The sequence below is a fragment of the Zootoca vivipara genome, chromosome 8 (genome assembly GCF_965207765.1).
Source record: "Zootoca vivipara chromosome 8, rZooViv2.hap1.1, whole genome shotgun sequence".
NCBI classification, from domain to species: Eukaryota; Metazoa; Chordata; class Lepidosauria; order Squamata; family Lacertidae; genus Zootoca; species Zootoca vivipara.
Genome location: NC_142591.1, coordinates 66615833 through 66755273, shown reverse-complemented (window position 1 = coordinate 66755273; position 139441 = coordinate 66615833). Strand labels below are relative to the sequence as shown.

The 139441-nt window shown below is 42.2% G+C and overlaps 4 protein-coding genes across 12 annotated transcripts; 3 read left to right on the top strand and 1 right to left on the bottom strand.

Moving 5' to 3' along the window:
* The first annotated feature begins 15394 nt into the window (after nt 1–15394).
* Nucleotides 15395–23032, top strand: KLF10 (KLF transcription factor 10). 2 transcript variants are annotated; one of them, XM_035126067.3, is made up of 4 exons: nt 15395–15822; nt 19475–19675; nt 19873–20773; nt 21628–23032. In XM_035126067.3, exons 1-4 carry the CDS (start codon nt 15787–15789, stop codon nt 21885–21887), a joined length of 1398 nt encoding a protein of 465 aa, XP_034981958.2. In that variant the 5' UTR covers nt 15395–15786; the 3' UTR covers nt 21888–23032. The 2 variants fall into 2 exon arrangements, with proteins under 2 accessions (XP_034981958.2, XP_034981956.2); XM_035126065.3 differs by having other exon boundaries at nt 15463–15822; nt 19472–19675.
* Nucleotides 23033–33887: 10855 nt separating this feature from the next.
* Nucleotides 33888–41592, bottom strand: ODF1 (outer dense fiber of sperm tails 1). The gene is made up of 2 exons (XM_035126224.3): nt 39305–41592; nt 33888–34380 (listed from the first exon to the last, which is right to left on the bottom strand). Exons 1-2 carry the CDS (start codon nt 39598–39600, stop codon nt 34065–34067), a joined length of 612 nt encoding a protein of 203 aa, XP_034982115.1. The 5' UTR covers nt 39601–41592; the 3' UTR covers nt 33888–34064.
* Nucleotides 41593–46390: 4798 nt separating this feature from the next.
* On the top strand, nt 46391–115528 carry UBR5 (ubiquitin protein ligase E3 component n-recognin 5). Of its 8 annotated transcripts, none has more exons than XM_088675761.1 (59): nt 46391–46860; nt 56539–56583; nt 57473–57554; nt 57741–57817; nt 58729–58848; nt 60321–60510; nt 63230–63389; nt 67416–67565; nt 71304–71515; nt 74100–74216; nt 74951–75061; nt 76116–76270; nt 78777–78894; nt 79593–79777; nt 80261–80370; nt 80687–80799; nt 81065–81208; nt 81869–81980; nt 82175–82329; nt 83699–83896; nt 85308–85518; nt 86909–87032; nt 88736–88887; nt 89290–89385; nt 89809–89932; nt 90274–90371; nt 90948–91096; nt 91513–91604; nt 92128–92274; nt 92366–92484; nt 92579–92705; nt 92826–92949; nt 93156–93316; nt 94801–95040; nt 95500–95623; nt 96811–96922; nt 97453–97584; nt 98134–98391; nt 98667–98935; nt 99298–99509; nt 99767–99997; nt 101434–101507; nt 102829–103001; nt 103600–103713; nt 104970–105187; nt 105625–105745; nt 105825–105923; nt 106163–106406; nt 107246–107360; nt 108042–108186; nt 108620–108750; nt 109133–109193; nt 109532–109707; nt 109943–110027; nt 110790–110945; nt 111176–111289; nt 113027–113171; nt 113787–113872; nt 114879–115528. In XM_088675761.1, exons 1-59 carry the CDS (start codon nt 46799–46801, stop codon nt 115089–115091), a joined length of 8388 nt encoding a protein of 2795 aa, XP_088531887.1. In that variant the 5' UTR covers nt 46391–46798; the 3' UTR covers nt 115092–115528. The 8 variants fall into 8 exon arrangements, with proteins under 8 accessions (XP_088531887.1, XP_034982314.1, XP_034982315.1 ...); XM_035126423.3 differs by having other exon boundaries at nt 92820–92949; XM_035126424.3 differs by having other exon boundaries at nt 86906–87032.
* A 5487-nt stretch (nt 115529–121015) lies between these two features.
* Nucleotides 121016–133640, top strand: RRM2B (ribonucleotide reductase regulatory TP53 inducible subunit M2B). Its single transcript, XM_060277680.2, has 9 exons — nt 121016–121203; nt 121916–122077; nt 124566–124682; nt 125053–125186; nt 127281–127375; nt 127847–127980; nt 128891–128995; nt 129283–129396; nt 130338–133640. Exons 1-9 carry the CDS (start codon nt 121144–121146, stop codon nt 130488–130490), a joined length of 1074 nt encoding a protein of 357 aa, XP_060133663.1. The 5' UTR covers nt 121016–121143; the 3' UTR covers nt 130491–133640.
* The last annotated feature ends 5801 nt before the right edge of the window (nt 133641–139441 follow it).

The following is a 139441-nucleotide window of genomic DNA, read 5'->3' as shown; positions in this document are numbered from 1 at the left end:
GTAAACAAATTATTATAGGTAGTGGATATGGGGAGCCCACAAAGTAGAAGAATTTTAAAAAGAAGCCCCAAGCTCAAAATAAGTTTGAGGTACTACTGGTGCAGGAGACTCATAAAAACAACAGCTTGCTCTTCCTCCCAACCCTGCTAAAAAAATCCTAATCCTCCTGGGATCCTTCTTCCTAAGCGAACAATATTATATTTTCCAGTTTGAAATGTAGTGTATCATCTTGGTGCCAACCATGCTATGGCTCGTGTTAATCATTTACACTGTGACGCCCTAGAATAAAAAGACAGTATCTTGTGACTGACATCGTAAGTGCAGCACAAACAACTTAGGGCTTACATAGCCAGTGTTGCCTTGACTGAGTTCTTCCATCTGTCACCCCAGTCCAAGGGTTTTTGCGTAACACAATATTTTACCTTGCTACGCCCAGCCCCCATTTCACTTTTATGATAAAATGGTGTCAAATAAACAAGGCTCTGTAACCAGTGTTAGAAACTGAGATATGAAAGCTAGGAGCTAAATGGCACCTTAAACCTAGGTTATGGGCACAACAACGGAATGTCTAGGCTTTTTTTTAGTAACAAGAATACAAAGCTGAAAATGAATGAACTGCAGCTAAAATATTATGTTCCTTTTTCATATGGTCTAGTTCTTCCCCTGTCCACACCCCTAATATTCTTAAGAAGATCTGTTCTCCAGTCTTCAGAGAGTAGCTGGAAGTGGGGAGGCAGAAAATCCTCCTTTCCTTCCACTCTGCAGATTTAATCTGAAATCTTAAACACAGTACTGTACTGCACCCAGAGCTCAGAAACTGCTCGAGCTAATGTCGCAAAATGCACCTAGAACAATGAGAGTTTTGAACGCTGTCTGTAACACAGTTTTGCAAAGTTAAAGACATGGTATTCAATGACGTTTTAACTTAGAGTAGACCCATAGAAATGAATGAATATGACCATGTTAGATCCATTAATTTTGGTGGGTCTACTCAGTAATTTGTGTGTTGGGACACACGTCCCAATAAGCTAAATATCAAGTTGTTTCAAATAATAGCTGAGTATTTATTATGGCACACATTCAAACAAAAAAGACACCCTCTACAAGCAACAAGATACATGTTTTTCTCTCACACAGGTTCATTTCCTCATTAGAAATAGTGATGTATGAAGAAGCAGCATTAAAATTATATCATTAGCAGGTCTTTTCCTTCACTTCTCATCCTTAGCTTATTAGCTTGTCTAATAGTGGCCTCTCAAGGTTTTTCTGCATTTGCCCCTTACTGCGAACTTTTAAAAATTAATGTGGATTGACTGCATATCCAATTGGTGCCTATATAACTCAACTGAGCACAGTGTAGCCTTTAAGAAATTTCACTTAGCTTGCCAAACTGAAGACAGATCAAGTCACACTGCTTCAATTTTCAGCAAAAAAAAAAAAGCTACTTTGTGTACCCAAGCCATTAATTTAACTCTGAAAATCTGCTCTGATGGTTGTCACATGGAAGCATAGCTATAAGAAATATGAAATAAACAGGGTGAAAAACAGTACAAAAAATCCAATCAAACCAGGTTTCACATCCATTATAAAGAACATTCCCAAGAGACTACACATTGAATTGAATAAGATATTCCAACAAAAACCAACCTCATAAAGAAAGCGTACAAAACAAATGTTAGGAATAATCAATAAAGCCATATTTCATCAGGACTTGCCATCCCTGTGATTGGCCTATCATATAAGTAACAAATGGCTGCCAAATGGAGACAAAATCCATAGGTTTAGTTGTAACCCAAGATACCCTTAATTTATACATCAATTCCTGATAAATAAACAATACTTTATGGAACCAAATATTTATATAAAAACCTGAGGACTCCTTCTAGCCCTGTGATATGGTCAAACAAGCAGCTACTAATAGAATGAAATTAAAATTATACATCATATTAAGTTGTGTAAGTTGAGTTACTAAAAGGACAAAGGAACTCAGACATGTTGTCCATAGTGTTCTTGGCTGGAAGTTGTTTGGAAAAGTCTTCCCACCACCACCACCAAAAACAACAACAACAACAACCCTATAGAAAAACTGTAAAATAATTCAGCAGAAGTCCGTTTCCTCAGCAAGGAAGCACAAAAAAGGGGGAAAGAGACTCATCTCCCTGATCCCCATCAAGTCCAGCTAATCAATTAGCTGATCAAGTCCAGCTGATCCCAAGTCATGACTTTAAGAACGGCAGAAGCAACTGGGAAGGGAGAAGAGGAATTAAGGGGAGGGAAAACATTTACTTGGGAATTCATGCTACTGGTTTTCAAGTGAGCAAAGACGGATGCGTGGGTGTGAAGGACACTTTGATACCACCCACCACACAAAAATAAATTTGTGGTGCTTATGTTCAAATCATACAGTTTCTTCTTGAAACATTTCTACAAATACGACTCAGACAAACATTTCAAAGTAAACCCTTTCTACAACTGCAGAGTAATGTGCTAAGGTCCAAAGGCAGAAACACCTGTACACTTTTTTATGAAGGAACTTGCCCTTCACATGATCCACAGCGATGGAAATTTGAGCTAGAGCATTCAGGGACACAGGCTAGCCACTGGCACCTTGCCTGCTTTCCTAGCTAGCAAGTGCTGCGTCAGTATTTAGGAACTAACACAATGAGAAAATACAACTATACCTATCCGACAAGTTCAGGTAGAAGATACTAGCAGGCACATATTAAGACAAGCCTTTATGACAGCTCAATACACTAGTGGCAATTAAACACTGTATAAAATAAGACCCAGGTGGCGCTGTGGTTAAACCACTGAGCCTAGGGCTTGCTGATCAGAAGGTCGGCGGTTCGAATCCCTGTGACGGGGTGAGCTCCCGTTGCTTGGTCCCAGCTCCTGCCAACCTAGCAGTTCGAAAGCACGTCAAAATGCAAGTAGATAAATAGGAACCGCTACAGCGGGAAGGTAAACGGCGTTTCCATGTGCTGCTCTGGTTTGCCAGAAGCGGCTTTGTCATGCTGGCCACATGACCTGGAAGCTATACACCGGCTCCCTTGGCCAATAATGCGAGATGAGCGCGCAACCCCAGAGTCGGTCACGACTGGACCTAATGGTCAGGGGTCCCTTTACCTTTACCTTTATAAAATAAGAAGCTTGAGGACAACAGATTCAGAGTTTGAGAAGAGGGGAAATATGGAGATAGCAAATAGTTATGGGCAGGCAAGCAACAGTTACAGTACTGATAATTTCTAAGCTAGTTTCAGTGTACTTGCTAGAATTATGGTATTTTAGCCCTGGTCCTTCTCTCACTTGGTTGTTCCCCCTCATTGTTCTCCCTCCATCCTTCTGGATTACTCGAGCATGTTCACATTTCTGTCCATTCAGCAACAGCTCACACAAATGCTTCTATCTTTGTTGCAGCTCAGAATGCCATTTTAAATGACTGCATTACAAAGAAGGAAGTCTGTTACTGCAATTTCAACATATTGAGGATGGGAGTGGCATTTCACTTTTCACCTCTGCTTTCCTTCCCCACCAAAGGTTTTGGTTTTCACACCATCAACCAATGGTGGAGTCCAGGTCACCTGGTGCAATTTTTCTAGTTCCCTACCATATTTCTTCTTCTTTTTAAAAAAAATTATTCAATCATTTTTCAATACAAACAACAACCACAAAAGACACATACAACAAAAACCATAATAACAATAATAACACAATTTGACAATTCAGATTTGAATACACTGATATACCTATGACTACACCTTTTTAATAATATTTCCCCACCTTTCTCTCCTTCCCCTACTTCCCACCACTATCCGCCTTATCGCTTAAATATTCGTTCCAGATTTCTTCATATTTATCCATTCTTATTTTGTATTGACATGCAATTTGTTGTGTATTGAGTCAAAGGATTTTATCTCTGTATTATTATTGTCTGTATTTGCATTAGGATAAAGTAACTGCCTTTTGGTTCCAGAGGGTACAGCTACTATTGGTTCATTTAAGCTGCTGTATTTGGATCCTCTGTCTTACTGGTTCCCTCCAAAAGGCAGCACTGTGATTGCCTGATATTGTTCCCTCCAAAATGTATCCCTTTCTAGCTAGTTCCCTGTCCCTATAAATGTAGCCTTCCTGCCCTCAGAGTCAGTTTTGTTCACTTTAATAAAGAACTGTTACTAGAGAACTGTCTCCAGCATGTTATGTCAAGAGAGCTGAAATCACAAACCCCACGTCACAACACAATTCATTTGTATGGAGCTAATCTGTCCATATTAACAATCCATGTGCTCAATGGAATCTTTCTGTGGCTCTTCCAATTCATCAAAACAAGTTTTTTTGCTTCTAATATAACACGGTACGTCCATTTTTTAAAACCCCTTGAAATCTCCCACGTTTCCGGAATATAATTTAGAATTAAAATTCAGTTCCCCTAAATAACAATTTCTTTTTATTACTCTTGATATATTTCTTCTTCATCTCGTAATCCATATCACATTGCAGATAAAACCGATTGTGTACACTGGGCCACCTCCCAAGTTTGATAGCCGTAGCTTTAACTGGCCAGATAAATGACTGCAGTCCTCTTTTCACTTTGAAACTATCTGCATCAACCTCATAAAATTATCATGGACCTTGACTTTAACACATGACCAAAGGACATCATCATGATATGTGGAAAGTGGGGGGTGGGGGGTGGGGGTAAGCAATAGACTGAAGGAAAAGAGAAAAGGATCTAAGGCAGGAAAGAAAGAAAAACAAAGTAAAAACAAGCTCTGATGTACCCAGAACCTGTTTAGAAAGCATGTAAACTATGTGCTTTCTCCCTAGTAACACTCTGTAACATGACAACAAGCACCCAGACTGTGTCATTCTAGTGCAAATTGTTCTGCAACAGACTCCAAGGTTTTATTTAGAGGTAAAGGTCAGTTCTTAATTGCTTCTGCTTTAAAAACAAAGCATGCATGCATCACACCACTAAATTAAGGCGGAGGGGGGGGGAGAGAACAAGCACAGCTGGGTGTGTAGCTAATCTGTGAGAAATATCTGAAACATTAAGTCCAGAACACTGCTTTTTTTTTTTTGTCTGCAAGAGTAAACACAGTATATAAGAAGAATACAAAGTTTAGGATTATGGCTGCTAACCTCAACACATTTACCAGGGAATAAAGTCTGTGGAACTTACTTCTGGGTAAACATGATTGAATTGTACTGTAAGTATGCTTTCAAGTTAGAAGCTTGACAGGCATAGGCAAAGTCAGCCCTACAGATGTTTTGGGACTACAACTCCCATCATCCCTAGCTAACAGGACCAGTGGTCAGGGATGATGGGAGTTGTAGTCCCAAAACATCTGGATGGCCGAGTTTGCCTATGCCTGGTACAGTACAAGACTTAAGAGCTGGGGTTATAATTAGAAGCAACGCATACTGTATACAACTTTTGAGTCACACTTAGCTGGTATGTAAAGCAAAAGTCCACTGCTACTCATACATATATGCTCTATTTATGTAGGTCTCATTCTTCATTGGATCAACGCCTTGTCGTGGCGAAGGGGCTTGAATAACTCAGAGAAGCTATGAGCTATGCCATGCAGGGCCACCCAAGATGGACAGGTCATAGTGGAGAGTTTTGACTAAATGTGATCCACCTGGAGAAGGAACTGGCAAGCCACTCCAGTATCCCTGCCAAGAAAACTCCATGGACAAAGAAAATGGAGGCAGTGAGAGATTTTACTTTCTTGGGCTCCTTGATCACTGCAGATGGTGACAGCAGTCACGAAATTAAAAGACGCCTGCTTCTTGGGAGAAAAGCAATGACAAACCTAGACAGCATCTTAAAAACCTTGCCGACAAAGGTCCGTATAGTTAAAGCTATGGTTTCCCCAGTAGTGATGTATGGAAGTGAGAGCTGGACCATAAAGAAGGCTGATCGCCGAAGAACTGATGCTTTTGAATTATGGTGCTGGAGGAGACTCTTGAGAGTCCCATGGACTGCAAGAAGATCAAACCTATACATTCTTAAGGAAATCAGCCCTGAGTGCTCCCTGGAAGGACAGATCGTGAAGCTGAGGCTCCAATACTTTGGCCACCTCATGAGAAGAGAAGAATCCTTGGAAAAGACCCTGATGTTGGGAAAGATTGAGGGCACTAGGAGAAGAGGACGACAGAGGACAAGATGGTTGGACAGTGTTCTCGAAGCTACGAACATGAGTTTGACCAAACTGCGGGAGGCAGTGCAAGACAGGAGTGCCTGGCGTGCTATGGTCCATGGGGTCACGAAGAGTCGGACACGACTAAACAACAACAACATCATTCTTCACATCCACACATGCCTCAAATCCTCTTCTCTCCTCACCAAGTACCAGGGAAGCTGATGTTGGCAGCTTATCTTATGTAACAGTCCTATTCCCTCCCCTTATGTGCAAACCAAAGCAGGGTTTCAGATACAGACTTGGGATATGACACAAAGGGTTTTGAATGTTGCACAAACATGACATGTTGTGCTTCCCTCAGAGCAGCTTCCTCTAAACTACCGAAATATTGTAAGCACAGGACCTTAATTTTAATGAACAAAATGCTAGCCTGGCATTGAAAGGCTAAACTAAAAGGGCATCTGATTTGGCTTATGCAGGCTGGCAATCAATATTAAGACATGACTCTGGAACAACATCAACATGGTCCATAAAGTCATGAATTTTAGCCTTGGTTCTGCCCCAGATCCATCACGGATTCACTAACTACTATCTCAGACAAGTCACCATCAGCCTTAAATAAAACTGTTAGGGAGCAGGCTAAACTGGAGATTAAACAGGCGGGTTGTAAACAGAACTCCTGGCTTTTCGCCACATAACCCTGTACAAATATTTCTATTTACTTTCTCTTGTTTTCAATCAGTCCCTGCTTCTGTGCACGTGCAAATCTTGGCAAAACATACTGAGTGCACATTTATATGTGAAGCAGATGTATTTGCTTAGCAGGTAGACAACAGAACCATAGAATAATAGAACTGTAGAGTTAGAAGGTACTCCAAGGGTCATCTAGTCCAACCCCCTGCAATGCAGGAATCTTAGCTAAGACAGATGTCCATCCAACGTCTGCTGAAAACCCTCCAAGGAAGGATACTCCACTACTCCTGAGGGAGTCCATTCCACTGTCAAACAGCTCTTACTGTCAGAAAGTCCTTTCTGGTGTTTAGTCTCCTTTCTTGTAACTTGAAGCCATTTGTTTGGGTCTTAGCCTCCAGAGCAGGAGAAAACAAGCTTGCATTATGTGACAGTCCTTCAGATATTTGAAAATAGCTATCATATTTCCTCTGTGTCTCATCTTTTCCAGGCTAAACACACCCACCTTTCTAGACCGTTCCTCATAAAGCTTGGTTTCCAGACCTTTTTTCATCTTTGTTCCCTCCTCTGCATATGTTCCAGCTTGTCAATATCCTTCTTAAATTGTGGTGCCCAGAACTAGACACAGTATTCCAGGTGTGGTCTGACCAAGGCAGAATAGAGTGGTTCTGTTACTTCCCTTAATTGGGACACTATACTTTTGCTGATGCAGCTTAGAATAGTATTAGCTCTTTTTTGCTGCTGCTGCTGCATCACACTGTTGACTTATATTAGGCTTGTGTCCTACTAAGACTCCTAAATCCTTTCCACATGTACTACTGGCAATCCAGGTGTCCCCCATCTTATATTTGTGCAGCCAGTTATTCCTGCCTAAGTGCAGAACCTTACATTTGTCCCTACTGAAATCCATTCTGTTAGTCTGGGCCCAGTTCTCAAATTGGTTAAGGTCATCTTGAATCCTGGTGGGTTTTTTTGTGTGTTTTTTTGGCAGTATTGGCTACCCCTCCCAGTTTGATGTCATATGCAAATTTGATAAGCATCCGCTCAATTCCTTCATCCAAGTCATTTATAATTATTCTGTGTTTGAGTCTGAAAAAACATTGAAGTCTAGGATCTTTCTCACACACATACAATTTTGAGAACAGTTTTCTTACGTGGAACTATTTTTTTTTTTACCATGCCTTAATTAAAATTTGATTTGGCTTCTGGGGGCAAGATAAAATTGCTTTGTCAACAGCCAGTCGGCCATTCATAATTTAAGAAGCTGGTGGTATCATTTGTTCAGTAGTCAACACTCTGCCCATTAAACTTGGCAGTGAACAGTAACAGTCTTTATGCAACATTTTTAAATGCTGCTCAAGGAAGGACCCTAGCTAAAGAAATAACAGAAAATAAACAACAACAATGGTATAATATCTATTGTTATGCTACAAAACAAAACAAAACAAAACAAAACAAAACAAACAAGAGGCACTTTGCTAAGGGCTGTTTGATCCAGAACCAAAATCAGGAATGTCTTACCACAAAGGATTAGCAAGGTATAAAATACACAAAATAGACAGGATGCCCCAAGTAACAACTCCTAGAGAGTGGCATATCAACACTGAACTGGAACTGTGTGTGTGAGTTGCTGGATTCTGGAAGGGGTCTGCTATCTAGACCCAGCAGAAGCCACATTTGAAACATGGGCCCATTTCCCCCCAACCTTCAGGAACAGATTTAATGGAGGGGCCAAGAGTGCGGGTGGGAAGAAGAGAAGGTGGGGAAATTACACCGGATAGCTAAAAGTTGTTGCACTAATGTAAACTGCTTGACTGGATACTGCTCACTGTACCTTCTTCCCCCACTTTTCACCCACTGGGTGGTGTTGGTTGATAATAACTGAAATCGCAACTGATGGGAAAGGGAGATTTAACCCTTTCTTCTTGAGGATCGTGGGAAAGGGAGATTTAACCCTTTCTTCTTGAGGATCGGTGTATCATGGCACCTAATGGCATGGCGGCTGCGTTTTACACTAGCTGCAGCTTCTGGAATGTCCTTAACAAGCAGCCCTGTGTAGAATGCATTGCAGTAATCAAATCAAGAGGTTATTAGTGCATGGATTACTGAGGCCAGGCTCTCACGATCCAGCTAACAATTGCAGATGCAAATATATAAAAGGATGTCATATAGAGGAGGGAGAAAGGTTGTTTTCTGCTGCTCCAGAGAAGCGGACACGGAGCAATGGATTCAAACTACAAGAAAGAAGATTCCACCTAAACATTAGGAAGAACTTCCTGACAGTAAGAGCTGTTCGGCAGTGGAATTTGCTACCAAGGAGTGTGGTGGAGTCTTCTTCTTTGGAGGTCTTTAAGCAGAGGCTTGACAGGCATATGTCAAGAATGCTTTGATGGTGTTTCCTGCTTGGCAGGGGGTTGGACTGGATGGCCCTTGTGGTCTCTTCCAACTCTATGATTCTATGATTTAGGCACCAGGCCAAAACATTCCTCTTCTCACAGGCCTTTGGTTCATTAAACAATCTATAGCCTTTTAAACTGGGGGGTAGGGGTATTGGTTTTGTTTGTTACTATGTTGTGTATTTTTGTGTTTTTATATTGTAAACTGTCCTGTGATCCTTGGATGAAGGGGTTATAGAAATTTAATAAATAGTAGGAGTGGTAGTGGTGGTTGTAATACCTTCAGCACCTGCGTCTTGAACAGATTCGGTTTATTGGTCCCATTTGGTCCATCACTGCCTCTAAGCATCGCAACAACCCCTGCACAGCCTCTCCTAATTCATATGGAATAGAGAGATAAAGCATAGTGTTTCTAGCACCTCAATGACACTGTGCCCCAAATGGCCAGGTTCCTCTCCCCTCTCCCTTGCTTTGACCAGTGTCGGATGCAGACACGCTGCCCCTTTCTCCAGCTTAAGGCACATGCCTGAAGCTTGTTATACTGTAAATATAAGTATTTTGCATGGTTCTTACTCCTCTCTTACCCACTAAAACCCAGCCCACAGTCAATCCTTTCACTTGCAATCATACTGTGAATGTCGCTTTATGATGGCCTGGTGTGTTCACCAACGGCACCACATGGTAGGAGGGAAGGTTGGCATGGCTATCAAATACTTTTGATTGAGGGATGGTTCAGAGTGGGTGATGGTTTCCAGTTTTCTGTTAACCCTGTTCTTTAAACAGCATGGCTACACCTACCTCTGCCCATCACCCTGCTAATTACATCAGCTCAGAGCTCCCTCCCCTGTCCCCCTTTACACAGACACATATTATGTCCTTGAGGGTCTCAGTGCAAAATACAGGGAAGTCCATTTACAGTGGGTCTAGCATGACAAAATTCACCACAGTGCAGATTAGTAAATAAAGTACAAATGCAAACAATAGCAGCCTCCTCACAAGCAGCTTATGTTACCTCACAAAGAGCAATGTAAGTTAATAGCAGACCAGATATTCATTGTGTCCCCCTACCCCATCCTCTTCTCTCAAAGGTAGATTTCACCTACCTTCCCCTCTTCCAGTTTTCTGCTCTCAACAAAGGGTCCTAGGGATGGTGCAATACTCACCCCATGCAATTCCCCCACTCTCTGACTCTCCCCCAGACATCAATCTTCCCTTCTATATGCCTTTAACCAGAAAGGGTGATGTGCCTGCCTCTGCACTTTTATGGTTTCTCCATCCACTTTTGCTGCTCTGACTCTGACTCAGGAGCTGCAGTTATCACAATGCATAGATCTGTTTATGTTCACCCAGCTGGCCCAGCACGTTCCAAATTTCCTTGGTATATTATCTTCACAACTCCATGGCAATTCAGCATTGCTACATCCATGGAATGTGACCTTGAAGCCGAACTTGTGGCTTTCTGAGAAACTATGGAAGTCAAAGAAAGCTATGGAACTTTAAAGAACTATGGAAGTCAAAGAAAGCCAACTTGTGGCTTTCTGAGAAACTATGGAAGTCAAAGATATCCACAATAATAAAAGCGATCATAAGTTTCCGAAAGCAATAAATCCTGCTTTCTTAATAGCTGTACACTTCAAATCCTATTTTATTTTAGATCTCATCTCACCAAATATGGGGGCACTGTAATGCAGTGGTGAGGAGAGACCATTCAAAAACAGACATGTGCTTATAAGGGACACCAGTACAGCTGGAAGGCAATCAAGAAAGAGCCAGCACAAACAAAAGTGTTAATCAGATGCGAGATGTATTAGTTAAAATTCTTACTCCGGCAAAGGCTCTCTGGGTGGCCGAGGACAAGCCAGATTCACAGCACCCAATGAGTCCTGGGCTGAGACAGGGTTCTAACAAACATTGGCCTAACCAAATTTAACATTCATTGTACTGGCTCTTTTCCTGATTGGAAAGACATTAACTACTAGTTTGATCTGAACTTAAGTGCATAGAGGTATCATGTTAACTCACACTGTGTCATATTCAGCCAAAGCTGCTGGATTCACATACATATTCATACTAGATGACAAGGCGTGATCACAGGAGCAGCACACTTGCAGTCCAACCAACACGCTACCACACAGCTATAACACCTTTCATCACTTCTCCTCTTTGGGGTTTCCCTCTCTTTCTTTCTTTCTTGTTTCATATCAGAATGCCAAAATAAGTGCATATGCAGCTCACAGTTAATATACTTTCAGTATGAAAAGCATGTACGTACAGTGTACCTTGGTTTACAACCATAATCCGTTCTGGCGGTCTGGTTGTAAACCAAAACAGGTTGTAACCCAAGGCACACTTTTGCCAATGGTGCCTCCCCCCCAAAATTGGTTGTAATCCAAAAAAAGGGACATACACTTCCGGGTTTGACATATCACTGAATCTACTTCAAAAGCAACACTTCACATCTCTTCATTTAGGTGTGTCAGAGGTTGGGGGCACCTAATTCTGCATTGAAAACTACAATGGATGCTTGGGGTCTGCGCATGTGCGGGTCACGGTTCGGTGCTTGTGTGCATGCGCAAAGTGCCGAAATCCAGAAGTAACCCGTTCTGGTACTTCCTGGTTCAGCGTGGTGCACAACCCGAAAATGCACAACCTGAAGCGTCTGTAATCTGAGGTATGACTGTACAGGCAAGAACAAGGCACATAGACCAGAATGATAGAAAGCACTGAAATGTTTGTTCAGAAATATTAAATTAAGATCAGAGAGAAATGTAAACAAATTTAGGATTAACACTGCAATCTGAACTCTTCTGAAGCCAGCATAAACAAAAACTGAACTCTGTTTTGGATTCTATGTATTACAGCAAACAAAAAACAGAAAGGAAGACAGGAATACCTGAGATTAAACAGGCTGCTACAACTTTTTCCACAGAATATGGCAAAACATGCTAGATATTTAGAGCAGCATGAAGTGGGTGGCTGTGATGTCCATAAAAACTGACATGGGTAGTCAACTAAGATTTTATCCAGAACAACCTGGCTCAGCCAGGAGCTGCGCAACAGAATTTCCAAACTGAGGCTAAGATAGGGAATTAGGTAGACTAAGCTCAGGAGCAGAGTTGTCTGCTGCTACTGTTACGGTAGCTGTATTGTACCTTTCATTGCTACTGATAGTACTATTTATGGCTTGCTCACCTTGCAACTATACAGCCATCCCCACCTCAGCAGAGACAGGCCTTTCATGCAATCCCTAATGTTGATGTTTTCCCTATTCCTTCTGATACAGGAAGAAAGGCAGTGTGGTGGAATGGTTAGAGTGTCAGACAATCACCTGGGAGAACAGGGTTCAAATCCCCACTCAGATACAAAGTTCATTGGGTAGCCTTGAACTAGTTACTATCTCTCAGCCTAACCTACCTCACAGGGTTGTTGTGAGGATAAAATGGAAAGGGGATATATGTCACCTTGAGCTCCTTGAAGGAAAAGCTGGTATATAAATTTCACAAATAAATATAAAGAGAATTTGGTTCCCTGCCTCCCAAGCCTTACCATAAAATCTCAGGTCTTAAAATTCTCATTTCTGAAGTCTTAATTGCCAAGCTCCTTAAATAAATTATCACACTCTTCCTCAAATAGGTGAATAGTAAACGGTGCCCAGGCCTAAGCAGGTTCTAGACAGGCAACAAAAGAAGAGTTGTCTGGCAGGTGAAAGACTACCAAATTCATTGTGGCTCATGAAAGTTTATGCTGCAGTAACTGAAAGTATAGTTACCAGACGTCCCTGTTTCCCGGGAACAGTCCCCAGATTTACAAATATGTCCCAACAAAATCCAGCCTCGGAATGTCCCCGGATTTCATTTAATGTCCCTGGATTTGTATATTTATTAGTAGGGAATGAATTTTGCGTGATTGGTTCAACAGCACAAGACACATCATATGGGGACTTCCAACAAGGCAACATGGTGGGCGCCATTGCAGCGAGCAGCTCCTGAAGCCCGCCAGAACCAACTGCGCTACCAGGCTGGCTCTGGGCTGCTGACTGAGACTGCTTCTGTCGCCGCCACTACCGAAGGGGAACCAGGGAAGCCTGGTGCATCAACTGGGGGAGCCACTGACACCACCACCCCGCGACCCAAATTGAGCCAGGAGTGAGAGCACCCAGCCAGCCGGCCGACTGCCCAGCAGCACTCCAGCATACCTGCCAAGTCCTGGACTGCAGAATCCGGGACTGGCAGCCGCGTGACACCGGAAGTTGCGTAGACGCAACTTCCGGTGTCACTTTGCCCATCCATGGGCACAAAAAATGGCCAGCACCGGCAACGGAAGTTGCGCCTACGCATGTCCGGAAGTGCGTAGACGCAACTTCCAGTGTTGCTTTGCCCATCTATGGGCACCAAAAATGGCCGCCGCCGACACCGGAAGTCGCATCTATGCACTTCCGGACATGCGTAGACGCGACTTTCGGCGCCGGCCATTTTCAGTGCCCATAGATGGGCAAAGCAGGAAAAAAATGGCCGCTGGCAGGAGAATAACGGGAGAATAACGGGAGACAAAGTGATATGGGGGACCGCCAGGAAACGGTATGAAAAAATGGGGGTTTCCCAGGGAAAATGGGGTACTTGGCAGCTATGCACTCCGGAGTCAGGAAAACCCTGGAGCCAATGCAAAAGGAAAGTGAGAAGAGAAGGAGAAGGAGGAGAGAAAGAAGGAGAAAAAAAGAAAGAAGCCCCAACCTTGCCGTGCAGCTGTTGCTAAGGAGGAGAGGTAGGAAAGCACCGGGAGGGCAAGGACATGTGACCGAGCCCAGACCTGACCGGAGTCTACTCCATAGCGGCTAGTGCTCTAAGAGAGCAGGCCGGGGCCCAGAGGAAGGCCATGCAAGAGAGGAGACCACAGAAAAGAAGATTTTAGTTCTTAATTTTTTAAAGAAGCAAAACATTTTTTAAAACAACTTTTATTCATTGAAATTTTTTTTGTAACCTTAACTTTGTTGTTGTTGTTTAGTTGTGTCCGACTCTTCGTGACCCCATGGACCATAGCACGCCAGGCACTCCTGTCTTGCACTGCCTCCCGCAGTTTGGTCAAACTCATGTTCGTAGCTTTGAGAACACTGTCCAACCATCTCGTCCTCTGTCGGCCCCTTCTCCTAGTGCCCTCAATCTTTCCCAACATCAGGGTCTTTTCCAAGGATTCTTCTCTTCTCATGAGGTGGCCAAAGTATTGGAGCCTCAGCTTCACGATCTGTCCTTCCAGTGAGCACTCAGGGCTGATTTCCTTAAGAATGGATAGGTTTGATCTTCTAGCAGTCCATGGGACTCTCAAGAGTCTCCTCCAGCACCATAATTCAAAAGCATCAGTTCTTCGGCGATCAGCCTTCTTTATGGTCCAGCTCTCACTTCCATACATCACTACTGGGAAAACCATAGCTTTAACTATACGGACCTTTGTAGGCAAGGTGATGTCTCTGCTTTTTAAGATGCTGTCTAGGTTTGTCATTGCTTTTCTCCCAAGAAGCAGGCGTCTTTTAATTTCGTGACTGCTGTCACCATCTGCAGTGATCAAGGAGCCCTTGTTGTGGCGAAGGGACTTGAATAACTCAGAGAAGCTATGAGCTATCCATGCAGGGCCACTCAAGATGGACAGGTCATAGTGGAGAGTTTTGACTAAACGTGATCCACCTGGAGAAGGAACTGGCAAGCCACTCCAGTATCCCTGCCAAGAAAACTCCATGGACAAAGACAACCTTAACTTAAAGTGCCACAAAACTCTTGTTAGTTTAGGAAAAACAGGAGTTTTGTGTCACCTTAGTTTATTGTAGCATAAACTTTCATGGGCTACAGTGAGCTTGGTAAGCGCCATAGGATTAAAAATAAATAAATCTGTTATCTCGGATGCTGCTCAAAAGGTACTCAGTTGCCTAGCTACTGGTTCCCTGTGGAACAATATTACCACCCACATTCATGGGTACTTCCTATTATATACATATCTTATCTTTATGATGGAGCCGAATGGGAAGGGTTAAAAAAATAAAATAAAATTCTTGCATGCCACTTTTACCACCAGCTGTCTCAGTTGCTAAGCTCAAGATCCCTGCAGCCCACCTCGCCTCTCCCACAGGGATCCGGAGAAGGGGAGGGGAGGAGGGGCGGGGGCGGGAAGAGACGTGACACTGACTCAGCCAGCAACTGGGACTTACCCGAAGGCTGCGCCGGGACACGCTGCCGGGTTTGTGTACACGCCGAGATGACTTTGCCTCCACGCTGCTGGGCAGCCGCTGATCACGCGCAGCCGCCGCCCGCCCATTGGCCAGGACCTCACACACCTTTGCAGGCGATTGGCCGCGCCTGGCGCCCGCCTTTGCTCGCTCTGCGCTGGGGAGCCGCCACCTGAATGGGGAGCTGCCTGCGAACAAAAAGAGAAAAATAAAGACAGCGTCAGGCAGAGAACGCCCGGGGCTGGGAGGGAACTTGTCAACAGCTGCAGCCTCGCTGGTTCAGCATCAGGGCTGCAGCCTGACAAGGGGGTAGGGGAGAGAGAGGAGCCTTACATCGGTGGTCATGCTGAATTTTGGAGCTTCTCCTTTCCAGCTTACTGTAAGTATATCTATCCGTCCACTGCAAGAGCCATTTGAAGTGAATTGGGGGGCGGGGACCAAGCTTTCAGCTGGGGAAAAGTGCTTTTGGCGGAGAAGGGAGGGGGGAAAGATGCGATTTCTGTTAAGAGATGGAAAAGGCGCATTTGTTCAAAAGGGCAACGTAGAGAAAGATCCGGCTAGCTTGAGGTGTGTCTCGATTAGAGGCTTTTAAGAAGCGAAAGACCTGTTGGGGAGGAAGGAAACGGGGCTTAGTGGAACCCCATTATTTTTTTTTGCAAGGGTGTGTGTGTGTGTGGTGAAAACGAATATTTGGTTGATAAACGGTTGTGTGCAGCGAGGTGTAAGAACTGAGGTGCAGTGCATAAATGTTGCTACGCAACACAATTGGATTATATACAAGTTTGCTAGGGGCTTTTGGGGGGGGGAGGGGAGGCGAAGCTTTTGGAAACTGCCTGGAAGGGAGTATGGCTACAGGGAAGCATCTGGTGGGGCCCTCTTCGAGGGGGAACTTTTCGGTATGTGGCCTGATTCTATGGTGAGAATCCTGTATTGCAGCAGGGGGTTGGGCTAGATGACCCTCGGGTCCCTTCCAACGCTATGTTAGGCAACTCTTGAAAGTGATTTGAGTGAAAAGGAAAACAGCGGGCGGGGGGAGGGGAGAGATTGAAAGACCCTTAAAGGCTGCCGAGGAAGGACAACTACTGTATTGTGGAATTATCCGGAAATAAGGGATCGGAAAAGAAGCTGGTAGAAAGTAACCCCGCGTGAGGAAAGAGGTGAGGGAGGTCGGGAAATGAAGAGGCGGCATGTGGTGGAGGCAGGCAGCTCGCTTAGAGAACCCCAATGCGAGGAAGGGAAGGGAGGAAGCACACAGGGCGTGAGTGAGACCCAATGTGTGTGTGACTGTGGGCTCGGTGAAGTGATTTTGGGGGCGCCCGCCGCCAGGACTTGGGTGGGTGGGTGGCGGCCCTGAGGGGGCGAGGCCGGCCCCGGGGTGGGTAATAGTATGACTGGAGGAAAGCGGGAAGAAGCCGGGCGAGGGCGAGCCGCATTCCGAGAGCGGGCGAGGCGGGCCTTCCAGAAGAAAAGGGCGCCGACCGCTTGCTTGCCCCATTCCTTCGGGCGAGGCGCCCACAGGCACCCGCTTTGTGGTGTGCATTCGCCCCTTTCCTTCCGCCTCATAGACGAGCCTGGGCGAGAACTTCTCCCGCCCCCACATTTGCAGGCGGAAGCCTCTTTCTGTTCCCTGCAAAGCTCATTGCATTCGGGGGCGCCGCGCTAGGGTAGCGCTGCAGCCTCGAGGGCTTGGCTTTTCTGTGTGTGCGCGCGCGGCTGCCTGACGCCCATCAGGTTCCAGGAGGAAGAAGCAAACATTCGCACGGCTGCTGGTGCCTTTTTGGGAGCGGGCCCGGCCTGCCCAAACCCACGCACAGGAAACGGGTGGGTGGGGTGCCTCCCAGAAAAAAATGTGCATTTACAGAAGCCTCATGAACCGGTGGGGTGGAAGGGTTGGGGCGCTGAGCTCAAGGCTCGCCCCCGCGCTGGAGATGTATGTGGACGAGCATCATCAGCTTTTTCCAGCAGCAGCAGCCGAGATCTCTTCCGGCACGCACAGATGCTCGCCTCTGCTCCTTTTGCCTCGAGGCGTGGGAGAGGGAGAGCGGGCGGGGCCTGGCGAGAGCTCGAGCAGCCCCTCCCTTCCCCGTCTCTCGCATTCTAGAACGCGCGGCAAGGAAGTAGGGGAAAGGTCGCTGAGCGGCAATTCCCAGTTCTCGTTCCCCGAGCGCCGAGCAGCAGCCGCTGATCACGCTTTGTTCACATGTCCCCGCCCACTGAGCCCTCTCTCTCTCGGGCGGGGGAGGGATAGCGGCCGGCCAATCGTCTCCCGCGGCGCCCGACCTTGGCGGCCAATGGGCGTCGGGCTGGGCGGTCCTTCGGGAAGCGAGTGCCTGCAGTTTGGAATGGGCGGGCAGGCAAGGCGTGTGAGTCACCGGCGGAGGCTCTCTGAGGTGAACGTGGCTAGGTTCCAAGATCCAGCTGCCGGCGAGGATCTCCCTGCCCCCGCCTTCCTTAGGCCTTGTAGTGGCCGAGCGGCGGCGGATGTAGCCAATCCCTTTCTGCGGTTGGCCCTCTGCGCCTTCTCGTGGCGAATAGAGGAGAGCCTGTACGCCGGCATTGCAGCGCGCGCTTCAAGGCTTGGCGCGCGGGTCCAGGGCGTGACTTGTAGGGCAGGCGCCTGGTGCAGGGGTTGAACTTGCCGCTGTATGCACGGGGCTCTTAAAAAGGCGGGTAAAAAGTGTTGCACATAAATTCAAAACGCATCCTTCAGACCTCTGGCTGGGCACAACGGAAAAGTGCGTTTTCCGCAAGCAGGAAACGAGCAAGGAATTTGAGGGGGGTGACTTTTGGGGGGACAAGTTCACAAGAATCCCTAAACCACAATTTAAGGGCCCTCGCCTGGAGCACTTCAAGATAGCCAAGCTGAAGCCCTACAGAAACAGGACTTGGTTTTAATTCCCATGCCATGTGTAGGCCACACATTTTGAGAGAAGCGTAGCTCACTTGTGTTAGTAATGGAATGGATTAGCACAAAGCAAATATTTAAAAACACAAGACTGTGTCCCTAACTTGTCTAAAACACAATAGTAGCAGTAAAGGAACCTTTAAGGTTGAAGTCTGCATGTTTGCCTGGGGGTATGTGCCACCGAACTCCAGTGACTAATAACTTTCTGAGCATGCGTGTATTGGATTGTGCTTTGGAATAGCAAAGGTGCACCATAAAAATAATGAAATAAGAGTGTAGTAGTAAGTATCCCTGCCTGTCACGCAGGAGACCAAGGTTCGGTTCCCTGATGGGAAGACTTGTCAGTTTCTGAAACTTGTTTTAACATTTGAGATAGCTTGGTTGCTGGGGCATGAGATGCTTAATCTCAGGGTCGTGGGTTCATTCCCCATGTTGGGTACAGGAGGTTGGAACTAGATTATGGTCGTGGTCCCTTCCAACTCTACAATTCTGGGGAAACGGCATAGGACATCACATAGGTGTCTCAAGTGATCTGGGAAACATTTTAAGTGTTTCTGCATAAACGTGCAGACTGATCTGAATCCGATTGAAGTACTTTGACATACAATGGTACCTCTGGTTAAGAACTTAATGCGTTCTGGAGGTCTGTTCTTAACCTGAAACTGCTCTTAACCTGAGGTACCACTTTAGCTAACGGGGCCTCCCACTGCCGCCGTGCCGTGGCCACACAATTTCTGTTCTCATCCTGAAGCAAAGTTCTTAACCAGAGGTACTATTTCTGGGTTTGCGGAGTTCGTAACCTCAAGCGACTGTAAGCCGAGGTACCACTGTAAACTGTTTTGATCTAATGAGATACATTGGTTTAACTATAACCATTTAAGCTTAATTGTTTTGTGGACTGAGTTTCATTGAGGTCAATAAGATTTCATTACCATTGGCTGATTACAGTTTTCATGGTATCCAACCTAGGAATAAATAATCCATTCAAATGAGGGGTATAGGAAAGGAGAGGCTCTTAAAAACACTGGAGTTACTACATATAATCTGGTTTTTTAAATATTTGATGAACACATAAGCTTATATTTGCTGTTTGATACTGAAAAACATCCTCTCTTTTTCATAGCAGGAAGGAATGGAGGTGATAACTGAAAAGCAGCACATTAGGAGTGATTTTGAAGCAGTAGAAGCTTTAATGTCCATGAGCTGCAGTTGGAAACCGGACTACAAGAAGTACGTTGAACTGAGACCAATAACACCAGCATCAGATACATCTGAAGAATTTGAGGACAATCTGCTACCTGCTACTGACTTTCAAATATCAGCCTTTGTAAGCTTTATTCAATTATTATAAATTTCTTACTTCCAACTAAATCCTATGCATGCTCCTTCAGAAGGAAATTTACTCCATTTATTGGCACTTGCTCTGAAGAAAGCATGTGTAGAATTGCAGCCTGAAGTTCATAGATCATGCTAATTAATTGTGCTGCTTGGAGAGCTAATCGCACCATGTTTTTATTCTTTCAGTGCTTGACTCCGCCCTACAGCCCTTCTGACCTTGAAATGGCTCAGGCAGTCCATCCTGCTGCACCAGCGCCACCTACTGTAAAGAGCAAGTCACTTGTTGACACTTCTGAGCAGGGCGCTCCAACAGCTTTTAAGAAGACTGAAAAAGTTTCAGAATCGAGAATGCTGAAAGCACAGGCGACAAGTGTCATTCGCCATACAGCCGATGCTCAGCTTTGCAGTCACATAACCTGTCCAGCAAGAACAGACAGCATTTTGAGGTGTCGGGATGATTGCACAAGGGAAGCAAGGCAACAAGGCAAAGCAAAAGCGAAACAAGATCCATCTTGTGAAACCGTGTCACTGGCTGCTGCAGTGTCTGAAGATAAGCGGCCAAATGTGAAAGAAGAAAAACATTCAGTGTTGACAGTCAGTCCAGTGCCTTTCATGAAGACCACACTCAGTAGTCCTCTGCCTGGTTCAGCACAACCCTCTTCCCTGGTAGTTCCCACATCTCCTGTGCAAGCAGGGGGAGTCCCTCCTGTCCCAATGGTTTGCCAGATGGTTCCACTGTCTGCTAGCAACTCTGTTGTGACAGCAGTAGTACCCAACACTCCCTGCAGTCAGTTGTCACCAAACCTTTGTCAGCCTATGGTGTTCATGGGAGCCCAAGTTCCCAAAGGAGCTGTTATGTTTGTTGTTCCACAGACTGTTGTTCAGAATCCAAAAGCACCTGTGATCAGTCCCAATGGCACCAGGCTCTCACCTATTGCTCCTGCTCCAGGTTTTGCTCCTGCTACAACAAAAATCACTCCATCCATTGACTCTTTAAGAATAAGAAGCCATGTGTGCAGCTATCCAGGATGTGGAAAAACATATTTCAAGAGTTCCCATTTGAAAGCACATGTTAGAACACACACAGGTAAATTTTGCTTGAGAAGCTGGAAATTGTTTTGTTTGTGTGTTTCTGTATGTCATTCATGTAATTCTGAGGTTTCTCCTTTACTGAATTTTGTATTGTGGAAAACATAACAGGAAACCCAAAGTTTTCCTCAACATTATTTCACTTACATAGGAATTTTTCACTAATAGTGCAGTTCTATACATATTGAGTTTAGCTATTTCTCTCTGATATATATGTATAGGACTGCAGTCTTAACAAAGGCTATTGCATTTTTATCTCACTGCTGAGGTTTAAGCTTATGTTTCATTCTGTCACTGTTTTGCTGTTTTAGAATGGCTAGAGTATCTAATAGTGGTACAGACAAGTTAAAGAGGGGTATTATGTAATTATTCACAAATGCAATTATGCCCAAACATTTCAGTAATATTTTGGAGCCTGGCAATTTCCAAATCCAAAATTTTGTGTAATCACACTTCCATGGTTTTGAGACATCAGATTATTTGTGAAAACTAACCTTACTGCAATAACCAGTTGCTAATGCTTTATTTGATGGTTTGAATGCCCATCTTCAATAGTAGTTGTCTGCCCACGTACTTTGGATAATGTTGTTGATGGTATAGGGATTCCTCTAGGCTTGTGATTGGAAGTCTGAAAGCTTAATTTGAAGTCTGCTTTTTGGAAAATGGCTGTGCAGGTTGTGGAATTGTAAAGACAGTGATTCTATAAGGTTTTGTCTGGTCTGTGTTGACTGTGCAGATGGGGATTTTTACTTAGAATACTTCTTGTTTTGTTTCTTGAAAATGGGTGCAAGGGAAAAAAATGTATATTCTGTTGGTAAAGAAATGCTCTGTTTCTACCATTTTGTATTTTAGGAGAGAAGCCATTCAGCTGTAGTTGGAAGGGGTGTGATAGGAGATTTGCACGTTCTGATGAACTGTCTCGCCATCGCAGAACACACACAGGAGAGAAAAAATTTGCCTGTCCAATGTGTAATCGACGATTCATGAGGAGTGACCACTTAACAAAGCATGCGCGTCGCCACTTGTCAGCCAAGAAGTTACCAAACTGGCAGATGGAAGTGAGCAAATTAAATGATATTATTGTACCTCCTGTTTCTGATCTTGCACAGTGAAATAACACCAACTGACAATACTGTTAACTAACTACTGTCACTGTGGTTGGAGGTTCACGGTGACACAAAACAGCTTGCAAAATGTCTGTGGTTCTGCACTGTCATCCTTTGATGGTGCAAGAACAGACGGAGAGGCAATGGCTGTCTGTACTTCTGAGAGCAGCAGTGACCAGAAGGGCTGGAGGTTTCCTTTGTACTTGGAGAAGTGGAAGTGTCAATGCCAGCACAAGAATGTGGCTTTAAGTGTGGAAAACAATTCAGCTGCTCAATGCGTCTAGGTTTAAGCCAGAGAGGTATGCAGGTGTTGAAACTTGTGAAGAGGTGTTGTAAACAAAATACGTAAGAATACCAGTTTATGATATGGAATCAGGGATGACCTGTTTATAGCAGAGTGCTGTAATTTCCTTTTGGTTTATTCTCTGAGGCCCAATTATGAAGATGATGGAATTCCACTTGAGTACCTCCATATCTTAGCATATAAACTAAAGCTGTTCCAAACAACTGTTAAGCATAGACTTGAGTGAGAGATGTTGTATGGTTCCAGAGGTGTTAAACTATTCAAAGTTGATCTATTCAATTATTACTACAAGCAAGTCCAATAGTATTTTTACTGTACCCTTAGACAACAACATGATTAGTACCATTAGCTGTACCAGCATCTTTGAATATTTCTGCTTTTAAGTTGTGTATTGTTTCCTGTATACCTATACAGTTCTATACCATTGAATTTTTCAAAACCTTGATACATTGCACTTTGTTTAAAATATAATCCTTAAAGAGTAAACTACGCAGCTTGTATTAAGCAGGAAGGACAAAGGTTGTATGGTATGCTACTTTCTGAAAAGTTACTCTGGGCGATAGTTTATGATAGAAGTATATAAGTTGCTTTTATATATTGAAGGTATAGTTTAAATTTGATTAAAATCAGTAAAATGGGGTTGGTGTAGGAAATGGAGAGAGTAAAGACACCAGCCCCAAATGCTTTTTTCTGCTTTGTATTGTACCATACTGAAAAAAGTGAACTATTGGAGAATGGTGTAATATCTATTTTGTGACTACTGTACTTTAAAATTTTTGCACAATATTTCTTATAATGTACTTTATACCTTGTTTACAATAAAGATACAGTTTTCTTTAATATAAAATGTGTGTGTTCTCACTTAATTTTCCAAGCAAATGAAAAAATTAACATTAAAACCTAAATGCAACACTCATTAAAACATATGTGGCCTTTTCTAAAGTCAGTGAACTCACAATTTGGTTCCACCCTCACAATCATGCAGTGTATAAATGTTACAATTTTTTAAATTAATATTAAAAAAAGATTATCTAGAGCAGTGTTTCCCAAACCTGAGTCTCCAGCTCCTTTTGGACTACAATTCCCATCATCCGTGACCGCTGGCCTTGCTAGCTAGCAATGATGGGAGTTGTAGTCCAAAAACAGCTAGACACCCAAGTTTGGAAAACACTGATCTAGAGCATGGTACTGTGCATCAAAATTTATTAGTCCATATATGTTCCCTTCAGTAAGTGCCTGTAAACACAAACCCTGAGTCTTAAAAATAATGTTATATATTTGCATCCATACTATAGACCCCAACATGGAAAATCTTATTTGCAGCATGGTTGATTAAGCCTGCCCGATTACAGGCAGGTACCTCTATGACACTCCTCCCACCCCCACCTTTGTTGGTCTCTTTCAATTTTGATTTGTTGAAAAACAAGGGGGGGGAATCTATTTCATATTTCTGATTGCTGGAATGGGAGGTTGTCCCTTGCTCTTTCTTACATTAAAATAAAAGCTTCGTGGTGTGTATTCTTGCTTGTAAATTTTTAAAAGAACATTAGCAGCTTCACACTGGCCAGCAGGCCTGTGCAGAGGGGAAAGGCAGCCGGGTACGCTTCCCCTGGGCCTCAGAGGGCTAAGCTGGTCAGTGGGGGTGCCTGCCAGACATGCTGTCATGCCAAGAACACCCCATGCCTCCCAGACGCCCTTGGGCCTCAGATAAGCTATGCACAGGCCTACTAGCCAGCTTAGCTTTATTATGCTTGTGTTTGTCCTTCAATAGGTATTTCAAGGTGAGGCTGTCCAGAATGCTGACTGTAGAGATCTGAAGTGCTCTGGATGAATGTTTCCAAGCTAAACAGCATTTTTTTTAAAAAAAAAAAGTTAAATGAACCCTTTAGTTTCTAAAAATGAAATAAAATTTGTTAGATGAGTTTCAGTTGGTACTGCTTGACGGCTTGAGGATTTGGACTAGGCATTTGAGCTGAAGCCACTTGAGTGTCTGACCTTTGACCTTTCCATACAGCATTCAGAAAAAGTTGCACAGGCAGTAAGAATTGCCTTAGCTGTAGTTGTGGTATAGGAAATCTGGCCCAGCTGCGCGGGCTGCCAACTCATTTACAAGTCCAATTCAAAATGCAGACGACTCTGGGGTTGGCAGCGGCGCTCATCTCACTTTTAGTGGCCGAGGGAGCCAGCGTCATGTGGCCAGCATGACTAAGCTGTTTCTGGCGAACCAGAGCAGCGCACGGAAATGCTGTTTATCTTCCTGCCGGAGTGGTACCTATTTATCTACTTGCACTTTGACGTGCTTTCGAATTGCTAGGTTGGCAGGAGCTGGGACTGAGCAACGGGAGCTCTGTCGAGGGGATTTGAACCGCCGACCTGATCAGCAAGCCCTAGGCTCTCTGGTTTAGACCACAGTGCCATCCGTTAATTGTATTACTGTGTATTTTATTGTCACTTGAGACTTTTTTTGGTGGAAAGCAATTAACAAATTGGAATCAAAAATAACAAACTCCGTGAAAAAGTCAAAAGCCCATGCACCTCCCAAATTAATTTCATAATCATAAGATTCTGTATCTCACTCAAATCGCTTGGATCGAGGCAGCAATCACATTCTCAAACGTCGCCATGAGGTCCTTCTGGAACAAGGCTGCTGTCCTGCTTCTAAATCAGGTAAGTGTTCGAAATATCCAAAACATAAGCACATTGCCAAACTGAAAGGCTCCGTGATCAAATGGGTCAGCCAGCCCTTAGGGCTATTTTTAAATAGTACAGACATGTTGACATACAACACTGAGAAGTGTAAATACCTTTCATTGGTAGTCCTGCATTTAAAGTGACTAGGAGGTTCATAGGTCACAGGAATGGACAAGTGACCCAGCCGGTTATGCGATTCTGCTGTAACATTGCACTTCTCAGAACTGACCTTTAATATTCATAGCATACATTCTCTACTGGTAGAAGATGCCTTTCCTTTCCCTCTATTTTTCTCTAGTCCTCTTATGTTTTAAATGTTCTGCGTTCCTCCCAAATTGATAATTATCTGTAGGCATAAGTGTCAGCTCCCTGCGCGTCTGAGCACCCACAAAATTCCCCATGAAGGGGCTGGGCACCCACAAATTTTGGCACCAGGGCCATGCACACTGCATGGCACCCATGGTCCCAGGAACCCATGGTCGCAGGGCCAAGTTGGCATTCCTGTCTGTAGGGATACCCTGGCAAGGGATAGCTCAACTTCTACATTTTAGGGCCTAACTACATCTGCAAGATATTCATGGTTTGATCTCCTGATTCATTTTTTTAAAACTCCCCCCACCCCCACATAGAAAGCTGCCTTTTACGAAGTCACGCCATTGGTCTTTTCATCACCAGGTAATCTCGGAGGAGTTTCCATAATAACAAATAAAATATGGGTAAAATATTTATTGGCACAAGGACTTCTGACTGTGCAATGGAACTTCCTCTCTGTGTATGTACCTGCTAAACCCCTTCTGGGAGTTTCTCTAATCCTGCAGAGCAGTTTTCAGAAAGGGCCAGGGGTGCAATGAAGAGGAGGGGGAGGGAAAGTTCTCTCGTGCAGCTGGAAGTCCTTGCATTAGTGGAACTACTTCATTGGATTTTGCCCCATATCATTAAAAATCACACCACACAATTAAAACGTGCAGCAATAAAATATAGCTCAGTTGGTAGACCACGAGACTCTTAATCTCAGGGTCATGGTTTCGAGCCCCACATTGAGCAAAATATTCCTGCATTGTAGGGGGTTGGAGTAGATGACCCTCATAGTCCCTTCCAACTGTACAATTCTATTGTAGAGTAGTTGTGCCGTCCTGGACAGAAATAATGTTGCAGCATTGGGCAAGCATTAGAACAACTAGTAAAACAATCAATCAATAATGCACTGTTACTGCATCAAAAACATGTTGCAGACTACACCTGCAATAAAACACCAGTCTACAGGGGTGGTCTTGTATGATTTTGCTGTATGTTTTCGTGATGCTCTATAATATCATTCCTTGATACACCCTGCAGCTTAACTTGTATACAGTAAGTTTGCAACTTATGTGGGGGTTATGTTCCAGGGATTACACCCATAGTTTGGACATCTCTGCAACCCTTTCCCTCTGCAGGGAGGTGGGACCGATTTGGATGGTCCACCCCCACCACTTAATGGATCCAAATGGTTTCCAGAGAGTGGTAGGGGATGTTTTATCCACCTGTCTCCTTGATCCTTGCCTATCCTGGCTCATAAAAGCGAGCCGGAAAGGGCTGGGTGATGGGCTCCGCGGGGTGGTGAATGTGACCCTATGTGGAGCTGCCTTCCCAGACCCACTGAAAGAGGTGGTTATTAAACCACTTATTTTAAAAAAAATGGACCTGGCCAATATGGCCAACTATCGCCCAATCTTCCATTCTTGGGCAAGGTGATTGAGTGAGTGGTTGTTGAACAACTCCAGGCACGCCTGGAAGAAGCGGGCCATTTGGATCCCTTCCAGTCGGGATTCAGGCCTCATCATGGGACTGAAACGGCCCTGGTCGCACTGGTTGATGATCTCCGGCAGGCTAGGGACAAAGGTGAGAGCTGTTTCCTAGTCCTGCTGGATCTCTCAGCGGCTTTTGACACCATCGACCATAACATCCTTCTGGACCGTCTAGAGGGGTTGGAAGCTGGGGGCACTGTCATACAGTGGTTCCGCTCCTTCCTCCTGGGGCGTGTTCAGAAAGTGGTGTTGGGGGATGAGTGTTCAGACCCCTGGGCTCTCACTTGTGGGGTGCCTCAGGGTTTGTCCTCTATCCCATGCTTTTTAACATCTATATGAAGCTGCTGGGATAGATCAGGGAGGTTGGGCTGGGTGTTCATCAGTATGCGGATGATACCCAGCTCCACAACTCTTTTAAATCAGAACTAGTGAAGGCTGTGAAGGTCTTGTGTGAGTGCTTGAAAGTGGCTGGAGGATGCATGGCGGCTAACAGATTGAGGTTGAATCCTGACAAGATAGAAGTACTATTTTGGGGGGACAGGGTGGGTGGGTGGGTGTGGAGGACTCCCTGGTCCTGAATGGGGTAACTGTGCTCCTGGGAGTAATTTTGGACTCGCAGCTGTCCATGGAGGCGCAGGTCAATTCTGTGTCCAGGGCAGCTGTCTACTGGCTCCATCTGGTACACAGGCTGAGACCCTACCTGCCTGCAGACTGTCTCGCAAGAGTGGTGCATGCTCTGGTTATCTCCCGCTTGGACTACTGCAATGTGCTCTATGTGGGGCTACCTTTGAAGGTGACCCAGAAACTACAACTAATCAAGAATGCGCTAGCTAGACTGGTGACTGGGAGTGGATGCCGAGACCATATATTACTGGTCTTGATAGACCTACATTGGCTTCCAGTATGTTTCCGAGCATAATTCAAAGTGTTGGTGTTGACCTTTAAAGGCCTAAACAGCCTCGACCCAGTAAACCCGAAGGAGTGTCTCCACCCTCATCGTTCAGCCTGGACACAGACGTCCTCCTCCGAGGGCTGTTCTCTCACTGTGAGTTTGTGAGGTTACAGGAAACCAGGCAGAGGGCCTTCTCGGTAGTGGTGCCTGACCTGTGGAACGCCCTTCCAACAGATGTCAAGGAAATAAACAACTATCTGACTTTTAGAAGACATCTGAAGGCAGGGCTGGCTCTAGGTGGACTCCCGGTGGTGCGGTGTGTTTGGGCGCCGGGCCGGTAGGCAGGGTGCTGCGCGGCAAAGCCGCACAGAAACCATGCTGTGCCCTGCGAGGGCGGGGGCGCCAGAGCGATCTCCGCCCCTCAGCGCCAGGGTGCCCGACCTGCTCAAGACTGCCCTGTCTGAAGGCAGCCCTGTTTAGGGAAGTTTTTAATGTTTGATGTTTTATTGTGTTTTTAATCTGTTGGGAGCCGCCCAGAGTGGCTGGGGAAACCCAGCCAGATGGACAGGATAATAATGATGATAATGATGATGATGATAATAATAATAATAATAATAATAATAATAATAATAATTTATTATGTTGTTGTTATTTGTTTGTTGTTGTTTGTTTGTTGCTAAAATTGTGTATTATCAAAACAGATTGGATTCAATGTCAGATGGGATTGCCAATGTCTTTTTCCCCTGGATGCCTACCCGCTTTCCACTACCTTTTAATTTTTTTACATATTTTTTTTTTTGCCAAGCACATAAAGCTGAACGCACACAGGTTGGAAGTTGCAAGGCTAACTGCTTTTGTAAAGAAAAGAGAAAATGTCTGACAAATGTTTTGCATGAACTTTGTATGGCACCCACACTCACTTTCATACTGCAGTTCAGATATTGAAATGCTATATATATTTAATTGCAAACAGTTTCTAATGTTATGTACACATAGTGCCTTAGAATGCAATAAGATCTGCTGCGTTTCAAGTTGGATTTGCACATTGCTGTACACACCGGACAGGGGACTGGGATGTCCTCACTGATGCACATTCCTTGTTGGGTTTCCCCACCCCGGCAACCCTCCTATATTCTGTGCAGCGGCAAATGCCGTCTCAAGTGCACATACCTCAACTTAATGTGAAGTGTATGTGGCTCACATTTTGAAATCTGATGGAAGCTGGTTTGGGGTGAAATGCATCAAACAGCAGTATCTCTTAAGGAAGTACAGAAAAGATATAGATTGTGGCTAATGTGTAACTAGCTTCAAATACCAGTGGTGGTGGCTCACAAGAACCATAGCAAATATTAATGTGGACATCGCCTCAGAGAAACACCCACACATCAAATTGTTCACATTGCCTACATCCCAATAATGACATAGCAATGGATGAAAATTCCTAAACAGACAGACTCATGCATGCAACTGGAGACTACTAGCAGATACTAGTGTCTCCTTAAACGACCCTAACAACAAATACCGTATTAGCCCGAATATAAGCCACACCCAAATATAAGCTGCTCCTTTAAAATTCAAGGGGGGGGGATGCCCCCTTAAAATTCCACAGGGACTCACACCCGTTCCGTTTTACCATATGTCTGTTTCAGCAGTGATATCGTAAAAGCCAATTTTTGTAAGGTCACGAATTCAGCCACACTTTAACTTTTCACGTTCGGAATTTGGAATAAAAGTGCGGCTTATATTCAGGCCAATACGGTACTTTGAAATGTATTTCTAACTGCCCCTGATAATGCTTCCAGTGCTTCCGGTGGATATGTAGTCATTTAGTAATCTTTAACCTCACTAAAAGTCATACTTTTATTGGTTGAGCTTGGTCAGTTGCTTACTGATAACAAAGAGAGGTTTTATCAGCTTTGCTGAGGAGTTTATCAGTAGGCTGAGGTCATCAAGACTTAGTTTGTTCAAATAGATTACCGGTAATAACTATTCTTGCAGAATTAAACAGCGTTTGAGCCAGAAAACCATTTGACAATGAGGTGACCCTGATTCAAAATTGTTGAGGCTTGGGAAGTATTTTTTAAAAGGGAATTTTGGTTCAACATTGCAGTTTAAACTTACCGCCCTGACCCGGGCCTCACTTTTTAGAAAATAAACTGCTTCCACTAATGAGGTTAACTCACTGTTATGTTCTGAGCTGAATCCTAGAACAATAGGATCCAGAATGCAGCAGTCTGATTCGTCCGAAGGAGCCACCCATTCCAGGAGCAGCCAATCAGGCTCCTGGATGAAGCGAGTCAGCAACCTGATTGGCCTACAGGTGCAGCCCTGAAGTAGACAATCACGCAAGGCCCATTGTGTAAATAATGTATATAAGCAGACGTTTTGGGGAAAGAGCCATTCTTCTCTTCTTCTTCTGTTGCTACTACAAGCCGAATAAAGAGCATGAAATTCACTCTTGACTCTGAGTATATTTTACTCACGTAAGGGAAGCACTATACAGTATGTGTTTTCACATGCTGCCATAATTATATAAGTTGCTATTTTTGATGTTTACATTTGTTTGGAACTTTTCAGTATTAACACCAGTTGGATGGGTTACAGGTTATTTTATGGTGTGCAACTTTGTGCATCTAGCTTCTTGAGGAATCTTCATCACCAAAAGAAACCAAGCATGCAAATTCACTGGCCGAGGAAAAAGAGCAACTGGTTACGAGGTGTTAGCTGACAGTATGAAGCGATGTTGAGGACTGGTCAGTGGGGAGCCATGAGGGCTGGTCTGAGCATGGTTATCCAATTATTTAATTTCTATATCACTTAATATAATAAAAATAGCTGACTGAGAAGAAAAGCATGTGGGGTTCTTCCTCAGTGGAAACCTGTGGGGACAGGCTACTGTTATAGAGATTGTTCTGCATTTATAATTGGGAATAGTCAGTGCTTTTTCTAAAAAAAAATGTTTAGGGGTACTCTCTTTTGGACTCAAGAAAATCACCATTTTATAGTTCAAATTGGGAAAAATAAATACAGTAAATGGACAAAAGTACAAAAATTAACAAAATGTTTAGGGGTCTGCGTCCCCCCAGAAAAAAAGGCACTGGGAATAGTACAAGTCGAACCTGCAACAAAATGTTGCAGCGTGGAGGGCTTCTGTTCAGGATTCCAACCATCCAGACATGCTCTTTAGGATACACCATTAAATCTCCACCCCCTGGTTTCCTGTTAACCCTCCTCCCTAAATAAAGTGAGTTAGTGTTTGGTGACTACTGAGCATGCTGAATCCTCCTTGGGATTTTCTGTGGGGGTCCCCTCCTTCATAAAAAAATAAGAATAAGTTTGTTGCAAACCTTGGGATTCCCCCAAATCTGCTAATAACTTGTGTATGGATGGTGCAGTTTTGGCTATATAAAGATCCACACTTGGAGAATGGGTTCCCTCTTAGGATACAGGATGGCAGAAGGTAAAACCATTGTGCTATCTGAAAGTATGATGTCCGTATATGCGTGCAAATGAAGGCTAGGGGTGATTTTGTTCTCACTGTTCATCTGGCAGCACATTGCACAGTAGTTTTGAGTGGTTTAATGTTTCAGAAGTATCCGTGGCCCACTTAGGGAAAATCAATACCCAGTGCCAACATTAGCCTGATATGGGAAGGGAGCAGGGGTCATTTCAGGCTGCGCTTATTTCAGCCTGTGAAATTTCACCTGCCAGTAAGATATAAATAGACACAATGAGGTCTTACTTAGACAGATATATGCCACCTAGTGGTGAAAGTATTTTCCAGTGCCTGGAGAACAGGGAATGGGGAACCAGAGGTTTTTGGACTTCAACTCCTACCATCTCTGACCACTGGCCATGCTGGTTGGAGCTGGAGTGCAAAAAGCATTTAGGGGGAGCACCTTTGACCTAGAATATCTGCAACTACTTTCATATAGATTATAGAACAAGCAAGTTTCTCAGCAGAGGCAGGTGCTGAAAAGAAAGCCCCTGTCCACTTTTTTGGGTGGCATGGGCGAATTAACTGCAGTGGATCCAGATGGCATAGGATGAATTGCTTGATGTAAATATGACATTCTCTTCCCCACCCCACCCCCTTTTGTATTGCGTGGCTTATTTGCACCAAGCTCCCCCCCCCCCAAAGGATGAGGTTTATTCTTCCAAGTTAAAACTGAAAACTGTGAAGAATTGTCAAGGATTACGGCGTGTTTACCATTCCCCAAAGATAAGCTTCAGCTAATTAAGATCTTTACACCAGTCTTTGCAATAACAGGAAACCAATTTAGACATCTATGTACAGCTTATTTATAAAAAAGGTTCCACATCTGTATTGCCTGTCATGCAAGGAAATCTTTTTCTCCATCAGGATTGCTCCTAACAGCCTAAGATTGTGTATTCATGTAGTACCGCAAATACAAGTGGCTTAATGTACAATCTCCAGCATATATATTATTTCCAGAACTCATTATGTAGGAAGCAGCTTTCAGAAGCTGAACAAAAACCAAGGAATAAGCGATGGCATGGATTTTATAGCTTGTACTTTTCTTTTCAGCTCTGAACCCAGGTTCACACTAATTGGATAAAGTAAACTTTAGATGTTGAGAACGATGTTAAACCCTTTCCAAAACATTAATGAACCATACGATTTCCTTTAGAAGTGTGCTCTTATTTAAGACTCTGCTGCTTTGGCCAAGGAACGCCACTTGTCAGGCAGGATCAACAAGGACTTCAGCCGAGAGCTTCCTATGCTGTGCGCTGAAGGCTCTTATGGCAACTCTCGATTGCAACATGGAGTCTTTAATATTTGCATTTTTTTTAGTAGGTTAGGCAACTGCGGGGTGCAGATCTTGAACAGATATTTTAGCCACGTTTCTAATTTCCAAACAAAGTGACCATGTCATTCTGTTAAGCCTTTACATACTATCACTGGAAACCCTACAATTCAATTGGGCCAAGTCCTTCCCATCAACCAGGAAAGATCCTTCTGTGTTGAGTGGCGGTTGATACTTCAGGACAAATGGGGCAATGCCCCGTCAACCTCAACCAGACCCCGCTTGCTTGCTTCTTACAACCAGCCCAGGGAGAGGCACTGCCTATCAGTTTCCTCATCAGGGATACCCCTTATAGAACTCAGCAGGGAGGATAGCCTCTGTGTGTCATTGGCTCCGATTCCCCCTACTGTGTACCTTCCAACTGTCCCTATTTGCCTGGAACATTCCCAGAATTACAGAAGCCACCCCGGCTTCTGATATGAACCCAGAATGTCCCAGGGATGAGCATACACTGGCGTTTGTGCTGCTGATTCACACAAGACCAAGGCACCAAAAGACGCGTATCCCAATTTTCGTCAGAGTAATGTTGGAGGGTATGTTACTGTTGATCTCCGGCTACTGCCCTACCAGTTCCAATTTATTATTATAAACCATCCCAGACTCTGCGTTCATCATCTGATGCCCTTCTTTGAGTGCCTCCTCCATGTGAAGTCTGGAGGGTGGCAACAGAAGACTGGGCCTTCTCTGTAGTGGCTCCCCATTTGCGGAATGCTCTCCCCAGGGAGGTTCACCTGGTGCCTTCATTATATATTTTTAGGAGCCTGGTGAAAATGCTCCTCTTCAACCAGGCCTTCGGCTGATTAATATTCTAATATTCTGTGGGAAAGGGGAGTTCTTGCTTTGCTGTTTTCTTTTATTTTGCGAACTGCCCTGAGATCTTATGCTGAAGTGCGGTATATAAATCTAATAAATAGATGTATTTATTTAATGACATTTATACGCAGCTGGATTGTTAAAAAACCCTCCAAGTGGAATGGGGCCTGTTCTGTTTTTACTGCGGTACAAACGGCAAGTTTAAGAGCTCAGCGGCAGAGTAACCTGTCTCTTGCCAGGTCAGCCTATTTGGTCCATCGAGCTCTGAACTGTACTCACTGCTGCTTTCCAGGGATCTCAAGCACAGCGTCTTCCCCCGTCCCTTGCTACCTGATCCCCAAATCATGTGCTCTACTACCAAGCGAGAGTCCCTCCCCATAATTTTCAGCTCCGCAGTTAAAAATAAAACAGGAATGGCATTCCCCAGTGCTGGGTTAAACCCTGCAGAGGCCACTAGGCAATCAAAATCTTGGTGGTGGCGGTGGCGGGGGGCTCACATTGAATTAAGAAAGCTTGATTGCAATTTTCTTTCAAGATCAAATCAGTATTATTTTGATCCATTGTCGTGGGCCCCCTAAAAGGCCCATAGGCCTGTGTCTATTCTGCCTATTCCCCCTCCTGTGGCAGCTACCAGCTATGAAGATGTCCTTTAAAAGCACAACTTGAAAATAAAAACAAACGCAGCCAAACCAGCAGGTGCTCAGCATTGTCGTTGTTGGAAGAAGGTTCGCATGGACAGCAACACGTTTAAAGGGCGATATTAAAAAAGAGAAAGAAAAAAGAAACCAAACACAGCCATTCCCCTGAGGATCCACTGAGGTCGCATCCAGATGCTGAACAGCTGCCAGAGCTGATCATCCAGTGTCTTCTTCAAAGCAGGCTAAGCAGGCATTCGGGGATACAGCCTGGGGACTCTATCCTCACGAGACTGCAGGGTCCTATGGTATAAGTGACTTCGTTCTCACACACCCCTGGTGGCAAGCAGATCTCCTTGGTGACGGTTGAGTAGTTGTACTCCTTCCCTCTGCAAGTCTTAAATTCTTCCTCGTGCTCAGCCGAGACTTTAACTTTCCCATCACATACCTTCACTGTAATGTCTTCCGGGTCGAAACCCTTAACGTCCATTAAAGCCAGCAGTTTTGGGCGGCTACATGCTGCCATCATCTTAGTAATCCTTCTTCGAATTCTGCAAAAGAATAGCAACAGCAGCAGTAGTAATGGTTATGATAATAAAATAGGAAAGCAGAACGAGTCAAGCTGCTTCAAGCGGCTGGAATCCCGCACACAGGATGAGCAGCGGTGGCTAAATCTGTTGATAAATAGGCATGATTTGACGGTACCGTACACTGTGTCGGTGGATTCACATTATGTGGCAGGGGAAACCAAATGGTTGCAATAATCAACTTGTACCAGTTCATTGGAAATGCCACAGGGTTGAACTCATCTATATCTTTGTGTTGGTAGAACTGAACAGGGGCAATTCTGTGATGTTTGCTGCAACATTAGACTCTAATCATTTGCCAGTGGCCTTTTCTCTCTCTCTCTCTCTCTGTGTGTGTGTGTGTGTGCGTTTGTGTGTGTGCGTTTGTGTGTGTAGGGGTTTGTTCAGTGTTAGAAACCAGGCGCCAGGCGCGTTTTGCAACTGCTGCAGGTCCAATTGCGACCATGTGGAGATCTCTGGATGCCAAGTTGGCGACTGACATCTCCATCTGGCTGGCCCCTCCAGCTTTCTTAATCAAGTAAGATGAAGAGCTGATTTTTTTGCATTTAGATCCCAGCTTTTTCTCCAAGGAGTACATAGTTAATCCCTACAACAACAACAACAACCCTGTGAGGTAGGTGAAGATGCCGTGACAGGCCCAAGGTCACCCAGTGAGCTTCATGACTGAGTGGGGATTTGAACCCTGATCTCCCAAGTCCTAGTCCGACACTCTAACCACTATACCACACTGGCTTCCTAGACGTACTTCTGCTATGGGACAGCTATATAAATTAAGGAGGCAAATAAATTTGGGGAAAGCAAAATGTCTCTTAGAGAAGGATCAGAAATATTTTCCTTGAAGCTTGCATTTGTTTTATTCTGGATTGTTTTATTGAATTTTTTAATGTAGTAAACTGCTTTCAGATTTTTTAATATATATATATATATATATATATATAAAGTGGTATGGAAATGAAATGAAAAATAGTAACAAAAAAGAGGAGCCTAGACATTTCATTGTGGTGACTGCAACTAAGGTTTGAAGGTGCCATTTGGCAATTAGCCTATATATCTGAGATAAATATATAAACACCATCTAGTGCAGGACATTTTATACACATACTAAAAAGCTTGCAATCTAGGGATAGTTAAAAGGAAGACACATAAAGAAATGTGGCTCTGTAGAAAAGGAATACACAGCTGGAAATGTGCTGAAGCAAAGCCATCCTTCAAAATTCACACTTTTCCAAATTTTGCAGTGCCGCTCTCCAGTCATGTGTACAAAAAATTAAGATACTAGGGTAAAGGGTGCATTGAAATGCACGTATTTGTGAAAATAAAACAAAAAAATGCAAAAATGTGTTCATTAGGAGAAATTCACACTAAAATGATGATAAGTTTTCACAATAACCTTAAAAAAATAATAATCACAAAGTGATTCGAACGCAAGATTGGGGGGAAATAGAAGCTGGCAGATTTGCCCAACCCTGCTCTTGAGTGACATAGGATCCTGGGTATTTGATTTGATGGAGCAGCACTTATCATTGTCCCCTCCCTCGCCCTTGAGATCAGCAGGGAAGGCCCTGCTTGTGGATCCACCAATGAACATATCTTACTGTGAAGGGACCTGGAGTAGAGCCTTCTCTGTAGAACTCCCTCTTCGTGGAGTCAAGAGCAGGCACTACACAGATTTTCCATCACCTGCTGCAAACATACTTTCTCTCTCTAGCTGTCACAGGCTATGGTTAGACTGTTTTTGAGCTTGGGGTTATCTTTAATTATAGAAGGGACTACAAGTGTCATCTAGTCCAACCCCCTGCAATGCAGGAATATGTGGGGCTTGAAACCACGAACTTGATTTAAGAGTCTCATGCTCTACCATATGAGCTATATTTTATTGCTAGGTGTTTTAATTGCGTTGTGTGATCTTTAATGATATGGGGCAGGATCCAATTAAGTAGTTCCACTACTAAGTGCAAGGACACAAAATAACTTCCCCTCCCTCTCCTCTCCTCTCTCTGTGCAACCTTAGCCCCTCCTGAAATCTGCTCTGGAAGGTTAGAGAAACTCCCAGAATGGGTTTAGTGGGTGCATACAGGGAGAGAAAGTTCCATTGCACAGTCAGAAGTCTGGATATTTTGCTGGATATTGCCCATGGATTTATTTATTATGGGAACTTTTCTGAAGTTACCTGGTGACTAAAAGTGGTATACAAGCACACAAAAGGAAACTTGAACATGGCTCTTTTATTCCACTTACAATAGAAATCTAAACGCCACTTTCAGATTTGCTGAAACGTGAACATGCTTGATGATAAATGACACAATGGCAGGCCAGGTAATTACATATTTGTAGTGCACCCTTCTGTCAAGAATCTCATAACAACATAAAAGGAATTTCCTATTTTATCCTCACATCAACCCTGTGAGGTAGGGCCATTCCTTGAATTTATTTGAGGGGAATGTATTTTGGCCGCACTCAATTCTGTTATCTGTCTAAGCACTGGCTGTAAAACTTTGGTTTCCTGTGTGGTGCTTATATGAGTCTCAGATTATATACAGCCAGAGACCATCTTGGCTATGAGTCCTGGAAGACCTGCTCCCTCCCTGCCTTGCTGGCTTTTCCCATCTAGCTTGGGAGGGCAGGGCCTTGACTGACTCCAACTACAAAAGTGGAGGCTGCTGAATGGATTATTGGACTGGGGGATTGTTTAGTGATTTTTTTGTTGGGGTTTCTTGTTGCTGTTATTGATATTAATTTTCTGCAATTGTTATTTTTAGAGCTTGTTAAGATTTATGTGGAAATTGATCAACCTTGTTGTGTGCTTCTTGATATGTTTTATTCATTGTTTGGCTGTTGTGATAGTAACAAGGCCCGCTGGATCAGACCCCAAAGGCCACCTAGTCTAGCTTTCTGTTCCCAAAGGGGCCAACCAGCTACACACAGGAAAAAATGCTATTAAAAAGTCAGAAATTAAATTGTTATAACAAAAAGGGGAGGAAACGCTATGGAAAATGGCAAAGAAAATCTTTTTGCTCTCTAGTGCCACCTGGTGTTGCATGTTTAAAACACATTCAAAGCACTGTTTTTTTGAGTCCTAAGAGTTGCATTGAATTTTGTTTGTGTGATTATTATGTTTGTACGATTGTAAAAGTTTGCATATTTCTGCTGATAAGTACGGCATGTGTGCGATGGAAATCTGTCATGTTGAAGATGAGAATCCACAAATTATCTGGAGAATATAAGAGAATAGGTCATTTTTGCCACAAGGGTCTAATTATTGTCTAATATTGCATATGAGAAAGTAGGCTGTTTCCTTACAAAAAATCATGCCAGTGAAGCTTCCCAACACAACGTTTTCCTGTTATCCTATTTGGGTTCTGCAGCATCAAATCAGGAGTGCAGGAAGGATCTCTGGGGTGTGGGGGAGGCAAGCACTTCTGCCCTGGATCATTGCTATACTATCTTGATGGCTGGCTATGTTCTGCCCCCATTGTTGGAGGCATCATGCCTCTGAATACCAGTTACAGTACTAGGAATCACAGGTGGAGACAATGTTGTTGCACCCAGATCCTGGCTGTGGGCATCTGGTTGGCCACTGTGTGTGAAGAGGATTGCTGACTTAGGTAGGCCTTTGACCTGATGCAGCAGGCTCTGTTTTTCTACTTATTCACATGTGCTTCCTGCCAGGGGCTTAGTACTGTATTGCAATTGGTCATTGCCAACATTTTAAAAACAAACAAACGAGAAACTTATGGGATTTTCTGATAAATGGGTAAATCCAGATTAAATGGGGGAGGGGGAATACCCCGCTGGCATTTTGATGCCAACTACGTTGTGCGGACACTGCAAAGGAAGTGCATGCGTGAGATCCCCAGATCCCCCAGTGAATGCCCACCTAGAAGCACTCTGCAACCTCATGTAGCCATTGCTCATCCCTGGTGCGGATAAGCCAGTCGCAGGGTAGAGTTCAGACACTCTGCTGGAGGAGTGTGCCTGAGGCAAATAAAAAGATTGAGTTGTATTCAGCCAACGTTCCCTCAGAGCACAACCCCATGAAGGATTGAAGTTGTTGAGCTCTTTTTTTTTTTAGGATTTTATCCCAGGAGATTGGGCCCCCAAGACAATGAATAGCCTGAAATACAGGCTTTAAAAGTACATACGGTGCATAACGCACTTCAAAGAACATAAGAGGAGCTTGCTTGATCAGGCCAATGACCTATCTAGTCCAGCATTCTGTTCTCACAATGGCCAACCAGTTGCCAATGGGAAACCCACAAGCAGAATCCAAGTGTGGGAGCACCTCTCCCCTCCTGTGTTTTCCAACAACTGACATTCAGCCTCCGAGGGCAGAGTCAGAGCATAGCCATCATGACTGGTAGCCACGGATATCCTTATCCCCCGTGAATTTGTCCAATCCTCTTTTAAAGCCACCCAAATTGGTGGCCATCGCTGCATCTCGTGGGAGCAAATGCCACAGCTTTAACTATGCCACTGTGTCAAGAAGCAGTTCATCTCGTCTTCTTCTTTGTATTCTGAATCTTAAAAAGGCGGTGGTGGTGGTGGGAGAGGGTGGCAGGGCTTGGCTCCATCCAAGTTGGTGACCTCCTAAAGAACTTTATGCTCCGAACCGCCCTGAGATCTATGGGTATAGGGTAGTATACAAATTTAACAAAGAAGCAATAAAATAACAGCACGCAGAAGGACCCAGTTTAAGAGAGACCTGGAAACTGCAAATGTGCTTCCTTTCCCCTCTTTTGTAGGACATCTATTGCTGCAGCAGTCGAATTACAGAACTAGATCCATAAGAATAAATGCACTCCCCATTGCTTCCACCCTGCTCCTTTTAACACCTTAACAGCAACTGTTAAATAATTACGCAAGCGACAAACTGGAGAAACCCGTTTACCTGGCCAGTTCTTGCTCAGCTTCTATCTTAGCCCTGATAGCTTTACGCTCCAAAGGCGAGAGGCAAGGCGGTCTACAGGGACGACAGCATAGTATGTCACACAGGCAGTGCGGGTAAGGGTGGAGAAGACAGCAACAGTGTGGGTGGAGACTTATATCACAGAGGCAGGTTGCCTGGACTTCGCAGGATTTAGGGCAGCAACTCATGTCCATAAGCCTTAAGCGCTTCTTTATTTCTCTGTCGGTTCGCCTTAAATCTCGCCTTACAGCTTCGAGAGCGTTGCAGAGGGTCGCCATGAGTAGGCATTAAACCATATTAACCGACGAGCACAGCCTTCAATAAAGGGCACTCGTCAGGGGAAAAAAAATTGGTCTTGCAAGCCCCGGCCAGAAGTTTGCATTAAGGAGCAAGCAACTGGTGTTCTGGCTGTATTCCAGCATGGCGTTTATGACCTCATTGCTCTGCAAGTATGTCACAGTCTAGCCATTGCCATGGGAACGGTAAACTGTGGTTGTGTCTCAGCTGCTGAATGTAAAATGCCACCCCGATGAAGCACCAAGGTCATTCTTTCATGTACAAAGAAGTCAGAAAACTCAGAGTTTGGGGTATTTGTTAAAAGCCATTCCAGACTTCTGTTAAAAGCCCACATTAGAGACTTCAGAATTTTTCAGGGGGGTGTCTTGTACTTTTCCCTCTTAGTAGGAAATGAGTGCGATGTGGGTGTCTTAATGGTGCTGTGATAGGAAATAAAGATTGGTTTGGGCGAAATACTTGGAGGACGTTGTACAATCGTCCTTATAAACACAGAAACATAAAACATAGGCAGAAAGCAAATCAGGCCCATATCCTGAAAAGCCAAATCCACTGATGAATAATGTCTCATAACATTACTATTGGGGGCCAACTGTTAAATTTAAACTCAAAATTTAGTTCAGGAACCATTTTATGTGCAGAATGTGGCCTCCAAAGAGAAATCCCTCAAACTTTCTGAAGATCTAATTCTTGGGTAACAAGACTGAAGACTTCTCCACCTCCTTTAGAAATAATACCAAGTTCCCTCAGATGGTTTTAGTTAAAATACACTGGGATTCAGTTTTCTGTGCCCACTGTCTCCTACTGCTTGTAATTACTCTGATATTATGAAATGGCCATTATGTCACAGGTTTCAGGCAAGAAATATAAAAGGCTTAATTTTCAGACTTTTGCTTTGATCAGGATGCCCTGAACTGCAGTTTTACAAAATTATATGAATTGGCAAAGTGCTGTACTTTAACACCCTACTTTGTATCCAGTGGTAGACCTACTCAAAGTAGACCCAATAAAATGACTAACTTGGGCCCATTCATTTCAATGTGTCTACTCTTGAGTAAAACTTAGTTGGATACAACTCCCATTTTTAACAATGCTTTCAGGGGGTCCTTTAGGCAACTGTTGCGCAGGAAAAGTACATCCTATTGCAGGGTTTAAAGCCCAAAAACCGATTGCAGAGGTTTTACTACAATTCAAGCGGAATATGAATTTTGTTCTAAGAAGTAAAAACAATGCCTTGAGTAAATTTCACATGTACCCTTGTTCTCTGGATACTGTAGGCCCACTTTTTGCTCTCCAGATGCCCCTCTGAGAAGCATATCCTTTGGCTGTGTGTGAGAGAGTAAGGGAAATGTAAGAGAACGCATGGACCATAAAGAAGGCTGATCGCCGAAGAATTGATGCTTTTGAATTATGGTGCTGGAGGAGACTCTTGAGAGTCCCATGGACTGCAAGAAGATCAAACCTATCCATTCTTAAGGAAATCAGCCCTGAGTGCTCCCTGGAAGGACAGATCGTGAAGCTGAGGCTCCAATACTTTGGCCACCTCATGAGAAGAGAAGAATCCTTGGAAAAGACCCTGATGTTGGGAAAGATTGAGGGCACTAGGAGAAGGGGACGACAGAGGACGAGATGGTTGGACAGTGTTCTTGAAGCTACCAACATGAGTTTGACCAAACTGCGGGAGGCAGTGCAAGACAGGAGTGCCTGGCGTGCTATGGTCCATGGGGTCACGAAGAGTCGGACACGACTAAACGACTAAACAACAACAACAAAGAGAACGCATGAGGTGGCACAGAGAGAGGAGGAGCTATACAATGCAAACTCCACCATCTTTTGGTCTTGGCTCCGCCTGCTACCAGCTGTAGTCCCCAACTTTTCAAATCACCTCTTGTTTAGGGATAGCACAGCTCTGTTTTTGGTGTAACAGCAAATACAACACCTGCTTCTTGGACTGCTAGTTTCTGTGGACTAGCATCAATTCACTGGAGCTCTGACTCTGAGCAGCAATCACCACACCCCAATATTCTGTAGCTATCCTTTTCTTACCTCTATCTAATACACAAGAGTTTCCTGACATTATGACACTTGTATGTGGGAGTACATATTAAGCCAGTAAGCATCCTAGCTAACAACTGAAATTGCTAGGATCAACCCATGGCCTGCCTTTGCTAGTGGGGTCCCTTGTGGAGGTAGGGTGGGGTGGAAACCCTCCTCAGAAGATTTTAATGCATGGAAGTGAATATGGTTGCATTCAGCTGATTGCAGCAACAGCATAAATAGCTGTCATTATTGATTCTCATTACACTAGAACTCGTTGACCCACCTTTAAGCAGGCACTATGGTAGTTGCCATCAGAACTGGCTCATTATTTCTTAACCAGCCTCTAGGTGGTAGCAGAAGGCAGCAAGAGGCAATTTGAGCAAATTATAGGAGCAGGGGCCTCCTGCCTAGTTGCTTTTAATCAGGCTTCCTCAAACTCGGTCCTCCAGATGTTTTTGGCCTACAACTCCCATGATCCCTAGCTAGCAGGCCCAGTGGCCAGGGATGATGGGAATTGTAATCTCAAAACATCTGGAGAGCCGAGTTTGAGAAAGCCTGCTTTTACTATATCCTGGAAGGCTTGGTGGGTTGATCTGGATAGTTGCATTGGATCCCTTTCCAACTCTGTAGTTATTGATTCTCAATATTTCTGCAAGTAAAGCTATGGGTTTGGATTCCCCGGAGGCAGTACCTCTTAAGGCCTTACAAATTCTTCCCTGCAGGTTGAGAACATTCTGAGAAAAAGAGCTTAGCAGATGCTCCTCCAGATTTCTGAGGTTCAGGCCATTCCTGTTCCATAAATTAGCTTTGAGATGAACAGAGATGCATGCAACACCTAGTAGTTAAATCACACTGGAATAATAACAGCAGCTTCACAGTATACATCTTTAGTATATCTATTCAGCTATTTGCACTATTTGATTTCCCAGACTTCATACACTGTGTACAAATCATACAGATGTTTGTGGGCCTGAGCCATTCTTTAAGAGGAGCCTGCTCAATCAGGACCAGTGGCCCATCTAGTCCAGCATCCATCTAGTCCAGCATCCTATTCTCACAGTGGCAAACCAGATCCCTGGGGGAAACCCTCCTGCAACTGATATTTTAGGCAGAGCAGAGCCATCAGGGCTGATAGTGTTTGATAGCCCTGAATTTGTCTAATCCAGGCATCCCCAAACTTTGGCCCTCCAGATGTTTTGGACTACAATTCCCATCATCCCTGACCACTGGTCCTGTTAGCTAGGGATCATGGGAGTTGTAGGCCAAAACATCTGGAGGGCCGCAGTTTGAGGATGCCTGGTAATCCTCTTTTAAAGGTAAAGGTAAAGGGACCCCTGATCATTAGGTCCAGTTGTGACCGACTCTGGGGTTGCGCGCTCATCTCGCATTATTGACCGAGGGAGCCAGCGTATAGTTTCCAGGTCATGTGGCCAGCATGACAAAGCCACTTCTGGCGAACCAGAGCAGCACACGGAAATGCCATTTACCTTCCCGCTGTAGCGGTTCATATTTATCTACTTGCATTTTGATGTGCTTTTGAACTGCTAGGTTGGCAGGAGCTGGGACCGAGCAACGGGAGCTCACCCCGCTACAGGGATTCGAACCGCTGACCTTCTGATCAGCAAGCCCTAGGCTCAGTGGTTTAACCCACAGAGCCACCTGGGTCCCATCAATCTTCTTTTAAAACTGTCTAAATTGGTGGCCTCAATGCCTCATGTGAAAGCAAGTTCTGCAGTTTAACTATGTGCTGTATGAAGGACCCGAATCTTCCAACATTCAGCTTCGTTGATGTCCAAAAGTTTAAAGTTATTGCGTTAAGAGACACCATGGCACTCATTTAACAGAAACTGAAATGGCCAAAATCTTGTAGTGCAAATACCTTGAATTGTGCATACTGTTTTTGCTTATAAGACTTTTAAATTTCAAACTTCATCTTAAGGCATTACCACGTTTCCTAGTTTCACAGTTCAAACTCCTGTTTTCAGAAAACAATAATCACAAAAAGCAATTATTACATTATTAAAATAGTTATCTACTGTACTAGTTTTTTTTTGCTCTCTAAACAAAAAAAGCAGATAGCATTACTGTAGTACGTATTTGCTAATGGGGACAACAATAGGAGAGTGAAGTGACAGATTTGTCACTTACAAAGCCCTGCTGGCCTGTGCCATGGGCATGTTATCAAGGAGAGCCCATTGTGTGTGCAGGGGTCTTCAACTTTGGGGGGCATGATGCCCATTTGAAAACCTAAGAACTACACCACAAAACACCCATTTCATGGAAGAAAAATTGGTGGTGTGCAGAACCTTTCCCACCAAACAAGCAAAATACTCAACTCACCCAAAAGCTGTCCTTACTTGCTTGATGTTCTTTTACAAAGATTAAAAACTGGGTGTACCCAGTGGCCTTGGTAAGCACCAAGCAGGGTGTCTGAGGGGAACATGGTGCCACAGTGTCCCCCCTTGTTAGAGATCTTCATGACTCATCAGTCAGGAGGGCAGCAACACCTACAGACACAAGCTTACTCAGAGGTTTAAAGACTAAACACAGCCAGCACAACTCTACAGCCAGTTTGGCAGGTAAACAGCCAAGGCCAGCCAGAGGAATGCCAACTGTAACAGTCTGCAGCATGGTGTGAAGATACACAATGTGATATTATTGATGAAGCCGACCAAGCCCAGGGTGGGTGAGTGTGCGGATGGGGCACTGTGAGGGAATCCTACACATTCTTCCTTCATTTCTACCATGGGAAGAAAGATGGCATGTAAATGTAGCAAATAAGACCCTATAGCCTACTGGTCATCCTGGATAAGCGATACAGGCTTGCCAGGAAAAGGATGAAGTCCTAATTTAGTGCCAATGATTTCACAGAGAATAACGTTCAGAACAATGCCTACATCAGGAGTATATTGGTTTATGTGCATAAGAGGAAGCAGCAGCAAGAAGAGCTACTGTAAACTTCCTGCTAGCATAGTAGGAAACAGCAACAAAATTGGAAAGGAGCTCCTGCCTGAGAGTCATAGATGTTGCAGTTGCAAACTACATTTTTTGGGAATCCTGATAGCTACATATTTTAGATGTTAAAAATAAGTTGCAGCAAGGTTAAAGCTCAGGCCTTTGACCTCAGAAAGTTACACACAAATCATATAACCATAGGTTAATAGTTCATGATGGGGCTTCCATACTCTAGCCCAGGGAAATGGAACCTCAGATCTGGAAACCTTCCAAGCCTCTATTTCTGGCTCTTAGAACTCTTCCCAGGCCTCCTTCCCTCCCTTCAGTGGCCCTGTTTTGCAAATTATTTGAGTGGTTTGGTGCCCTTGAGCTCTGAATAACGCTACTTGCTTGCCTGAAGTGTGCATGTAACTATCCAATTGTAAGGTAAAGGTAAAGGACTCCTGACAGTTAAGTCCAGTCGCAGACAACTCTGGGGTTGTGGCGCTCATCTCACTTTACAGGCCGAGGGAGCCGGCGTTTGTCTGCAGACAGCTTCCGGGTCATGTGGCCAGCATGACTAAGTCACTTCTGGCGCAACAGAACACCGAAACCAGAGCAGCGCACAGAAACACCGTTTATCTTCCTGTCGGAGCGGTGCCTATTTATGTACTTGCACTTTTTGGCGTGCTTTTGAACTGCGAGGTTGGCAGGAGCTGGGACTGAGCAACAGGAGCTCACCTTGTCGCGGAGATTCGAACTGCCGACCTTCTGATCGGCAAGCCCAAGAGGCTCAGTGGTTTAGACCACAGCGCCACCCGCGTCCCCTATCAAATTGTACAAAGGTAGAATTCAAACTTGTTGGTTCCCCCCAAGTTGGATCAGAGGTAGCTACAATGACCTCCACGTGGGCCAGTTGAGTCTCATTCAGGTAACTGACACTCTCTTTAAATCATGGAGAAAAAGAAGAGGGGTGGCAATACAACCAAAGGAACAGCCAGTGAACAGAATTAAAACCACAGTCTTCAAGTGTGGTCAGGTGTAGGCATAGGGTTGTGGAGAGGTGGCCTTCAAATCCTCATTCAGCCACAAAGCCTGTTGGGTGACTCACTGTTGCACAACTACCTCACAGGGTTGTTGTGAGGATAAAATGGGGACAGGACAGAGGAAGGAACCATGTTATTGACATCTGACTGTCTTGAGAGACAATGGATTGCACCTCCCTATCCGTCACGCACGGAGGGCCCGCTTTACACAAACCGCAGTAAAGGTTTTCCCGGGGGTTTTCTCAGGCGAAGCTGCAAGTGCGACGTTCACACGTTCGCGTGTTCCCTCCCCGCCACCCCATCATAAATCTTAGGAACTCCTACAGGCAGAATCTGGCTGTCAAGTCAAGGGAAAGCCTATGGCGACCTGCCAGCCTCTCCCACTCGGGGACTTTTCCCGTCGGGAGGCGGATGCCCCGTCCCCTCACAGGGTATTATTCCCCGCCCTCCATGAGCTGCTGCCTGTTCCGGGGAAGGAGAAAGAGGACGCCTCTTTTATCTCCCGCTCTCTGCGAGGGCCCAGAAGCCGGGAGGCCAAGGCGGCAGGACCGTCGGGAGAAGGCGGCGCTGACGCGCATCTCCGACGCGCATCACCTCCTCCCCTCTCCGCACTGGAAGCGAAAGCGGCGCGCGCAGCCACGCCGCCCTCCCTCTTCCCCAGCCCGCGCCTGACGCAACGCACGCAGGGCGCCGGCCAACCCTCGCGAGCTTTACATCGTCCCCACAGCCGCCCGCTGCTGAGCGGCGGCCTGCCATTGGCTGCCGGGCGGCGGCGGCCCCGCCCCGTCCGCTCTCTCCCCGGCGAGGCGCAAGGAGAGGGAGGGAAGAGAGAGGCCGCTGGAAGTTAAGATGGCGGCGCGTGTGAGAGCGGGGCGCTGACCGAACCCTTTCCCGCCGCCGCGAGCTCCCCGCTCCCGCGCACGCCGCTGCCCAGCCTCTCGCTCTCCCCTCGCGCCGAGCGGAGGCTCCCGAGTGTGAACGAGACACCCAGCGGCACTCCGGAGGGGGCGCCAAGCCCTCCTTACCTCCCTCCCCCCCCCGCCCGCCGTCGCCCGTCCTTTCTCCTCCGCCTCCTCCTCCTCTTCCCCCCCTCCCGCACCCTCCATTTCCTCCTCGCGCGCCCGGCCCCTGCCCGCCTCTTTAGAGGGAGGGGGAGCGAAACATGACATCGATCCACTTCGTGGTGCACCCGCTCCCGGGCACCGAGGACCAGCTCAATGACCGGTGAGGAGGGAGAGCGCGCGAGGGGAGGCCATTCGGGGCCCCCGGGAGGGGGGGGAGACAGAGGGAGCAGAAGAGGGGGAGGAGCCCCCGTGCGTGAGGGGAGGAGCCCCGCGTGTTTGGTTGACGGGAGTGAAGGGTTGGAGGTGGAATGTGAGGGGGGGACCTCTCCTTCACCCCCTCCCCGGGATTTTGTTTATTCCCCCCCCCCCCTTTTCACTTTACACGTTGTGAGCAGCGTCAACAAGGTTCTCCGCCTGGGTTGTAAATGCAGGAGCCGCCTCGTGCATTTGGAGGCTTAAAAAATCAAAAACCACCGATAAATAAATAAATAAATAAAGCCGCTGGTGTCAAATGAGAGGCACGGTCCCATGCATGCTTACCCATGTGTAACGATCCCGTTGGATCCTGCGTTGGATCCTGGGTAAACGTGGGTATAGGATCCGGCTTGGAAACGTGTTGGTTTTGCTCTTGTCTCTGGGTTTGCAAAACGTGGGGTTGAGCAGACTCTCCGGTCTTCTCTCCCCGGCATTGAATAAAAACTTCGACTGACAGTGTGATTACGCGTGGGGTTTCACGCTGTAAGCATCGTGTAACTTGGCCTCTTCTGATGGTGTGTATATTTTAACTGGCGCTATGGGAATCTTGACCGCAATGGAAATTTAGCTATTTCGAACGTTGCACACCATCAGATAAAATTCTGAAGGACTCTCCCATCTTATCTCGAAGAAGCTGCTAATCTTGTCAGTCTTTGGCATAGAAATCAAAGGAGCAAGACTAGGTTTTGAATTAAATATGCTTTTAAGGGGGACTTAAGGGAGAATGTGCAACTGTACAAATTAGTGATGGGAAAGGGATAGGTAAATCAGCATGTTTATTGTGGCTGGTGTTCTTGCAGGGGAGATCTATGAAATAGGCTTGATTGCATTGAGGTTGACAGTCTTGAAACTGCTAAATGTATATGATTGGGAGCATAATGGAAAGCCCAAATTGCAAGCAATTTGAGATTTCCAGTAATGTTTAATTTTTTGTATTACAACACATTACAACACAAAAATAATTTTGTTGCAGTTAACATGTAGATATATCTATTACTTCTTTTTAAAATAGCAACAGAGATAGTAGACATAATTGTACTCTCTGGGCCTTTATTAAATTTGATTATGGTCCAAGTCTATGCTGTTATTGTGCAGCACAATCTTAAGCATATTTACTCAGAAATAATACCCCTGTGTTTTGGTGGGGCTTATTCCCAGATGAGTGTGCATAGGATTGTATGCTTATCTAAGAAAGATGTCTGAAAAAGGTTTCAGTAGAAAATGAAAAGCTAAATATTTAGCAAGTAACGTACATCAATGTGAGGGTTACAGTACATCTTATTCAAACCATTACGGGCCTGCCTGTCTGGGTGTGGTTTCTTTCTCTTGAATGACCTGGTGACACATTTAACACTGCAGTGAGTGTCATGTGCTAAGAGAAATACCACCTCAGAGATTGGCTGCAGCCTCACTAATGTCTATGAATTTGGCATGTTTCTGTCATAGAAGGGTGGAGATAGGACATTAATAGTGTGAGGCAAGTACACTAGCATCTTCATGTAACTTCTACAGCCATGTTCTAAATATGTTTGCCTTGAAATATATCCCACTGGGTCCCATGGTATTTGGTTTCTTCCTGGTGACACTGATTATGGCTGTAGCTTTAGAATCATAAGCAAATGGTTCATGAAGTTGTAATAGTGAGGAATGCTTAAAGTACCAATTTTAGTGCAGACTTAAATGTACAAAACACCTTATAAAATGGCTGTTGGTAGCTATAACTTCTTAGCAACAAATGATTATTTCATAAATTCATAAAATTATTTCATAAATATGGGGGTTTGTTTTTTGAATTGTTAGTTGGAAAAGCATAGATTTGGTTTCATTTATGCAAACACTTTTAAAGGACAACTTTATTATGGTTGTTCATTTTTACTGATGTAATAACAAATGCTCACAAGGATAGAACATATTTGATTATTGCAGAGTTTTTTGGTCTGTTTGCAGAGAAGCTTAGCTTGGCATACATGATTCTGCCTCCCTTTTTTATTATTTAGACAACTCTGTCAATTAGATTAGGCCACGGGTAGGCAAACTAAGGCCCAGGGGCTGGATCTGGCCCAATCGCCTTCTAAATCCGGCCTGCAGACGGTCTGGGAAGCAGCTTGTTTTTACATGAGTAGAATGTGTCCTTTTATTTAAAACACATCTCTGGGTTATTTGTCGGGCATAGGAATTTGTTCACCCCCCCCCCCCAAATATAGTCTGGCTCCCCACAAGGTCTGAGGGACAGTGGACTGGCCCCCTGCTGAAAAACTTTGCTGACCCCTGAGTTAAGCTGTGAGGAAGTGACTGGCTGAAGTTCACACAATGAGCTTCATGACCAAGTGGGGATTTGACCTAGGGATTCCCTGGCCATTGTTAGACACCTGATAACTACTGCACCATGTATCTGTTTGCACTATCAAAATGGCTCCCATTAATTAATGATCACAATCTGACTGTTGGAAAAATCAGGTTATTTTTGTATACCTATTTTAATGCTGTGTGAATTGTTTTTTTTTAATGTTGATCACATGAAACCAGAAGCAGATGAGTAATAAATATTAATTTTACCTTTTGGGTATATATTTTCTTCTCTGATGTAGAACGGTATTAATATCAAATACCCTTTTGAGTCGACATGCTTGGTCCCATAGCAGTTGTGACTTGTAATCATGGTGACTTAAGAGAGGGGAAGCTCTTCTATATTTAAAAGGTGTTGAAAAGCTTCTCTACTCAAGAATTAGGGATTCAGGTGTCTCCCTTGGTGAGGGTAAGCAGGATTTTAGGCAGGAGATTGAATACCGTACAATTTAGTAAACCAACATTTTCCTGCCTGTTACTATCCCACTTTTGACCATGTATTTTGGTGTACAGCATCATAAAGGGATAAAATAAATTGGGACCACAAGTCCATAGTTTTCCTTTAACAGTGGTGTACTACCAAGTTTTGTGACACTGCCTGGAGCAGCTGTTTATTTGCGTATATGCGTTAGGATCTAACTGTTAAATCAGGGCATTCTTTACCGGTTAAAAAGCATGTGCCTTCAGTAGAAGATTGTTGAAATTAGAATCTAGATATGTTTTACTAAGCTTTGTTAATATGTAATGTGTATCAGTTCAGTTTACTGTGTCTAGCAGACAGCCATTACACACATAAAAATAATAACAAGAAGAATGTAATGTTTTCCTTCCCCTACCAGCCAACAAAAATGTGTGGCAGGGAAATGCAGAATGTCATGTTTATGCAACATGGGCTAAGTATTATACATTAAGAGGGAGAGATGTCCAGCATCCTCTGGGAAGGTGATTTTGGCAACAACTCTTGTGTTTCTGCTTGTGTGTAGTTGTGCCTTTGGAACTCTCCCTACCTTTCCAAAATTCCATTACACTATTTAAAATATCTTCATGCTTAGCTAGCACAGGGTATTCTGCAGTTATCTAGAGACTGTAGATTGGATCTGGACCGAATTAGTTAAACTTAAGTCCCATTGAAATCAGAGAAGCTTAATTACTTGTACCACTGATTTCAGTGAGACATACATTCAGCTATTTTTCTTTGGCTTCAACCCTATATATTTTGTTGAAATCTTACATAGTTTGAGGTCTAAAAGTTTGGAGCTCGCGTTGGGCTGTGGCTTCTAGATACAGCACCCTGAGGACAAAACATTCACCAAACATTCTCAAATGGTTTTAAAGGAGCATTGCTGGGAACATCTACTCTATGCTTTCAAGAAGCTATAACAGAAGGATGCAGTCCACAGTATTCATTAATTTCAGTGTTACTCTTGATTGCTGCTCCAATTCAATTTAAATGATTGGAGATTTTATGCTACAAATACCTGGCATATTGATGTATTTTTCTGCTCCCCCAAGAGTTTTGAGATATATACACTGGACAGTGTTAGTTTTAATTTACTCCCTTATTAACTCCCTGGCGCCCAAAGTTTGTTTACAAATAGACTTAATGAATGTGTTTAATAAAGATACATACACACACTTCCTCCGGGTGGTCACCTAAAAAATCCAAAATAAAACTGAACCTGCCCAGTTTTCCACTTCATAATAGGACTCTAGATGACATTAATGAGCTTGAAACAATATATGATGTGGCTTTGGAGTGTGCATGTGACACATGGGTAAGTGGAGCCCATCCCAGAATTTATGTAATTTTGTGCACACAAACCCTAATTTTTCAGAGTCCCATACAGTGCTCTGTTTTGAAGAATCCCTATTTTTCTTTAGGCTTATCTTATGATTAATCCACAGCCTTTACTATTCTCATAGTTCCCTTCTGAACCTTTTCTGGTTCGTTAACATTTTTCTTTAATTGCGACACTTAAAAGGGAACAGGATACTTTAAAATAAGGTATTGGTGGCATTAAGTAATTTTACTGTTTCAGGGACTTGGATATAATGGGGGCCATAAATTTTGTCTGGTCTTGCTGGCTGACCAAAAATTTCGTTTCTGAAACTTTGCTCCTATCCAGGGCTCAGGATTTTGTCCCTGACCTTGTGGTGCCCCCTCTGAAGTGCAGCAGGATGTTGGGCCATTTCCCAGGTGGGAAAATGTCCTTGGAATCATGCTGTGTCGAAGTGTGGTGCAAAAATAAGCCCTGCCTCTTTTGTAGTGTGTGCCTTGTTTTGGTGATGCCCTGCAGAGGTGTGTGAAGTACCTTGGAAGTACAGTCTTTCTTCCAAAGGTGTGGGCTATGAAGGGAGTCTCAGCAAGGATTGCTCCTGCAGTGGTGATCCCTGCCCCCTCCCCAGATTGGGAGGAAGCCTTGGACTTTCCACACTCACCAGCTAGAAAAAAATGCCAGCTGGTCAGAGTAAGAATATGATTAGGTAGAAAAAGCTTCATACATTAGAAAAGTATTGGTTCCCCCTTCCCTTCCCCCAGGCCATCAACACACCACAAGTGGAAAGCGTGGGAAAGGAGGATAGTAAATTTGAACTTATTCACTCTGGCATCGTCATGGTCCTCCATGCACCAGTAGCGGTTTAGTCATGCTGGCTACATGACCCGGAAAGCTGTCTGTGGACAAACGCTGAAAAGCGAGTTGAGTGCTGCAACCCCATAGTCTCCTTTGACTGGACTTAACCGTCCAGGGGTCCTATCCTTTTTTCTTTTTTTTTACAAGGCTACTCTTCTTGGTGGTGGTTTTATTTCCTAACCTTTAGTGAATCACATTCTTCCCCTTCTCATCGTGAGATCACCTTGTTGAAAGGTTAGCTATTGTATTGTTGAAATGAACACAGAGAGAAATGTATTACCAGTGAAATGTATTTTTGATCTCATTGCAATTCATGTTAACCGCTCCACTTGTGATTTCCTTTCATGTCTTATGTAAGGCATATGGCAGGGTGTTTCAGAGTACAAGTACAGGAGCCTGTTTTGTGAGGGGCCTTACCCTATATGTGCACAGAACAGAAAGAGGGGGGGTGGACAATGACACAAAAACATGAAGCACAAATGTAATCCACATCGTGGAAAAATACTAAAACACTGGCAGTGATTGCCTGTTGCAGCAGTGGCTAACTTTATTAGCCTGGAGTCTGGAATATGTCTAGCCAGACTGCTGAAGGCCCAGCCATGGCATAATAATATCCCTTCCCAAGTAGTTTGCACTGGGAGAGTTTGTCTTCTCAAACGAAATAACCTTGAAAATTGTCTTCACATTGCCTTAGGTGGCATGCTTGGCGTAAGTGGCATTCTTGGACTGGTAGTGTTGCCTCCTGAGAGCAGTGCTGATGATGCAGTTGCCTGTAGGGGCAGCCTTGTAGCCAGATTTCTTTCTTAGGTGGGGCAGCCACATTTTGAGCTGGGGTGTTTTGGAGGGGCATAGTGCTAGCCAATCCAGCTTCTTTACTGATGGCCAATCCAAAGGAAGGAAAAGGCAGTGAGAGAGCAGGTTAACTTACATAATTGGCTATGTAAAGGTCATGTTAACAGAGCATTTAGTGTGAACACCAGGAATTAGATGACTGGCATATTTTTTGTTTGACCTGAGGGATAGCTCAGTCAGCATTAGACACTTAATCTCAGGGTTGTGGGTTATTGGGTTAAGGATTCCTGCACTGCAGGGGGTTGGACTAGATAGATCAGGCTTCCTCAAACTCGGCCCTCCAGATGTTTTTGGCCTACAGCTTCCATGATCCCTAGCTAGCAGGACCAGTGGTCAGGGATGATGGGAATTGTAGTCTCAAAACATCTGGAGGGCTGAGTTTGAGGAAGCCTGGACTAGATGATCCTTGAAGTCTCTTCCAACTCTATGATTCTAAGGATGTTATGGATGCAGTGAACAAGGCTACAAAAAGGTATAAAACAAAATAGAATAGTTTATGCTATAACTTGTAAAGTAAAAACTTGTGTGGAGTGGTGCTGAGGACAGATGAACCGCCTTGAGATCTTATTAAGAGCAGTATATTCATCTAATAAATAAAAAAATCAAATAAAAATATGCATAAGGTAAAGGGACCCCTGACCATTAGTCGTGACTGACTCTGGGGTTGCGGCGCTCATCTCGCGTTATTGGCCGAGGGAGCCGGCATACAGCTTCCAGGTCATGTGGCCACCATGACAAAGCCGCTTCTGGTGAACCAGAGCAGCACACGGAAACACCGCTTACCTTCCCGCTGTATTTATCTACTTGCACTTTGACGTGCTTTTGAACTGCTAGGTTGGCAGGAGCTGGGACTGAGCAACAGGAGCTCACCCCATCGCGGGGATTCAAACCGCCGACCTTCTGATCGGAAAGCCCTAGGCTCAGTGGTTTAACCCACAGTGTGTACCTTAAAAAATATGCACAACCAGGCTCAAAAGCTTGACTTTGCCAATAGCTACAGTCATCTTTCACCTGTTTTTGATTCTTCATGAACTGAGCTACTTTGGACATGGCAGTCAGCTTAGCTTTAATGCTGGATTAGGTGTCTCAGCTTTAGATTCCATATGAAAAACAAACTTTTCCATAGATCTTCCTTTCTGTTGGATGGTCAAGGATCTTTTGTTTACTGTTTGCTATATAAATGACTAAAAGGCTAACAGAGATTAGAAACTAATTGTAGAAATCCATTGGATTTTTTTTTACTGGTTGCTGGGTTGATATTTCTTCCCAGAAACCCTGGAAAGGCCTCATGCTGAGTTGCACGTATTGGGAAAATCAGAAATTAGGCCTGTTACAGCAGAACCAGTCAGCCAGCCAACTGTAGATTGCACAGTAGTGTTTTTATTCCTCTAGGCTTGTTTTCATCCTTTGCCGTCTAGCATCACAAGGGGGAAAAAATAGCCATTATGATTGTGAGTATAGCGAGTGCTTTAAAGAGTGAAGAATTACTTGGGGTAGATGTATTTCAGCTCTCTCTAGGTTACCTCATTATTTCACCTTTTTGCAATAAGCGCCCATTCCTCCTCTACTCATCATAATAACTGCAGAATAAACTAACCCTCGCTTCTTACAACAAGCACTCAAACATTCTTCTTGATTGCTGGCTGGGTAGACAACACAACTAAAGCTGAAAAACAGAGCAAAGGAAAGTCCAAGCTGTGGAATGTAACTTTGGCCCATAATACAAATTTTAATATTGATCTCTTCGAGTTAAATTAATGTAGGGGCTGTTTTTCTGCAGGATCACTTAATTAAAGGGTTATTGTGATCATGAAAAATCTACCCTCAGTCAGGGAAAGTCTTTGGGGGCTTTTCTAGATGAGGCTTTTGTTGTGTACTGATCCCGCTTTCTTCAGTGAGTTTTTCAGAAGTCCTGTCTTAAATTGCTCCTGTCATTAAAATGAGCTTTCATTCTTTACATAGAGGCTGCCAATTGTTATGTCACAAATAATTATGTCACAGGCAGACACGTTAACAGCAAGGTTGGCCCAAGTAGGTAAGGAGGGGCATACATAAAATGAGGCTGAATGCATTTGTGCACAGCTGTTCTGGCTAGGGCCAATGGGAATTGTAATCTAAAACAGTTTTCGAAATTCACCAGATGCATTTTGCATCTGGCTGTTGGCCACTTGCGACCAAGTGAAGATGCCCGGGCACCAGGATGGTGCCTGACGTCTCCAACATCTAGAGGTCTGTGGCTGGGGATCCTTGGATGTGTTTTCACACACTAGCAGCACATCCTATCCATTATATTTTCTCTGCAGAATCAGATTGAATTTCAGGAACCAAAATGTTGCATTTAAAAATATGACTTTCAAGCTGCCTGGCTCCCAAATGACAACTAGGCACCCCATTTTAGTGACTGTAATCCTGGTTTAAGGTCATGTGGGTGTCCCATCTCCTGCCAACCTAGGAGTTCGAAAGCATACTAGCACGAGTAGATGAATTGGTGCCGCTATGGCGGGAAAGTAAACCGCGTTTCTGTGCACTCTGGCACCGGTCACAGTGTCCCGTTGCACCAGAAGCAGTTTAGTCATGCTGGCCACATGACCCCGAAAGCTGTCTGCGAACAAACACCGGCTCCCTTGAACTGAAAGTGGAGATGAGCGCTTCAGCCCATAGTCAAATTCAACTGGACTTAACTGTCCAGGAGTCATTTACCTTTACCTTTTTACCTTAAGGAGCCATTTGGTGTTTAGCGTATATATCTGAGTTTCTAACACTCATCTGGAGGCTACCAGGTTGGCAGAGGCTGGTGTATCATGTGATCAAACCAAAAGAATGATGGGTACATTTTCATGCTTTACCTCCTTGCAAATCGTGTGTTTCAAGGTGTATTTGAAGTTACTTATGCAAGAACACCAGTGCATGATGAAGAAAACAGAAAATATCTATGGTTCAGCTCTTATGTTGTCTTGTTTATATAATGCTATGAATTTATATTGTGCTTTATAAAGTACAATACGACAGGCTCCCTTCTAAAACCACTTTAAGTTGATCACAGAAAGTGGGGGGTGGGGACAAAGTAAAAGTAAACTGGGGAAGAACATGCACTTGTTTCAATTGTACGTACAGTACTTGAGTTTAGTAGTATGGCAGCTAAGAGATTTTGACAAAGACTTTATGCAAAAGGTGGACTTTGAGGAGGAATTTGAAGGAAGTCAGATTGGCACCTTACAGGTACCAGGCACTGCAAGAGGGCAGAGTTTGACGCGCAGGAGAACTACAGATAATGGAGTGCTAGAGCTAGAAGAGCAAAGAGTATGTTGGCTAGGAGAGTGGTGACAGAAAGGGGTGCTTGGCAACCCTGGTAAATGAGGCCATTTTTAAAGCTGCTAACCAAATGCTATTTATGCATTTGTTATGGTCATGGTCTGAAGGCACATGAGGTCTCTACCTTGCTTACACTAAGCATATCTGGGTCTGTTCAGTGCCTGGATGGGTGATTGCCTTGGAATCACATGTATTGGGTTGCAAGACAGAAAATCGGTGGAATATAAATGTAAGAGAATTAGAACAATATTCATAACTTAATCTGTCTTTTGACCACTGGAAATCTCAGCTACTAATCTGGTTCCGAGGTTTCACTCACCATGAGCATTTGTTGTATCCTTATAAATAGATCTATTAATAGCCAAAGTAAATTTTGGTCAGAAATGTGCTGCTTGACTGAAAATTATTAATGCTAAAAGATCATTTGTTTTCTCTTGCAGGTTAAGGGAAGTTTCAGAGAAGCTCAACAAATACAACTTAAACAGGTGAGGTAGCGTTAATAGGGTAAAACATCAAAGGAAGGGTAACTTTAGGACAACCTTCCCCAACTTTGGGTCCCCCAGAATATTTTTGGACTGTGGCACCCATCATTCCTAGCTAGCATGGCCAGTGGTAAGGAATGATGAGAATTGTAGTCCAACAAAATTGGAGGACCTGAGGTTGGATAAAGCTGCTTAGTTGTTCAGCTTTCATATTCACCATTTCCAGAATTAGTACCTTTGTCTCTAAATTAGTTTCCCTACTTGGTTAACTACATAAGTCTTGTTGCCCAAGTCAATGCAGAAAGGAAGAGCTATTGATGTACCTGTGATGGTCAAAGTGCCATGTGGATGTGGTTTTGTATTTCATTGGTATCCAAATTAATTGTTTGATCTTGGGTTTTTTTTGTCTTGTTTTAAATGTCTTGTTTGTTTTTGTGTTCTTAACTGTTTTTAATTATGTATAAATCATCTAAGACGGTTGTTTAGATGGTGATTAGTAAATCAGTATTGGTGCTGATGATAATAATTGGAGTTTAGCATTAAAAATGATTTAAATGAATTGAAGTGCATAGGCAGGATTAAAACTGGCTGCTGCTGTATATTTCACAGTTATTGTCAGAAAATAGCACTTGGGGAACACTGCTTCATAAAGATATGTATTGGAAAATACATTATTGAAATATAGTATAATGTTTCCTGGTGGCTTTTAACATTTTGTTCTTTTTTGTCTTTTGGCTGAAAATACATTGGGTTGCTGCAACTGTAATGTTCATCTTTAATCAGTTTCAGATGTTACAGCTATATTCATTATACATTCCATATGCCACTTGGTTTATTTCTCAGAGTTAAGGAGTCTTAAAAAATGTTACCCATGCTTGTTTTTTGTTTTCAGCCACCCCCCTTTGAATGTATTGGAGCAGGCCACTATTAAACAGTGTGTGGTGGGACCAAATCATGCTGCATTTCTCCTTGAGGTAATTTGTTCAAAATACGTTTGGCAAAAATATTGTGCTGATACTGTTAAACCTAATTCATATAATTAAATACAGTTTTCCCAATCTCAATTAGACCAACTTGACCCACAGCTGAAAACTTTTATTTTTTACATAATTAAAGTTTAGTATTGTTTCATTATTGGACACTCTCTCTTTTAAATCTAGGATGGTAGAGTCTGCAGGATTGGCTTTTTAGTTCAGCCAGACAGATTGGAATTGGGTAAACCTGATAATAATGATGGGTAAGGACTACTTTTGTTGTGTATTTAAGAAGTACCTAACAAATTTCTCCTGGTATTTTGATTAAGGCCAATCTAATGACCTATTTTATAGTAAATGATGAGAACAGAATCTTACAATCCTAAATGTGCCATGAGTTATTTTAGATAATTTATTTCAGTAATCACTCAAGTTTGAGATTACAGTCATACCTCTGGTTATGTTTGCTGCGGCTTGCGTACACCACGGGATAGTAACGCGCCAAACCAGGAAGGACTGGAACGGGTTACTTCCGGGTTCAGCGATTCGCGCATGCGCAGAAGCACCAAATGACGTCACGCACATGCACTGAATTGTGCGGTGAGCATGCACAGATTTGGTGCTTCAGGTTGCGCACTGCTCAAGTTGCGAACGGGGCTCCGGAATGGATCTCGTTCGCATCCAGAGGTACCACTGTACATTTTTACATATTTACCACTTGCTAGGGATGTTTTCTGGATCCACATTGTTATTATTTGGCTCAAAATTATTTTGGGGGGAACTATTACCAGATATGTTTAATGTTTGGTTTAAACAGGTTTTTGGGCTTTACATTAACTCATGGTTATAATTTATAATCTAAGGCATATTCATTCATTTATACAGACACTTCACAATCTTACCGTAATTCCTGACACTGAGTTGTTGTTGTTTTTTAAGTAGGACATCATTTTGTCAACCACCAAATTCATTAGGCATGCTTCACATGCTTTTTCTTTTTCCATATTAGAGCATCATATACTGCAGCTAAGTATGGAAGATTCCCCAAGGGTGTTGCTTAAGCTGGTGTGTGTTACCAGACTAAGTCCCTGATAATTTAAACCTGGGATTCCAGGCTTTGTTCGTAACCCATTTGGGATTGTATTGTGACTGATCTACCATCTTTTACTTTCAGTTCAAAGTTGAGCAGTGGCTCAGGGGCAGGAAGGACATCCAGGCCAGGCAGAACTAGTGATTCCCCATGGTTTCTGTCTGGTTCTGAAACTCTGGGCAGACTGGCAGGCAACACCCTTGGGTAAGTTTTGATAGGGTTGAGGCTACCATCTGTTTGCACTTGGTTATGTGTGGCTACACATAACATTGTCTTCCATATGTATAAGACCACCGAAATGCAGAAGTGGTTTTTGGAAAAATGCTATTAAGCTGTTAAGTTTGGAATGTTAAATCTATAATTGTAAGCAATCTAATTTACTTTAACCATAATAAAAACATGTCTGCTACTGTGGGTAGTCCTTTTAGATCCCTCCCCTGAATAACAATAACTTCATTTTAGGGGAACATAATTTACTCAAAATGTCACATGAATCTGCTTTGTAGTAAGGGACTAATATTAAAAATACAAATAAAAACATTTGTAGGAAAAATATCTGCATGTGTGTCATGACCTGTATTTGGACATATTTGTTATTTATGTTGTTGAACAATGCTAGCATGATTTAGAAGTAAACAATGAGAGGATTTCTAGTTAAACCCGGTGCATTTGTATCACATCAGCAACAATTGTTAGTATCTTCTCAAGAATGGTTCACTACTTCAGTTTCAAGATATCTGAACAGCCTCACGTTTCGATTGTGTCAAGTGTATTCAGTTAATAAATTATTATATTAATACAAGCCCTATCTTCAGCCTAGAAAAAGAAATCAAGCATAAATAATATCCTACATTTCCACTAATACAAATATTTCAAAATAAATTACCACTTATTATTGGTAAAGATACTTATATCTTTCTTCCAAAGGAGATCTTTACTGGGAGGATGACTATTTCTGAAGCAATTCATAATTTTAACCAACATATGGCCATTAAGATGTGGTAGTATTTAAACGTTTTGCATAGAAAAGGGGAGTTCTGTTTTAATTATTTGTAGTGTAGCGGTCAGAGTCTGTAACTCAGAATGTATGGCTCTTGGATATGAAAACTTAAGCATATTGATCTTTTGCACATGCATGCAATGACTTCATTGCTAACAATTTCAGAAGTTGGCTGGAATGTAGAATAAAAGTAAAAGCTGAAAGTAAAGAAGTGCATCTTAATGCAAACTAGCTTGTGAATTTATATTCTTTGGAGTCTTTAAAAGAAATTGCATTTGTAAAACTACAGAAAAGATGCCATTGTATCAAGCATTCTAGCTTCATTTTAAAAGGCTACCGAATCACATGGCTAGTGTACTGTAGCCGACAGTTAAATTCAGCAAAATAAAAAAATTCCTTCAGTAGCACCTTAAAGACCAACTAAGTTTATATTTTGGTATGAGCTTTCGTGTGCATGCACACTTCTTCAGTGTGTATCTGAAGAAGTGTGCATGCACACGAAAGCTCATACCAAAATATAAACTTAGTTGGTCTTTAAGGTGCTACTGAAGGAATTTTTTTATTTTGCTTCGACTCAGACCAACACGGCTACCTACCTGTAGTTAAATTCAGATACACGATAGTTTGTAAAACAGCTCAAACACATAAATCTATTGCCGTTTTAAAAATTCTTCAGGAGTCGCTGGAGCTCGGGTGTCGGGGGAAGTGGAGGAGGATCCTCTGGTAGATCATCAGCTGGAGCTAGAGATTCCAGGAGGCAAACGCGAGTTATTCGAACAGGACGTGATAGAGGATCTGGGCTCTTGGGTAGTCAGCCCCAGCCAGTGATTCCAGCATCTGTTATTCCAGAAGAACTCATTTCACAGGTATGAATCTTTCTTGTGATGAAATATTTCAAAGTTGTGGAAAAGGAGTAACTGGGAGATGCTTGCTTATTTATTTTGCAAGTTTATTGCATGTATGTATATATATTGGAGGAAGATGGAATGCTTCTGTGCCCTTAGACGTTCACAATGGTTGGAAACTTGAGAAAAGGAAGAGTATCTGCATCAGATTCATGTAAAGCTAAGGTTGACTGTGAGCACATTTTGGTTTGTGGTCTTGGGACTGAAATATTTTGAGTCAGCCTTTGAAAAACACCTGGCCCAATTTTTAGTGAATAAAGAAATAAACACCACCCATAATGCAAGTCACTTAATGTTCGACCATTTGAAAACACATTTGTGTTGACTATTCACTAAAGATTAGCAGGCAGACTACAGATTATTGAGAAGGAACAATTTCTGTTGACATGAGGGTTAGCAAGAATTTTAAAAGTAGGTTAGTTGGTTAGTATTTCTTTAGTATTGTGTGAAGATGATGGCGCTTCTTGTTCAGGCCTTTGAGACTACCCTAATTGGCCTTGGACTCCCAGGGATAATTGATAATTGCTCTGAGATTATGTTCTGTTTCCTATAATGCCTGTGGGTAAATTTCTTCAGACACTGCACATGTTTGTATTATTTTTATGCGTTCTTTCTGTGGGTCTCTTCCTCCACCCCCACCTGCGCACTAGGACACTTTGATTTTATTCACATTAAGTTGTTAACTAATATTCTCTAATGGTAAATACACATCTTCCTTGTAAATTGATAATCACTTTTCAAATTTCTTAATTTTAGTATATTTATAAGAGGCAGACTTTGTGCTATATGATACACGCTGACATATTCAATATTGTTGTTGTTTAGTCGTTTAGTCGTGTCCGACTCTTCGTGACCCCATGGACCAGAGCACACCAGGCACTCCTGTCTTCCACTGCCTCCCGCAGTTTGATCAAACTCATGTTCGTAGCTTTGAGAACACTGTCCAACCATCTCGTCCTCTGTCATCCCCTTCTCCTAGTGCCCTCAATCTTTCCCAACATCAGGGTCTTTTCCAGGGCTATATTCAGTATAGCCAAGGAATAGAGAAGCACAACGGTGCCCATAAATCATTTTTATCTGGCAGGATACAGTGGTACCTCTGGTTAAGAACTTAATTTGTTCCGGAGGGCCGTTCTTAACCTGAAACTGTTCTTAACCTGAAGCACCACTTTAGCTAATGGGGCCTCCTGCTGCCACACGCCGCCGGAGCACGATTTCTGTTCTCATCCTGAAGCAAAGTTCTTAACCCGAGGTACTATTTCTGGGTTTGCGGAGTTTGTAACCTGAAGCGTTTGTAACCCGAGGTACCACTGTATTTATCCCTTCTGTATCAGTACTGAGTTACTGAAATGGCATACATCATCAAAAATAAACTACTATATAATCATACTTTAAAAAACCAAACAGCAAATATCCAAAAGAAAGAATGTGTCAGGTAAAAATATGTCAGATGAAATATCTCCAGCCTCTTAGATCAAAAGCCTACCTGAACGACAGTTTCCCCCCCAAATGTTTTTATAATAATAATAATAATAATAATAATAATAATAATAATAATAATAATAAATAATAATAATAATAATAATTTATTTATACCCCGCCCATCTGGCCAGGTTCCCCCAGCCACTCTGGGTGGCTTCCAACAAAATATTAAAATACAGAAATCCATCAAACATTAAAAGCTTCCCTAAACAGGGCTGCCTTAAGATGCCTTCTAAAGGTCTGGTAATTGTTATTCTCTTTGACCTCTGGTGGGAGGGCATTCCACAGGGTGGGCGCCACTACCGAGAAGGCCCTCTGCCTGGTTCCCTGTAACTTGGCTTCTCATGGCGAGGGAACCGCCAGAAGGCCCTCGGCGCTGGATCTCAGTGTCCGGGCAGAACAATGGGGGAGGAGACGCTCTTTCAGGTATACTGGACCGAGGCCGTTTAGGCCGTTTTATTCTGGGCACTGTAATGGTGAACTCACTTCCTTGTGCCAGCCTCACCTCTGAAGCCACATGAGCAGAAGGGCCTCCCCTGGCCATTTGAGTGAATGTTTTCATTCCAAATTCTGGACCATGTTCTCACATTTGTTACCTGTCTAGCATGATTTGAAAGTAAATAACCAGCTGCTGTCAGAAGCTTTGGCATGCCCATGCTCCAGGCAAGGGGATGCAGAAGTTTGGCTTGGCAGGGTTCAGAATCTCACTCTTCCCACCTACGGTACTTAGAGAGGAGTCCTGAATCACCAATATATATACACTATGTGCCATGAGCGTTGATGGGAGGGTGGCCTGAATCCTTCATGTCTTTGCTGGAGGCTTGTTCCTGGAAGACTGGGTATAAGAAAGTTATTATTAAGCATGTCCCCCAAAAGGAACATTGGTAGCCTCTTTAAAAGTAGCCTGTGGAGTGGAGCTAAGGAATGTTTAAGCAGCAAAGAATTGAAATAAGCAATAGATTTTTATTTTTACAGATTTATAAACTGCTCCACAACCAGAAGTTACTGAGACTTCACATTACTTACTAGCATTATCCAAAACCAGCCTGTTTACCTTTTTCCAGTTAAACATGATATCTGCTTATATTGAGTATATTGTTGACTTCTACTACTCCAGAAATATTTGTTTCTGTTGATGAAAATTACCTGGAGAGGTGTAACATGTTACATTGTTAAAAATGTGTTCTATTTTGTTTAGGCACAAGTTGTCTTACAAGGAAAATCTAGGAGTGTAATTATCAGAGAGCTCCAGCGGACAAATCTTGATGTAAATCTTGCAGTCAACAACTTGCTGAGTCGTGATGATGAAGATGGGGATGATGGTGACGACACGGCGAGTGAATCTTACCTTCCTGGAGGTTTGTATTGGGCAATGTTTCCTTTTTTCATCATTAAAATCAATATTAAGTTATTCTGTCAAAGTGCAATAGACTTTCAGTTTGCAGTACTGGTAAAGAGTTAGCATTATTTTCTTTGCGATGTACCCTATGGAGATACAAAAATATTGATTCCTCTTTGGTTCCAATAAATAAGAGAGAAAGTAATAGGCAAGACAAAAGTAAGGTTAACTTGTATGGAAGTGAATGTCTTGAGTTAGCTTATTGGATTTGAAGCAACAGTTTGGAGGTCTAGTATAATGAAAGCTTGTACATACTTTGACCATCATCATTTATCTTGGTAAGAGGGTCCGTCCCCCCAAGTGTAAAGAGCTCTTATTGCAAGGACCTTCTGTTTTGTAACTCTCAGGAGACAGTTATGCTAGAACAGCTGTACACTTAAAATGTACCAGTCTTGAGTAATTTGGCATTTTATATAATTGATAGGCATTCCTATTTGGGGCATGATTTTCCATACCTCATATGCACATTCACACAAAGCCTGTATATGTAGATCTCTAGATTGTGTTGCTCCTCAAATACAGGAGAACCAGGGTGCACAACTTGTCTAATACGAAGGGCTACAGTGGGAAGCTTATAAAGTGGGAAGACTGTAAATAATTTGCATGTTTGTTTTGACAAGCGAAGAATTAGCAATTTTGTTCTAATATTGTGAAGAACGAATTGACAGCAGTTGACATTACTGTTGTTATGAAAGGCTAGTGATTCATAATGTGTGATATGCCGGGGACAAGAATTAACCTGGGTGCTTGTTAGGGAAAGGGCCTATTTATACAATGTAACTTTGAGCCATGTGAAGCTCTCCTTGATAATGACTGGATACCAACCTGTGTGAACTGCTGGTGACAGTTTTTAAAAAGGTTTTTAAAAATTGTTGCATTGGTTGGTGTGCAATTTTTTGCCACTTTGGGCCATTTTTTAATGCATAAAGGGCAGACTATAAATATATTGGGCTGAAATCCTAAACTAGGGAGAAAGTTCTGTTGATCATAGTAGGGGCTTGCTTCTGAGTAAACAGTCAAAAGGATTGCGCTGTTAATGCATCCAGCTTTCATTTTTCTCATTCTGTAAACATGCTGTGCCTCTTGGCTTGTGCCTTGCCTTTGAGATAAGGAGCTATGGCAGTCTCCAAACCTAGCTGCTAAATTTCATATCTTCCATAGATGACTATTTAAAATATTAATAAAATGCCCAAGCAAAATCTTCCCTATCTGCTCCTTTCTTTCAGCTAAAGTTTTTTCCATGTCTCCATATCTCATTCTTCTTGTCTTGAGCTTCTGTGACAGACAAAAGGAAGGGGGATGAGAGTATCTCCTACATCCCCAACCCCTTTCAAAGGCTAGTGTTCTCTTAGACTGTCTTTTGGGGGGCTTGGTTTGCTTGTGTAATTTATTGTTGTTGGGAAGAACTGAGCAAGCTCAGTGGCAGATGATTCACAGACAGGTAGACAAAGCACCGGTGTTTTTACTCATTGAAAGACATATTTGTAAGCATTGACTATTAAAAAACCTTTGTTCTTACAAAGTGTGCTTACAGTTGTAATGCTCTTGTTGCTTTGAGACATTAAATATGAATTAGGTAAAATTTACTAAAACAAAACAAAACAATTTACACAGCAATACTTTTACCTCAAATAGACTTGACAGCACTTTTGGGTCAGAGAGGTTAATCACATTCCTTGTAAGGTTCAATAGATGCTCAGCAAGTCCCAATTTTGAGATACAAGGTGATGGTATTCTAGGTGCACGTTGAGCCACGTGCATCTCCACCAAAAGGTAACTGCCAAAGTTGTCCCATGTTGATAAAATATGGACGTGAAACAGTCCTGAGGCTGCACGAAAAGGGTGCTGCTTGGAGAGCAAAGGCTTGCTGTTTAAAGCTGGTTAGTATTTGCCCCCCTTTCCTGGTATTCTAGATACATGGAATTTTCCAGAGTTCAACATTCTGGTTTGTTTGGTTACCGTATTTATCTTAACTTTGTGTTCTGATGGCCATTGTCACGGGAAAATACTTGGCTTCTGAGCTGCAGCAGTAGTTTTGGTGTGGCTGCTGGAATCTGTGTTGCAGCACTGAAGCAAAATTATTCAGCCAAGTTACTCCATTGTTTTTACAGGAGAGGTGAGCTCTACTGTTTATATTTAATGTGACCTTCAAATTCTCAGTCATCACTGTATCAGGGGGATTTCATATGAAATAAGCATCTTTTGGAGGCTTTGAACAATGCATTAGGAAGAGGTCAAGTGGTGTGCCCTATTGGCGTTAGTTTTGTCTAGGTCTATTTCAGAGGTAATAGTTCACGGACAGATAGTGAGATAGGTTTATTTTATTTTTATCGTGTTTAGATTTTGGGCTTGTTTCTGTTACAAATGTAGATTTATCCAGTTGGGTATTTGGTGATATCTGTGTAAGGCCAGAGTGAATGTTTTGTTTGGTACGTAGTACCGGCGGCACCTCTTTTTGTTGTTGTTAAAAAGTGTGGCACTTAACTGTAACAGCTTCATGGTGAGTACCAGCACCTATTCTTTTAGACAAAAAGCACTGGTTACTAGTAATTTAAATTTTCAACCTTTTTTTAGAACAAGGGTAGGGAAGCTGTGGCCCTCCGGATGTTGTTGGAATGAAATTTCCATTGGCCATGTAGTCCAACATCATCTGTAGGGTCACAGATTCCTCATCCTTGTTCTTAGAGCAAGGATTCCCAAACCATTGTCTGTGGACCACAAGTGGTCTGCAAGCTTTATTCAGGTACTCTGTGGTGTGTGAGTAAAAACACAGTTACAAACCATATAGCATTGGGCACAGCACATTACAGTTGCTACAACAGGCAGAAAAATTATGAAATGTTCTGCCAAGACCCTCAGCAACTTTCAAGTGGTTTGTGGGGATTTTTTTTTGGGGGGGGGACTACTGTTCTAGAGGATGCCGTGTGCAGAGAAACTAAAAGTAATTAGTGTTGAGGTTGTGATTCTTAGGATGGACGCTGAAAGGATTGCATAAACCTATGTTTCCTTGACTTAATGGAGGGATCCCTGGGATGGTGCAAGGTACCAGTGAAGGACATTTTGGGTGAGGGAGGAAAGAAGCTGAAAACAATTTTGCATGTTTAATTGGTATCAGATGTATAAAAACATCAAGGTTTCTCAAAGTGAAAGTGGCAGTCTCAATGAGATTACTTTAAAGGAGAGATGTCCACGATGGGTGGACGCATTCAGTGCACCTAGATGAGTACCCATAGCAAGGCTTGTGGTTGGGAATGTCTATGGAAAGCCTAGTTAATGTAAGAAGCGGGGTGTGATTTTATAGAGCTTGAAAAACATTGTCAGAAATATAAAAATATATCTGCTGTCAATGTGGACAGCATTTCCTGCTTTGTGTTGGAAAATAAATTTAATAGAATTTAACAGAAAGTCAGGAAGGCAGATATTTTTTTCCAGCACCTAAGGTAGGACCTTTATCATCTCCAGATAGAGAATTAAAAGATGGGGCACTATCCTACCATTAAAGTCAGTTACTTCATGATAGAAAATGTAGAGTTTGTTTGGGGGGGGGGCATGCTTATGAGTTCTTGCAGAGGTTATCAGCAGATTCTATTAAAATTGACATTTTCCAGTTTAGGAAGCTATTGTCTTAATAATAGGCAAACATGAGCTTTATTCTCTTTGGAGGAAGTCTTTTTTTTATCTGCTTTCTTCTGGAACATAAACTTATTGAGCTTTGCTATTTTTATATTGTTTAACCGCTTCCAGCTTTGAACCATGTCTGGATTAGTTTAGACCAAGCAGTTGATATAGCTAACACTGGTTTCTTAAATCAGGACATTTTGCTTGATCGCATATGTGAGCAGTAGGCAATACATCCATACGCTAGGGAATCTGAAGAACAGAACATCAGTTTTTGTTGGTGGATTTGTCTTGTTTGGTGATGGTCTTTCAAGATGATATTTCAAGTAGCTGATAATTCACCTCAGATCCTTGTCTCCTCTTATAGAGGATCTTATGTCTCTTCTGGATGCTGACATACATTCTGCTCACCCAAGTGTCATTATTGATGCTGATGCTATGTTTTCAGAAGATATTAGTTACTTTGGTTATCCATCCTTTCGGCGCTCATCACTTTCCAGGCTAAGCTCGTCCCGAGGTAATTTTGCACCTTTTTTTTCTTTGTAAATAAGTAGCATTGCTGTGCAGTACACTAGTTATAGCACATGCTGGTGATTTTTGTCTTTAGTTTTGTGTGTACAACCCTTTTCTGTTTTAAATATAGATATATAAAATTTCTTGCATTAAGCTGTAAAAATTGTATGATGTAAGTGTGTGAAATTAATTGCTAGCAGTATGTTTGAAAAGTTTGACAGGTGAAATGTGTATGAGGCTTTCAAAAAGCAATCTGCCTAAAGCCAATTTTTTAAAAAAACCATGCCTACTTAGGGAGTTCTTACTGAAAAACTCAATGTTTTTCTCATGCAACATTCTGAAAGGGAGTTCAATTGCTCAGTATCCATGGTTCATAGGGAATTTTGTGCCTTCCTGAGTCTGGAGGCATAACTCAATAGTATAGTTAGAAGTCCTACATCTGTTCCAGTAGGTAGCATTGAAAGCTCTTCCACTGCTCCTTATGCACTGCTCTAAGAGTAAACATTGTCTTTGCAAAGCATAGTAATAATGACATACTCAACAATAGGTGAGGCAAGCTGGAATTTAACTGCATTCTGAAATGGCTTGCAGTGCTCAAATTCCATGTCTGTTATTCATAACCCATTGCAATGACAGAGTACTTTGCATTTTGTCAAGTTATAAGCATGACTTGAAAAGCGTATGAAATGTGCTACCAGATCTGATACTTAGTTATTCCTTCATAGTTTATTAAAAATACCTATTATGCGTATCCATAACATTTTACCAATTGTTAATCCAACCTCTATCATGATCTTTCATGGAGTATTGCTCTGCCCATTCAATTTTTTTCTGTTAGATATTCCAATGCCTGAATATCTTTGTGTTATCACAAGTTAGGATCAGTAAAATGGTTGCTGTAGGTATTAGGCATAATTTTAATTTTCTCAACATGTTAGATTTATCCAATCTAGCGTCATAAAATTATGCAGTTTCTGTAGGTGACGTAGAGGATTAGAACAAAATACCTTGTCATCATTCTTGAGACATGGTTCAGACATAACGTTGAAGCTAGGGTTTAGATCAGGGGTCGGCAACCTAAGGCCAATGGGCCGGTAGCGGGCCCCCGGGGCTTGTCTAACTGACCCATGGTGACCCCTGCTGCCGCCCGCCATCCGCTCTTACCGGTGCAGGGACTGACTTCTGGGTTGATGGCACCTGTGTGCATGCACACGGGCACTCCTCCGACTCATAGGAGCATGCGTGCGAACACACTCTGGCCCATCCTCCGACGGTAATCTTGCCAACCCCTGGTTTAGGTGTTGAGTGCAGGCTGCAGGATCACATGCATCCTCCTCCTACCCATAGCTGCCAAGTCTCCCGTATTCCCCGGGAAACCCCCGTTTTTCCAGCCGTTTCCCGCTGGCAGCCCGGATTTTAAAAAACCCTGTAAATCCCCCGGATTCTTACCGGCCCGGGGAGGCTCCTTCTGTGCATGTCTGGAGTCTCTGGACATGTGCAGAAGCTATTTCTGGCGCTGCAGCCATTTTGGAAATGGGCAGAGCATGCGTAGAAGCAACTTCCGACGTCGCTCTGCCCAGTTCCAAAATGGCCGCAGCGCGACTTCCAGTTCCACGCAGCTGCCGATCCTGGATTTTTCAATCTGGAAGTTGGCACCTATGCTCCTACCCCTTCGAGTGCACACACTCTGTCTTCAGTTTCTACATTAAAAGAGAGACGAAACTATTAGGGTTCTTGGAATGAGTTTATTACATGCTTGGTTCCACCTTAACTTGGATTGACAATGGCTGCATGTAATTCCAAAGCTGGAGGGAGGAGAGAAGAGGAATTTATGCAGAAGGTGGTGGGGAGAAGGTTTACACGATCCTCTAGTCTACACTTCATCTCTAAAAGCTGTTTTAAATGTCTTTAAGTTTGACCTATTTGGCCCATTTTCCCCCAGTGATTTTGGGATGGGGATTGGGTGGGCTTAGAACAGCCAGAGTTGCCTTTTGAGGGGGGTGGCAAATTGGATGCATTTTTTTGGGGGGGGCAAGAGGGCTTACCTATACAATATGAGGTGTCTGAGGGTTTCCTTAATGCTTTTACTTTTTGTTCATCTTTTTTTAAATAAAAAATTAGCGCCCCCCCCCCGCCAGTACACCCCTCTCCTCCTCCTTTACCCAACCCAAAGGCATAGTTCTGGTATAAACAATGGCAGTAAAATTCATACAAGCACAGAAGTGGAGAGAGACTGAAACTTACTAATATCAATATGAAGGAAAACATTATCACAACTACCTTTTTGTTCAAATGGAAGATGTTTTACTGCTGTTTGAAGCAGTGAACACAATCACTCATCATGATTTAGTCATTCCTATTTAGCATTTTTTAGGACCTATCAACAGGCAGTCAATCGCAGCTCTGTTTCAAGCAGAAGGAAACCTTCATTGTTTTTTTGTTAACTTTTTTTCCTTTTTAAGCACAAGGAACCCTCCACCACCTCATATCGTAGAAGGAGGCCTTTCTCAATTTGTTGAATTTGCCTTACTAGCCCCCAAAGTGGCAGAAAATGCCCCCCCCCAAACCTTTTCATGGGGCATGAACAGTACCATTAGGATGGGAGATGATTTTTGGCCCAGCATTAGTCCAAGTAGATGGGTCACGGGAGATAAAAGGAAAAGTTGTTAAGAATGGGCTGTAGATCAAGGGGTGGGGTGGGGGAAAGAATTAAGCTATGTGGAGATTAGTTTTTAATAAAGGAAGAGAATGAAATGACAGATACCAGAAGGAAAAAGAGAGCAAGGAGGAAAGATGAGAGATTTGTTCTTAAGAAGTTTATCAATACAAATGAAGACTCATATGTTAAATGCATTATGTGCATGTACGTATATTCAACCTCTGACTTCTTAAATCACTCCCTTTTTCCTTTCTAAGGTTATTTCTATGTTAAGATGAAAAATCCTTATTTTCCATGTATATTTGACTCTTGGATATTTAGCTTGATTACCTGACTTAAAATTTTAATTGTATGAGAGAACTGGAGAGTACTGGCTTTAGACAATTTTAGGCCAATTGGAGGGAAAGCATTTTGGTAAGGAACATCTCCTTCAAAAATCTTTTTTTTAGAACGTTGTCTGACTACAAAAAAAATCAGTTAAGCAACTTTGCCATAAGCTTTTAAAAATCAAAGCAAGTCCTATATGTTTGTTTAAATGAAGGGGTTGGATTAGCAAATTTTACAGAAGTTTTAAGATTGTTTTTTAACATTTTCAACTGGTGGTGGTGGTTGGGGAAAATTCTGAGACTCTCTAATAAACACTCCTTTTTGGTTAGCTTAAAAAGTCTAAAAGAGACATTGCCTTGTTTGGTGGCATCTATTTTTCTTGCTGTTCTTTGATAAGATCACCCACAATATACTCTTTGCATATGGTACTATAAAAATCTTAAATCACTTTTTATCTCATCCTAAGTAAACATTGAGATATTTTTTCTTCTTCTGTTAATTCATTTTTTGAGTAGCTTGAAACTTCAGATTTTGAACTTTATTTCTAGTCTCATTCTTGCATTTCAAATTATTTTGGCAATACCAAAGTACATATGCTTGAAAGGGTTAATATTTTGAGTGTTGCATGTCATTTTTATATTTACACTTAAGTGAAATCTATAAGTAGATTTTAACTGCTGTTAGTTGCATCCTGAAGGGTCTTTACTAGAGAGTGGCTTACTTTTATCCCACTGGTGTGACCCAATTGCATACCAGTTCTCCTTCTTCCCTTAGAGAGAGACTCTGAGCTGTTGCGTGAACGTGAGTCCGTTTTACGTTTGCGTGAAAGAAGGTGGCTTGATGGAGCCTCATTTGATAATGAAAGAGGCTCTACAAGCAAAGAAGGGGAGCCAAACCTTGACAAGAAGAATACACCTGTCCAAAGCCCGGTCTCTTTAGGAGAGGACTTGCAGTGGTGGCCGGATAAGGTATTTTGCTTGTATTTTATTTTTTATTAAAAATGCAAAATTGGAATATATTGTATTGTCTGTAAATGTGGATCTATCTCTTTTCTCCCCCTGCCACCTTCCTCATCAAATGGCCCTGCATGTAATTCCTACATTATGGACGTGTTTACATTGAATGTGGATCATTCGTGTTCATGTCACTTCAGTTTTGACGTGTTGCTCAATCATAAACTCATTCACTTGGAAAATTAAGTATTGTTGACTTTAATAGAAGGGAGTTGCTTGAATGGAAGTGTGCACAGGCCTCCTGCTTTAAGTAGTTTATAGTTAGCATCCCTTTCACTTGGACAGAAAATTATTTGTGTCAATTGAACAAGTACTCGTCTGTCTTTATCAACACGTTTGCCACCCTTTGAAGCAATGGGGTGATTTTTTTTAAGCTGATCCTTTGCGTTTCTTCTGTCTACTCTTTTCCCTTTCACCAGTTGGTTCACTTGTTTTCTGTCACCTTGCAGTTGAAAGAACTCATCTTCACACTGTTGCTGTTATTTTCCTCCTTCATTCAAGAAGTGTGATTATTTGTTAGTGTCAGCTGAAAATGATTGCTTTTGCTCTGATGATAAAAACAACAACTATGAACCTATTTCTCTTTTACTCCCTGCCCTTCTAAGGAACAAATGTAGCGACAAGTAGGTGGGCCATATGAAGATCTGATATATGTTTAGCCTAAAGATCTCTACTGGTCCTATTTGAATGGACATGAACTATTTTGTCTTTTAAACTCTACGTCCTATATTTGTGCCTTCCTTTCCCAGAAGACTGAAAGCCAGTCTGGACTCTTAATTAGTGTAGGCAAGCATCTGCTCCCCTTCATTATTTGCTTCCAATATTTTGGGGGTACGTACTGTGAAGTAGCCTTTTCACAAAGCAGGAGATATAATTAAGTGGGTATCTGAAGTGCAGTAGAGTCTTGAGAACAGTAGAGTCTAGAGGAAGCTGCAGATTTCAGGCAGGGATCTTTTCAGTCCTACCTGGCAGGAGCTGAATCAGGGACCTCTCGCATGCAAGCCATGCACTCAGTTGCTGAGCTACAGCTGTTGTGAATTAGTAGAATCTTACTTGATCATGCAGTGGGCTTATTTTTTAACTTGAGATGCCCAGCACAGGAACATTAAGCTTTGGGCCTGTTTATTCCGTTCTCATCTCTCTTGGATTTGTATTCTCCTGGGTTCAGTTTAAGACACGCGTCATCAGTCAAGCTTCCTGGCTTGCTTCTTCCCTGGAGAATTGAAGAATGAGGAGGCTTGCTGTGACATGATATATAATGCCCCTGCCTAGAGCAAGGCACGAGAAGTGGGACGAGAGAACTGACCACAACCTTATGTGCTTTAGACATTTTTGGAGTACTTGCAGTTAAATGGCTGGGGAAGATGGAAGGGCAAGATATAAAATGTGTGTCCAAAGTTCAGTTGAGTCTTTTGGATTAACAGAATGCATCACTAATCCTCGATGATCAGGTAGAATTTGGATCAAAATGTCTTATGCTTCACTGAAAGGTCACAGCATTTCACCACACCAATTCAAGTGGTTATCAGAAAGCTATTAGGTTGAATGTAAAGGTAATTCCAAAATAGGCACTCAATTTGTTTCCTTCACGATCAGTTTCCAAAAAGATTATCTGCCTCTTGATGCAAGCATAATATGTGTTCAAAATTGCATAGCACCTGATTTTCTTTTGCTGCTTCCATTGCTTATATTCTCTCCTTAATTCAAGGAGAAATTCCAAACCTTGGAATGCCATGGTTTCTTTCATCTCAACAAACGAACTCCTCAATTCATGCATAATAGTTCAGCAATTCCTACCATACCTAAGCTTGGTCTGTTTTCTTCTTCCTGAAAATCCTGGCTTACTCAGCAGCTTTGATTTTAATAATTCAATAATTTGTTCAAAGCACAACAGCATTTTATCAGCTTCTTCAGATTAGGTTTCTACAGATGACAACAGAACATCCCATCATTTCTTTTGAATTAAGCAAATGAAGACTAATTCAAATTCAGGTAGCCACCAAACCCTCCTTTGTGACACCTCTTCTATATTACTCCAAGGATAGGTTTCTGTATAGGATACTTCTCAATCCTAATAGAACTAGAAACTCTTCCACTTGTATAGCTAGTGTTAGAGGAATGACCATATAATCCACTACACATGTTCCTTTGTTTGTAAAACCTTTCTCAATTCTTCATCTACAACCATTGAACCATTGAGTATACAGAAGTTAGCATTATCTGATAAATCTTTCAAGAGTCACTTGTGCTGTTTTGGAGCCCCTTAAATTTCTTATTAGAGTAAATTGCATTGTCAAGGTTCAGAAATTATACAGAACCCACTAATGATACAGCCTAAACCCTATCAATGTCAAAAATAAAATACAATCTAAAATAGTTATTTTTACTCAATATAATGCTATGTCTGATAACCTGTCAACTTCTTACAAACACCAAATAGTCTGAACAGTTCTTTTACCTTGTGATGAATTTATAATACTTGTGAGCATTTAGCACTTATAATATTGAAGTTTTAAGCTTCACTTGTTTGCTTTTATAGGATGGGATGAAATTTATTTCTATTGGTGCTCTGTATTCTGAACTTGTGGCAGTGAGCAGTAAAGGGGAGCTGTATCAGTGGAAATGGAGTGAATCTGAACCTTACAGAAATGCGCAGGTATGTCTAGATATGTTCTGTAAAATGTGGTAATCTCTTGCATATAAAATATAGTTGCTTTAAACAAAAACACGTACAGAGCTTCCTGTGCAGCTTTTAAAATTATTATTACTAACTGTATTGAATTTTTAAATAAACAATTACCAAGCATAGTGTTGTCTTGCAGGACAAATACAGATATTAAGTCTTGTGTGCAGTCATCCACATGGTATCAAAGCAGATGTGGATAATCTTTTACATTACAGTTGTTGCTTTGATTACACTTCAGTGTGAATAGTGAGCTCTCCACGCCTAGTGCTGGATCTGGAAAGCCACTGCCAGTTCCTCTTCCTTAGCAGCTTCACCATTTTATTTGAAGATTACAGTGGCTGGGAGAAAATCAGTCAGGAAAGGTTTGCCGCCGGCTGTGCTTGAAATTGTGCATCTTTCCTCCTTCCCCTCAGCAGCAGCAGCAACCTGAGAGCTGGAGAGGAGCAGCCATAGCAAAGTGGTGGGGCTCTTTGATGTGTTGCTTGGCTTCCTTGTAACGTTCTGTCATATATGAATAGCGCCCATTTGCTTCTATGGCAAAAGGTATACCATTGCTCTTGGTATGGGGTAATGCCTGTTCCCTTGTTATGACTTGGGAGAGAGACAAAGACTAGGTCTCCCTCCCTGCCAAATGTTTGGTAGCCACAATTGATATTTCAGTGGCGAAATTTTAAAATATTGTCTGCTTCATTTTTGTTTCAAAGAATCCTTCTATACATCACCCCCGTGCCGTGTCCCTGGGATTAACCAACGAGAAGATCGTCCTCCTTTCTGCAAACAGCATCAGAGCAACTGTTGCCACAGAAAACAATAAGGTACGAAACACTGAGGATAAAATTCAGTGCTTTTAATCTCCTCCTTGCATTGCCATTCTATAGAAAAAGATTACAGATGGCCTTCAGCAAATCATTTGCAGAGATTGGTTTTGCGAATAACCTTGAAGCAAGAACTTGTCATCATAAAAACATGCCAGGGTTTGCTAGAAAGAAGATAAAATAATGTTTGAATCTGTTTGCTGTTAAAATTGAGAAGACTTTGGCCTAGTAACAAAATTAAAGAAACTTTCCTTCTTTAGAAGAAGAATCCATAAGAAAAAATGAAGGTGCTGTAAAAGTAGAGAATTTGTAAAGGGGGGGGGGCTATCCTGTGACACTTCAGAAGTTGTTGTATTAAAGCTCGCATCATCCTCGACAGTTGGCCATACTGTCTGAGACCGACAGGAATTGTAGACTGACAACATCTGGAGGGCAACAGGCTAGCTATCCCTGGTATAAAGGAAGGGTAGGCCATTTGTGGGCTGTGTATGGCCCTTGAGTCATTCTTGTCCCTTGTGCCTTAGAAAGCTTATTTGCCATAGAAACGTAGCACTTAAGGTTTCAGAAATAGGTTTGTCATCCTTAATGGCAAACTTCCCCTTTAGTCTCAAGTGACTAACAAGTAGTTAGTCTATTGTATTAAAAGTTGCTAATCCGAATATTCTAGCATAATATTCTAAATAAAGATTTCTAAATAAAGTCCAGGCACTCTGTGCTCTCTGCTGGATGCATATCGTGGCTCCACCTACGAAAGCTTCCTGTTCATTTCAAGGAAGTGAGGAGTGACTGTCTACAAAGGCATGCACACATGGGTACAGTGGGGGAGTTCTGTGATAATGTGAACTACTTCTGGCTTGATAAAATGGTTGTAGCAGGGCCAATGCATGCTTAGAACAAAAAGGATTGAAGCAAAACTTCAAAGCACTATAGTAGAAGTGGTCACACCTGAATAATCTTAAGATTATATTCTCATTGTTTTGTATCGTGACCTGCATGAATATAAAGGCATATTTATGTTAAGATCCACTGCAGGGCTGTGCTCTATTCCTTTTAGGTAGCTACCTGGGTAGATGAAACCTTGAGTTCTGTAGCTTCTAAACTAGAACATACGGCACAGACGTACTCTGAACTTCAAGGAGAGCGGATAGTTTCCCTGCATTGCTGCGCTCTTTATACCTGTGCTCAGCTGGAGAATAACCTGTACTGGTGGTAAGTGTATATTTCAGTTCAGAGGCCAAATAATGGTTTTTTGCTCTTTGAAAACCAATAGAAGAGAAGTTGACATCGGCCTTGTTCACATGTCATGGTAAACAGCAGTTAATGGTTTACTAAGAATATGCTGATCTTGCCTGCTGTGCTATTGCCTGACTAATGAATGGGAGAAACAAACCATGGACTCAGCTACATTAGTCAAGAAACAGTGTTGAATGTGTTATAAACATGCAACACCAGATGGTGTCAGAGAGCAAAAAAAATCTAAGTGCTTTTCCATAGCACCCCCCTCTTTGTTATAACAATTTAATTTCTGATTTATTCATTGCATTTCCCCCTGTGATTTCCTCACAGGGGAAACCAAACCAAATGTTATGGTTTGTTTGCTTCAGACTACAAGGTTTGTGGTCAAGGTTTGTTCTTAGCACATTACGCATTATTTGTTTGAGTGAAACTAACCATTATCCCTAGTTTTGCCATAAAGCTAAGACAGTGATTGTGGCTCATACAGCATACAGAAGCAAAGTGGGTAAGATTGGCATGTTAACCAAATAAACCAATAACTGGTTTACCATGGTGTGAACTGGGTCAATAAGGTACATTGAATTTACCCATCCTTGTTCATATGCATCTTTCTCTTTTTTTAATGGAACTGAATTTTCCCTTCTGGTTAGAATTCTTTAGGAGGTTACATTGCTTTGAAGAAAGGACTGTACTTGGATCAAAGAGAAACAAAGCATGCTCTTGTCCTTAAAGCATTGAAGTGACTTGACACTGAATTATCTTAATGAATTTTGTATTTAATGCCAAAGAGGATGCTTTCAGAGTTAGAAGAGCTAATGCTTTATTACTGTAACAAACCTTCACAGCTTTACGACAATAGATGTTCCACTGCATATGACATAAAATCTATAAATAAATCTTTATACAAGGCTGATACCGTTATCGGAGTTGTCTAAGACACAACGGTGATTATTATAGTTGAGGCATTTCATCACAGGTGGTTAAGCATCTTCTGTAGGATCAGTCCAGTTTTGTGTTGGCAGTCAGTGGGTGAGTAGGTATTGTGTCCTTTGGGGGTTTCACTTGCAAAAATATGTTAATTTTAATTTTACTTCCATTCCTTCATTGGGGCCTTATGACTAAACTAGCACAAAAGCCAAGCTGCTTATTAATAGTGCTAGTTGATTTTTGTTATGAAACATGATTTTATGTGTGATAAGAGTGTTGGTTTGATAGTGCAGGGAGGATATTAATCTGAAACTGTCTAAACTCTTCTGTTCTTTTGCCAGGCTGTGCAGATTTGTTATGGCTTAAAGCCTTTATCTATAAATTAAGTTTCCCTAATTCTTCCAGTTTAAAAAGGTGACTTGAAATTGACCATGAATGTATTCTGTATCAAATTGTATCAAAATTTTAATAGTTATTTTGTTTCACAGTGCATATTGTATACATTGTTTGAAGAGGACTTTGTCTGGAAATGTAGCCTAAAAAATCTTTTAATAATTATTAAATTAAATCAGATTAGTAGTGGCTATAATAAACAATGTGTCCTTAAATGATTCAACCATTTAAGTGGCATTGGTCAGCAACATAAGTTTCATTATGAACAGTCCCAGTGGCTGCACAGATCATAGCAGGAACCTTCTAGAAAGCTCTGAAAGATTAGGAGTGCTTTCCCCCTCCTGCCCCATGGATTGCCACATTCCACATGTTGGAAAAGAGGTGAAAGCATTGCCTTCCCTCTGTTTCTTTCTGGCCACAAAATTTGAACCCTGAATACAATTGCTTTTTTTTTTTGCTTTATCCTTTTTATGAAAACTTGTTTTGCACCTTTCTCCCCGGTAAGTAAGGCTCTGCTTTATTAGGGTTGTGAATGTGGTAGCAAGATCTCAGTCAGATTTTCACAATTCCTGCTTTGCTTTCTTAGGCAGCAATCACAATTGTTGGAACTTGTAATTGGCTCTGAATGCTTTATGTGTGATGTTGCTGTATTGTTTTATTGTATTGTATTTTTGGCATGTTGAGTTTTATATGTTGCCCTTGCTTGAGTTAGGATGAAGGGCAATACTTCAATTCAGAAATCAATTCAAAAGCAAGTCATGCTGTATACAATGGTTTGTATAGAACTAAGTGGGAAAATGCTGCCTCTGCTTCCTTGGCCAGTGTGTGGAATGCTGCTGTGTACGAGTGAAGCATCCCTGAGCTTTCTGTTTTTTCAGACTTTCTTGGAGGGATCTGTTTGGTTTACACAGACACATTTTCCATACATATGACTGCATGGGATACTCACTGAAGGAACCTGTAAGCAGGAATAATGTTTTCAGGAGCTCAGCTTCTCAGATCTTATTTTATTTTATTAGCTCTGGAAATAAACATTTGGAAATGCACTGCTTTTTTCCCTTTTAATCAATACCACATCACCTTGAAAATCACATTTATGGATAATAAAGCCAACACAGCTCTCTTTTTTTTAACCTTATATTAGTATTTTTCCTCCTAGGGGTGTAGTTCCTTTTAGCCAAAGGAAGAAGATGCTGGAAAAGGCTAGAGCCAAAAATAAAAAGCCTAAGTCTAGTGCTGGTATCTCCTCAATGCCAAATATCACTGTTGGTACTCAGGTATGTAGAAGCTTACTGTGTGACATTTTAAAGCTTTGAGAAGAAACAAATCCACTATTAAGACCCTTTTTATGACGCAGTGACATGTGCAAATAGTCTGCAGATGTACTCTAACGCAAGTGCTTCCATAGCCTGAAGTGGCAGAGCTTAAACCACCTGTTCATACGCAGCTCTGTGCTGTGAACTAGCTGCAACCATATTAGGCTCTTGCCTTTCTTCTCTACATTTTCATTGTTGTTCCTAAAAGGTTTCAGATATGCTGGTGTGCCTGTAGTTGCCCTTTTGCCTTAACCTTTTCCTTCCCTTCAAACCAAGTGCCCCTATCAGGAAACTATGTGGTTGGAAACAAGGGTAGCCTATGTAGTTCCCTCAAGATACTGTTGGATTACAATTCCTATCGGTCCTAGCCAGCATAGCCAATTGCTAAGGATGATAGGAGTTGTAGTCCAGAAACATCTGGAACCTGCACCCTATTGGCTACACCCATTCTAAGAGTTTTGCGGCTAAGATAGAGATAATATTCCATATGTCACTACTAAAAAACCTGATTAAAATATATTAAGTACTTAACCTCTTCTAAGCATTGTTTTGCTTACATGGTTTTGATTCTTCATTTGGTACGAATGGGACTTTAGGGTGAAGGGTGGGTAATAAACAAATAAAAATAGTTGTTTACCTCCCTTGTTGATTGATTGCAGGTGTGTTTGAGAAATAATCCTCTTTATCATGCTGGAGCTGTTGCTTTTTCAATTAGCGCTGGGATTCCTAAAGTTGGCGTCCTAATGGAATCTGTTTGGAATATGAATGACAGCTGTAGGTTTCAGCTCCGGTCACCAGAGAGTTTAAAGAACATGGAGAAAGCTAGTAAAACAACTGAAGCAAAGTAAGTGTTCTAAACTTTTTACAGGGACACAGTAGACTGTGGCTGAAAAAGATCTTGAACTGGCATTAGATTATGGGTCTCTGTACTCCAGCTCCTCACTGTTTCCATAAATAAAACAGACATGAGTGCAATAAGGGGCTGTAAATATTGCTCTGAAGTCTGTTTAGCAAATACTTGAAAGAAGCAAGTCACACAAAGAATGGCTTTGCATTGCATTTTCATACTGGGAAACCGCATAATTAAGAGTATGTTGATTTCCCCCCCAATACAAATTAATGGTTTGAAAATGACCGTAAACAGTTCTTCTGTATATTGTAGCAGTATATGTTTGCTGTTATATTGCATCAGCAAAAACTTCTGTTGACTTAAGAAACAATTCAGAAGTTAGTATCTCGGTCCAAAGTGTTGACTAATTTTCACATTGTATTCATGGAAAATAAATGTAACAACTGCCTTGTTTTTGTTTTGTTTTTAAAATCCTAGGCCTGAAAGCAAACAGGAACCAGTGAAAACTGAAATGGGTCCACCACCTTCTCCAGCTTCTACCTGTAGTGATGCTTCTTCAATAGCAAGTAGTGCATCAATGCCATATAGTAAGTCATATGGGGAGGTTTGGGGGTTTTTTTTGCCTTGTTGAAAACCACTGTGGTGCAACATCTGCCAATTATATTGTATCCATATTTAATTCCTGAACCCCTGCAATGAATAATTTAAGAAACCATGTTCCATAGAGGAATATTTACAGGATAAAATTAGCAAACTACAATTTTAGTAGATGGCGCAAACTTTACAGAAAGCACTTCCTGTGAAAAGTAACATAAGTAGCCATGTGCTCATTTTTAGACATAGAATATGCATATCGTAGACATGCTACAAGGAGACTTTTAATCTGATACTTTTTTTCTTAAGAGCGGCGGCGATCTACACCTGCCCCAAAAGAAGAGGAGAAAGTGAATGAAGAACAGTGGTCTCTTAGGGAAGTCGTGTTTGTGGAAGATGTTAAGAATGTTCCTGTTGGGAAGGTTTGTATAAAATAAGCTCCCGTAGTTTCCTTTAATTTGCTGTGTACTAATCCTTTAAAAACAGATAGAAGAAAGCTGTTTTACAGCAAACCTAGTCATATTGGTTTTAAATTGTATTGTTGGTGAAAATGTGGTTTTGTGTGGTGGCACTGCTTGCTTTTCTGGATGTTTTAAGTACAGTTTAAGATTCCCCACCCCACCCCGCGCTTCACTTCAGAGAGTTTTAATTCTGCTTCAACACTATGCAATATGTTCTCTTTTATAGGTACTGAAAGTGGATGGTGCTTATGTTGCTGTAAAATTTCCAGGGACATCTACTACTGCAAATTGTACAAACAGCTCTGGTTCGGATCCTGATCCATCTTCTCTTCTCCAAGATTGTCGGTTGCTCAGGATAGATGAGCTCCAGGTGTGTTTGCAATGCCAAGACTTTGGCCCTTGAAGCTGTTAGATAATCTCTGCTGCGGCCACAGTTTCTAGAGTTTATGTTCACTTCCATCACTCCATCTCAAAGAGGTGTCAGACCTTCAGAATATAAGAACCATAGATATTAAAAGTAAAGTCTTCAGAAGTTGCCTATTATTTAGTTTAGAAAGAAAGACATCTAAGGGGAGACATAAGTTAGATTTTAGACATTACGCACCAGGTAATTTTTCTTTTGTAAGAATCTGGAGTCTGTGACAGTAGGTTCGGAACAGGCAAAAGAAAGAACTTCACGCAACACATAAATTACTTTAAATACATGGCTGGGATGTAGTGCTGGCCATTTGCTTAGATGGCATAAAAAAGTAGATCAATTCATGGATTGATCATTGTCTATTAGCTATGACAGCTAAGTGGAGCCCTCACATTAATAGATGGCACACTTATGCTTATCACATGCTGGGGACAAAAAAGAGGGGGTGGCTTTCACCATTATGCACGGCTAATGAGCTTGTTAGGCATCTGGTTGGCTGCTGCTGCAGAAGAATCCTAGTCTTTTCAAGCAAATTGTACATTCTTAAAGAGAGGGGAATTAAGCCAATTCTTTAGATTGCATTGGAAGTACAGAAATCTGCTTTTGTTACAGGTGGTAAAAACTGGTGGGACACCAAAAGTTCCAGATTGTTTTCAAAGGACTCCTAAAAAGTTATGTATTCCAGAAAAAACAGAAATCCTAGCTGTGAATGTAGATTCCAAAGGTAAGGATGAAGGGTTTTTTCCTTCTCATTTTATCTATTGCTTGCTTTAGAAAAAGAAAGGTACTTATCCTATTAGAGAATTGTTAAACTGAGTGATCTTTATTTCATTAATCAATATTTGCTAGTTTAATGGTTTGAAATGTTTTTTGGAGCAAATAGTCTGTTGGTCAGTGTCCTTTTTTGCACTCTTTCAGGAGTACATGCCGTCCTGAAAACCGGGAACTGGGTTAGATATTGCATATTTGATCTTGCAACTGGAAAAGCAGAACAAGAAAACAATTTCCCCACTAGCAGTATTGCTTTCCTTGGGCAGAATGAGAGGAGTGTTGCTATTTTCACTGCTGGACAGGTTTGTTTCTTCTCAGCTTCGTGCATTTTAAATGTTTCCTGCCACCCTAGCGTTCGAAAGCACGAAGTGCAAGTAGAGAAATAGGTGCTGCTCTGGCTGGGAAGGTAAATGATGTTTCCGTGCGCTGCTCTGGTTCGCCCAAAGTGGCTTAGTCATGCTGGCCACATGACCCGGAAGCTGTATGCCTGCTCCCTTGGCCAATAAAGCGAGATGAGTGCTGCAACCCCAGAGTTGTCCACGACTAGACCTAATGGTCAGGGGTCCCTTTACCTTTACCTTACCACCCTAAAAGTACCTCTTTAATGGGTTACTTAATGTTGATAAATGATTCCATTAAACAAGAAATGTAGAAAAAATAAATCTTCATGGCAGACTTACCGGTAACTTGACTGTCGGTGCTCCTGATCCCTATCTGGTAAAGGAAGTGGTAAAGAAAAAGAAAAAGGTGGTTAGATCAATGGTATAGTGAGGAATAAGGCTTTGTAAGCTACTGACACAAATTAATGGATCTTGGGAAGAATCCCTTCTCTTCTCACTTGCCTTGCAACCTAACTGCAGAATTTGAAGAGGCACAACTTGCCAGTTTTTAATCCCCACACAAAGAAGAGAGGGACACAACCATGCATGCTTGTGATATTGGATATTAATTGTAATGTATACGGTATATATTCCCCTCCTCAAACTGCACTAAGAAAGCATATGAACTCAATCTTCTAGTCCATTCTGGATATTTGCAGGAGTGGTCAGTGAGGACAACAGGTACTACACCTGTTGTCTGACACTTAACCTGGAGGGAAGCGGGTGGCGCTGTGGTCTAAACCACTGAGCCTCTTGGACTTTCCGATCGGTAGGTCAGCAGTTCAAATCCGCATGATGGGGTGAGCTCCCATTGCTCTGTCCCAGCTTCTGCCAACCTCGCAGTTTGAAAGTATACCAGTGCAAGTAGATACATAGGTACCGCTGCGGTGGGAAGGTAAACAGCGTTTGCATGTGCTCTGGTTTCTGTCACGGTGTTCCATTGCGCCAGAAGCGGTTTAGTTATGTTGGCCACATGACCCGGAATGCTGTCTGTGGACAAACACCGGCTCCCTCGGCCTGAAGCGAGATGAGTGCCGCACCCCATAGTCGCCTTTGACTGGACTTAACCATCCAGGGGTCTTTTACATTTACCTTACTTTACCTTACCTGGAGGGAAAGGTATCAGGTGATGGGGATGTCAGCACTGTGTGGGCATATCAGCAGGAACACCAGATTGGCTTCATCAGTGCAGCTATGTTGATGTGTCAGGCGATAGAGCTGCAAATCAATAACAAATGAATGAGAAAAATAATGAAAATTTGAATTGTGTAAAAATCTACTTTTTGTGCAGGAATCTCCAATCATTCTTCGAGATGGAAATGGCACTATATATCCAATGGCAAAAGATTGTATGGGTGGAATAAGAGACCCCGATTGGCTTGATCTTCCTCCTATTAGCAGTCTGGGAATGGGAGTTCATTCCTTAACAAACCTTCCTGCCAATTCAACCATCAAAAAGAAAGCTGCTATCATTATAATGGCTGTTGAGGTAATTCATATATATACCTGTCATATTCTCTCTTAGAGGCATTGTTCTGCACCACCTGGATTACTCAGTGTTTTCAACTGAACTTTTCCTTTTTACAAATATATCTAAACAGAGTAATTTTAGATATGAGAGCTCTGTGACAGAAGTAGCTTACTGCTAGTTACAAAATGCAGTTGCCTAAAATGAGACTTGCTTCTACTGTAGTATAAAGTCTATTTTTTCTTCAAATGTTTGCTATTACTGTTTATAGATGCTCTGGGCCTAATTTCTCTTTAATGCAGGGAGAAAGTGTGATTATTATTATTATTATTATTATTTTTAAAAAATCTTGAGTCCACATTTCCATTTTTAAGTGGGTCAGAAAGGGCAAGCCTAAAAGAGCACATAGCTTCATAGAATCATGTGCAAATAGTTGTGCATGTTCATATTCTCTCTGTTTTACTGTGATAGCAGTTTTGGGACATAATTTTCTGATGTGATTTATTTTAAGAAATTCATCCACCCCAGAAATTAACTTTAAATAACAGTTTTTAATAAGATGGGATATCTAGGTATTCAAAATGCTTTTAAAAACAATGCTAAAATATAAAAATATCCTTAAGATATAGGAGTGTCAAACGATATGTAAAAACAGAGATAGCATGGATTGAATATACACTCTGCGACAAAAAGAGGAGAGTATGCTGATGGAGATAACAGGAAGTCCAAAGACAAAATTTACTTTCTTTTCTGTTTTTCTTTTTCTTTTTTTTCTCCCCCCCCTCCTTTCCCTTTTTTTCTCTGGGAAAGGAGGATTAGAAATACGATACGAAAAATTGTAACAAACAAACATAAATGTATATGTATATGTATGTATATGTATATGTATACAAGCATGAAGAACAATGTTCAGGTTTGGTGATGGGAAAAAATGAATAAATATCATTCAAAATAATAATAATAATAATGCTAAAATAGGTTATAGTCCTTTTTATTTAAATTCCACTTGCAATTGAAAACTTTTCTTTTTAAACAAGCTTTTGATTCTGTTGCTTAAATACTGATTTCTAGTGATAGTGTGTTTACTTTGTAGCTGCTTTTTAAATGATGTTAATTTGTGTTTTTATAACTGGATTATCATTGCTTTTATGTTTGCTTTTTATTTGTGAGCCACTTTAGGCAACTTCTGCCTGTCCTCAAATCAGTTTGTTGATCCTGCACAGCTAAAATCTTAGAGTTTATCATTTAAATATACAGCACTTTTAAAATGTTACACAATCAGTTTTAGGTATTTATCTGATTTGTATCCCGTACTTTGTTTAGTTCAGCATAAAGTACTGATGCTAAAACAGGCTGCAGAATGTAGCATAGGGCAAGGGAATGTTGCTTGCTCTTGTTTTATTAATGTCTCTTTCATTTTTTCTGAGCACAGAAGCAAACTTTAATGCAGCATATTCTCCGATGTGACTATGAGGCCTGCAGACAGTATTTGATGAACCTCGAGCAAGCTGTTGTCTTGGATCAGAATCCACAAATGCTGCAGACTTTCCTCAGTCACAGATGTGATGGAAATCGAAATATTCTGCATGCTTGTGTATCTGTGTGCTTTCCAACCAGTAATAAAGAAACAAAAGAGGAAGAGGGTGAGTTCAGTAATCTCATGCTGATGAGATTCTTCTGAGAGCTTTTGCAAGAAGGCTAGAAAGTTGAGTCAGAATTGTTCAAAACCTGTTTTGAAATAGTTACAGACACAAACACAGGTGCACACACACACAGCAACTTCATCAGTAATGAGGCTTGTCATAAACCAGCAAGGCCATCCGGTTGGAAAATGCAGGAAGAGAGTATGGTAGAAAGGGAAACAAATGTCCCAACTGGCAACAAGTTTCAGTTCAGCATCACATTTTCCACTTGGCAAATTAAGTCACTTGGAAATAAGGGTGGGATCTGAAATGCTGCGCTCAATAGCCCATGTGTGTATCAGGCTATATTTCAAGGCTCCCTTCCCACTGCAGTCTTCCAATCCTGAAAAGCTGTGCTTGGAGGTTATGGGACCATCTGGTGCAGTATTCAAAGCAGCACGGAGAAGCTAGTGCCAACTCCATTGCCTGCATGTGTGGAAGTGCTTGGAATCCAGCCATAATTCTTGCCTCTAATGTACACTGGGGAAAATTAGCAGATGACGCTTGCAGAAAGACAGGAATTTCAAGACGAAACAGGCCATTGTGAACTTGAAGCATAAGGTTATGACTGTTCAAACAAAGCAAAAGAGAAAGATGGAAAGGAGCAATTTATGTCAAAAAATGGCCCATATGATGCATTAAAACTGTTTTACAGCATGAACTGGAGATCTACAAAACTGAGAATCCTATTAAACTAGAAATATGGAAACATCTATATATACTGTATATGTCTGCAGTGGGGCAAAATATGTGAAGTTTTTGAGGAACTAAAAGCAGAAGAAAGTGAACTTTCTAAATCATTTAAAATACATTTCTACACCATTTACACCCTTCTCCTAATTTGCTCAAGGCCATGTCCAATTTTAAAAATAATAGCATATAAATCTACTAAGCGTGCTGCAAAGGAAATAGGGGTGAGGAAGGAGAGGGGAAAGCAAGCAAATTCACTTACCAATTCTCTAAAATACATACACGTTTCTGAACCTCTGAATGTGATGTCCAGCAAATGAATGATTTATGGGGCTGCTTGGAGACTGGTTTCCTTATTTAGCAAAAAGGACCTAAGCTTTCCTGCTTACCACTGAGTGCTAGAATTGCTCGGTTGTGTATTTGTGTGTTATATGTTTTCCAGTTTAAATTGTCCTGTCTTTCTCTTCTCTGCTGGAGGCTTTTTGCTATTCAGTAATCAAACCCATCGTCATCATTATACATTTGCATATAAATATTGAGAAAATCCATGTTGATTTCATATACAAAATTTATATAAAAGTGACAGAGAAGCTTTCAGTTCTTTAGTGTTTAATGTCTCTGTAATAAACAGATGCCAAGTTTCTTCTTTATGCTTCAGAAGCAGAGCGCTCTGAAAGGAACACATTTGCTGAAAGGTTATCTGCCGTTGAGGCGATTGCAAATGCTATTTCAGTGGTGTCAAGTAATGGACCGGGAAATCGTGCAGGATCCTCTAGCAGCAGAAGGTAAGCTAGTGGAAACTTCTCTTTTTGCTATTGCAGTATTAATTACCAGCAAGACATTATGAATTAACGTAGGCCAGGATCCAAAGAGCTGCTTGGGAGGTCCCATGGCTCAGTGATAGAGCACATTGTCTGCATGTAGAATGTCCCAGATTGACTCCCTGGCATCTCCAGTTAAAAGATCAGGTAGCAGATGTTAGGGAGAGAGTTTCTTCCTGAGACCCTGGAAAGGCGCTGCCAGTCAAAAATACTGGGTTAGATGGGCAGACAGTCTGATCATTATAAGGCAGCTTCTCATGTTCCTAAGAGTGTGTGGGTTAGATTTCTGGCTCTTGTATCACAAAGTACTGTTCAAATCTTTTGATGAGCAGCAACAATAAGTATCCTTTTCCAGTAAGCATGGGACCTCGCTTCTTCTTTCCCTGACTTACTGTGGGGCTGCTTTCCCTCTTTCTGCTTGTCTCTGATAGCACCCTCCATCTAACCCAGAGTTTGACTGCCAGCAGCCCTCCAGAGAGACATAACTTGTATCAGGTGGATAGGACTATGTGCCCTTTTCTCTGGTTTGAGCCACAGTTCTTTCATATTTGGCTGGGATTGATGGCAGTCTTTCCTTAACTCCTTATTAGAGGAGAATTAGAGTTTGTTTCTTGCACCAGTCTTTCTAAAAGCAAGAGCAGGCAAGTTCAAGTTCAGGAATGGTCAAAGGCTTCAAGGTGGCCAGAGGGTGAGACTGATCAGGACTTTGCTCATGCCTGCAAACCACTTCTGTAACCAGGAAAATATTCTCCCCGCCGTGGAAGCTGCTGTGCCAGGTGGATGGAGGAACCATCGTAGCTGTCTTCTCTTTGGGGGAAGGGCTGTAAACTCAGTATTAGAACATCTGATTGGCATGTAGAAGACTTTGTGTTCAATCCCCAGGATCTCAAGATATGGCTTGGAGTGTCCCTTGACTGAAACCCCGAGAGCCCCCACCAGCCAGGGTACTCAGTACTGAGCTAAATGGATCAGTGGTCTCACTCTGTGTAAGGCAGCTTCCAGTGGGTGGTATTCAACCCTAATCCTACTCGGAGTAGAGCCACTGAGGTTAATAAAAACATTCAATAATTTCAGTGGGGTCTACTCTGGGCAGGATTTAGTTGTATGCAATCCTAGTGTGCAAATCCTAGTGTGTTTGCACGTTCCATCAGTGCAAACATTATGGATGGAATGATCCCCTTCCCCTGGTTGCTGTTTTGGGGGTTCTTCAAACCCCACCCCAGGCAATTGGGGGGGGGAGTGGAGAAGCTGTTATGCAAGTGCTCCCACTAACAGGGTTTGTTAGTTGAATTCCACCATGTACTCCTACGTTGGAGCCCACTCACTTGCAAACCACCTACAATGTGTTTATGGTTGCTAGTTATTCCCTTTTCTCCCCCCATCTCCAGGTGAGGGCTCACTTATAAATTAAATGCAAGAGCAACTGCAGTTATGAGAAGAATGCAAAGTTGAATTGGTACATTGACAGTACTGTGTCTAAAATACGTGCCGTATTTCTTTTTCACATTTAATAATTGGTGTGGCATTAATATTGCTTTCTTTTCCACATATTAGTTATAAATGTGGACAAAAGTCTGTTTGGCATTCTAGAACACTAGGTTGCCTTCAGTATGCTCTCTGTGCAAGAACAGGCAGCATTAGTTTTAGGATTTTCTGTTTGGTCTTAGTTTGCGACTGAGAGAAATGATGAGAAGATCTCTGAGAGCAGCAGGTTTGGGCAGACATGAAGCAGGGGCTTCATCTAGTGATCATCAGGATCCAGTTTCTCCTCCCATTGCTCCTCCAAGCTGGGTGCCTGATCCTCCTGCGATGGACCCTGGTAAGATTTTCACATGCACTTGCGCATACGTGTAAAAGTAGATATAAATTGCCTTTCGTGTGAACTTGTGAAAGAGCGTAGGAATAAGAAATGCATTGCATCAATGTTATTACAATTTCAGTGGTGCAAAGCATTTAGCTAGTTAGCCACTTCTGTGCTTTCAGGTGAAAACTGAGTGTTAAGATTTTCTGATTACAGCTTGTAGGCAGATGTTGATTATTTCAATAATGTGACTTGCTACCTCCTATAATGTTAGCTGCACTTACAAGTAATTTTGTTGAATAGCCTTTGGAAGGAAAGAAAATTTAAAGATATAGTGTGGTTAGTTTCTGTGGAGTGCGCATATTGCCAGGGATGTGTTTTATGTATTGATGTGCATCCTACTGTTCTGTTTACTAAAAGATGGTGACATTGATTTTATCCTGGCCCCTGCTGTGGGATCTCTTACCACAGCAACAACTGGCACTGGCCAAGGACCCAGCACCTCCACGATACCAGGTGAGAACATGCTATTTTGTACACTTGCATATGACTTAACAAAAAGAAATGGCAAATGCTTGCTTCATACATGTATTTTAGTGCAGCTTAAATGTTCCCTCCTATAACTTGAAGGTGCATCTTCCCATCGTTCTGTATAATGAATAAGGGCGCTTAACGTATCAGTCTGTTTGTCCTGTTAAAACTATTTGGCACCGCTTCACACATTAAAATATGTTGGCCAGTCTTGGTTCAAGACATGAAGTTTCCAATTCTTTATATACACTCAGATTCATAATTTAGCATTAGGTTTCTGACATTGTGAAAGTGTTGGCTAATCATAAATGCTTGATACAGGAATCCCTCTTCTTGTCTAGAATGTTTTAAGTAAGTGAGCTACTTTTGTAGGCAGCTATTTTTCACCAATACTTTTCCAATTTGCAGGTCCTTCTACAGAGCCCTCTGTAGTGGAATCAAAGGATCGGAAGGCAAATGCTCACTTCATACTGAAATTGTTATGCGACAGTGTGGTTTTACAGCCTTATCTTCGGGAACTGCTATCGGCCAAGTAAGGGGTCTTTACGTGCATGTCTTGTAGTATTTTCATCTACTTGGGAAGCCAAGCTTTATGAAGAATGGTTGAGGGAATTGGGTATGTTTTGCAAAGCTGCACTGAGCCTTGATATAAACAACAAGAAGAGTTAAACAAAGCCATTACATTTTATGCTGCATTTTGTATTTGTTAATACTGTATATTGATTTTTCTGTTTTTGTTTATGCATCAGATCTGTTACCTTCATTTTAATGTTAAAAGTTGGGGCAGTACTAAATCAGGCTCTTTCTGATAAACCTAGAAGACTGCCTTTTTAACTTAACTGAAAATGATACTGACATATTACTGTTTTTTAGGGATGCAAGAGGTATGACACCGTTTATGTCTGCTGTAAGCGGCAGAGCATATCCTGCAGCGATTACCATTTTAGAAACTGCACAAAAAGTTGCCAAAGGTATGTGAATTCTAATTGTGATTCTTGCTTTATGTATGCCAATAATTGATGGCTTTCCCCTTCCTAAATCTCTGGATTAGACAGTGGAATAACATGTAATATATTGAATTAATAGAAAATGCCAGTCTTCCTGCTGTCCGTGAATAACTTCCTGTTATCTTCTTGGTTTTAAAAAGTGTCTGATTCAATAGATACAATTTCCTGTAATAATTTCCCTGCAGGAGGTGATGCTTTGATATCCATTGGGTTTCTTTTCTTTTCTGTGAAAATAGGTCAGGGCAATTATTGATAGAAGGTTGTGAATAGTGGCAGCTTTCAATGAAACAAAGATAAAAACCTGTTCCCCATAGAGGAGGAATTTTGTTTAGTATAACTAATACAATTTGAAGTCATTTTGGAGGGAACCATCAGTGCATTCGGTTAGCTGATGTGCAGTGTAGTTCAGTAATGTTACAGTGCCGTGATGTTTTGTTTTCTTCATAGAGGGCCTTTGAGAATTATTACCTTAAGTTGCTAGCTCTTCAAAGAGTATGCAAAACTTCGTTTTAAGCAATACCTTTCTCCTTTTTTAAAAAGCGGAGGCAACTTCAAGTGAAAAAGAAGAGGATGTGTTTATGGGAATGGTTTGTCCAACTGGCACAAACCCAGATGACTCTCCTTTATATGTCCTATGTTGCAATGATACCTGCAGCTTTACATGGACTGGTGCAGAGCACATAAATCAGGTAAAATAAGGGAACTTAATTGGTTTTTTTGTGCTAGGTGTAAAAACAAGCTCATATTCCTGAGCCTTTAAGGACAGATTTTTAAATTCTTGCCTTTCTCTTACTGCTGGGTTTTCTGGGGAAATAGCTGGGTGGGGGGAAAGTTTCTTACTGCTCTATTTGGCTTCACAAGAAACCATTAACAAGAAGCTTAACATTATTTTAATGTAATCTAACTTGAAAACTCTTGAAGAATAAATAAGGCTGCAGTTTTGTGCATACGTACCTGGGAGTAAGTTCCATTGAACTTGACGGTTCTTTACTTCTAAGTAGACACGTCTAGAATTGTTAGCTACCATTTAAAAGCAGCATCGTAATTACACATAGTACTCCATTCTCCCCCTCCCCCGCTAAAATGCTAAATTTTCTCTTTGTAGGATATATTTGAATGTAGAACATGCGGTTTATTGGAGTCTCTGTGCTGTTGCACAGAGTGCGCAAGGGTGTGCCACAAAGGTCATGATTGCAAGTACGTGTGTTTATTCCTAACATCGAGACTACTGTAGGTTGTTTTGTATTTTCAGGGGTGATTCGGTTTCATTTTGCTTGAAAATGCAGTAGAATTTTATTTCTCTTAGCGCTCTGCTGTACCTAAAATTTTCGTTAGTGAATGGATTGATAGATAATTGAAGGAAACTGGAATTGCAACTTGGGCCTGGGTCCACAGTGTAGGGATGGGGAGGGGAGATGTAACCAGCTAGGTAGCCTCCTCTCCAGCAGTGTCAGAGAGGTGAGATAAATCAGGCATTTACTTAGGACTGATAATAGGGGGAGAAACTGCCACCCCATTTTCAAGGCCGCCGTTTCCTCAGACTAATGTAGCCTTTCATAAACAAGAACTGGAAAATGGTATTTAGATGAAAAACACTTCAGTTGAATTAGCAGTGTTTTTTTAAAAATGATTATGGACGTAGTGAAACTGGTTGTAGTGTATATCAATATGGAAACTGGTGTTTATAAATTGTATTTACACATTTTGTCTCTACTTTCAGGCTCAAACGCACATCCCCAACAGCCTACTGTGACTGCTGGGAGAAATGCAAGTGCAAAACATTAATTGCAGGACAGAAGTCTGCTCGTCTTGATTTGCTTTTCCGGCTGCTTACCACCACAAACCTTGTCACCATGCCAAATAGTAGGCAAGTGTCCCTTTTAGTGGGATTGATCTGCCCCACAAAAGGCCCCAGTGTGGTCCGTATGTCAACTCTTGGTTTGTTTGTATGTTTACAGGGGGGAACATCTTTTGCTCTTCTTGGTGCAGACAGTTGCAAGACAAACAGTAGAACATTGCCAGTATAGGCCACCAAGAATTAGGGAAGACCGTAATCGTAAGACTGCAAATCCTGAAGGTGGGACCCTTTTCTCGTTTACAAGATTTTTCTCTTATTGTAGCAACTGCTGCAGTAACTGATTACATGCTTTTCTTTAATTCCTTGGCTTTAGATTCGGATATGCCAGATCATGATTTAGAACCTCCACGATTTGCACAGCTTGCCTTGGAACGGGTTTTGCAAGATTGGAATGCACTGAAGTCTATGATCATGTTTGGCTCACAGGAGAACAAAGACCCGTGTGTATTAACGAACTAGTTATGATTACACTTTTGAGAACTGACTTTGTATCATGGACTTGGCAACTTACATTATATTTCCTCTTCCCCTGTTTTCTTTTGCTTTTTTCCAAGTCTTAGTGCAAGCAGTAGGATTGGTCATCTGTTGCCTGAAGAACAAGTGTATCTTAATCAGCAAAGTGGAACTATTCGGCTGGACTGTTTTACACACTGCCTTATTGTAAAGTGTACAGCAGACATACTGGTAAGGCATATTTAAATAACACAGTACCAAAGAAATTTGTCCATTCAATGCTTATGCGTTTAGAAGGTATGAATGTTAATGTGATTAGCAGATCTAAGTTGTGGCAAGTTTGTCATAACTCTTTATGTTTACAGTTCCTTTGCACAAGAATTTGCATGGTTGCATAGCCAGAGTAGACATTTGCTCCAGTAAACTTTTCTTTACAGCTTTTAGATACTTTGCTGGGGACACTTGTAAAGGAACTGCAGAACAAATACACTCCAGGTCGCAGAGAAGAAGCAATTTCTGTTACAATGAGGTTTCTGCGTTCTGTGGCAAGAGTTTTTGTTATCCTCAGTGTGGAAATGGCTTCCTCAAAAAAGAAAAAGTAAGCTTCTTTTTTTTTAAAAAAAAAAAACAAACTTAAATTACTGCTTGGGCCAGTGAGAGAAAATGCCTAAGATTTGTTATTTTTAAAATGCCCCTCACCAGTTCAGTAGCATCAAGAGTAGCCATATGCTCTCAGACTTCTCCCAAATGCCCTTGTGAATGAAGCTGTTTTCTAAAAACTGTGAGAGGGACAACTTGATCCCCATAGGGAGGGAGTTCCACAAGTGTGAGGCTACCCAAAAAGACTCTATCCCATGTCACACACACCCCAATAGCAAGCTATGCTCACTGGTGTGTCTACAAAATGAGCTGCCTCCTGCAGATTGCAAGGCCTGGCAGATAAGGAGAGAACTAGCAGGTAGTGAGGTCCTAAGTTGTTGGCACTTTAATATATAAAGACCTTTGAGTTGGACCCAGCACCAAAAAATAGGTAGCCAGTGTAGTTCATGCAGGATCAGTGTTGTGCGGTCCCATCTTTCTGTACTACTCTTTTTTAAAAAAATACTTTTTATTGGATTTTCCAATTAAGCAAAACAAAATACATTTCCACATACTGTATATTTACCCATCTCATTACCAATCGCTCTGCCGAGCTTGTGACTCCCCTCCCTCCCGCCATTTGGTTTTCTTTCCCTAATTCAAATCTCACAGTTCCTTCATATAATTTGCTGTACCACTCTTGCCGTGTGGCCATGTTCTGCACCATCTGCAACTTCCAGATCATCTTCAAGGGTAGATGTCATTGTATTTTGTAGGTGGTGCACACGTCAACTGGAAACAGTCCTCTGGAGAGTGAATTCAAACCACGTTTCAGTTAGTACAGTGAAACAAATACGCACATCTGTGTCTACAGATAACATTATTACACAGAAACCTTGGGGCTTTCTCATGCTGTGTATCCTGAAACATAGGAACAAATTGGGATGCATGTCTCCATACAGCATCCCGGATAGTATCATTGTCCCCCACCATCTGTAAGCCAAAGCCTGCCATGGTTTATAACTTGGGTGCCACACTCTGCCTCTGATTCATATTGCTATAAAGACTGCAGAATAAATAAATATGCTTTGATTTATGAAAAGCTACATTAATGGGTTAGTCCTCGTTTTATAATTAAACTTGTTGTGTTTTGAGTCTTTTTCCATAAACACAGTGCTCCAACTGTATAATATACTTCTAACTTTCTTTCAGTTTAAGGTAAAGTTCAGCATATTGTTTTGTATCCACTGGACAGCTAGTGGAACAGTAGGCCTAGACTAGAGGTGGGGACTAGAATTTTTGCCAAAGAGACAGAAGGGCTGTATTTTAGCAGTGTTAAGTGGGAAGCAATGCAACTTGACTATTGACTGAACAGGATGAACAGATAAATAGTTGTGCGAATACAAAACCATTAAACAAGCTGTCCTGGTTTGTGTGTATTCTGAACCTTTTTGAATGTGGCTGTTGATGTCAGTGTTTTCCCTTCCCACGTCTTGTTTCCAGTAACTTCATTCCACAGCCAATTGGGAAATGCAAGCGTGTATTCCAAGCTTTGCTACCTTATGCTGTGGAGGAATTGTGCAATGTAGCGGAATCCCTCATTATCCCAGTCAGAATGGGTATTGCACGCCCTACGGCACCTTTTACATTGGCAAGCACTAGTATAGATGCTATGCAAGGCAGCGAAGAGCTGTTCTCAGTAGAACCACTACCTCCCCGGCCGTCATCTGATCAATCCAGCAGGTAATGCTCCTTAATGTTTATCATTATAAATGCATTCTTCTAAATCATATATGTTTTGCCCATCCACCCCCAGACATTCACTGTGGTAGAGAGGCACAAAGCAAGAGCAGCTGGCAAACAAACCAAGCTTTGGAGAAGCAAGCTGAGGCTCCTTTGTTCATGTGTGAGATGGCTTGTGGTTTTGTTAAACAAGCCGTAGGTAGAACAAGGTGTACAGCTAACATGGGAAGTGGACTGGACTGGTAGCTCAAAAGAACTTAAATGAAGAAGCTTTCAAAAACGAGAAGGGAAATCTGTTATATTAAACTGACTATTTTAAACTACTCGTGTTAGTATACTTATGGAGGTTCTTCTGTCTGCTGTTTTTAAGTTGATACTTTTGTGTGAAGAGAAGAAAATCATATGCGATGATGCTGTGTAAATATATATTTTTTTAAAAGGCTTCTTTCTTTCTTGTAGTTCCAGTCAGTCTCAGTCGTCCTATATTATTAGAAATCCACAGCAAAGGCGAATCAGTCAGTCTCAACCAGTTCGTGGCAGAGATGAAGAACAAGATGACATTGTGTCCGCAGATGTTGAAGAGGTTGTTGTCTTAATTATTTTCAATGGGCAACTTTCTAGTTATTTTAAAGTAATTATCAGTGCAAATGTTAAATGAATCTAGTACTAGAATGCAAAATAATAAGTTGGCTTGTGAATTTTCAGCTATACTGCAATTTGGGATGTAATGAGTGTACAACCTTGGTGTTACACACTACCAAAAATGAATCCATGTTAGCCTCTAGCAGCAGAAAGTCCTGTGGTACTTTAGAGAATGGCTTTGTCTATTGCAGGGGTCCCCAGACTTTCTGCGCGGCGGGCCGGTGCCCGCCGCGCCGACCGCGCGGTGGGCCGGAGGGCAGGGGAGTGCGCGCGCAGCGGGCCGGAGGGCGGGGGAGTGCGCGCCCGTGCGCATGCGCACACGCACACGGGCGGGAAAAAAATCGCCAAAAATCGCTTGTGCGCATGCGTATGGGCCTCCCCCGACCCGGAAGTGCACCAGAAATGACCTCTTCCGGGTCGGGAGAGGCCCATACGCATGCGCACAAAGGATTTTCGGCGATTTTTTGCCGATTTTTTAGATCGTCGCTGCGCCGCGCGCCGTGAGAGCGGGCGGCGGCAGCGGGCGGCGGGAGTCGTCGCGGGCCGGATTGGAAGGCCGATTGGGCCGCATCCGGCCCGGGGGCCGTAGTTTGGGGACCCCTGGTCTATTGTCTGAGCCGGGAGTAGCCAGTTTGATGCCCCCTTTTCCCAACTTTTATGAGTATGAGCACCACTTTTTAGCCTCAAAGTTCTCTTTAATTTAGAAAATACATAATAACAAAAAGCTATTGTGAACTCAGCAACACATTCAATGTGTTCACTTTATATTCATCACAACAAAAAATGCATATGTGAGAAAAATAGTAGAGCATCACTTACTTTTGACATTCTACAGCAGGCAGATGTCCCATCACCAGTCTTAGAATAAGATTCAGCTATCAGTATGCCATACTTCTGTAGGTGGAGTTATGTGTGCGAAGTGCCATTTTGTTATTTGCCTAAGGTAGCAAAATGTTACAGGGCTGGCCCAAAACTAGGAATGGAGCGCAAAATAAGTGTATTGAACAATATAGAAAATGCCTAAAACAGCCATAGCTTTGAGAGCTGTATTTACAAAATGTCCTTGAAGATCGTAAGCATTTACATGGTGCAAAAAAACCAACAACCCCCAAAACCTTGTTGTTTCAGGTTGAGGTGGTAGAGGGAGTAGCTGGGGAAGAAGACCACCATGATGAGCAAGAAGAACATGGCGAGGAAAATGCTGAGGCAGAAGGGCAGCATGATGAGCATGATGAAGATGGTATGATACCTGGACATGTTTATTAGCCATTTTAAGACATGCACAGGGTTGGATCCAGAATAAGTCCTCTGTATCTGAGTGAGTCTTATTTCCTCTCAGTTTGGCCTCATTGAAGGTAGTGATGGCTGACATTCTATATTTATTTCAATGGGACCTAAGTGTGGCTGTCTTAGTTTGGATGCAACCCGTAGGTTTTACCATGCACAAGGGACTAAAATGAACCTTCTTTGGGTTAATTGGAAATGAAACAGAAAGCTTTTGCAACCCCCTATTCCAGTCTAACTTGTATTGCTATGCATGTTGGTAATTGTGCATTAGTAATATCGGTATCAAAAACAGCAAGCTTGTGAGATAAACGTATGGGTTTTCTGCGGTTGAGTTAAGCAGTAGTTAATGTACTACTGGAGTGCCTTAATCATCTCAACAGTTAAGCAGTGGGAGAGCTTAAAATGAAAGATAGCTTTGTGAAGAATCTGAAATATTGTATCATGCAAACCACTGTGTTAACAATTCTATAAATTTGTTATTAGGAAGTGATATGGAGTTGGATCTTCTGGCAGCAGCAGAAACAGAGAGTGATAGTGAGAGTAACCATAGCAACCAGGACAATGCTAGTGGGCGCAGAAGTGTTGTCACTGCAGCTACAGCAGGATCAGAAGCAGGTAATACTCTTTTTATCAGCCTTCATTTTTATGTGATTTTGGGGGGGGGGGCACGGGACAGGACGGGACGGGACAATATATTGCTGTACATCATTAAAAGAATTTAAATGTGTCCCCTAGTCCGAGAGAGGTTGATGGGCAAACCTTGAAGTCTACAAGTTGCTTATTTTTTAAGTTACCTTGACTGTTTTGTAGGAGAAAATCTGAAATATTTAACTATTATTGTGGCTGTTCGTTGTTGTTAATAGAACTCTTTGCCATAAGGTCCTAGGGTGGGTTACAGCAACAAAAACAATTTAAAATAAAACCAAGCAGCAACTGTCAGGTTAATAATCTTGTTATGCTTGCCGCCTGAGGGATGTGTAAAGATGGGGTTGCATCTGCAGCTCTGTCTTCTAAAAACATGTTGAAAAAACGCGAGGTAGGAAAATATTTGTGTGCTTCTTAAAAAGTTTTTCTTGCCACAGTATACTTTGGATTTCTGGCCTAATAAATAAAGCTCACCCTGCTCTCTTCTCAGCGACCCTTATAGTATATCTTTCCCCACAGGTGCTAGCAGTGTTCCAGCATTTTTTTCTGAGGATGACTCTCAGTCCAATGACACCAGTGATTCAGATAGCAGCAGCAGTCAGAGTGATGATATAGAGCAAGAGACCTTTATGCTAGACGAGCCTCTGGAGCGAACAACAAACAGCTCTCATGCCAATGGTGCCGCCCAGGCACCCCGCTCAATGCAGTGGGCTGTACGTAACACCCAGAATCAGAGGACTACCAGCACGGCTCCATCTAGTACCTCTGCTCCAGCAGGTATTATAAAAATGATTTTTATTTTTACCTCACTGGGCCTTTCTTTGATTTCCTACCCAGTGACCTGATTTTTTTATTTTGTTTTTTCTTGATCAGAAGGGATACAAGTAATTTGTATGCATCTTCTCATAAGCTGCTGTGAAGTGCTTTGTCATTTTAAGAATCATTTATGGACTGGATAGGATCAAATATTGATCATCTGCTTTGTGTTAATACTGGAGCTCACTTCTGTTTAGCTGTTGACGCCCCCTGAATGTGTTTCTTTCTACTTGTAGCAAGTTCAGCAGGCTTGATTTATATTGATCCATCAAACTTGCGTCGAAGTGGCACCATCAGTACAAGTGCGGCGGCAGCAGCAGCGGCTCTTGAGGCTAGCAATGCTAGCAGCTATTTGACATCGGCAAGCAGTTTGGCGAGGGCATATAGCATTGTGATCCGACAAATATCTGATCTGATGGGCCTCATTCCCAAATACAATCACCTGGTGTACTCTCAGATCCCAGCTGCTGTGAAGCTGACCTACCAGGATGCTGTGAATTTGCAGGTAAAATGCAACAAAGATATGCTAATTTCCATGTTTAAATTGGAGTGTCTTTAATGCAAAATCTGGCTTCCACCTTTAAATTCCTTGGTATTGTCACATTAAATAACTACTGTTTCATGCTTATTATCATTCTTCTGCCCCCTATATTGGCCACCAGGAAGGGAAATTTCTCCCCTCCTCCAGACCCTAATACTGGTGGATGGGGAACTAAGTAAAGGTAACAGTTGAATCTGGAAAATTGGGGAATTGACGAACCAAGTGGATACATTGTGTAATTGGTTCAATGGAGTATGGTTCAGAACTTGTCTGATTTTTTAATGTTTGTGTGTATGTATACAAAATGTGGATCACATTTGATTTAGAACTACGTTGAGGAAAAACTGATACCCACGTGGAATTGGATGGTGAGCATTATGGATTCCACTGAAGCTCAGTTGCGCTATGGTTCTGCTCTTGCCTCTGCTGGGGACCCAGGGCACCCAAACCACCCACTTCATGCATCACAGAACTCAACCAGGAGGGAGAGGATGACAGCACGAGAAGAAGCTAGCTTAAGAACTTTGGAGGGCAGAAGGTATGCAAATGGACCTTAATAGTTGTATGTTAGCCCCCCCCCCCAATAGTAACCACAGGCCAAAATCAGTGCAGTAATCCACACTGACATGTAGCCCTTGGAGGGCTGGCTGACCAAAAGATTAGCCACCCCTGGTCTAAAATACAAGTATTTCTCTTGGTGTTGCCAAATAAAGCAGCCCAGGGGCAGAGGCTTACCCTTGTTTATACTACTGTATGCACTTCTGTGGCCCAAAACATTTTTTTTTATCATTACAGGCGTGCTACACTGCTTAGTGCTCGTCAGGGAATGATGTCGGCAAGGGGGGACTTCTTAAATTACGCCCTCTCCTTGATGCGTTCTCACAATGATGAGCATTCTGATGTTCTTCCAGTTTTGGATGTCTGCTCATTGAAACATGTAGCATATGTTTTTCAAGCTCTCATTTATTGGATTAAAGCAATGAACCAGCAGACTACCTTGGATACACCTCAGCTGGAACGGAAGAGGTACAGAAGCCAATTACTCAGTGGAAACACAGCTAGACTGTGCACAGCGAGGGGCATTGGTTTCCCCTTTCATTCATAACACTAATGCATATTTCTTGTGGTTATATATGTAGCATATGCAGTAGATTAGTATATATGTATAGCTGAAGATGATGCATTTCTGGTAGGAATTTAGCTATTGCTGCTGAAATATTGTCCTGGTTATGAGAATTGACTAGAAATATGAACATTTTCAGTTTTGGCATCTGCAAAATGAAGGAGGGAACGACCCCCAGTACCAAACTAGAAATGTGGTCTAAATGATACATTGGTCAGATCAAATAATTGATGGTCACATGCGTCCATTCCTCTCCCAGCATATATTTACCCAAGTGACCATAGCTCTTTGACGAAACCAAAGTTCAGACACTCAAGCTCTTTCAACAGGAAACAGACCAATGTACCGAGAAACTTAATAATTTCATAGAAGCCAATTTACAAAGACCCACAAACCAATCCTATTATTTCTTTTTTGTCTTTCAAAGTATTTTTCTGAAAGGCAAGTGAAACATTCATCATAATCATAAACACACTATTCTCCCAGTTATTCTTTTCTTAGGAAATGAATGTTCTTGCTTTGGGTGCTTGGATTTGTTTTTAAAATAGTGGAAGGGTTTGAATATATTCAGCTTTTTGGATTTAAACCACCCTTTGGAATTTGTTGAAAGGTGTTGCACACAATGATACAAATAAATAGGTTTGGCACTAAGCCTTCACTTGCATTTATAGTTAGAACATTACATTATAAACTATATATGTGTAGGTCTATACATGTAGGTCTTAATTTTCCGAATACTCATTATGTGAAATTTCATTTATCCAGACATTAAGAATTTGTACCCTAACCTCATTACACGAACATGTAAATCAGATACCCGAGCAGCGGAACCTCTGTGTATACAAATATCAGAGAATTCCCTCCTTTAAACCTGCCATTTTTACTGAGCTCAGGCTCCTTATCAGACTCCTTTCCTTAGTCACAGCTTCGTGGGGTGGGGTGGGACAGCGCCTCTGGCTGCAGCTCCAGTCAGCAGCTGGAGGACCCCCTCAAATGAAGCTGTGACTGAGGAAATAGGAGCACAGTAAGAACTGTCATCTTGGTAAAAATGGCAGCTTTACAGGAAGTAATTCAGGATGGAGGGGCAAGCAGTAGGCCGGCAAGCCATGGCAACACATTGGGATTTCCCCCATAGGAATCAATGGCAATCCTAAGCCTTTTATGCAAACTCTCACTTAACGAACGATTTCTGAGGAAAGCGGAACCTGCATGTGTATGGTATAGCTGTAGGATTGTATAGCTGATAGAATACTTTTAATTATTTTTCTTGTGCAGCACTAGTTGTAAATTTTAGTACCACGTGCCATCTAAAATAACCTGTCATTCACTTTTTTTAAAGGACCCGGGAACTTTTGGAACTTGGTCTTGACAATGAAGATTCAGAGCACGAAAATGATGATGACACAAATCAAAGTTAGTACTTGTTCAGGTTGGGGTTGTGGGGAGCTGGATAGAGACTTGATCATATCTCTGGATCTTGGGTTTCAATGATTCACGGACATCAATAATTGTTCAAGAACAATAAAATTGATAAAAATGAAGTCCTAGCTGTTTTTTTTTCAGGGGGTCAGCGTAGGACCTACAGGGTTCAATGCCTTTGAAAATGTTCAGAGTGTCTCTTTTGTGACTAAATAACTTATCTAGTCAGCTTCTAGGGTTTATGGTAGTGATGGGTTCACCCACACCAATTCATCTTGTATTCCTAGTGTGGTTTTTCAAAAAATCCTAACATTAGGACTCCTGGATGAGCTCCCCACTGTCCCTCTCTGCTTATTTCTGTGTTCTCCTTTCCCAGATTTAACTTTGTGAATCTAGGGAATAAGGGCTTGTGGCAGTAGCAACACCATTTTATGACGTAGGCATTCCCATGGACTGCCCTTCCTTTGTAGATGCTGGAAAATGGAATTTCTAGTGGGTTGAGTTTAGAAGGCTTTAGAAACCAAATTTTTCAGTCTAGCCAGCACAGTTTTATGTAGGTACTAGGAACCTGCCCAGCCACCCTTCTCTTCGTTTAGCTTCTTGCCTGAACGTAGGGTGGAAAATTCCAGTAGCTTAGTTGCAAAAAAAGTGATTGTGTTGGATGTGGGCACCTGAGAGAGAGAGAGAGTGACAGAGACTGAAAGAAGAAGACAAATTGTCTGCAGAACTGCAGTCTGAATAGAAATCCAATGAGTAATCTGACAAGTTCAGCTTTGAAGTACTTATTTGAAAAGAATGAAGGAACTAGCTGCAATCATTTGATGGCTGTTACGATGCCGAAGTTTTCTGTGGGAGGGATGGAAGTGAAAGAGGGAAGAGCAACAAGATTGGAGGGAGAAAAAGATAAATGACAAGAGAAGTAAATGGTAGAAAAGAGGGAAGATTTAAAAAATAGACAGGGAGTCATAGTAATATTTTAAAAGGGAAGGGTAGTTGAATGCTGTTCCTTGTTTTTATATAGTATTTTAAATGTGCAAAAGTATTATGGGTGTTAATTTGTTGGAAGCTGCCCAGAGTGGCTGGGTCAATCCAGTCAGATGGGCAGCATATAAATAATAATTATTCACAATTACTATTTTTAATAATTTGGAAAAAATATAAGCTAATAATCAAGAAGCAGACAAAAGTGGAATAATTACTGATATTTTGTCCTAAAAAACTGGCGAAGTGTTATCGACATAGGGTAACAGAGCAAATCTGTATCAAATAATCACTGTTATATTGTAATGATTTTTTTTAACTGGACACTTTTCAGGTGCTACACTTAATGACAAAGATGATGACTCCCTTCCAGCTGAAACAGGCCAAAATCATCCATTCTTCCGACGATCAGATTCCATGACATTCCTTGGCTGTATTCCGCCCAATCCTTTTGAAGTTCCTCTAGCAGAGGCCATTCCACTAGCAGACCAGCCACATCTGTTACAGGTAATATTAACTGAGAAAGTGAAAGCTTAAATTGCTTGATTCCTAAGCTGCACACATAATTTAATACTCCAGACACCTTAGCCATTGTTAAGCAATTGTGAGCAGATTGTAAATCAGCTACAACTTCTGCTAATACATGCAGTAGGAAGTTCAGTGCCTTATTGCCCAATATGTCAATCTTGTTTTTGTTAAGATATGGTACACCATTCCAATTTCCGTCTTTCCAAACAACAGCCTTTTATGGTTGGCTTAGTTCCGCCGCACCCATTGCAAAACAAGCTAACTACCCAGTGCCTTAATCAGTTCTAATGTTAGTGAAGCAAAATATTCCTTAAGATTAAACCCTGTAATAGTCATTTGGAGTGCTGTTCCTGGGTCTGGGTAGCTAATTTGTTCAGATGCAAGGGAGGAATTGATACAGCCAGTAGTTTTTTTGCCATGTTACTCTTCCTCAAAGCATGGTGGTATGTGAGGAAGAAAAATTGAAATTCTCACTGTAGAGAAGAGATGCATGGATCAGCTGCTTACGTTGTAATCAGGAAGGTTGCATCTGCATCAGTGTTAGCTCACATGTAAATTACCTCTGGGTTTTTTTCAGCCAAATGCTAGAAAAGAAGATTTGTTTGGTCGGCCAAGTCAGGGTCTATATTCATCCTCTGCCAATAGTGGAAAGTGTTTAATGGAAGTGACTGTGGATAGAAACTGTCTTGAGGTATGAATTTATTGTGATACATGTTACAAATTCATAACATTGCTTCCTTCCCTCTCCATTCCTCCACTTTCTCCTTCACTCTTATTTTGCTAAAAAACCAAGAATAAGTCTATATTTATATATCCATATTTCTTTATCCACTACACTCAGTACCTTTCCAGACCTTCTAAGGATTTCCCCCTGCCTTAAAGCAGTGTTTCCCAACCAGTGTGCCTCCAGATGTTTTGGGACTACAACTCCCATCATTCCTGACCACTGGTCTTGCTAGCTAGGAATGATGGGAGTTGTAGTCCCAAAACATCTGGAGGCACACTGGTTGGGAAACACTGCCTTAAAGAACCACAAGATTACCATAGTATTCATTTCAGATTCTGGAAATGCAATTGCAGTAGCTGGAAGACAGGCCGTACCCAAATACAATTGCTGCCTGTTCCTCTAGTGAGCAGTCAGATAGCTATTAACTCTTTCTCCAAGTGGAGAATGCATAGAAGTTGTTTCAAAAAAAGGCTCGTTAGATGTTTATATGATGGATGCATCCACAATGGATATTTCCAAATGTTCATGGCTACTTGTGTGTATGCAAAATTAAATTTAGGTGTTAATAGGATGATAATTGGAAGAGAAAAGGCCTGCTCCCATAGAATATTAGATCTGAAAATTCCACATTGCTATTTTGGAGTGCTCCTCATCTCAATCTATAATACTATGTATATTATAAGCTTGGACATTCTTAGGGCTTGCTTTGATGTAGTGGAGAGATCCATGGATAAAAATGAACTTTGATCCCACTGATTTCTATAGGACCAGTCAAGTTAATCCTGACTCTCTGGCTCAGCTAGTATTAGAGCTTGGGTTCTTGCACCATAGTGACCTTGTTTGTACGACATGATGACAAGAGTTAATGATTCACTATGGATGCACTAAGTTGGGCTGTAGCATTATGCCTGAACCAGTGATGGGGGTTTGTTTTGCTCTAAACAAACCATGATCTGTAGGCAAAGTTTGGTCTTGATTTACAGATTGCATTTGGTTGAGTAAAACAAACCAGAGTCCCTGGTTGGGACATAATGCCAGGTTTGTTTCTCCTGCTTGTTGGTGGGATAGAGTGAAGAAGCCAAGATCAGCGATTTCATGATAAAGTTGACAATGGGTAATGATGATATGCAGACTGTACCAAAATAGTATTGCAGATTAGTCTAGAGCATGAAAATACCCTACAGTGTTTTACAAACCTGTTTCATTGCCCTTTCGTTTAGGTTCTTCCAACCAAAATGTCTTATGCAGCAAATTTAAAAAATGTTATGAGCATGCAGAATCGGCAGAAGAAGGAAGAAGAACAAAATGTGCCATCTGAAGAATCGGAGAGTTCTAAGCCAGGCCCTTCAGCTCATGATCTTGCAGCACAGCTGAAGAGCAGTTTACTGGCAGAGATTGGACTGACCGAAAGTGAAGGTCCACCTCTGACATCCTTCAGGTACCATTACTTACGAAACAACACCTTTACTTTTACTCCATTGTCCTCAATACTGCATAGCCAGGAGAGTTGCCACATATGACTGCTTGGGATAGGCAACAGCAGCAGGAAAATGAGCGAGGAAATGGCTGTGTTGTGAACACAGGGTTTCCATCTTGGTTCTTATTTGATTTTTGCAATTACCATTGCTATTTGGTATTTGCATTGTTTTGGCAAGTTCCACTTTTCTTTGTATGTTACCACGCTATTTAATTCATGTGCTTGTGATCAAGATAATCCTTGATGGAAACTGCAGAGAGATTGTCACTTGCCTCTTCCTGTTAGAAACTTTGAGCTGTTTGGCAGCAATTGAACACAACACAATCCTAATTTTCACATGTTTAGTATATAAAAGTAATCTCTCTTCTCCTGGTTATTTTTTAATTTTTGTCTACCAGGCCACAGTGCAGTTTTATGGGGATGGTTATTTCTCATGATATGCTGCTTGGACGTTGGCGGCTTTCCCTAGAGTTATTTGGAAGAGTGTTCATGGAAGATGTAGGAGCGGAACCAGGATCGGTATGTATCTTCTTGAATGAAGACTGCTAGATTGTTTTGTAGGCCTTTCCTTTTACTAATACATTGTTTCTCTTTGTAGATTTTGACTGAATTAGGTGGGTTTGAAGTAAAAGAATCTAAATTCCGCCGAGAAATGGAAAAACTGAGAAACCAACAATCTAGAGATTTAACACTAGAGGTAAGAAGCTTTAGTGCTATCTTTTTGAGTTTAGCTAGATTTAAAAGATGAACAGTTTTGGATATCCTGTTGCTCTTGTAATTACTTACCTCAGTAAATTAGGATGTAAAAGGGTGGCCCAGCCATCGCTGTGTATGCTGCAGCTGAAGGATGTTTTTGGGTGCTAGTGTGGCTATATATCATATTTTCATTCTTTAGCTTGTCTGTTCTTTACAGTGTTCTCATAATGTGTTTTCTAGGTTGATCGGGACAGAGATCTTCTAATTCAGCAGACGATGAGGCAGCTCAACAATCATTTTGGTCGCCGATGTGCTACAACTCCAATGGCTGTCCACAGGGTAAAGGTCACGTTTAAGGATGAACCAGGAGAAGGCAGTGGTGTAGCAAGAAGCTTTTACACTGCCATTGCACAAGCTTTTTTGTCAAACGAGAAGCTGCCAAATCTGGACTGTATTCAGAATGCCAACAAAGGGACACATACAAGTAAGTATATTGTAATAAATGTGTTATGTATAACATTGAAGACTTGGAACAGTGAAGCAGGATAAGGGGCAAGAAATTATTCAGGGTTCTGCATTATCCTCAGGCTTTCAAATCATTATGGGGGGGGGCACATCTGCTTATTTAACAGTAAAACTGAGGATGCTGAATTTTGCACTCAGCACAAGTTTGTGCACTTAAGATGGTCACAATGCAGAGTTCTGATGGGAAAATCTGTATTCTCCATCAGTCCTTCATTTAAACATAGTGTAGAACATTTTAGCATGAAATAAAGATGCCTGCAGATGCACTAAGAGAACATTGGGTGTGTGGGTGGGAACAGGAAGAATTGTCAGACTGCCAGAATTCTTCCTTGGTTCCATATTATTCCCATAGAATACAAGATAACAGATTCCTGCCTTGAGTATGTATGCGAAACTTGAGTCTATATGCTAAACTTCATCAAAGGGGAGTCAACTAAAGAAAGGGAAAGTAACAGGCAGGACTAACAGGGAAAGCAAATGGATTTTATTTTAGTTACATGTACTTGGCTTGGTTTTTTGAGGCTTCAGCCAGTGAAGGGTTACATTTTAACCCTTCTTCAAATTTTTTAAGGTAAACTTCCAATATTGTGTGGTGGTAGAATAGAACTTGGTGAACAAGCCTGATTTATATATGTCTTTAAATCTTAATTTGGAATTGTGATTCCAAGCTAAATTTTGTGTTCTTCTCCCTCAGCCTTGGTTTCCACAGGTTCATGATCTTTCATAGTATTTATAAGTGAGCATTGTTGCAAAAGTGAGCGTTGTTTACAAACCATAAGTATGTCTTGCCCCTTTAAGGTCTCATGCAGAGATTACGAAACAGAGGGGAGAGGGATCGGGAAAGGGAGCGTGAAAGAGAAATGAGAAGGAACAGCAGCGGCTTGCGAACTGGTTCTCGGAGGGACAGGGATAGGTAAGTAGCTTTCTTTTGAAGTTAACTTCAAATCAGGAGAAGATTTGGAATAATAAAGCTCATTCTCACCAGGAATTTCATTGAAAGGCAGAAAATAAATCTCTAAATTAAATGGTCCTCAGAAACAGGGATTCAAAAGTGAGCAAAAGAATTAACTAGGAAGCACCTGCCACTTTAGGTAAAGGTAAAGGTACCCCTGACCATTAGGTCCAGTTGTGGATGACTCTGGGGTTATGGTGCTCATCTCGCTCCCTAGGCCGACAGTGCCGGCGTTTGTCCGCAGACAGCTTCTGGGACATGTGGCCAGCATGACTAAGCCACTTCTGGCGAACCAGAGCAGTGCACGGAAACGCCATTTACCCTCCTGCCGGAGCAGTACTTATTTATCTACTTGCACTTTGATGTGCTTTTGAACTGCTAGGTGGGCAGGAGCTGGGACTGAACAACGGGAGCTCACCCCATCGCGGGGATTTGAACTGCCAACCTTCTGATCGGCAAGCCCTAGGCTCTCTGGTTTAGACCACAGCGCCACCCACGTCCCTACCTGCCACTTTACTGGGACACAAAACAAAAGGTGGGGAAGGATGTGTTTAGCGCAGCAGGAGCATACCCTGTAGTGCATTTGATGTGGACCTTTCGGAGAGCAAAGACAATTTCTGATGAATTGCTGTTGTTTTTAAGGGACTTTAGAAGGCAACTCTCCATTGATACCAGACCTTTTCGACCCGCATCAGAAGGGAATCCCAGTGATGACCCTGATCCTCTTCCAGCACATCGGCAGGCCCTGGGTGAAAGACTTTATCCCCGTGTACAAGCAATGCAACCTGTAAGGCTAATGTTCTCTTCTGTCTACTGTGGTGAAAATCATTCTTGTTTCTTAATATTGTACTGTACAGTATTCCACTTAAAAATTGGGTGTGTCTTCACATACTTTACATGTTGGTGAATAAGCTGAAGAATACAAAGAGTTTTGCCTTAGGCTTGCAATTCTTTGTAGTTGTAGGGGCCCGTTAAGGATCCTGTACTCCCCTAGGCATAGGGCTTCAAGATGGATTGTGGTGGAGCAGCAGCTATATATGTAACAGGATCCATACCCAGAGCTTCTGCCTCCCGTTAAATAAATGCAAAAGCCCACAAGCACCAGTTACAGCAGGGGGCTGAATCCAGGGCAGCTGAAGTTTCCCGAATCTGTAATTTCCAAGCAGATGGAGAAGACTAGGGGGAAATTGGAATGTAAGATATTAATTTCTCGTTTCCAGGCTTTCGCAAGCAAGATCACTGGCATGCTGTTGGAATTGTCTCCTGCTCAGCTGCTTCTGTTGCTCGCCAGTGAAGATTCCCTTCGAGCGAGAGTGGATGAAGCTATGGAACTCATTATTGCACATGGAAGGTAAACTAGTGTTAGGGATAAATCCTTAAGGGAAAACTTTTTCAGATTGCACCTGGCTTTGAGCTGTCACAGGGGAAAAACTGAATTAGATCTTTTGTACATTGTAGCTCCTCTACAGAATTCCTGTGGTTTTGTGCTTGTTTTTCTTTGTTTTCCCACTGGAAAACTATTTGTTGGGTATTCAGAATATTGAGAAAGAAAGGAAGGCAGATCATTTAGCAGCTAGTGAAATCCATCTGTGCCCGCTTTTTCTTTTCATATTTCTTGGAAGGACAAAAAAAAAGAGTGATTTATTTTACTATGTTACAATAGCATTTAAACTGAATTTTAAAGCAATGACATTGACTCTGGTTAAATATTTTTCTTTCATTCTGTTCAAAAGGGAAAACGGAGCTGACAGTATCCTAGACCTTGGCTTGTTGGATTCTTCAGATAAAGTACAAGTAAGACATATGTTTTAACAGTGCCTTTATTAGTTTACTATTATCTGGATGGAAAATGTTGGACTGTTTGCAAGAGGGAAAGATTCCTTCAGTCTAGTACTGTGGTGGTGAAACTAAATTTTATTTTAACTTTTTGCTTTAAAGGGATTACAAATAAAATTACAACTACGTGTGCAATTCCATTAACTTTACCATTTGTTTAATTCCCTTGTTTTTCTTGGATGTGGTTTTGACAAACAACTTGTATCAGTGAAGAATATTTCAGTCCTCATTAGTGTGCAGAAAAAAAAGACCCCAACCCCTTTTTTTACTTCTCTCTCTCTCTTTTTTTTTAAAAGGAAAACAGAAAACGTCATGGTTCCAGTCGCAGTGTGGTAGACATGGAATTAGATGATACAGATGATGGTGACGACAATGCACCGCTGTTCTATCAACCTGGAAAGCGTGGCTTTTATACACCAAGGCCTGGCAAAAATACAGAAGCCAGACTAAATTGTTTCAGAAATATTGGCAGGTAAAATATTCTCTAGCTTTGTGTGCATCGCTTTGTGTGAAAAATACTAGAAAGTATATAAAAGTAACAGTCACAAAAGATGTAAGATTTTGCAATTCAGCACCAGGTTTACAATGATTTCAGCTAGACTTTGAAAATATACCCGTAATTGATTTCGTTTGCTTAGGTGCTCTTCTTTTGACTTTGTTTCTTCATCACTTTTTCTCTTCTTGTTCTGATATGTGTGTTTTTTCAGAATTCTAGGTTTATGCTTGCTACAGAATGAACTTTGCCCCATCACGTTAAATCGACACGTAATAAAAGTTCTTCTTGGCAGAAAGGTAAACTTGCATATAAATCATAAGAATAGTTAATTATAGGGCTGCAGTGTTATTTGATTAAAATTGTGGTGCTTGGTTTAAAATGTAGAGCTTGGTTAATTGGATATTGCCGCTATGTCACCCGACCTTCCATTTAAAGCAATGATTCTTTCTCCCTCTGCTGTGTACTTTTCCCACCAGAAAAATGGGAGCTCCCTCCAGAGTTCCATGTTTGTTCAGGCTTCTTTGAGCATTAGGAAATTGTACTTTCTAGCCACCTCCAGGGCCGCTCAGGAAAAACTGTGATGTACAAACCTATTTCAAATGGTGTTTCAGATCGTTAACCTTTCTTAAAAACAGATGTAAGTTTGAACGGAGACATAGGCCCAAATCAGACATGGCATAACGTGAGAGAAAGCACTGGGCCCTCCCTCCCTTATGGTGCCCTCTAGGCTTATCCTGTTATTGTGGCTTGTATTCAAAAACGTTTCCTGGCATGCACATAAGTAGTAACTGTAATTTAGAGCAAGCCAGGAAACCAGTGCCAAGGTTAGGTGTGCAAGAAGGGAGGAATGTTATGTCTGAACTAGGCACTTTTGTTTCCTTATGAAAGAACAGAAGATTTGGACATAACGCTTCTCCTGACTAACTTGCTTGGTATGGCCACAATATTTGTAATGCTTTTTGAAGTTCTAAACAGCAAAACTGCTCAGTAGAGTAGCTGTCTTGGTGAGCCGACAATAAAACTAAAAGTGATGTTTTACATGTGCATTTTAATTTCAGGTTAACTGGCATGATTTTGCTTTTTTCGATCCGGTAATGTATGAGAGTTTGCGGCAACTTATCCTCGCTTCCCAAAGTACAGATGCTGATGCTGTTTTTGCAGCAATGGACTTAGCATTTGCAATAGACCTGTGCAAAGAGGAAGGCGGAGGACAGGTAAACAGCAGTTACACTGTTACTCAGACCAGTCACCCCTTTTTGCTATTAATTGGAAATGGATGGATGCTTCTGTAATATTAGTGGCCAGTTTAACAAAACATATGGCTGAGGAAATTTCCGCTTGGAATAGGTTTCCATTATGGGACGTATTTGTAAGTATTTTAACAAGTTGGATTTTTTATTTAATTTTTAAAAAACCACCCTTCTGTTTCACAATATTTTCCTAGGTTGAACTTATCTCCAATGGTGTAAATATACCAGTCACTCCTCAAAACGTTTATGAATACGTCCGAAAATACGCAGAGCACAGAATGTTAGTAGTTGCAGAACAGCCTCTACACGTAAGTAATGTGACATGCTTCTCTGAAAGTAGTATGGTTGAAAGGCATTGGCTTATTTTGATGTTTTCTTACATTGGATAATTTGCATTGAACTGTGTCTTTGAATCGATACATCACAATTTCTGTGCAGTCCCTGAAACCGAGCAAACAATGGTTGCCAGGAGGGTTTCTTCTGCTCACCTGCAGGATTGTAAGGCTCCTGTGAAATTTACAAATAGCACAGGAAGTGCTGCTCTGCCTTATGATCTGCTCTTCTAGTTTCTCCCCTTCTGGAGGAAGGAGGCCGGGTGTTTTTTTTCCTGGCTGTCACTTCTGACAGCTGGTGCAAGTTGACTTTTTAGTTCGTTTGGCCATTCAATCAGGAAAAAGAAGTAGAAATTTTGTATCAATACCTTGAGATGAAAAGTATCTCACTTGATGTTTCTCATTATAATAACTTTCTGGGTGGTGAAGGGGCTGCCTTATTGGCCTGTGATTCCTATGCAGAAGTAAATACTGTGTGAAGGTTTACTTTAGCAGAGTTAAACAATCCCCTTTATAAGTTTATGCAGCAATCAGCTTGTTGCTGACTCGTCTGAGTTCTACTAATAAAGATGCCTTCCTGGTTCAAAATCCCTTTGAATCCCTCTTAAAGAATACACACACACGTTAATAAAAAACTATTTTACTCTCGGATTCATTCAGGTTTACAAAACTGTACCTGAAGGCAGGGGACACGAGTGGTGCTGTGAGTTAAACCACAGAGCCTAGGGCTTGCCGATCAGGTCGGCGGTTCGAATGCCTGCGACGGGGTGAACTTCTGTTGCTTGGTCCCAGCTCCTGCCAACCTAGCAGTTCGAAAGCACGTCAAAGTACAAGTAGATAAATAGGTACCACTACAGCAGGAAGGTAAACGGCGTTTGCGTGTGCTGCTCTGGTTCTCCAGAAGCGGCTTTGTAATGCTGGCCACATGACCTGGAAGCTATACACCAGCTCCCTCGGCCAATAATGCGAGATGAGCGCCGCAACCCCAGAGTCGGTCACGACTGGACCTAATGGTCAGGGGTCCCTTCACCTTTACCTGAAGGCAGGCTTAGGTTACAAAACAAGTAAATAAACTATACCAGAGGGAGGAACTCAGCAGTTACTATCTTTCAAAATTACTAGACAGACTGGTTGTCACAGCAACCAGTTATAACATGGAGGCCATTAGTCCTCTGTCGGAATGTTGCACTTGACTGCACCTTTACATCCCACAAACCCACGCCATGAGGAACAAATGGGACTCCTGCTAAAACTCAACATGCTAGAAATTGGGTGTCCACAAATGTTGGCTGACCTTAATAGCCAGGCCAAAACTTGTAAACACCAAGGGTTGGAGCCAATGTTAGTAATACTTGGAATATTAAGGGGCATTGCTTACTTTGGCCAGCAGCTTCAATACTCTTGAGTAGAACTTTGTTTGCCGCAATCCCAAGATCCTGCCTCTCTTCTTGTTCCTGACCTTGCTCTGTCCCTCTACATGAGGTCATGTCAAGTTCCCAGTTCTTGTCCTCAACTCAGCCCAGTACAACCCTGTCACCGAGCTCCATCTTCCAAGTGCAGGGCTCCCTTCATAATGCTTGCCAGAGGACAATAGCTCTCTTGCCATGACAAACAGATTTATCTGCCAGTCGTTCTTTCCATCTAGTTGTGTAGTAACCAGCCAACATGCAGTTCATGGTAGTGTTAAAATTAAAATTATTGCGGCTTTTTCAGGCAATGAGGAAAGGTCTGCTGGATGTACTTCCAAAGAATTCATTAGAAGACTTGACAGCAGAAGATTTCAGGCTTCTCGTAAATGGCTGTGGTGAAGTAAATGTGCAAATGCTAATCAGCTTTACGTCCTTCAATGATGAATCAGGTATGAAATTCTTTGTGTAATCTTTTAGTCGTGCAGCAGTAATATTGCTCAATACTGCTTTTTTCATATTGGTTAGACAAATGTAATGTTTCCTGAAGCATGCAGACTATGGGGGAAATTCAATGTGAGCAAGCATTTGAGTTTGCCTGATAGAATGATCTCCCCTCTCCTCCTGCCTCATGCTGATCTAGGGGTTCTTTCGGCCCTCCAGAATGCGTTTTGGGGGAATGAAGAGGGAGAATAAGCCCTGTTGCCCTAGTGGGAGTCCTTGCTCAGAGTGCTAGCAGAACGGGTTGGTTTGCTCCAGCTTTGTGTCTCTCCATTGTACTTGGAGATTTTTGCAGATCTACAAAAATCACAGTGCAGATGGCCCATCCGTTTCTCCTTCACACCAGTCTCTTCAGACCTTTTTAATATAAACTATTACTTGCATACTAAAAGTAGTCTAGTGAAACCATGTCCTTGGATCCCTCTGTCTGCTCTTATTGGCATTTTAATTCACGGTTGTTGCTATTTGCACAACCAGAGTATTTCCATTAAGTTCACTATGTGATATCCACAACTAAATGTTATTATCTGCCTGCTCTTCTGTTAATTTATTTCATTTTTGAACAGGAGAAAACGCTGAAAAGCTTTTGCAATTCAAACGTTGGTTTTGGTCCATAGTTGAGAAGATGAGTATGACTGAAAGGCAAGATCTAGTAAGTATTCTTTTTTGGGGTGTGTGTGTCAAAATATGGGATTTGTTAATCCCTGTTGGTGCTAGATGACTGCACATTCAGGAGAAAAAGAGTTTCTTATTTTAACTACCACAGTATGGTCTCATTTCCTCCTGGGCCCAAAGAGCAAGTTCAGTCACTCAGGAGTTTGGGATTTGGAGTCTCTTCAAGATTGGTTCCTCCTGGTACATTTCAAACCTCTTTTGAAACTGAGGGGGGAGTATCAAAATCAGGCTGCAATATAATACAGAGTCTGCCGTAAAAAAGAAAATCAGTAACATTTCCCCTTGGGCATTAGTTCTGATTTCAGCATTTGAGTTCTTTAAAAGACTGGACAATGAGAATCTTGGGTAGATTAATTTTAGTTACTCTCATAAAACTAATAATGAGATGGTCATTTTCTGAAATGCTTCACATTTGTTATTTGAGCATTGTAGGTTTCCGTTACTGATTATTAACCACTTCAAGCTCTGTGTTAATTATTTTCTCTACCATAGAGCTCCATTATTTGTGGAAAAACAAATAATCAAAGATGGTGCTGACAGATAGCACCTTAAATATTGTTTGAATCTACAGGATTTTGGCATAAAGGGATGTAACGTTAGTAACAATGATGTATGGACATGGGGGACTAGGCTAGTGCCTTAAATGTTCCCAGTAAATTAAAGTATTAAAGTATTTAAACCTGGCGCCTGCTTCCCAAAGCCCAGGAAGCTTCTGCCTGGCTTAGGGAGGGAGGCACAATGCTCTGATGGGGTCCAATATTCCTTCCTCCACATTCCCAAAGCCCACCAATGTTCACGTGTTTGACGTCAGGACATCATGCATGCAACGTTCCCCCCCCCCCAATCACCCTTGCAAGCTGGCGCTTCTGGCCCTAACTGTCCCAATACGATAAAGTTCACCGCACGCCACTGAAATATAAAATTGGCATGTGAGTTTCCCTCTCCCCAGATCATTAACAGATCAATGTTTATTTGCACCTTAGGTTTATTTCTGGACGTCTAGCCCATCCTTGCCCGCTAGCGAAGAAGGATTTCAGCCCATGCCATCCATCACAATAAGGCCGCCAGATGACCAACACCTTCCTACAGCGAACACTTGTATTTCTCGCCTTTATGTCCCTCTGTATTCTTCTAAACAGATTCTCAAGCAGAAGTTGCTACTCGCCATTAAGACCAAAAATTTTGGTTTTGTGTAGAGTAAAAAAAGTGTGTATTGCTGTGTAATATTAATAGCTAGTTTTTTTGTAGATTTTCCATTTGTCTATAAAAGTTTATGAAAGTTAATGCTGTCATACTCTCCCTGCTGGTATTGCAATGACTAAATGCAACATTCCTGTACTAAGTTTGCAACCCAAGGGGCCGAAGGAGCACTAGCAATGTTGGACTGTAACCATTTGCTAGTTGCCGGCTTCCTGGCCAACCCCAGCCAAAGATGACAGCAGAACAATATAAATTACACTGTGATTTAGCTTTTTGCCGGGGGAGGGTGGGGAAGGAATATGTAAAATGTTCTAAGAAAATTCACTGCTGCCTTTGTGGAAAGTGCTTCAGCAAAGGTTCTTGTATAGAGGGAGTAGGGAATTTCAAAATAAAAGATGAAGTATGTTCTGTGTTTTATTTTAACTTTTTTTTTTTTTAAAAAAAAGGTGTTTAATTTTGTGGTTGGCTGCAGTTGTGCATCATGTATATTGAACTTGTAAAAAGTTCTTGCCAGTTAGAGCTAAGAGTTGAAATCATTCAAGTTTGCTTACAAAAACCACTGCCATTGCAAGTTTTGTCTCTTTGCATTGGACTCTGGCACACAAATAACACCACTAATGTTTTGCATGTAATCTGTATACCTTAGTGAGGATCTTTTTGTACATAACAAGGAAGCCAATGCACAGTATTTAATCGTTCACAATCAACATTTTTGTATCCCTCTTTCCTCAAGCAGTCAGTCAGAAGGTTGTTCCACTTCCAACTCCAACCTGGACACTTGTTCTGCTGTGTCTCAGACTGTTTAAAATTTCAGCCTAGGCACTACCTGGTAACTGTAAAATGTTTATAAGATCATGATTATTTGAAGGTACATTTTGAAGAAATTTAATGTTCGTGAGCAGCTTAACTACTTTTGTATCTAGCCTTTTTTAAGTATCTTGTTACAGTTTTTAATAAATTACAGACAAAAGTACAAAGTCATACTGAAGAAACAATAGTTTTTATTTATATAGCCTGCATAATCCTAGTTATCACCACACACCACAGTCATTCACAAAGCCACTCTAAATTTCATAAGTGAATAAAACTCACCCTCATCTTCAGTCGAAATGGAAGGAGTTCAGCCCACATTTTACAGTTAGCAGAACTGCCCTGCCCTGGCAAGCTCTCGTTTTCACCAGGCTGTATAAGATGGAGGCGTAATGTAGTTTTTGTTCAATCAGCACAAAGAAAAGTTTGCCAAATGTATTGTGGTGCGCTGAGTGCTTGCTTTTTTTTTTAATTAAACATTTTTACAATGAAGGGGAGAGAGTCCTATTGTATTTCAGTACGCTAGGGTCCCGTTTTGTTTAGTTCTTAAGTGATGTATGAAAGGGGGAGGCTCTGTGTTGTTGCTTGCTCACCATCTCGTACTAGACATAAAACCTCTTTCCATTATGATTGGTAGCTTCAGTTGTTCCCCTGTCCCTGTGGTTCTTGGCTGGGGGGTGGGTGGGGAGAGAACAGCACATCGCTGCAAATTTGCTTAAATTTCTACCAAAGTGGAAAACTACTCCTCTCCCCCACTCACCCTTAACCACAGCATTCAAGCCCCTTTCTGCCTTAGCTTAAAAATAGAGTGGCTGCCTTCTATAGGAAATCTAACTCTGACAGGCCTTGGGGAAAGCTCGCTAGAGCACATCTCTGACCTCCATGCAGTAGACTCTGAAGACTGTTCTCTTAAAGGTGACTGTGCCAGACTTGTATAGTTAGGGAATAACTGCAGGTGCTTTTTAAAAATAATATTTTTTTCTGCATGTATTGATGAACTAACTAGTTTCCCCCGTGACAGCCCTTTGAGGGATAAGGATGGAGTTTCTGGTGATGTATTCAGTGGATATAAAGTTTTGGATTCTATTCCTGAATCTGCTACTGGCTTTTATGGCAAGTTACTTAATGTCTCTGGGCCTCTTACTCACATTCTGTAAAATAATGATAGCTACCTACCTCACTGAGGTGTTGAGGCTTAATAAGGTTAATCTCTTCCAGAGCCCTCTTATGAAAGGCTGTGTATATTGTAAAGTATTGTTATATATAACCTGTGTATATATAGCATATCCATATGTTATATGTATAAATTATGTATATAACATAGCTGTTTTACAACAATCACAGCAGGATAAAACTACACAGTCAACAAGCCCGATATAGTAGCCTAAAAAGAAAATATATACATGTAGACAACACTTTGCTGATACTCTAACCGAAGGGGAAAGCTAGAATGATTTATGCTGTAGTCATTGACTCAAGATGTATATGTAGCTATATAAATAGCTTTTCTCTGTATATTTGAACAATATCAAGCTTTTCATAAGAAATGTTTATTAAAATTCTACACCACATTGCTGTCTGGCTTAAGTTAGTTTCTTTTAAATATGTGGTATAGAGTAAAAGGAAAAGCAAAGCAATAGGAAAACTTTAGTTCTTTGAAGCTAGAAGTGTAGATGTGGTTTCTCCGATTGTGTATTGCAACACACAGTGCTGGTTTGAAAGCTGATACTAATGCTCCCAGATTTAAAAAATGGAAATGGGTTTCTTCTTAAGCCTGTTTCCCTGGTAGTTATTGAGCCCATTGGCTTGGAAATTATCATGTATGAGTCACTTTGGCCTGCTTAGGTTCTTGGTCTTCTACCAGAAGATGGTGCCAAGGGGTAGGGAAGGGGTTGTCTGTCACCATCATCCACAAGGCCAATGTGAGAGGGTCAAGCACTGCAGCCTGTTTGTGCCACATTTTATTATTGTGTGTTCACAATTATTCACTGTATATTTCTTGTTTTTGTTATTTTTCCATTAGTTAAGCCTAACCGGAGATGGAGTGAGCAGCAAATGTTAAATGGGGCCTCAGTCTTTCAAGCAGACATACAATGCAAAAATTGTCTCATTTTGCAAGCCACAATCTTAAACTAAATATAAACGTATAAACATATCTAACAACTGCTATCTTACATATCCTTTACTTACAGGTAGGTAGCCGTGTTGGTCTTAGTCGAAGCAAAATAAAAAAATTCCTTCAGTAGCACCTTAAAGACCAACTATATACCAAAATATAAACTTAGTTGGTCTTTAAGGTGCTACTGAAGGAATTTTTTTATATCCTTTACTGTTTGGCAAGCAGGCCTGCGCTACCCAACTAAAACAGGCAAATGTAAGAGCAAACATATTAATCGCAGTACAAAGGATTTGAGATGGGACATTTAATAGTAAAGACATCAGTAAATCATCACATGTAAATCCCTGAAATAAGCATCTTGGTAAACTGAAAAGTACAGTACAAGTACTGCAAAGAAAGATACAAATAAGAATTACGCGGCAGATAAGCCTTCACCAATGCTATGTCTTCCAAATGGTTTGGAATATAGCTCCCCGTTCACCCCTGTCATTATGTGCCAAGGGGTTTGTGAAAGCTGCAGGAGATGGATATTTTATTTGACTCTACCAGGCACCTGCAAGCAAGAACGATCATGAAACGATTTAAATAAACATGAAATCCAATGCCTGGCGTGCTATGGTCCATGGGGTCACGAAGAGTCGGACACGACTAAACGACTAAACAACAACAAAAAAGCTTTCTAAGTGAACTGATTTTCACAGATTACTCTGGTCTTGGCGGAGTTGATTATAGTCTTATGCACCTCCATCTATGGCATCATCTTCAGTGCACTGCATGACCCGCACGCCAGGTAAAGTGCTGCATGAGTTTTAGGATATTTTTTAAAAGCAAGTCTGGTATGCATTCCAGATAAAATATTTGGATACCACTGGATGAAATCTTTTGAGGCTCCTTATGTTGCAAGAATTTCAACACAATCTTCCAAAAGCTTTTTTGGCTGGCCAGACACTGAGCAAAGGTCAACTTTGGAAACAAAGAGGTCAACAACAGATGGTGATTATTGCCGAATGAGATAACGCCCAACCCTCTTTGCAGGGTCATATACCTAAGTAAATACTTTTAGTGAAGCAGTGTCCGTTCAAGTTACCTTGGAGGCTGAGATGGGCATATGGTTTTGCTATGACATCTTTCAGTGGAACATTTCTCGAGTCATCCCTCTGGCTTGGATTGAAGTCATTAAGTTATAAACAAATTAATCCTCTAGGTTTACAGCTTTACGTATAGGCTACAGACTATATAGGCCCTATAGCTTTTCAGAACTTTAAAGGTGGTAATAGACTCAGAGGGTGGAATTCACGGTTGCCCTATTACCATGGCTCCATCAGCACAACCATTTCAGCTTGCTAGGTGGAACAATCTTGCCTCCCCCCTGTGAGTTTTGAGGGCTCTCCTGCCCCTAAAACTGATTTGGGGGGCCTGTGGGGGAGGAGAGGGGAGATGGTTCTCATACTAGTGCACTCCTCTCGCTAGTGCAACTGTTTAGCTGAATCCATACCACAGAACCAGAGAGTTTGGAAGGGACTTCGGCATTTGTCTAGTCAAATTGCCTCCCAACGTAAGAAATGCACTGCTTCATTTCAACAAAATACTACAGTTATTCTGAGCAATTGATCATACAACTGAACACTACCTTAAAAAGCATGCTGGAACAATAGTTTTAGTTACGTGTCTGTGAAGTTCAGCAAGGAGGGGTGTCTGCCTAATCTCAGTTGGCAGGGAGTTCCACAGGTTTGGGACCACCACACTGAAAGCAGTGTCACTGCAGTTCCTCCTCCTTGGATGTTCTGCTCCTTGGCGCTTGAGTGTTGTTTGTGGCCAGGAGTGTCTCTTTTCTAACTCTTGCCACACCCTCTCTTGATAAACAAGCAACAGACCACTGTGATACATGCTCTACTAACCTCAATATTGCACTGCCCTTACCATAGGCCTGCCTTTGAATGTTCAGAAATGACAACTGATCCAAAGTGCAGCAGCAAGATTACTAGGCATGCCAAGGAGGCCGCAGGATACCAGTCCTCAGAAGAGCTGCTCTGGTTACCAATGAGGTTCCAGGCCGAATACCAAGTGCTACTTTAAACATATAATCTCATGCCTTCTTCCGTATGTTCTCTGCATGCCTTGTGATCTTCAAATAATATCCTTTTGTGCATATTATCTTGGCAACTGATGCTTTCCAACAGAGGCTGTCCATTGAAATAATGACCATCTAGCAACGAGAAGAGCCAGCTTCCAAATCCTCATAAGTTTACTGCACTTAAAACAGCTCAAACTCTATCCTTATATATTACTTATATGAAATCACATTTGACATTCTGTTGTCCATTCACCCCGTTTGGAGAAATCCTCGGGAGCTTTTTGCCATTCATTTTTGTTTTGACCACTCTGATAACTTCAAAGCGGTCAGGGTACTCTAGTTTAACCATCACAGAGCCACAGTTCCTTAACAAACTACTGGGCCTGTAACTCTCTGTTGGTTGAAATGTGCTTAAAATGGATTTTAAAGCGTATACACCACCCAATTTGGTGTCCTTCAAAAGCTTGGTCAAGTTCAATCTCTGCATCTTCAGGTAGAACTAATAAGGGCTCTTAAAGGGGCAAGATCCTCTGGGATGATCAGTTTAGCATAATAACAGATCTCTGCAACTGGAAGGCAGTCCCACGGTCATCTAGTCCAAACCCCAGCAATGCAGGAATCTCAACTTGAGCACCCATGGCTGATGGGTGAATATATGCAAACTCGATTGCATGTTAAAATATTATTTTACATATCTTCCAGTTCACATTTTTTAAGCTTAAGCTTCTTCCCGGCCACTGAGGCAGAGCGCTGAATTCAGACGGGTTATTTATTAAGTTAATTTTTGTTTGTTTGTCTCGACCTGTGTCTGCGCCTTGACTTAAAAGGACGACGAGGAGGAGGAGGAGGAGAGACTCGGTTTTGCGGAGGGAGCGCGAGCATTTGCCTCCCCTTTCGGCCGCACACAATCCCGCCTCTGGGAGGAGGAGGAGGAGGAGCCGCCGAGTCGAGGCCTCTTCCGACGCCGCTGCCCTTGCAGGTCCGCCGGTTGCTGCTGCGCGCAGGTCCCCGTCGCCGGCGCCGCCTGTCCATCGCCGGCGTTGCCATGGGCGAGCAACGGGAGCGCCCTGCGTCGTGCGGCGCTGCTAGGCCGCAGGGGGACGAGGTGAGCAGGGCAAGTCCGGATCTCCATCTCCCCGGATGGGTGCGCGCGTTTCCTGGGGATCAGGTCCCCGTCGAACCCGGAGGCCCTTGCATCCGAGCAGGCGCGAGCAGGGAAGGGCGAAGGGGGGCAGGATCGAGCTCCAGGGCCGCGGTCTTATGCTCGCGCTTACTCGGGAGTCAACCCCGCAGGACTCCGTGGCTCTGACTTCCGAGCAAAACATAGGCTATATATAATACGTCATTGAGTTTTCAGAGAGGCGGCGTAGAAAACAAGTGCACCCTCTACGACTCTTGCGTTCTTTTACTTTTTGAAAAATTATTTATTTCAGATAAAGTTTAACAATCACAAATCCAACATAAAAACAAGATTCCAAAGAATCTCCTGGACGTCCCTCCTCCCCTTTGTGGGTCCTAATGTTAGTCATTTCCTCCTGCATCTTTTATAATAATCTTTTACATCTCTGTTATATTCAAAATTCACCATTAAACTACAAGTGTTATTCCAATCCTACTAACGATTTTAACTGTTTCCAATTATTTTTAAGATTAAATTATAAATTTCCCCCATTACTTTTTAAAATTTAGGTCTTCGTGATTTCTCATTCTTCCAGTCATTTTTGCCATTTTGGCATAATTCATCTACTTAACCTGCCATTCTTCTCCGGTTGAGACTTTATCTTCTTTCCATCTCTGGGCCAATGTTCTTGCTTTAGAGATTGTTGCCGCCTTCAGGTGAGACTGAGGATGGCTTAAAATCGGACGAAGAGCCTCTTTTAAGGAAAAACCCTCGCCGGTTTGTCATCTTCCCCATCCAGTATCCAGACATTTGGAAAATGTACAAGCAGGCGCAAGCTTCCTTCTGGACAGCGGAAGAGGTGAGTGTAACAAACATGCAGAGGTAGGGGCGTTTTTGTATGTGTGTGTGTGTGCAGGTGTGTATTTTGTGTCCTGCTATGTTAGAGGCTTCACAGTTTCCACAGTTACAATGGGGTTCCTATGCAAACAAAGCAAGCTAAAGTATATGCTCGACCAGCCCATTCGCGCTGTTGTTGTTGGTTTCCCCCCCCATTTGTTCTCCCGCTCCTCCTCACGCTACAGCTTGTCTCCGCTGTTAAAACCCGGGTCCTTTTGTTGTTGTTGCTGGTAGCCAGAGATTGGTTTTTTAACCCTTTCTGTGCTTTTTTTCCTGGCGCTTTGGCAGACGATGATTGGGTGTAACAGTGTTCATTTCTGTGCTGGTTTTTTTTTTTTTTTTGGCGCTTTGGCAGACTATGTCGGTGCTGCGTGTTAGTTCCAGAGAAGGTATTATTCATCATTTATTTCTGTTCTCTTCCCCCCCAAAAAGCACAGCAGCTTTGGGCCACCCCCCCAAAAAAGCAAAAGAACTTTTGCACCCCCCAAAAAAACCTCCAAAACTTTGGTCAGCAGCTCCCCCCAAAAAGCTCAACAACTCTGGGCACTTTGTGATAAATAAGGGGTTTTTGGTTTGGTTTGGTCAAATAATTAGTTTTTGGTTTATTAAATACAGTTATATATTACAATTATACATTTTTGTTATTTAAACTATAAATATGGTGAAATTACGTTTTTTCCCCTCAAAGTGACACACCACCCGAGTTATGCTCGGTTTTTTGGCGAATTTTGACACACCAAGCTCAAAAGGTTGCCCGTCACTGAACTACACTCTGATGCTTGGCAGGGGGTTGGACTGGATGGCCCTTGTGGTCTCTTCCAACTCTATGATTCTATGATGCTGGTGTTGCCCAGAAACAGATATTCAGATACTGGGGTTGGTACACAGCCATCATGGCTAGTAGCCATTGATAGCCTAAGAATTTGCTATAATTCTGAATGGATACTTCTAAGAATTTGCCTAATTCCATTTTAAAGCCATCCAAGTTGGTGTCCACAGCTACATCTTTTAGTGAATTCCATATTTTGAATAGGCGCTGTGTGAAGAAGTATGCCTTTTCGTCCTGAATATTCCAACATTCATCTTCATTGCATTGCCTCCTGTTCTGGTATTAGGAGAGAAGAAGAAAAGCTTCCTCACAGAATGCATCATTTTATATTCCTCTATCATGATCACCCTTACTTGCTTTTTTTTTCTAAACTAAAAACACCTCAAACATTGTGTAGGCTTTTTTCATAGGGGAGTTCCTCTAGGACCTTAATCATTTTGGTTGGTATAGGAGAATAAAAAGAAAGGAAGGGTCAAGAGACCTAGGAAAGCCGGACTTCAGGGACAGCTAGGAGAGAAAGTGATGAAAGACTGACTCCATTCACTGATGTCACAACCACACCATACATTTAAGGCACTCTTGTACAACTTTAAAAGTCGTGGCTTCCCCCAAAGAATTCTGGGAGCTGTAGCTTGTAAAGGGTGCTGAGAGTTGTAGGTACATAACTAAGACTTGCCCCAAAGAGACTCACCTGGTGCTGTCATTTTCATCAGGCAAAGACATTTGTCTTCTCCCAGGCATTTGAACACTGATATGGGCCACTGATAATGTGCTGTTTTAGGTAGTCTTTCTGGCAGCAGTTGGTTCATCTTTTTGTGTCTGACTTGTTGAGTGTGGATGAACTTTTAGCATATTAATAAAAGAATTATGTGGCACCTTAAACTCTAATATAGCACAAGCTTTTGTGGACTAGAGAAAGAAGAAAATGGTAAGGTGGTAACTGAATGGCAATGAGATATAAAATGAGATATAAAAATTGCAGTCAGTGACACTGAGAGCTCAATATATGCTAGATAGATACACCTTTAATTTTTTGCGGTAATAGATTGGTGATAACTCCTGAAATGTTTGTATGTACACCTGCAGTGGGGCAGGGAACAGTTAGCAAGAAATGATCATAGATAGTGCAGATATCCTGGCATATTTAGTGTACTGTTTCTTAAATTAATTTATTTTTAATTATATTGGTTTTGTGTTTATTATTTGTTATTGCTGTTAGCCATTTTGGGACTTTTGGAGGAGTGAATGGATAGTGGTGATAATAAGAAAATTAATAACAAATCTTTTAACAAGTTATGGGCATCTTCTTGCAAATGTCTTTAAATGAAACACAAGACATCGTGGAGAGAAGCTTTGTAGGAGCTATATGAATGTGGTGGGTTGGTGGGTATTGGTGTGTTTTGGTTTCATTATTGCTCTTGTTCTTTTGTATTTTGTGTTCTTGTCTTGTAACTTTATGTTGTCAGCTGCCTTGAGATCTACAGATGAAAAACAGTATACAAATTTAATAAATAAATAAATTGCCATTTTATTTCCCTCAACAGTTTCTTTTGTCTTCCAGAGTTATTAATGAAGCATTACAGTATAAATTTGCAATGAATTTTTCTTTTTCCTCACAAAGGTTGACTTATCAAAGGATCTTCCTCACTGGAACAAACTGAAAAATGAAGAAAAATACTTTATTTCACATATCTTGGCTTTTTTTGCAGCCAGCGATGGAATTGTGAACGAAAACCTGGTAAGAGACTTTATGGGCTGCTTTTCTAACCCTGGGCTGCCTGCCTTATTTGCTATTTCAGCACCTGCAGTCAAGCCGATGAAGCACTTAGAAATTTGGCATATGACCTCAAGGCTTATTTGCCATTAGTGTTTTGAGCAAGCAGTTCAAATATTTAAGGTCCTTAGATGAGTTTGCACATTCCATATTTGGCACTTGAGGATTGCAGCTCCATGTGTCGATATGAAACACCCATTCCCTTGGCCCAAGTTTCCTGTTGTCTGATAACTACATCAAATGTAGTGCTTTCCAGTGGTGGTAAAATCATGCACCCTTCTATGAGTTGTTAAGAATGTGTATGTGTGAATTATCTCTAACCTTTTGTTGTCAGGTGGAACGTTTTAGTCAGGAAGTGCAGATCCCAGAAGCTCGCTGTTTCTATGGCTTCCAAATACTAATAGAAAATGTTCACTCAGAGATGTACAGTTTATTAATAGACACTTATATCAAGGATCCTGAGAAAAGGTAATCACCGTAAGTATTGCTACAATATAGAGGATTTCTGTCTTGTGTTCTTTCCATATTGAATGACTCTGGTTCAGGCATAACAGAAGAGATCACTACAGCAATAAGCCACAGTAGGACTTTGTTTAATTTGAATAATAATTCAGCTTCAAGTAAGTATGAGAAAGAGCAAGGAACTGCATGGTATTGAGGCCCTGCTCTTTGACTTCTAGAAATGTACTCTGGCCCAGCCGTATCTTTTAACCTCTGAGATTCTACGAAGCACCGTCAAGGCTCATGGACTAGATACATGATTTTAAAACTGTGACTTTTGAAATGCTGAGAATTCTGCACCAACCAGAAGGCTTCACACAGCACTTTCATGAAATCACAGAAGACACGCAGCCCTGAAAAATTGTGCAAAATTACAGAGATGGAAAATGTGTGTAGCCAGAATAGAATGGCGAATAACCTCTTTCATGAAGGGGCTGGATGTGAGAAATGAGGTAGACCGGTAGAAATTAGCTGAATACTGGTTTTGTCTCTCTGCCCTGGCCAGTTCATATGGTTTTTATTTATTTATTTAAAGACAGAGCAGTCACTAAGGTCAGTAGTGGCTTACCTGGGCAAGTATTGGCATCGGAAGGGTGCCTCTGTTTTACCACACCAGTTGCTGTTGACCAAAGGGCGACTTTTTCTTCAGAGTTAATGTGCTGAAATGAAGTAGCCTTGCCACTCACGCTGTAGTAGTAATAATAATAATAATAATAATAATAATAATAATAATAATAATTTATTATTTATACCCCGCCCATCTGGCCGGGTTCACCCAGCCACTCTGGGCGGCTTCCAACAAAATATTAAAATACAGAAATCCATCAAACATTAAAAGCTTCCCTAAACAGGGCTGTCTTGAGATGCCTTCTAAAGGTCTGGTAATTGTTGTTCTCTTTGATCTCTGGTGGGAGGGCATTCCACAGGGTGGGTGCCACTACCGAGAAGGCCCTCTGCCTGGTTCCCTGTAACTTGGCTTCTTGTAGCGAGGGAACCGCCAGAAGGCCCTCGGAGCTGGACCTCAGTGTCCGGGCAGAACGATGGGGGTGGAGACGCTCCTTCAGGTATACTGGACCGAGGCCATTTAAGGCTTTAAAGGTCAGCACCAACACTTTGAATTGTGCTCGGAAACGTACTGGGAGCCAATGTAGGTCTTTCAGGACCAGTGTTATGTGGTCTCGGCGGCCGCTCCCAGTCACCAGTCTAGCTGCCACATTCTGGGTTAGTTGTAGTTTCCGGGTCACCTTCAAAGGTAGCCCCACATAGAGCGCATTGCAGTAGTCCAAGCAAGAGATAACTAGAGCATGCACCACTCTGGCGAGACAGTCCGTGGGCAGGTAGGGTCTCACCCTGCGTACCAGATGAAGCTGATAAACAGCTGCCCTGGACACAGAATTGACCTGCGCCTCCATAGACAGCTGTGAGTCCAAAATGTAAATTACTCAGTGGTGAAACGAGTTAATATTTCCTTCTAGTTTGAAAGCAGGTTCTGAAAAATGTTTGTGCCTTAACATTCTTCAAGATGCAGAAACTTCTTGTTTTGGCATAACGTGCACACATTCAGAAGATCATTTAATCATGTATCTGTTACGAGAGGATTCAGCCATCTGTGGGTGACCCCCCTACTTCAGATACGGCTGTGTGAAACCCTGATTAAACTTGCGGTCAGGGAGGGGATGGAAGGAGGCTGCTTGTATCATCTCATTTTCCTCACACCTCTTGCTACTTAGGGCTGCACAAGGCCATGATCCTGTTTGGAATCTGAGTTTGGCCCAGATCAGGCTGGGCCCCGGAGTGATCTGGCTGGAATAGGACCTGATCAGGATTACCAAATTGGGTGCCAAACTGTATTGGGGTGCCTTGCACAGCCCTAATGTGGCATTCAACCACGTTTTACTCTTGAGTAGACCTGTTGAAATTAATAGCCCTAGCTTAGTCATGCTCATTAATTTCGGTGGTCCGCTTTGGGTAAAAGATAGCTGATCCACCCATATTGTCCGATGCACGGATGTGATACTGGCGCCTCAGATTCTTGCTATCTTTTGGTTTGTTTTCCCCCAGGGACTTCTTATTTAACGCTATTGAAACAATGCCGTGCGTTAAGAGGAAAGCTGACTGGGCGCTGAGGTGGATAAGAGACAGGGAAGCCACTTTTGGTAGGTTGCTTCTGAGTAATGCATTTCCACTATACGTGCCTTAGTTGAAATAATGTTTTTGAGTGTTCTAAAGTTGTTTAATACCACTCAAGTGTAAGAAACTGAACTGGTATACAGTAAGGCTCTGTACAAGGAAGGAGGGGCTATGGTGTTGGTTTGTATTACCGGTATCCTGTGGATGAAGGTGGTTGAATGAGCTAGTTATAAATTATGCTTAAGACCACCAGGGTTGGGGCCTTTGTGGAGAGGAGGGTCACTGGAGTTCATACTGCAGTTTTGTATTATGTTCTCTAAAAAATAATTTATTTTCTTGTTAATTATGTTGCTTTCAGCGCAGATTGTTATTGTATTTGTACTGGAATTTCCTCTCCTTTTATATGTTGCAACATTCTATTTTACAATTTGAGGGGTTGGTGTCTGAACTTTGTGACCATAATGTGTGTGTGTGTGTTTTTATCTCCTCTGAAACAGGCGAGAGAGTGGTTGCTTTTGCTGCCGTCGAAGGGATCTTCTTCTCTGGTTCTTTTGCGGCTATATTTTGGCTGAAGAAAAGAGGACTTATGCCGGGGCTCACTTTCTCCAATGAACTCATTAGCCGAGATGAAGTAATGTGGTGGGGGGCTGATGTTCAAAATGGCGTCCAGTCTTGTTCTCTGAAAGCAAAACTGTCCAATTAAAAGAGCCACAGATACTAGAAATCCCCCCACACTTGATATTTTTTTTAAAAAAACAACCAGTAGTATTTGAATTGTTGAAATAAAATACAGTGGTACCTCTACTTAACGAATAACTCTACTTACGAATGTTTCTACTTACGAATGGAGCTCCGTCTGCCATCTTGGATGCGGTTTAGATAGGATTTTTTCTACTTACGAATTTTTAGATAGGGTTGCTTCTACTTACGAATTTTTTCTCCCAATGCATTCCTATGGGATTCGACTTACAATTTTTTTTGACTTACAAATGTGTGTTCGGAACGCATTAAATTCGTAAGTAGAGGTACCACTGTAGTGTAAATGTATCACTTTAGATTAAGCACAACTCATTTTAATAAGAATGATGTGTTTTCCCCAACTAATAATGCATGTTTCTGTCTTGAAATTTTTAAAATATGAAAAATCAGGGTGGGTGGATTGGAAGCCAACTTGGCCTTGTCTGCACTATACATTTAAAGCAGTATCACACCACTTTAAACAGCCATGGCTTCCCCCAAAGAATATTGGGGACCATTGTTTGTCAATGTGTCCTCTTCTTTGCTGCTTTATATTGCTGTCTTATCAATATCTTCTGGATAGTTCTATTCAGGTTTTTAAATTGTGGGTGTGTGATGCTGTAAAAAGCTTGGCCCTTTTAACATTTAATTTAGGATGGATGGATATTTTTTATGTATCTATTTAAGGTGCATACTGTATATATATATGCACCTTAAATACATAAATAAAAGTGGAAAAAGAGAGTTGGTTTGTAGAAGCAAGGCAAGTGTCCCTTATTTTCCATTTCATTCTTATTTTTCAGGGACTCCATTGTAATTTTGCTTGCCTAATGTTTCAGTATTTAGTGAATAAACCTTCGGAAGAAAGAGTCAGAGAGATTGTTGTCAATGCAGTTGAAATTGAACAGGTGAGCAGACGAGTCTCTGGGTTTCTTTTTCTGCAGCCAAAATACTATTCCCCTTAAAAAGTCAGGTGCCTGGTCTACTACTACACTTTTGCGTCAGTCACTGTTTGTCACTGCAGTTGCTTCAGGATAGAACACCTTGACATATATCTCCAGATCTCAATGTGTTGTAGCTTTGGCTCTATTTAAAGTGGCCTCTGTTAACATGGTAATCAGACTCTAATGGGTTATTCCTAAGTAGCTGGAACTGTGCTCCTCCTAAAATATTTTACCTTTTTTCTAATTTATAGGAGTTTTTGACAGAGGCCTTGCCAGTTGGCTTAATTGGAATGAATTGCACTCTGATGAAACAATATATTGAGTTTGTAGCAGATCGGTTACTTCTGGAACTGGGCTTCTCCAAGGTAAGATAGCTCAGGAAGATATAAACATTTAACACCAGTCTCCTTACAATACAATCCTAACCATGTATTCTAAGAAATAAGTCCTATTGAATTCAATGGGGCTTACTCCCAGGTAAGTGGCGTTGGGCTTTGGTAAGATTTGCCGTAGTCATTTATTTCAGGGTTCTGTCTGAGCTCTGTAAGCACTTGCAAATAAAATATATGAAGCATAAAAAAAACAAGCAATCTTTTGACTAGTCTTTCTATGGTCAAGTTGCTTTGCAAAATACTGTACATCTTATTTAATAATTGTGTTATTTATTTCTATCGTTTTGTATCTATTTATTTAAGAAAATTTGTATTCCACCTTTCTGCAACAAAATAAATAGTGTGCAGGGTGACTTGCAACACATTGTTACAAGTAACATATTGTTAACAAATAACGTACAGTGGTACCTTGGTTCCCGAACGGCTTAGTTGTCCAACAAATCGGCTCCCAAACACCACAAACCAGCGTAAGTCTCCGGTTTGCGAAAGTTTTTCAGAAGCCGAACATCCTCCGTGGCTTCCACTTGAGTGCAGGAAGCTCCTGCAAAGCCACGCCTTGGTTTCTGAATGGTTTTGGGAGTTGAATGAACTCGTGGAACAGATTAAGTTCGAGAACCAAGGTACCACTGTATTGTTAAAAAAAGAACATAAGTAAAATAAAACAAGAAAAGAGACAATAGAACACTCACTGAAATGTGAGTATCAGACATTAGGGCCCAATAAGTCAAATTAATACCTTGTCTAAGAAATTATGACTCTGGAGCGGTGGCTGCTTCACCCGCGATGTACCGAGAAAGAAAAAGGAGTACTATCTCAGTGGAAAAGGCCTCCAGCAGTTAGCTACCAGAGATTTGTAGGAATATTGTACTGCTTAGGCCAGTAACTGATTTAATAATAACTTTGCTTTTTCTCAGGTCTTTCAAGCAGAAAACCCTTTTGACTTCATGGAGAACATCTCACTGGAAGGAAAAACCAATTTCTTTGAAAAGAGGGTATCGGAGTATCAGCGTTTCGCAGTTATGGCTGACACCAACGATAACGTTTTTACTCTGGATGCTGACTTCTAGGACTGCCTTCTTCAGAAGACGAGTGTTGCAAAAAATGTTCACGTGCCACTTACCTGATTGAAAAGCTGCTATTTCTTCTACTGGAAGTAGAGGGTTCTGGGAACATTTTTTCATGTTTCCACACATGATGAAGTTTTTTATAGGACATATTTATTGCAGGTGGTGATGTAAATGGTTGTGTGCGTGTGTGGGTCCTCTTTACCAAAAGTTCCTTTGATAATTCATGCACCTTTTCTACTTAACAGTCTTTGAGTAATACAATTGTGGCATTTGTGTACGCCTCAATTTGCTGTTTTGTGTAGAGCAGTAAGGCTGCAGTCCTCAAAATGGCCCATGCCACCTTAGGATGCTGTGTAAGTGCTGCTCAGTGGGTGGAGAGGAGTTCCACTGGCAGAACAGTTCTTGCACTCCCGGTGCACCCCTAAAATTCTCTGTTAGTGTACACGTAGCGTTGAAGATGTGTTGCGGTAGGGCTTGAAACGGGGTAGATTGCAGCAGGCCTTCGGATCTGCAGGATCAAATGGCCGCACAGAAATATAACCTTACTAAGCCAAGATATGCACAAGCCTTTTACATATACAAGCAGTTCCTTCCCTCGTTCCTGAGCTATGATTAAAGCAGGTCAGCTCTAATTAACCATGGTTCCCTGTTTGGTTTGAATGGGAAGCTAGAACTACCTTGCTTCTGAATAAGCCAGGGTATTAAACCATATACTGAAGTTGGTTTGATAACCCGTCTTGTTTCAAGGCAGGTAACTGAAGTTTCTCGGTTTCAATGAGACAGGAAGATGTGGCTTTCTTGGGTTAATTGTGGCTCCAGCAGACAGGTTTCATGTGCAAGCAGAAGGCTCATAGCTGTGATCATCTGAACTAGACCAGTCCTTCAGAGGAGCCAGCAGAGATTGCTCCAGGATCATTCCTCCCTGTATCAAATGGGACAGAAAGCAAGCTTGAAGATTGTCTTCTGATCTGTATCCAAAGCCAGCTGGTATTTTGCAAAGTCAAAGTCTTATGACTTTCCTTCTGCAGTTAGCCAGGATATGGACTGAAGGCATGTAAGGCAGTTAGCTTTTTGAAGCTAAGAAAAAAGTAATAATAAATAGGTGTGGGTCTTGTCCAGGGCATGGATAAGCAACCACTTGGATACTTCATGTATGTCACATTTTGCTCTTGGAAGGAAAAGTGGGGAACCTAAATAACACCAAGAGCCAAAGGCAATAGATGTTCTTAGTGCTCAGTTGAAATCAGGGTGCCTGTAACCTTGGCATGTTGTTTTGCCATTTTGCCTGTGCCTTTAAAGGGGTGCAGGCATACAAGCAGCTCCCCTGACTAAGAACAGCAGCTATACAGAAGTAGTGGTATGAAATGGAAAAGGGTGCAAGTAGAGCATACAATTAACGAGTGCTCAGTTCAGTTGGAGGTGAATTCATGTCGTATGTCAACATACCCCTGGGCTGGCTTAGTTGGTAGAACATGAGAGTCTTAATTCCTGTCTTGTGGGTTCGAGCCCCATGTTGGGCAAAAAGATTCCTGCATTGCAGGGGGTTGGACTAGATGATCCTTGTGGTTCCTTCCAACTACAATTCTCCTATGACATAAAGATTTGCAGACCATGGCAGAGCTATAGTTGTAGCACTGGTGACTGCATTAACTGTTGTCATCACATTTCAAAATACAGTAGTGGGGCTATACCAGTGTGGACAGTTAGACTAAATTGCCCTTGGAGAGGCAGAAGGCCCTAGTGGGTAGTGTTTTGGATAGAAACCGTGGAGGTCTGGGGTCAAATCACATTTCAGCAGTGAAACTCACTAGGTGACCTTGGGACAGTCACACACACAAAACTTTCCGCTGCACCTACCTTGCAGGGTTCTTGTGATAATTTTGGGCAGTGGGTGTCATGCTTGTAGCTTTGAGTTCCTTGAAGAGAGGACACGGAAGGAGTAAATAAGAAAAATAAGCAATTACTTCTACAGGTCAGGGAAGGGTGGGTTTCCTTCCCTGGTTTAAGATTATTTCATTTTAACCTCAATAGAGGTTTGTGTCAATTCAACTATTTTTGCAACGAAACATGGTTTGAATTCATGTAACTTATAAAGAACTTATAAAGAACGTTTGGGTGTACTTCAGAAAAGGAGTATGACGACTGGCTGTTTTAACAGTTCATTGGCACTTTATTTTCTTCAGAAACCACAATTCTGCTTACTCAAAGCAAGTCCAGTCTCTGCCATACCATAGCATATTTCAGGAGGATTAATTCTAGAACCTAAAGACTTCTGGCCAGAAACTTTGGCCATCTGTTTACTGTAACTTCTGACTGCATGAGTGCTGTGTAGTTGACTATGTGTCCTATAATATCTCTTGAGTAGACTTCACAATACAGTATCAGAATTGGTTTGTTTTTTTTATGCAACTTATCTTCCTTATACAGCATGTAAGCATCAAAGCCAGAAACTGGCTGGCCACAGTAGCGAATGGAAAGAGAGAAAAGTTGAGGTTGAATATCTGAAAAGGTTTCTATAAAGCCAACTCTACTTGATGAATAATCGAGTCCATTTTGCTTTTAATATTTCTTAGCCCTTTTGCCGTTGCCAAGGGCATTGCAGTCTTTGTCCCCAATTCAGTTTTAGTCAATCTAGTGACTGTACATAAGGATGGGTATTCCTATTTGAATAAGCACTTCCGGATGGTTCAATGGATCCCAGGTCATAATTGCAGTGCGAATGGCCAAATGTTCAGAGGTCTTCACAAGGATGCAAATCAATTACGTTGCTGGATCCAGGCATTCACAACGCATCTTAGAACAGACCTGTGTGAGAGCTAGTTATTCCTTTGGTCTTCCAGGGCCTACAGCAAATGAATAAAACATAACACAAGATGGATTATATAGAAACTTCCACTTCAGGACAGAGCCTGTCATTTTTGAAATGCCTGCAAGCAGCTTCACCTGCTCATTCCTGTGAGCCAGGTGTATTCTCACAACACGTTTGCAGGTGTTGGAGAGTGTCCTGCGACCAAAGAAATTAATAAGGGCCCTCAGTCTGTGAGGAGGACAGATGTACTAAAGGGGGACAGAAGAAAAAGCTTCCTGGTTTGGTCTTCCTTTTGTTTAGAAAAATATACAGCGGCACAAATAAAATTTGCTGGAACAGCCTCTACTGCCTGTGGTTTTCATTTTGCAAGTTTTCCCTTATTTCACAAATAATAGTGCATATTACTTTTGTGTAAGCTCTGATGTACTGTTTGAAGGTACCATAGCCAAGTGGCACGCAGCCCAGTGGCACTACATTCATGGCACGCAGACAATCTGAGGTCCAATCCCTGGCATTTCCAGATAACAGCAGGTGGTGGAAAAGGTGTGAGATTCTGCAAAGCCACTGCCAATCAAAGTATACAGTGCTTGACTGGATGTACAAATGGTGCAGGATTCAACCACCGTGTCCCCTCAAGGCAAGGATCTCAGCTTGCACAATGGGACTCCCTACAACAGGCACCCCCAAACTCGGCCCTCCAGATGTTTTGGGACTACAACTCCCATCATCCCTAGCTAACAGGTCAGGGATGATGGGAGTTGTAGTCCCAAAACATCTGGAGGGCCGAGTTTGCCTATGTATGCCTGCCCTACAACATGTCCTGCATCCGTATGAAAAGTATTTTGGCTGTCCCTGTTCAGAACTTTGGACACTACTGCCCTGAGCAATTTCCAGCACCTCCGGCTTTCTCTTCTGTGCTCAAAGGGCTCCTGGTTTTTTAAGATACCTGGCTAAAATCTTCCCACTCTTTAGCCCTTAATGCTTGTTGACGCTGGTGGGAATTTCTAGGCAGTTGTTGTGATGCATCTTAATTGCAAAATGAAACCCCAGGTTGTCCATGTGATGGAGCGCTTGAGCCATTTAATGTTCTGAGTTAGCTGGGAGTGTGCTACAAATAAAATTCTTTCAGAGAACAGAAATTCATTAATGCAATATTTTAATGCCTAGTATTACAAACACTTCATGTGCACACTGAGCTTAACCTGTATACAAAAGGACATGTGGCATCTGCATTATTATCATCAGTAATTAAATTGGTTGCTTGCTTTTTCTTGCCCAGAGCAACCCAAAGCAACTTACAAGCATACAGACAAAGGAGCACCCCCCCCCCCTAAAAAAATATACATTAAAAAGGCCAAAGGCCTGGTTATAGAGGAAAGTTTTTGCCCAGCACCAAAGATATATAATGATGGCATTTGGTGAGTCTCGTGGTAGTTGCATCTATCCTACCCTTAGACTAGAGACAGGTTGAGGAGGAACTTCCAGAAGAATCTTGCTTATTTTTTTATTCCAAGCATGGGGTACCTGTTGCCCTTCAGATGATGATAGACTCCAAAGCCCATAAGCCTTAGGCAGCATGGCAATGGTCAGGGATGATGGAAGTTGTAGTCCATCAATATCTAGGGGGTCACACATTTCCCACACCTGCTCTACGGTAATTCTGATTCAGTTATCTTGAGTCCCAGGGGTGGCCCATTTCGTCACCTGTACTGAAGTTGGAATTATCCTCCCACTGCCCCCTCACTTCTGCCGTTGCCAGAATCTATGCCCCCCCCCCAAAAAAAAACTTGGGGAGAGCTGGGGTGCTCCTCGAGGCACTGCTGCTCCTTTTCTCTGTTCCAGGCGCAAGGCCACTCGCTGGTGAGAGGTGGGCATTCCAGCAGTGGTGGAAGAGGTGGGGCAGGCAGGGCTTCCACACCTTGAGGCGAGTGCTTCATCCCGCCTCATTGGTGGGCTGGCTCTGCTGAGTCCTATTGGTTATGTAGACCTGAGGTAATTCCAGAAGCTTGGAGAAGTACAAGAAATCTTCAGAAATAAAATTCCTCAACAGTGGTGGGAAACCCCCAAAGTTGTCCAATGAGGACTGAGCATGCCCAGTAACCCCAGAATGCTTATTGGCTGTTGGGAGGGTTGGCATTCGTTTGCCTCAGGAGACAATGGAGGAGAAGTCAAACTGTTGGAAGGATGGGCGTACCCAGCGAGGGGCAGGGGGGAGCTGCTCCCACAGAAGCAATAATAATAATAATAATAATAATAATTTGTTGTTGTTGTTTAGTCGTTTAGTCGTGTCCGACTCTTCGTGACCCCATGGACCATAGCACGCCAGGCACTCCTGTCTTGCACTGCCTCCCGTAGTTTGGTCAAACTCATGTTCGTAGCTTCGAGAACACTGTCCAACCATCTCGTCCTCTGTCGTCCCCTTCTCCTAGTGCCCTCAATCTTTCCCAACATCAGAGTCTTTTCCAAGGATTCTTCTCTTCTCATGAGGTGGCCAAAGTATTGGAGCCTCAGCTTCACGATCTGTCCTTCCAGGGAGCACTCAGGGCTGATTTCCTTAAGAATTGATAGGTTTGATCTTCTAGCAGTCCATGGGACTCTCAAGAGTCTCCTCCAGCACCATAATTCAAAAGCATCAATTCTTCGGCGATCAGCCTTCTTTATGGTCCAGCTCTCACTTCCATACATCACTACTGGGAAAACCATAGCTTTAACTATACGGACCTTTGTCGGCAAGGTGATGTCTCTGCTTTTTAAGATGCTGTCTAGGTTTGTCATTGCTTTTCTCCCAAGAAGCAGGCGTCTTTTAATTTCGTGACTGCTGTCACCATCTGCAGTGATCAAGGAGCCCAAGAAAGTAAAATCTCTCACTGCCTCCATTTCTTCCCCTTCTATTTGCCAGGAGGTGATGGGACCAGTGGCCATGATCTTGGTTTTTTTGATGTTGAGCTTCAGACCATATTTTGCGCTCTCCTCTTTCACCCTCATTAAAAGGTTCTTTAATTCCTCCTCACTTTCTGCCATCAAGGTTGTGTCATCTGCATATCTGAGGTTGTTGATATTTCTTCCGGCAATCTTAATTCCTGCTTGGGATTCATCTAGTCCAGCCTTTCGCATGATGAATTCTGCATATAAGTTAAATAAGCAGGGAGACAATATACAACCTTGTCGTACTCCTTTCCCAATTTTGAACCAATCAGTTGTTCCATATCCAGTTCTAACTGTAGCTTCTTGTCCCACATAGAGATTTCTCAGGAGACAGATGAGGTGATCAGGCACTCCCATTTCTTTAAGAACTTGCCATAGTTTGCTGTGGTCGACACAGTCAAAGGCTTTTGCATAGTCAATGAAGCAGAAGTAGACGTTTTTCTGGAACTCTCTAGCTTTCTCCATAATCCAGCGCATGTTTGCTATTTGGTCTCTGGTTCCTCTGCCCTTTCGAAATCCAGCTTGCACTTCTGGGAGTTCTCGGTCCACATACTGCCTAAGCCTGCCTTGTAGAATTTTAAGCATAACCTTGCTAGCGTGTGAAATGAGCGCAATTGTGCGGTAGTTGGAGCATTCTTTGGCACTGCCCTTCTTTGGAATTGGGATGTAGACTGATCTTCTCCAATCCTCTGGCCATTGCTGAGTTTTCCAAACTTGCTGGCATATTGGGTGTAGCACCTTAACAGCATCATCTTTTAAAATTTTAAATAGTTCAGCTGGAATATCATCACTTCCACTGGCTTTGTTATTAGCAGTGCTTTCTAAGGCCCATTTGACTTCACTCTCCAAGATGTCTGGCTCAAGGTCAGCAACCACACTACCTGGGGTGTACGAGACCTCCATATCTTTCTGGTATAATTCCTCTGTGTATTCTTGCCACCTCTTCTTGATGTCTTCTGCTTCTGTTAGGTCCTTACCACTTTTGTCCTTGATTATGGTAATCTTTGTACGAAATGTTCCTTTCATATCTCCAATTTTCTTGAACAGATCTCTGGTTTTCCCCATTCTATTGTTTTCCTCTATTTCTTTGCATTGCTCATTTAAGAAGACCCTCTTATCTCTCCTTGCTGTTTTTTGGAAATCTGCATTCAGTTTCCTGTATCTTTCCCTATCTCCCTTGCATTTTGCTTGCCTCCTCTCCTCCGCTATTTGTAAGGCCTCGTTGGACAGCCATTTTGCCTTCTTGCATTTCCTTTTCCTTGGGATGGTTTTCGTTGCTGCCTCCTGTATAATGTTACGAGCCTCAATCCATAGTTCTTCAGGCACTCTGTCCACCAAATCTAAATCCTTAAACCTGTTCCTCACTTCCACTGTGTATTCATAAGGGATTTGATTCAGATTGTATCTTACTGGCCCAGTGGTTTTTCCTACTTTCTTCAGTTTAAGCTGGAATTTTGCTATAAGAAGCTGATGATCTGAGTTACAGTCAGCTCCAGGTCTTGTTTTTGCTGACTGTATAGAGCTTCTCCATCTTTGGCTGCAGAGAATATAATCAATCTGATTTCGATGCTGCCCATTTGGTGATATCCATGTGTAGAGTCGTCTCTTGTGTTGTTGGAAGAGAGTGTTTGTGATGACCAGCTTGTTCTCTCGACAGAACTCTATTAGCCTTTGCCCTGCTTCATTTTGAACTCCAAGGCCAAACTTGCCAGTTGTTCCTTTTATCTCTTGATTCCCTACTTTAGCATTCCAATCCCCTGTAATGAGAAGAACATCCTTCTTTGGTGTCATTTCTAGAAGGTGTTGTAGGTCTTCATAGAATTGGTCAATTTCACTTTCTTCAGCACCGGTAGTTGGTGCATAAACTTGGATTACTGTGATGTTAAAAGGTCTGCCTTGGATTCGTATCGAGATCATTCTGTCATTTTTGAGATTGCATGCCATTACAGCTTTTGCCACTCTTTTGTTGACTATGAGGGCCACTCCATTTCTTCTACAGGATTCTTGCCCACAGTAGTAGATATGATAGTCACCCGAACTGAATTCACCCATTCCCTTCCATTTTAGTTCACTGATGCCCAGGATGTCGATATTTATTCTTGTCATCTCATTTTTGACCACATCCAGCTTACCTCTATTCATGGTTCTTACATTCCAGGTTCCTATGCAATATTTTTCTTTACAGCATCGGACTTTCCTTTCGCTTCCAGGCATATCCGCAACTGAGCGTCCTTTCGGCTTTGGCCCAGCCGCTTCATCAGCTCTGAATCTACTTGTACTTGTCCTCCGCTCTTCCTCAGTAGCATGTTGGACGCCTTCCGACCTGAGGGGCTCATCTTCCAGCGTCATAACTTTTATATGCCTGTTGTCTTTGTCCATGGAGTTTTCTTGGCAGGGATACTGGAGTGGCTTGCCAGTTCCTTCTCCAGGTGGATCACGTTTAGTCACAACTCTCCACTATGACCTGTCCATCTTGGGTGGCCCTGCATGGCATAGCTCATAGCTTCTCTGAGTTATTCAAGCCCCTTCGCCATGACAAGGCATTGATCCATGAAGGGGAATAATAATAATAATAATAATAATAATAAATTACCGTATTTTACGGACCATAACCCACACTTTTGCCCTCCGAAAACTCAAGGGGAAAAGTCGCTGCGGGTTATGGAAATCGGGCTGTTTCTGCCCCCTCTGCGGCTGCAGCCAGCGACAGGAACGTGGGGGGGGGGGAAGAAGCAGCCTGAGCTAGGGGAGGAGGGCAGATGGGAGCTCCATCCTTCTTACCATCCTTCCTTCCCCCCTCTTTCTTTCTTCCTTTTTCTCTCTCCCTCCTTTCCTCCTTCCTTCCCTCTCTCTTCCCTTCTCTTGCCCCCCCCCCTAGTTTTGATCCTGGGTACGCCCCTGGTTGGAAGCTTACAGCACCCTCTCCGATACAGGAGAGACATGTTTTGTTGCAGCTGAGACAGATGAAGGCGCCTGGTTGTGCTGTTGCAGACGCACCATGGTATTTCTTCTCTCCATGCTCCTCCCAGCAGTCATTCCTCCTCTGGTCACTGCTGTGGCTGCACGACAGGACTGTCCCTAGGCATTGCAGTCGTCTGTAAGGGATTCCCACATGGTGGGGTTGATGCTGCCAACCTTCATGCCACGTTGGCAGACATCTTTGCAACACAGAGTTGGTCTCTCAACGGGGCTGGTGCCTGAAGCCATCTCTCACTAG

What these genes read in the sequence shown, in the direction of transcription:
- KLF10 (XM_035126065.3), top strand. Translation starts at nt 15,787, where the DNA reads ATGCTGAATTTTGGAGCTTCTCCTTTCCAGCTTACT. An exon ending in ACTTTCAAATATCAGCCTTT is followed by an intron (nt 19,676 to 19,872) that starts GTAAGCTTTATT and finishes TTATTCTTTCAG; the next exon opens with TGCTTGACTCCGCCCTACAG. An exon ending in ACATGTTAGAACACACACAG is followed by an intron (nt 20,774 to 21,627) that starts GTAAATTTTGCT and finishes TTTGTATTTTAG; the next exon opens with GAGAGAAGCCATTCAGCTGT.
- ODF1 (XM_035126224.3), bottom strand. Translation starts at nt 39,600, where the DNA reads ATGGCGACCCTCTGCAACGCTCTCGAAGCTGTAAGGCGAGATTTAAGG. An exon ending in GCTGAGCAAGAACTGGCCAG is followed by an intron (nt 34,381 to 39,304) that starts GTAAACGGGTTT and finishes ATTCTTTTGCAG; the next exon opens with AATTCGAAGAAGGATTACTA.
- UBR5 (XM_035126422.3), top strand. Translation starts at nt 46,799, where the DNA reads ATGACATCGATCCACTTCGTGGTGCACCCGCTCCCGGGCACCGAGGAC. An exon ending in AGAAACAAAAGAGGAAGAGG is followed by an intron (nt 85,519 to 86,905) that starts GTGAGTTCAGTA and finishes TTTATGCTTCAG; the next exon opens with AAGCAGAGCGCTCTGAAAGG. An exon ending in CCTCAGCTGGAACGGAAGAG is followed by an intron (nt 99,998 to 101,433) that starts GTACAGAAGCCA and finishes CTTTTTTTAAAG; the next exon opens with GACCCGGGAACTTTTGGAAC.
- RRM2B (XM_060277680.2), top strand. Translation starts at nt 121,144, where the DNA reads ATGGGCGAGCAACGGGAGCGCCCTGCGTCGTGCGGCGCTGCTAGGCCG. An exon ending in AGACAGGGAAGCCACTTTTG is followed by an intron (nt 127,376 to 127,846) that starts GTAGGTTGCTTC and finishes CCTCTGAAACAG; the next exon opens with GCGAGAGAGTGGTTGCTTTT. An exon ending in AACTCATTAGCCGAGATGAA is followed by an intron (nt 127,981 to 128,890) that starts GTAATGTGGTGG and finishes CTTATTTTTCAG; the next exon opens with GGACTCCATTGTAATTTTGC.